This window comes from Acartia tonsa, chromosome 13, assembly GCF_053477335.1.
Source record: "Acartia tonsa isolate MP-2025a chromosome 13, ASM5347733v1, whole genome shotgun sequence".
In the NCBI taxonomy this organism is placed as follows: Eukaryota; Metazoa; Arthropoda; class Copepoda; order Calanoida; family Acartiidae; genus Acartia; species Acartia tonsa.
Window position 1 is genome coordinate 16,538,914 of NC_137272.1, and position 110,593 is coordinate 16,649,506.

At 33.9% G+C, this 110,593-nt stretch overlaps 3 protein-coding genes and 1 long non-coding RNA gene across 6 annotated transcripts; 2 read left to right on the plus strand and 2 right to left on the minus strand.

Moving 5' to 3' along the window:
* Positions 1-34,715: 34,715 nt before the first annotated feature.
* LOC145334942 (uncharacterized) lies at positions 34,716-56,452 on the minus strand. 3 transcript variants are annotated; one of them, XM_080180580.1, is made up of 23 exons: positions 56,322-56,452; positions 55,421-55,461; positions 53,670-53,719; positions 52,179-52,275; positions 51,880-51,931; positions 51,258-51,347; positions 50,550-50,653; positions 49,908-50,049; positions 48,640-48,759; positions 47,724-47,774; positions 47,442-47,555; positions 47,030-47,097; positions 46,306-46,381; positions 45,346-45,463; positions 44,750-44,787; positions 44,223-44,300; positions 43,809-43,918; positions 38,944-38,991; positions 37,064-37,214; positions 36,278-36,338; positions 35,632-35,694; positions 35,205-35,357; positions 34,716-34,912 (listed from the first exon to the last, which is right to left on the minus strand). In XM_080180580.1, exons 1-23 carry the CDS (start codon positions 56,392-56,394, stop codon positions 34,903-34,905), a joined length of 1,908 nt encoding a protein of 635 aa, XP_080036706.1. In that variant the 5' UTR covers positions 56,395-56,452; the 3' UTR covers positions 34,716-34,902. The 3 variants fall into 3 exon arrangements, with proteins under 3 accessions (XP_080036706.1, XP_080036707.1, XP_080036708.1); XM_080180581.1 differs by lacking the exon at positions 48,640-48,759; XM_080180582.1 differs by lacking the exons at positions 47,724-47,774; positions 48,640-48,759.
* Positions 56,453-62,815: 6,363 nt separating this feature from the next.
* LOC145303681 (uncharacterized) lies at positions 62,816-65,004 on the minus strand. The gene is made up of 3 exons (XR_013873782.1): positions 64,869-65,004; positions 63,900-64,023; positions 62,816-63,240 (listed from the first exon to the last, which is right to left on the minus strand). It is a non-coding gene; the product is annotated as an uncharacterized LOC145303681 (long non-coding RNA).
* Positions 65,005-73,412: 8,408 nt separating this feature from the next.
* LOC145335179 (crustapain-like) lies at positions 73,413-80,141 on the plus strand. The gene is made up of 13 exons (XM_080180909.1): positions 73,413-73,440; positions 74,088-74,222; positions 74,856-74,903; positions 75,307-75,392; positions 75,788-75,887; positions 76,464-76,629; positions 77,183-77,262; positions 77,794-77,857; positions 78,113-78,183; positions 78,573-78,693; positions 79,030-79,112; positions 79,489-79,578; positions 79,989-80,141. Exons 1-13 carry the CDS (start codon positions 73,436-73,438, stop codon positions 80,089-80,091), a joined length of 1,152 nt encoding a protein of 383 aa, XP_080037035.1. The 5' UTR covers positions 73,413-73,435; the 3' UTR covers positions 80,092-80,141.
* A 5,225-nt stretch (positions 80,142-85,366) lies between these two features.
* LOC145335180 (uncharacterized) lies at positions 85,367-94,594 on the plus strand. The gene is made up of 6 exons (XM_080180910.1): positions 85,367-85,449; positions 85,743-85,808; positions 85,946-86,022; positions 93,420-93,557; positions 93,989-94,109; positions 94,556-94,594. Exons 2-6 carry the CDS (start codon positions 85,800-85,802, stop codon positions 94,592-94,594), a joined length of 384 nt encoding a protein of 127 aa, XP_080037036.1. The 5' UTR covers positions 85,367-85,449; positions 85,743-85,799.
* Positions 94,595-110,593: the final 15,999 nt, after the last annotated feature.

Here is a 110,593-nt window from a genome sequence, read left to right on the forward strand (position 1 = left end):
TAAACTAATCATTTTTTCTTTTATTATCCGCGAAAAATTGTTATTATATTACCGTACAAAATCCATTTTAAAAACCTTTTAAAAAAATATAGCATATAAAAACAGAAACAATTTTGAAAATAGGTCTAAAATGGGTATTATTCAAGATGCAGTATCAACAGATACAATTCCCTATTTGCTAGTTGGATATCCGTATTCACCCCCCCCCCTCCCCCTACCCATTCCTTCCCCCTTTAATTGCAAAATCAAATAAAATTGTTACAGGGAGGGAGGAACCACATTGTACACCAAATTACAATTGTACCCAATGTTTTATAACCATGCTATCTTGTTCGTGCTCAAAAACTTTGGGTACTTTTGTTGAATTTCGATTGGTTGGTTCCAACCTAGCATTGTCTAAACTTTGAAACGAATCATTTAAATCTACAGGTGGGATGCTTTTGTATTTCATCATTGTAAATAAATTTATTGTTCATTGTTAAGATACTTAAGATGATATTTTGTACGTTTTGGTAAGTGTTTTGCTTAAAATATTTTACCTTGTTACCACAGGAATCAATGCTCAAAAACTGAAAATAGCAAGTTTTAAATGGACACGGACTATTTAATAACGATTATAGAGTTAGTACGCTCACTAAATATTAACTTAGTCTTAATTTTACATTAATCATCATCTAAAGTTTGAAATCTGTAGGACAATTCTAACATGTTTAAATTAAGGAAAAGAGCTAACCGTTACACACGTACGTAACTACGTTCAGAACCTAATTTTAGAAAAGCTTCGTTTAAAAAAAAAGCAGGATGGGGGAATACATTGACTTGAAAGCCACACTTGAAAAAAAAGAGATTTGACCCCATCGTATTGTTTGTTTAAGAAACCTAAATTCTTATTTGTAGAAAGTTTAAAATAAAGAAAACAAAATGGGACATTTTTTTGGCTTTCTCCAGGGATCTTAGGGGATAAGACAATGAACGATTAATTGATTTATATGTCCAATGATGATCAGTAAAATAACTCGTTCTAATGATGATGATAAACTAATTGTTGAAACGATAGGACACTAACTTTATTTCTCGTATTCATTTGAATCCGGTGGATAGGAACCGGTTCTCACCCATACGAAAAAACAATGTCTAGCATCGTATTATATCCAGCTTTCTACGAATATAAAAATGTACAGTCAAAAGATTAAAACCAGTTTTTTGTAGCCGGTGCATTCAGCACCTCGGGGCTAAAAAACTAGTTTTAATCTTAATAATTGTACATTCTATATCCGCGGAAAGCCGTTTATAATACGATGCGAGAAATAACTAGAACAGACCAATCTATAGTAAAAGTTTTAAAGCCAACAAAAAAGAAAACGTGGGTACCATTGTAATTAACAGTCGTGTGTGGAAAATATGTTGAAAATAAATAGTCCAATGTCCCCTCCCTCCCAGGCTATACAGAGAAGGAGGGGACAATATATTGGTTGGGAATATTTCTTCAGTTTATCGGCCATTGTCTTATCCCTTGAGATCCCTGAGTTTAATTCTCGTTATTATGAGGGAAGATTTAATGCAAATAATATTATGCTCTGATTGTTTTGCAAACTATGGTGCCATGTCATAATATCATAATTTATGTTTACGCCCCTAGGGACCTCTGGCTCTAGATATTATGCTTTAGACAGATACACAGATGCACCTCCTGTTACTTTTTAAAAAGAATAACATGATCTAACACTAATCCAAAGAGGAGATACGGAAAGTGCCAAGAGTGACGTCATAAAAATAAGTCGAAATTCATCTGTTTTTTAGGGGTTTCATTCCCACCTCTCATCTCATCCTTCCTTTTCAAACATATTTGTATGACGTCACCTATGACACTTTTCATACTTCCATCCAAGGATGACAAATCAAGTTAAACTGATATTATATTAGGGCTCCTAATTGCCCCTCTTTATTAATCTTCTTTTATGACTTTTTCAATGTTTTCCACTTCGTCGCACTATGTATGTCTTGTTAATAGCGAAGCTTTTATATAATCCGGGTCTGTACGTTCATACGTACGTACATACGTAACGTATAGTTCTTTACGTTAATTTAGAAAATAAAGAATTGGCATATCGATTTCAAACTTTACATGTAACAGTTTGTAACAATTTAGAAAGCATAGCAACTCAATAATCTTAATCAGAAAGTCCGGATGTCCATTTAAAACATAATGAAATTTAACTTTATTAACAACAACTTTAATACCCAAGGATATTTGGTTAATTAACATACAACAGACGACCAACTCTTTGATTGGACGAACTTTGTCTGATAAGTTTTTGTATCATGATTGAGGATGTACATCAATTATCTTGCCATTGTCTTATCTCTAGAGATCCCAGGGATTTTAATTATTGATGACAACCAGAAGTAAGCAATTCAAGCCAGGGATCTAAAGGGATAAGACAATGACCAAATAATTGATGTACATCTCCAATAATAACAAACAAAATTACCCCTTCTGTAGATTACAAATAGTGGTTGGAACGTTTGGACACTCAACTTTTGAACCAACCAATCAAAATTCAATAAAAGAGTCCCTAAAGTTGTTAAGCCGAAGAATAAGAAGAAAACTTTATTATAAGACTTTAGGGACTAGTGTAATATACAGTTTATTAACCTCTCCCTCCCTGAATTCAAGTCCACATTCCACGTACTCGGGAAAGCAGAATATTTGCCCATTAATTCCAAACACATGGATGGAAGGGATCATTTCAAGAGATGATAAGACAATGAATGATAAATTGATATGAATGCCCAATTATAATATACAATATTACCTCTTCTTTAATTTATTGGTTGAAAAGTTCGAAATTTGCTTGATTGTAACAAACCCATCAAAATTCATTTATATCATATAGTTTTGAGCCAAAAAAAATATAATAATTTGACACTTTGGGTCATGCATGAAAGCTGTCATTACCCTATTAAAAAATTCTGGGCTTGCCATTTTGAACATAATTATGAAACTAACTTGATTAAATTGAATGGATATAATAAGAGTGGATATATTGACATGGGAAATTTTTTCATTAATTTATCTTGCTAATATGGACCTTATTTATTGATCAGTTCATTCATCCAGTTGGAAAGGAGGGGAAGGGCAAAAGATTGTGGATGGTTTTAGCCAGCTGGGAGCATCACTTTTCCAGAGTACATAAATATCGGGTGCAACATCCAAGTAATAATATTTCTATTCTAAGTTGATAAGATTTTTTTTCAATATAATTGGGTAATTGTTCATTGGAAAGGTTGACAACCTTTTTTTAATTTTAGGTAGCGTAGCTACTTTATAACTCTGGCATATGGACATCCAAGGGGGATTGGGTGTAGGATGGTTCCCCCCCCTCACCACAGAAATTAGCAATTTATCCAAAATTAAATTAAATTAAAAGCATGCCTTTTATGTTTTTATTTGACTCTTATTTATGAAATTTCCCCTATTTATCCTATTGAATAAAGTAGTAAGTTATTTTTGTCAGAAGCTTAGGATTTCAATAAATACTGAACTGATTGAGTTTCAAATTGGTTCGATGATTGTTTTAGGCAAGTTTAATTTTGATTTAAGCTACGGAATTGTTTCAATTGGTTCCTTTTCCCTTATTACTTACCTAGTTTATCACTGAATCTTTAGATGCATAGGGGCGCAGCCGCTAGTGCAAATAATAAACACAAGTCAGATATAATAATATGCGGAAGAGAATGCGCATCAATGCCAACATTATGTCTAACTAACAGTGATCTTAAGGGATAAGAAAATGGACGATAAATTGATTTACGTCCCCCTATACAATGATAAACAAAATTTTTAGATTGAAATGTTGTAAACTACTAGTTTGAAGCCAACCAATCAAAATTCAAGTATACAAAGTAAAAGTGGTTACAAAATAAATTGAGTACAAGTATAATTTACAGTCTAATGTCCCCTCCCTCCCTGCTAACTAAGCAATGAAATAATATTATAAGCACTACTATATTAGAAACAAGATCCAAAGAGAAAGTTGTTTTGAAAATGTATAAAAAAAGGATCATTTACAAAACCCTAATTGATTAGCCAGTCTGACAGAAGGCAGACCTCTGGAAATTTAATATTTATTGTATTAAAGTCTGCGCCCTTAGTTTCTAGTGATGAAAGCACAAAAGCCATGAAAAAATAAATAAGGGAATGGGACGAATATAATATAGGCCTCTTAAAAGCGAGGCTTTTCTGAATACATGTTTTTTTGGGGTTTCCTCTTTGATTGTAAATTTAAGCCTGTTAGAATTGTCCTATCCATTTCAAACATTGCACGCCATTTCTGTTATTATTAGGTGTATAGGAATTCCTAGGACGACTAGGAAGACTAGTCACTGACGACAAACACGTAACAGCTCTCTAACTATCTGCCATACTTTTGCTTAGAAATACGATTTCTAGGACAAAAAGGTTGTGAGCGAAGCTTCTCATTAGTCAAGTAATTTAAAGACAGATTTGCATTATTTATTTCTTTATATTTATCTGTTATGGATGTTTTCATCCTTGTTTCTTGTATTGTAGATTTAATCCAAAATTCGAGTTGCATACATTTTTATTATGTTATCAAAAAGAAAAAAATACTACTAGACAACAATACTCAATGTTGTTTAATACAATGCATTGTCAAATCTTCATGCGTGTGAAACATTTTATTTTCATAATAAAGTGCAGACAATTCATGAATATGGCCCAAGGCTCCGATCTGGTCACCCTCAGGGATCCACAATGATAAGACAATAGCCGACTAATTGATGCACATCCCCAATGTCAATACACAAAATTACCCCTTCTGTAGATTACAATTAGTGGTTGAAAAATATTGACACTAAATTCAATAAACTAACCAATAAAAATTCATTAAAGTCCCCAAAGTTGTTAAGCCAACGAAAATGAACATTATTATAAAACTTTGGGGATTTGTGAAATTAACAGCCCATTGTCCCCTCTCTCTCTTTAAAACAAGAATGACAACATCCATAAATTCGAAATCAAACAGTAGAAAAAACGAACATGTACAATGTACATTGACCACTGAAATCAGGCCTGAATGATCATAATGCAACTTAAAATTGCATTGGATTTCATATTTTAAAATAGATTTTTATTCTAATGGAATATTGAAAAACTAGCGGCTATACCCCTAGGGGCCTTTAAGGTTCAGCGGTCTGCGATGTCCTTCGGTACAAACAAGCAAAAAAACAAACAGACTGACATCATTTTACCTTATTATAAGGATAATATCAATTTCAACGCTTTGTTAAAGTCCTTAAAAAATCTTTATAGTTTTTTTTGCTCTGTACCTGGATGACCCATTAATGTTTGGTGGTATCTTGTTGCCGTTAGAATGTTGTGTTAAAAAAATATTGTGTTTTTGCCTTAAGGCCAACCCCCCCTCCCCATCTTTTTCGGCTAATAAGTCGATAAGCCCTGCAATATCTTTTTACACAGAAACTTTTTAACTTGCCCTAGACTTTTTCCCTGATTTTTAGTAAAAATGAGAGCATAAAAAATAAATTAATCAGTGTCATGGTTCTTACACATACATAAGTACAGTCGCTTATATGAATTTTTACAGAAAAAAATGACAGTTTAAGGAACATTCAATCAAGAAAAGAAAATATTTTTTTGATGCTGTGAGTATTGGTTTAAAAAATATGACGTAACAAAAAAAATTAGCCAATGAGAGTCCACTACGCATGCCGCCATTGGTCAATAACGGCCTCTCATTGGCTAATTTTTTTTGTTACGTCATATTTTTTAAACCAATACTCACAGCATCATTTTTTTTCAGGGGACAATTTCTCTTAAGATTTTACCCTTCCCAAAATAGTTTTAAACCTTCCCAGGTCCTATGAGAAGATGCAATATAAAGAAGAACCATATAATTTCAGCGGTTGGTGAGATCTTAAGCTATAGACAGACATTATGTTACATTTTAAGAAAGAATTTTAAGAGATTTAACAAAAAATTCAAATATTATTTTTTTAAATAGAAAAGCAGACATTCCCTTTAAATTGCATAACAAAATTGTAGCATGTTCTTAATTAATTTTTTCATTATCATGCGCCACATACAGATATCATTTTAATCCACTTTTTAATCAATGTAAGCGGTTTCCCTCAAAGTTCCTTGTTGATCATAGAAACCCCTCCCACCTATTCTTTTGAAAAAATGTTAGATTAAGGGAGGAGTTAATTTTCTATATTTCTTTAGGTCAGGTCATGATAATGGGTACTTGGTAGCCGTACAGGGTTAGGGCATAGAAACAAAACTACCCTACCATTTTAATTGTCAATAATAATGAAGCAGCTTATAGACGATGTCATACAATACAAATGTCAAATGATAGGCCAGAATACATTGTAAATGACCAATGGTAAAATGTATACTATCATTGTACATAATGTCAATTTGTCTATGGTTTGTATTATATGATGATTTCAAGGTATTTAAAATTGTCCTATAGATTTGAAACTATCAGCAACAACTTGCATTACTAATTAAAATTGCAATAAATACACAAATTGTATTTTTTATGGTTGAATATTATGCTGCTTATTAGTGAAACTACTTTATCCTATTATAAAAAGTAATAAGGTTTTTGTCTGTAGCTTAAAATTTCAATAACCTCTGGTGCGATTAAGTTCTTTATTTTAGAGAAGCTTTACTTAAGGAGTGGGTTTAGGCTATTTTATTTATATATGTATGTTTTTAAATGGATTAAAGTTATTTTTCTGCTCTTCCCTAACTTTCAAATACAGAGTTACAATATACTATGGCTATTAGTAGTTATTAATGTTCGTCTGTCCCTCATCTATTTGCAAGCTTTGCTGTTATCGAAATTGTCATCCTTGCTTATGTCATAAAGTCCTTCTTCACTTCCGGTTCACTTTCTTTCATTTAATTCAAAAGAAGGTGTATCAACTTTTTTTTTTATAGCTAGCCGGTTCTTTTAGTAAGTAGTAGATGTAAAATTTTTCATAGAATTCAGATATGCAATCGGCTTTTTTGTAGACCTCTTATTTTTTAAGTAATTTAAGTTTTTAAAAAAAATAATTAAGTCGGTTTTAAGGTACTAAAACGCAACAAAATAAAAGAAGAAAATGGCCAGTAAGAACAAAAATAGTAAGATCTTTAATTTGACACCTTACTTTTAAAATTCTGTTGAGTAATTATTGAAAAAATCTATCTTTTTAACCTCGGTTTAATAAAAACTTTAGACCTAAATATTTTCTCAAACAGACATAAAAAACATGGGTTCATATATACCTTTAGAATCAGAAAAATATTACGAATCCATTGTAAGCAAAATTGAAAAAAAGTAAAAAAATTAAAAAATTAAAAAATGGCCAATTGTATTTTTTGTTCTGGCAACACTATCGTCTTCCCTTTTTTACCCCCTCTTTACCCCCTCTATACCCCCTTCCCATTTTTATACTCAATTAAAGAGTTAAGACGTTGCCTGTACAATATAATATGATATTTTCATATAATTCCTTTTATTGTAGTTTATATACTATATTGTAAACTTTTTTTTTCAATTTTGCTTACAATGGATTCGTAATATTTTTCTGATTCTAAAGGTATATATGAACCCATATTTTTTTACTTGTGAAATGATAAAATTGAGTTCAAAGTTTTTATTCTCGTGGGTTTAAAAAAATCGATTTTTTCAATAATTACCTGACAGAATTGAAAAAGTAAGGTGTCAAATTAAAGATCTTACTATTTTTGTTCATAATGGCCATTTTCTTTCTTTTTTTGTTGCATTTTAGTACCTTAAAATCGACTTAATTTTTTTTTTTTTTAAACTTAAATTACTTAAAAAATAAGAGGTCTACAAAAAAAACCGATTGCATATCTGAATTCTATGAAAAATTTTACATCTACTACTTACTAAAAGGACCGGCTAGCTATAAAAAAAAAGTTGATACAACTTCTTTAATAAAAAAGTACTGTCAAAATAAGTGAAAACAAGGATGACAACATCCATAAGTAGCGAAGCACAACAAAAAAATAAGAAAAGGTTTATGTCTTTTAGAGCATGACTAACAGATCAAAAGACAAATGTATATAGTAGATTAGCATAATAACATTTCAACTATCTATATTCAATAACAGCCAAAAAAAATACATTTCCCCCACAGCAATCCGAACTGACAGACTGACGGACTTACAAAATGAATTATAGGTTAGCTTCGTATCTAAAAGAATTTGCAAGGATATTCCAATGGACGATTAACTGATGTACATTGAACACCACCAATTATTGCAGATGTTGAAATCTATTGCAAGTATGGAAACTGCTAATTTGTATTACCCATTTTTAAAAAGTTTTATGCCATAAATGAGACTGGGCTGTTAACTTTGGAGAATATTATGATTTACAGGCCTACCTATTAGAAGATACAAATACCTATAATTGGAATTAAGCACACTTAAATATTTTGTGATCTTTGTTTTATCTATTTTTGTAAATTTAGGCGAAAAAATAAAAGCAATGCGACTTAGGAAGTTCTACCTACGTAAAAATTAAATGGACTTAGTAAGTTTTTAGGTGCAAATCAACCCACATTATCATAGAAAAGTATTCAAAGATATGAGTCATTATCAAAACTTGGTTTCATAATTTAATTTTAATTTCTCATTTAAAATATTTTAATTTAACACAAAGTACAAATGATAATATATAAATTAATTGTAAGGTTATAAAAATAATTGTAAAAAATATCAAGAATTTAAAAACAAAATTAAATAGAAGTAGTAAAAAAAATATATGTGCCGAAAGAAAAATAGTCCAAAAGATAGGGAAAGTTGTTATGTACCAACTTTCACCCCCCATAAAACATAATTTTACAAATGTTCCTAAAATGTACATTAGTTTTTAAATATCAAATAAAACTATTAATATGAATTTATGCTTAAAAGAAATACATTCTAAGTAAATTATAATGTTAAATAATTAATTCATATGAAATCACTAAATTCAATTTAACTAGAAATTCACATACGTACAGGTTTGAATCGACTATATGACTTGACTGCGTGCTTATATGTATATGTGTGTGTGTGTTTATGTGCGCGTATGGGTGTGTGTGTATGTGTATGTGTAAGTGTGCTTGCGTGCGCACGGACTAAACCGTGGAGAAAATCTTTTCTTCAGCAGAAAATCAAGACATATATTAATTAGGGGTGCCGTATCATAAATATTTTTGATGCTTCTTTGAGATTCTTAACAATGTGATTTAATTCTTAATCATTAGTATGTCTAGGAACACCTAAAGTTTAATTTTATCTTTGAATAGAAAAAGTAAAAAAAATATTTTTTTCTTTTTTTTGGGGGGGGAGGGGAATTCGTTTTTCTTATATCTTATGGGAGGTTTGTGGTAACCTCCTTCAAAATAGTTAAAAACCTCACTAAACCTAATAGAAGCTAGAATGTAAAGGAGAACCATAACGGTTCAGTGGTTAGCGAGATCCATCGTAAGAGAATACAGATTAATAGCCAAAAGTTGAATTTTTTTGATTTTAAAAAAATGATTCGTTATTGAAGAATTATAAATATGTAAACTTTACTCGTTTAAAATTCTTAGCCTCAATTAATAATTTTTACTTGATAACCCTTTCATTTTTTTCTAAGGAACACATATTTTGGTTTTATGTTGTGGTTTTTTCATCATTTTTATGTTAAAAAATATGCTTATTTAATTAATATTTTTACTTGATTTACTTTAAATATTAATTTTAGTTCTAAAAACTTAATATGGTGACTTTTTTTTATAATTTTTTTCTTATTTTTATGTTTTGAGCTGTAAGAAAGGTAATTTGTAACGGTATAGCCCTCCCCAATTTTTACATCCCCCCCCCTCCCCCAATTGTAGGCGACACATAGGCGACCCACTCCCCATAATACTTTAATTTTCCTTGTCCACCCCCCTTCCAACCATGCAACCATCACTCCCCCCCCCCCCCATCTCAAAATTTCTCCTGGTTTTGTCCTAATAGATATAATCTAGATACATACTCTCTAAATTAGCTAATTGGAAAACAGTGGAAGAACAATCCGGCCATATAATTGGTTAAAAAGATTACAGAAAGGGGAGTATTTATTCATTTCATTCGCAAAATGAGTCAGCTATAATAGTCGCATTTCTAATAATAAAGATAGCTTTCAGAAAATTATATCTTCATTGCAAAGCAGCTCATAGTGCCTAATAAAAAGAAATCATAAAAGTCACCAATAATAGGCCATTATACATTTTGCCACTGATAAATTACAATGTATACAGGCCTTTCATTGGTCATTTGTATTGAATGACGTCATTTTTAATAGGCACTATAAGCTGCTTCTTTCATTGCTCAATTTTGTGAATTGTACATAAATTCAGTAAACAAAAGACTTCGTATGCTTGGATATTAGAGTAAAATAATAGAGAGAGAAGGGGTTAAATAACTCTATATCCCCTTCTAGGAAAATGTGCCGACTTTCAATCGTGTCTTTGAAAATCAACCAATTGTGTCGGGAATATTAACACAGCCAAGTCGTTACAAAAGAGCAAAAAGCAATTTGCTAGCAGACGAAAAAGGTCCTTAACAGGATGATCCAGGTAGTTTTCTAGTTATAAATCTATATGTACTATATGTAGATATATTGCTTGGAATTCCTTTTAAAGTTTAACGGATTATGGGGCCAAATTGACCATCTAGATCAACTAAATCTATTATTGTCCTTTGTGACATAGAATTGGGAAAACCATTGTTTTTTTTATTAAGTTACTAGCGGCTTCGCCCCTAGCCTCTAGGCGATCAAAAAAAGTTAAGGTGAAATTCGTAAAAAAAATTAAATAAAAAGGACCAAGGAAATCTTCTACAAAAAAAATGGGGGGGGGTTGTTTTTGGGGGTGTTTGGAGTGTCCCATCCCCCAATAAAATAGCCTAAAACCACCACAGAACCAGTAGGTATATTCCCTGAAGAGTAGAATCCGATCGTTTCAGTGGTTACCGAGATCTTAAGCTTCAGACGGACGGACGGACGGACAGACGGACAAACATCAAGCTACTTTGTATTATAGATATACAGGACGTCAGTGATTGGAAAATTGGGAATAAATTTAATTAAATCCCCAATTTTGGTAAACAAAATTACTCCTTCTTTAGATTAATATTATTGGTTAAAAGATTTAACACTACAAGTTTGAAAACAACCAATAATTTTAATTTCCGAAAGAGTTTACAACAGAGTTATAAAACTTTGGGTACCCGCGTTATTAATAGTCCAAGGTTCCATTCCTTTCTGAGTTATACATTACACAGTTTGTCAGGGATTGGACAATGGTCGGTAATTTAATCATTTCCAAACCATTGCTATGTGAAATCAAGGCTTTGGTTGGGGGGTGGAGTCGACACTTTCTAAATTGTAGTTTAAAAAAACTCTTACAATTTTTTTGGGGGGAATATTTTTTTTCTAGGGGCGATTTATCTTGGAGATTGATGGTACCCTACCTCAAAATAATTTAAACCTTTCCTAGGGCTATAAGTAGCTTCAGTGTAAAGAAGAACCATATCGGTTCAGCGGCTAGCGAGATCCTTCAATACAGACAAAAAAGCTTACTACTTTATATAATAAGATTTTGAAAGAATGAAGGGTTGTAGATTTATCAATACCCGCATAATTCCCTTTCCACCTAGTTAAATCTCAGGGAGGAAGAGGACAATGGGCTGTTTATTACACTAGTCCCCAAACTTTTATGATAACGTTTTCTTACACGTTGGCTTGAGTGTTCAAACGTTTAAATCACTAATTTTCATCCACTGAAGGGGTAATTTTGTTTATCATCATTGAAGATGTACATCAATTTATCGGCCATTGTCTATCCCTTAGATCCCTGGTTATATCCTCACATGATATAGTAGCGCGGCAACACTTTAATTGAACTCACTTCTGACTGTGGCTTAACACGTAGCGCATCCGCTTGTTGTTGGGAACGTGAAAGATTAGAATCTCGGCCTAACACGACGTCATAACGAAAGACGTTAACAATAGTTCCTACTGCTTTTGATGAGTGACATAAATGCTTTGGCCCAAAACTGACACAACTCTTACCATGCACAGTTAGTACTATCAGACAAAAGTCATGCAATCAAAGGATTGGTTTTCTGAAGGGCGTTTGACCATATAAGCATACACATCAAGATCTCGGGGGGCATCCCGACTCCTATTGGCTATTGGTTTACCTCTAACATTTTATTTCAATCAATTATAAATCACTAAACTTCTCTTTAAATAGGTTGGGTGATTTTTTTTATAACTTTCATGTTTAAATTATTACTTGGATACAACACCAGATTTTCATGTTCTCTAATAGAGTGAAACTTTAGCAAGCTAAAATAAAAAAAAACATTCCAGAGACTATTTAAAGCTTCCTTAAACTGGAGAACTAAATCAGTTCAGTAGTTGTTATTCAGTATTGATACAGACAAAAAATTCCCTATGAATGGGATTTCTCTACGATTTATAAAGCGTAGCAACTCTATAATCGTTATCATAATGTCCGTACGTCCATTTTAAATATGTTGATTTTAAATTTTATCAACAAATTTTTATGTGATCTAATTATCCATTTTATCTGATTTTTGGAATCCTAAAAATGTAAGTATGTCTTTAAAAACTATCCTGTATTCAAGCAGTTTTTCTACAAATTTACTTAACATTTTTTTCTACTTTTATACATTTATAGTCTGATTATTCAGTTCTTACACTATACAAGTACGTGTTAATGTTCGTTTGTCCTACAGTTTCAGAGCTTCGCTTTTATAGATATTGTCATCCTTATTTTATACAATTAAAAAAAGAACATATAAATACAATCAGTTTAGTTAATTTATATATTTCAGTAAATAAAAGACAAATACAATAAAAACAGATAGATAGATTAAAAGATAAAAATTGGTTAAAGAATTCAGACAATACTAGCCAATCAAAATTCAACAAAAAGTACCCAATGTTTTTGAGCCAACACATAGGATAACTTGGTTATAAAACTTTGGGTACACGTGTAATTTAAAGTCCAATGTCTCCTCCCTAACTATCTATCATAACACTTGTTAGTAGCGTAGCCACTCTAAATACGCAGAAAATGTCCGTACGTCAATCCGACCATGAATCTGTCAACTACATATACATGTCATTTAAAACCCGTTTTCTATATGTTTTGTTATGTCCATTTTAATTTTCTGTTGATTATGTGCCGTCCATGACTACTCTAACACATACATACAATATAAGATTACTAGCGGCTGCGCCCCTAGCATATTGGATCTCTATATTAGAAGGGGTATTGAGGGGCAGAAAATTAGCCTACAACCATACCTACCAATACTAAAATAGCCTAAAACCTATGAGTAGCTTCACTGTAAAGGAGGACTATATCGGTTCAGCGGTAAGCGTGATCCTTTGCTACAGACCAAAAAAACTTACTATTTTATATATTTGGATGTCAACAAAATATACGAGAAACAACCCAATCTGTCCCGATTTTGTATCACTTTTGAAAAGTGTGATTCCTGTGACGTCATATAAAAAGGGAAGGGGTTAAAATCTCTTCCCTTTTCTCCCATCTCTTTTGAAGAGATTTTCTTCCCCCCTTCCCTTTTTCTTTCCCGAAACGTATATAACGTAACTGGAATCGCACTTTTCAAAGATTTACAAAATCGGGACAGATTGGGTTGTGTCAATACACGAAATTTTGACAAAAGTGGTAGATGCACCTGGCAGAATAACTATGACCTGATAAAATGGCAACTATATCTACATGCGTGCCTGTTTTATCCGGTCACAAACATCCTGGCAGGCAGGTATAAACAGGCAGCAGGTACAGGTCTCCAGAACTGCAGGCGGTACAGGTCTTTAGAACTGGCAGGTAGATACAGACAGCAGGTACAGGTATCCATAACTGCAAGCTTCCAGAAATTATCTTCAGTTTCGGTAGAAAAACATGGATCATGGAAAGAAAACGAAGTAGCGTGTTTGAATCTTCAGAGAAGCTTTTCCTGCAGGGGGCTCTAACCCTGAAGGGACAATTTCCTAACCTTTTAAGGCAAACATTAACATTTACCTAACCTAAAATAACCTATCAAAAGCTGCTGTGAAAATACAACAAAACCCGCTACTTCGTTTTCTTTCCATGATCCGAAAACATTTGACAATAAAATTTACTGTAAGAATAAAATTAGACTTACAAAAAAAAATAATCAATAATTGAATTCTTTTAGCGACTGTCAGTCAGAATGAATCATACAAAAATAGTATTGAAATAAATACATTTAAAAAAAAAACATTGCATAATATTAAAATATGTTTATAGAATAAATTAACTTTTTTATTAATGATTTTAATATGAAATACAATTAATCATAAATATCCTATACAAAAGTTGGTTTGATACTAACTAAACAGCTGGAATTATTAAAAAATACTTATTTTACTATTTAGACTTGCCTAATCATAGGTAATTAGTTAGTTTTAAAACACTTGAAGTTTCAAGAAATTTAACGTTTGATGGAGTTATATTTATAAATTCTTTTACGAGGTAATTATAAATTGAATTAAATGAAAATTAGTAGCAAAATATTTGGATCATAGAAAGAAAACGAAGTACCAGGTTTGTTGTATTTTCACAATAGTTTTGATAGGTTAATTTAGGTTGGGTAAATGTTAATGATTGCCCAAAAGGGTTACAGGGCTAGAAATAGGAGAAAAGCTACTTTGAAGATACGACGAAACCCGTTACTTCGTTTTATTTCCATGATCCAAATATTTTTCAAATACATTTTGAAATAGCATTGGGGGTTTTAATGATTTTTAGGGGGATGGGTTTAGAACAAAATGAGGCTTTCCTTAAAACTTAAAATGTACTCCTAATCTAGTAATCATAGAAGCGACTGCACCGTTTATAATATCATACTTTGTTGTCCTGGGAATCATTATTTCAAAAATCAGTTGCGCAGGATATGTATATCATATAAAAATAATTATTAAAAGGTAAAAATCTTGTTTTAAATGAAATTACCGACTGATAACTACTAAAATATGTCCAAATTAACTATAAGAGCTATCCATTATGGACGGACGTACCAAATAAAACCTTATTAAAGAAAAGCTTCGTTAAAAAATTATGAAACAAACAGCTTCCACACGTTTGAGAGATATTTATGGACTATGAAAACATAGATTGTTTCTCATCAAAAAGAATAACAATATTTTAAGTTTTAACATAAGCTAAAGATTTTATTTCATTAAAGAAATAAAATAAATAATAATAAAACCAAGATCTTTGAAACATTGAAAAAAAAATTAAAACCATATAAAGCAAATACAAAACTATAGTGTCTTTAGTGGTTAAATGATTTTAGAAAACTGAAAATTTGAAAACTTTAAATTTGAAAAATCAAGTATAGATTTTAAAGTAATTATGTAATATGTTTGAGATTGTATGTTTAAAATATTAGTATGCCTACAAATTAGTCATTTAGCTGAAATAGCGAAATTCCTAAAGTAAAAAAAAATATATAAATTGAAAATAGCTGTGAATAAGATAAATGCAGTAATTTACGCATTTTTTAGCTTAAAAATATAAAAAAAATACATAAAAAGGTCCAAATAATTTGAAACATTAGAACAAAGAAAGGGGCAGGTTTATTAAGTACCGCATATAACCTAACCTTAATAAACTAAAGTAATAAACAAACGAACGAAAAACTTACCCGAATCCCTTATTTTGAAAATATTTTTTAAAAATAGAGAGGAGGGGGAGTTTATGAATTCTACAATGCCAAATTGTTTTAAACGCACAAGGGTTTAACTTTTTTAAAATTTGCTAAAACATAATATTTGCATGAATTTATGCACTCTGCCAACATGAGCAGATGCATATGAATAAAGTCTGTAATAATTATTTGATTACTTTAAAACAGATACAACTAATATACCCCCTAATTATCACATATCAATATGATAAGTCAGCATGTTAGGAATATGCAGGGATAAGACAATGGGCGATAACAATATGCACATTCATAAAAACTCCGGGTATAGTCCCTTTCGTGACAACTCCTCCTTAGGGGCGTTTAGTCGTATTATTACATTAGCTCTTGATATGTTATTTTAGGTTAGGCGTTAAGTTGGGTTAGAAATAGGGGAAAAGCTACTGTAAATATACGACGAAATGCCCCTTAAGAGGCGTTGCCACGATAGGGACTATACAAAAAACTCCTTCTGTAGATTAAATCTATTTGTTGAAAAGTTTGGACACTGGAGGAATGTCCAGGCCAATTAAAATTTAATAAAAAGTCCCCTAAGTTTACAGGCCAGCGAATATGAGGACAATTTTCCCGTGTGGCTTCGAAGCCGATTAATATCCGATGAATAAGAGCCAGTTTTAGCCATACTGAAATATCATGTATAGCATCGTATCATAGACAATTTTCCACGAATATATAAAATAAAAATCATAAAATTAATACTAGTTCGGCCCCTCGAGGCTAACTGGTTTTAATCTTTCAATTTTTCATTTCAATATAAGAGGAAAGCTGTCAAAAATAGGATGGTAAAAATAACTATCAATCTTTTGTAGATACATTTGCAAAAGGACAAAATTTTAACAGACCCAAAAAACGATATAATAAAATAGATTATTTTGCGAATGGAAAAAAATCATTTAAAGAATAGCTTTACTAATTTAAATGTGCAGATGCCTTAATTCAATAATTAAAAAATCCATAATCTCTATAAGTAATTAGATTCAAGTGGTTAAAATTTAAATGTTCTTTCGGAAGCGCAGCTTTTTTCTTTTTATAATTGTCCGCATGTTTATTAGACGTTACAATATAAAGTAAAGCTTGTTACATATATTATACTAGCGGCTAAGCCCCCCCCCCCTCCCTAGAAGCCTCTAGGTGGGAGGGGGAAAAGTCGATCATCCAAATTTTAATTTTAAAAAGAAACAGTAAAAATATATTTTTTTTTTTGGGGGGGGGGGGGATAAGGGGGGGTAGGCCCGGGGGGGGGGGGGGCTTACCTTCACCTCTTGAATATGTCTATTGTATAGATCATTTTCTTACCAAAAATTTGTTCTAAAAGATGATAAAAATAGCACGGTTTTGTCTTTTTGATATCAAAGCTACTCTAAATTGATAGTCCGTTATTTCATAGTCAAGTGTGATTTATTAGGCTCTTATTTAAGATAGACTGTTAATTTTTGTGTTTGAATTATCACTAACAAATGATCATCCAGCATATAATCTAATGTGTCCGTCCGTTTGTTTGACAGTTTATCTTTTATTTTAGCAAATTGTTTCAGATGGTTGTACTACTTATGGATGTTGTTACACTTGTTTAGATTTTACACATTTTGGTCAATATTAGTTTAGGGTCAAAAATTAAAAAGATTATACAGTTAGGGAGTTGAATCCATTTTTATAGAAGCAGAAATATAATCTATGATTATGGTTTGGACCCTCTAAAACTGTAATCTACCCTTCCACTTTCCCCTCTCTTGGTGAAGATATCTTCAACGCCGATACGATTTTTGAAATATAAGATTCCACTTTTGTCCCCTTGTTGAAGATATCTTCACCAAGAGAGGCAAAAGTGGAATCTTAAATTTCAAAAATCGTATCGGCGTTGAAGATATCTTCACCAAGAGAGGGGAAAGTGGAATCTTACATTTCAAAAATCGTATCGGCGTTGAAGATATCTTCACCAAGAGAAGGGGAAATAGAATCTTACATTTCAAAAATCGTATCGGCGTTGAAGATATCTTCACCAAGAGAGGGGAAAGTGGAAAGGTAGATTACAGTTTTAGAGGGTCCAAACCATAATCATAGATTATATTTCTGCTTCTATAAAAATGGATTCAACTCCCTAACTGTTATATTTATGATAATATTCACGAAACCTGTATAGTATTTAATGATCCCTTAAATATACTAAGTTGTCTAGCAGAGGGGAGGTTGAAGGCGAAAGGTGTTCACCCGCATGGCAAAATTGATTAAGGTGGCGTCCCACCCTTCTAACCCCTCTCAAAACAGCAATGGGGGTTGTCAAAGTGGATTGAAGGATATCCTAAGCCCTACTAACCCTCTCATAACTTTTTATTTTTATTTAAAAAAATATCAATATGAACAGAATAATTTTCTTCGTCCTAAGATGGTGGAGGAGGTTTAATTTATCCCCCCGCCCCCTAAAAAAGGAAAAATCTTTCTACTTTATATATGATTGATGTCTTATTTTTTTTTTTTTTGACAGAGACACATAAATTATATTATTTTTTTCTCTAATAAAAGAGCTGTCTGTCTAAAGTTAATGTAAAATTATCAAAATTATATACAGCTTCTATTTTTATTGATTTTTCATCCTTTCTTATGTTTATATTATTAGGAGCAATTTCTTCTAACAAGTGTTTTTTCCTTCCTTTTTCTTTTCTATGAAGCATGTGGAAACCTTTTTTAACATGTTTTTTTATTATTAATATTTGATAGGGTAAATAATTTCTATAAAGAATTTCTTTGGACTGTTGTGCCTTTTGAGAAGAACGGACAGGCATTGGACATCCAGCTGTATTTTTGCTGGTTCTAAAACTGGCAGCTTACCTAAGACATTAAGACATATCATAGTTATAAAGCATATCTATAATACAAAGTAGAACGATGTCTGTCTGCTTTTTTACTTTTCTCTTTTAATCTAAAATACAAAAAGTTGGGTAGTCAAAGTCAACCCCCCTCCCCTCAAGTACCCCAAGAGGCCTCTAGGGGTGTAGCCGCTAGTATGTAGAGAAACAGTAAATAAGAAGGCATTAGTTTGTTTGTTTAATTTTATTTAATACATAAGGATAAGTTAGGATATATTGGATACTAGGTAGCCCAGCAGGATAAGGGCACCGCAGGTATAGGCCCCGCAGGGTTAGGTCCCCTTTACAGTTTTTTTATTGATTTAAGTAGGGACGTTGTTGTTAGTGCTCGACAGGCACATTGCGTGAAAGCACAAACATTGGTCCGTATGTGGTTTTAGTCTATTTTCTATACAGCGCCTACAGAATCCAGGGACGCAGCCGCTAGTCCTTGATAAATTAGATATATAAATGTGGCAAAGTTTTTTCTATATATTTTGCAAACATCTGTGTAAATGTATTTATGATAATAACAAGGATGACAACATCCATAAGTAGCGAAGCACAAAAAAATCGTGGATAAGGATAGGGAAAAGAATTATTTGTTAAAATAAAAAATAGATTTATTGGGGGAAAATCACGAAACATTTCTCATGTATTTTCATATTTTTAGATATTTATATTTTGTATGATGACTTACATACTGACAATCAAAGTAAACTACATACTGGATGATCAGAACAATGGGGAATTTAATATCGATTCTTCGTATCTTATGGACGGACGGACATACTTAGTAAATTATAGAGTAGCTTCGCTACTAATATAAAAGGTAGCTTAGTACTTTTCTAGGGTGGTACATGATACCCACAGAAAGAGGTTGGCAAAATTGTGTTAGGGACCGTGATGTTAACCCCCCCCCCCTTCCCCATATATAATTCCCATTTTTCATTCCATCAAGGTTCTCCTCCCCCCCCTGTGGAAAAACTCTGTGCACACCACTGTTTATATATGCACTATCAGAGGTGGATTCTTAAAAAAAAATTGCGCCACTAATCGCTTAGTGGGGCAAAATTGTTTTCGTGAAATATCCACCATAAACACATTAAAAATCTACAAAAATTAAACAAAATAATAGAAGGGTTATTACATAAGATTTTATTTAATTTTTGTAGATTTTTTATGTGATTTTGGAGGATTTTTCACGAAAACAATTTTGCCCCACTTAGCGATTAGTGGGGCAATTTTTTTTAAGAATCCACCTCAGGTGTAGTTAAAGTAAGTAATATTTTTAGATTAAATAATCATGGATAAATTACAAATAATATCATAAATATGACATAAAAATTGTAAGATTCTATGTCATAAGTATATAGTCAATTAAAATGTTATAATTAAACTTTTGATATGTCGTTAGTATGTCAGCAATAATCACTTTTATTTAAGCCATATAGTCCAAAAAATAATTTTCAAAATACCATTCCTATATTATCCAATTTATATTAAATCCAATATGATTAAAGGTGTATATTATTAGATTTATTGATCTATATCAGACCCGCATTTTTATATTTTTAACAAACATTGCTAAAATATCAGAAATCTTAAGGGATAAGACAATGGACGATAAATTGATGTATATCCCCAATAATGATTAACAAAACTACCCCTTCTGTAGAATACAATTAGTGTTTGACGCGTTGTGACACTCAACTTAATGAGCCAACCAATTTAAATTTAATGAAAGTACCCAAATTTGTGAGCCAACGCAAACGTGTTTATAAAACTTTGGGTACTAGTGTTATTTACAGTCCAATGTCCCCTCCCTTCCCGTTAGATTTGGAAAGGCTTTGTGGCATTGCAAATACAGGAATAACAAGGACAATTGCGTCCATAAAAATTAAGCTTTTTTTAAATTTTAAAAGTGAAAAATCTATAGTTGCGCATTTTCAACATTAGTAGTGAGTGATAGTTATAAAAGTTAAAATTAACAAACACTAACATTAAAGAAAGATAGACAGATGAACAGACATAAAAGTCATGAAGGGAGGGGACATTGGGTTGTTTATTATTCTAGTCCCCAAATTTTTATAATAAAGTTTTATTATTTGTTGACTTAACAACTTTGGGGACAATTTTAATGTAATTAGATTGGTTAGTTCATTAAGTTGAGTGTTTCAGCCACTAATTTTTTAACTACAAGAGGGTCAATTTTGATATAAGAAATAAAATTTTGTGATGATTTTTAAAATTTGAGAAAACACAATGTATTGCACATAAATATTCAACTATGCCCAATAAAATGTGTAATAACAAATTATAAAAGAAAATAATTAAATAACTTTTAAATGCACATGTAGCTAAAAGCACTTTTTTCTTACTGAAATATTATAAATGTATTGTTCTACTCATCGATAATTATTGTTTCTTTAAGCAGGATATTAATAATTTTCTATAATTTGTAACATGCCTTATTTTTTTAACCCAAGGATGACAACATTCATAAAAGCGAATCTCTATAATATCAGACGATATGACAAACAAACAGTAAAATTGTAGAGTGTCACAACTTAATAAACAGAATATTGATTTATATGTTTAAACAAATTTGAATTGTTGCTTAAATGCTCAAATACAGGATTCTGGTTGAGGACATATTAACATTTTAAAGATCTTATTACAGAGAGGCTTCGCTTAAAAAATATACCTAGATTTCCTAAGAATCATTAAGATGAATTGGACAGCCAATCAAACAAAATTTGTTAATGATTATAGAGTTGCTACGCTTTTAAAATTGTACCTAGCTGTTTAAGGAACCACAATGCAAAATTTATAATTGATAGAGCAATTATAACTTGCCTAAATTAATGTTATTAGCAATACTTTACTGACGTACGGTCCTACCCTAATTAAATATAAGCTACGCTTTTAGAAATAAGATAAAATCAAATTCTTTTATAAATGAAAATCATTAAATTACAAGAACAAAAAAATATTATGCACCTAACGGACGGAAGGATAGAAAAACTTAAATTGTTATAGTGCAGATTTTCAGTGATCATAAGAAAACTTAACAGACATTTATGAAAATTATTATTATGGAAACCGAAAAAATCATGTTTTACCATTCTCATAGCTTACGGCTGGACAAATGAAACTGTAGGTCGAATAAAAAATGAAATTTAAATTTTCCAATTTAATTTTGCATAAAAATTGGGTACTTCTTAATTGTGTTAAAAACAAAACTATCTAACAAAAAATATATATTTAGTATTTATTTACAATATATGTCATAAAATATCTACCTAAAGAGTTATTTGCACCCTTATTGTATTATATTTAAACTAGCGGATGCGTCCCTATCATATAGTTTCATTAATCAAAGGGAAAAGGTCTAAGCATAGCATCAAGAGACTCAAATCTGAATCAGGTTGGTAGTTATCAAAATCTTAAGCTACAGACTAAAAATGCTTACTACGTTATGTAATAAGATATCTTTTTTGTAAAAATATTTTGCTATTGCAAAGGTGCTTGTGGACCAAGGAGGGAAGGTACAATGGAGCAAAGACGTACCCAAAGTTGTGTTAATACACTTTTTTATTGGTTGGCTTAAAAATCTTTAGCTAATTCTACTCAGGGAGAGAGGCGACATTGGGCTATTTATTACACTAGTCCCTAAAGTCTTATATTAACTTTTCTTATTTGTTGACTTATAAACCTCGGGGACTTGATTTAATTTTGATAAGTTAGTTCATTTAGTTAATTGTCCGAACGTTTCAACCACTAATTGTAATCTACAAAAGGGGTAATTTTGTGTATCAATATTAGGGATGTATATCAATTTATCGGTCATTGTCTTATCCCTTTTGATCCCTGACTACTACTCATACTAAATAATAGTGTCCAAGTTTTTCAACCAAAAAAAAATCTTTTACAGAAGGAGCAATTTTGTTGTGAATCAATAGGGATGAATATCAATTTATCGTCCATTGTCTTATCCCTGCTGTAATTATTATCATTACCACGTGCCTTATGATGCTTTATATTTTTCCGTTTCCTGATTAAAATCTTTTTCCTTTTAAATTTATATTTCATGTACATTAATTGATCTAAAAGATAAATTAATCATAGATTAATCAAAAAACAGATTTCTTTAAAAATTATTTAACGCATCATATAATAGTCAGCTTTCTGCAGATATTAAAATTAAAAATTATAAAATTAAAACTCGTATTCATTTTATGACTTTCCATTTAATATTCGTAAAAAATTGTCTTTAATACGATTCTATACATGATTTTTTAGTATTGCTAAGAACCGATTCTAACCGAGTTATAAATGTGCCTGTTTAAGGCCAAAACATTTAATGCCGTTTAATATCGCGCATCTTACAAAGCAGCAGTAGGGAATTTTTTTAACGTCTTTAGTTATGGGACAGTGTTGGGCCGATAATCGAACTCACCACCTCCCCGACGACGAGCAGAGGTGCTATTTTTGAGCCATAGTTGCGGGTAACTTAAGATTAGTTAGAAAAATGAGCCATCTAAAAAATTGTCTAAACCACCATTCTAGATAGATAAATAATATTACCAAAAGAGATTATTTGCTGACATGATGGTAGTATGGTATACAGAGGGACAGATGCTAGCTTTATACCAGGGAAAGAAGGGATAAGACAACGGCCGATAAATTGATGTACATTCCCAATAATGATGCATAATATTACCCCTTTTGTAGATTACAATTAGTGGTTGAAACGTTTGGACACCTAACTTATGAACCAACAAATCAGATTCAATAAAAGTTTTTGAGCCAAAGAATAGGATAAGGTGTATGAAACTTAGGATGCAATTATAATTTACAGTCCAATGTCCCCTCCCTCCCTGGCTATTTCTAGATATTTAAATAAATATGGGGAGGGACAGTTGACATTACTCAGAGTATCCACCCTTTTATCACCGGATTTTGAGAAAAACCGTCATAGTAGGCGGGAGTATGTTTTGGGGCGTTTTGAAGGAAAGTTCCCTACCCCATTTCCTATTTTTTTCGATCTCAATTTAGTTTGAAAAATAATTTTCTAATTTAAATAATTCTTCAAAATTTACAACTTCTTTTTTCTTATTTTGCCCCCCTAGCGGCACAAGGATGTCAGCAAACCTGGCATTGACATCCAGGTTAAGGGATTTTTATTAAAATTGCCAAAATCCTTAAAATAAAGTAATATGATGTTTTGTATGTTTGTTTGAAGCAAAGGATCTCGCCAACCGTTGACTGATGGGGTTCTTTTTTACATGGTAGCTTCTCATAGGTCCTAGAAAAGTTTATAATTATTTTGGGGTAGGGTACTACCAACATTCCAAGAGAAATCGCCCCTTGAAAAAAAAACCATTTTTTTACAATCTAAAATAAAAAATTGTGTTATCAAATTAAACGTCCCCCTCCTTAAAGTGCCCCTAGAGGCCTCTAGGGGGCTTAGCCGCTAGTATCTAAATAGTACCAGAATTTAAACAAGACATATAGACACACAAACTTGATTGTTACTAAAAAACTCTTATTCTAGATGGGTCTATACCCTGTTTGTCTCATGTAAAAGAAAAGAGGGGAAGGGATGAGTTAATAGGGGCATAATTATAGTGCTTGAAAATATATCAATACAAACCATGGATACAGGAATAGGACAGTGAAAGATTTATTTTCTTATGTCTTTCTGTGTGTACCAAAGGATCTTTGTAACTGCATAACTGATATGTTTCTCCTTTACAATATAACGTCTCTTAGGTCAAGGAAATATTTATAACTATATTGAGGGGAGGGTGCCACCACTCTTCCAAGGGAAATTGCCCCTAGAAAAAATCAACCCCTCAATATTTTTATATAAACTAAAATTGAAAATCGGCATTGGTCAACTTCCCGTTAACTACAAGTGCACTTAGAGGCGTCTAGGAGCGTAGCCGCTATTAAGCAAACAAGAAGTACCATAAAAAAAAATAATTTCAATATGTGCATGACTTTTTTATTTTATTGAGAAAGGGTGCATTTTTCCTATTTTTGTCCCTTCCTTAATCCCTTGATTAATATAAGCAGATTCATTTTAGAATATACTAGTAGATAATTGTTAAATTTAAGAGATAAAGTGAAATGTAATTGTAATACCCTTTAATATATTTAAAAAGTATGTATCAACCTGTCAGTAATTTTTTTTTCAACGTGGCTTCTAAAACAATTAATATTAGCTGAATTAGAAGGAGTTCTCAGTCACACTTAAAATCATGTTTAGGATCGTATTATCCAACATTAATTACTCGTGATGAAATTACCAGTTTTGTTAGCTGAGGCCTTTGGCCACCTCGAGCTAATGAAACTGGTTTTAATCTTATAATTTTTCATCATAATATACGCGAAAAGCTGTTAATAGTACGATGCGATGCCATTGTCGAATTTTTAGAGATAATATATCTTTTCCAGGACCTATAATAAGCGTGATTGTAAAAAAAACAATATCGGTGATGCGGTTGGTGAGATACTTCAGTACAGACACACACACACAGACAACCTGTTACTTTAATATAAGGATTATTGAAAATTCATAATTGAAACATATGAAAATATTTTATCCTTTTGTTTTGTTTATCTACCTATCCAATTTTCTCTGAAAAAAAATACAGCAGTAGATTAAATAAACCAACACCTGTAGCTTTAGGAAAGAAATGGGGGAAGGGGTGGGCAAAAATAGGGGATAGATAGATAAAGGTAAGGGGGGGAGGGGGTATAATAGACCAACAACAAAAGAAATACCACCTGTATTTTTGGGAAAAAGGGTGAAATTTAAATAGACTGAAGAATTTTTAGCAAAAAATATATATTAACATGTTTTATGATTTTTATTGAAAGATCTCTTTAACGGCAAAACTCTTTTGATTTAGATAAATTTAAAATTTATAAAGCTTAAATTAACAACCGCTTGTTTTCTTATTATATATCAATCTAGCGGATGCGCCACTAGCATCTTGCATCTAGAGAATAGCCTAAAACCATGCCCAGACTTCTATTTATAAAATTGAAATAACTAAAACCTTCTCAGAACTAAATCGGTTCAGTGGTTAGCGAGATGCTTTGCTACGGAATTCTAGGATTATATTAAAGTTTCAACCAATTTCAATTGATGCACCAGAAAGTTGTCGGCTATTAATCCCGTTTTCTTTTTTTCTGTTTTACATGAAGTTATACTAACAGTTACGAGTTTCAATCAGGCCAACAAAATTTATTTTTTTATTAAAAATTAATTGATTACCTACTTTTTGGATTTATTCCATTTAGTCATACATAAGCCGATAGATGTATGAATCTCAGATATCTATGACTTCTGAGCTTTCTCCATAAGAAAGGCTTCACATAGGTTCTGTAATGAATTGAGGCCATTATATTTTTAGATTAAGTCTTAGGATGATTTTAAGCTATTCTGTAGACCCTCTCTTCGAATACAGTACCCCGAGAGGTTAGTGTTAATTTGAAATATTTACAAAAAATTATTTGTTTCAAAAAAGAAAAAATATATTAATCATTGTCCTATTCCTTCCATCCTTGAAAAGCAGAGACGGAAAAGGGAGGGGATAATCGATTAAAGTGTGTGTGTGGGGGGGGGGGGGGAAGAGAGAAAATGACCTATGTAATAATTTACCACTTGAAGAGCCAGCGTGAGGGGAAGGCATATGACCTGATGCTTTGTAATAGGAAGAGGAAATAAACAGGGAGGGAGGGGACATTGGACTATAGATTACACTGGTACCCAACGTTTTATAAGAATTTTTTGTGGGTACTTTTATTTGATTTAAATGTTGGTTCCAATCTATCATTCTCAAAACCTATAACAGTTAGGGAGTTGAATCCATTTTTATAGAAGCAGAAACATAATCTATGATTATGGTTTGGACCCTCTAAAACTGTAATCTACCCTTCCACTTTCCCCTCTCTTGGTGAAGATATCTTCAACGCCGATACGATTTTTGAAATATAAGATTCCACTTTTGTCTCTCTTGTTGAAGATATCTTCACCAAGAGAGGGGAAAGTGGAATCTTACATTTCAAAAATCGTATCGGCGTTGAAGATATCTTCACCAAGAGAAGGGAAAGTAGAATCTTACATTTCAAAAAACGTATCGGCGTTGAAGATATCTTCACCGAGAGAGGGGAAAGTGGAAATGTAGATTACAGTTTTAGAGGGTCCAAACCATAATCATAGATTATGTTTCTGCTTCTATAAAAATGGATTCAACTCCCTAACTGTATAACCAATAATATACAGAATGGGTAGTTTTATTGATTGTCATTTAGAGATGTATATTATTTTATCGTTCATTGTCTTATTCCTTAAGATCCCTGGAAAATAAAGGAGGAGGGTGGTTGTAGGGGAGAGGGAGGTAAAGGACGGAAATAAAAAATATTTAAATTATGTTTATTGGGTGTAACTTTTAAAAAATTAATTAATTAGCAAATCCTTTTATGCTTATTTTTGAGGGAATTTCTTGTCAAAAAATAAACCCTAATTAGCAAATCATAGCTAATTTTACCCAAAATGCAGGAAAAAACAATTAATTCTGTTTGAATTATGATAATACAAATTGTTTTAGGCTATTTGCACTCTACCCTCTAATCCTTATAATTAAGTAACAGGGTGTCTCATGTCTGTTTGTAACCACTGAACCTATATGGTTTTACTTTACAGGGTAGCTTCTCATAAGTCCCTTGAATGTTATAACTATTTTGGGGGAGGGTAATAGCACCCTCCCAAAGAAATCACACATAGAAAAAAATGCCCCCCCCCAAAAAAAAAAAAAAAATAACAGATGATTAATTTTGCTATTCCAGAGAAACACCTATATAATATGAATGCAATAATATTAATAATATCAGCAGAAAATAAAATATTCTCACTTTGTACCTCTGAATCTAGGAAACAGACATTAATTCAAAGAAACAAATAGTATAGTTCAAAAATCCTTTTATAAAAGTAACAGGATGTATGTAAGTACTGAAGAATCTTGCTGATCGCTGGACCGATATGGTTCTCCTGTACAAGGTAGCTTATCATATGTCCAGGAAAGGTTTATAAGTATTTTTAGGGAGGTTACTACCACCCTTCCATGATAAATCGCTCTTTCTTTCTTATATGATGGCTTCAAAATTAAGGGTTACTGCTTTTATGGCTTTGGTTACTCATTAATTGCTTACACTAATCAAGATATGCATTGATTTTTTTGTGTAGATTCCACAATCCAATTGATGTCTATAGAATTAAATAAATTTACTTTATCTTTAATTAATTAATTTGCGCGTTTTCTCGCAGTTATTGCTGATAGAGATATTGGGGACAAAGGACTCTTTATTACACTAGTCCCCAAAATTTTATAATAACTTTTACTTGTTCGTTGGCCTAAAACCTTTTTGAGCATTCAAACGTTTCAACCACTAATTTTAGTCTACAGAAAGTTTAATTTAGTGTGTCATAATTGGGGTGGGGATGTACATCAATTTACCGGTCATTGTCTTATCCCTTTAGAAGGCTGAATTGCTTCCCTGTATTTTCCCAAAAAGTAACAAACAAAATTTTAGACAAAATTTCTAGAAAATTAGTTCAAATCCAAGTTCCTATAGAAGTAAGAGAAAAAGGAAGAGGGCTGGCAAAAACGAGAGTGGGCTGGGCGGGAGGGGGGGCGGAGCGAGAGGCGGGACGATTGCAGGAAGAATATATTTAGCGCAATAGCAAAGTGCCACCGTGTTTCTCTTCTCATGCTAAGTGTTTAGGAAAATTCAGGAATCTATACAAGACAAGACAATGGCCGGTAAATTGATGTACATCCCTAATGATGATACACAAAATTAACTTTTCTGTGGATGACAATAAGTGGTTGAAATATTTGGACACTCAACTTTTTAAATCAACTAATCAAAATTCATTAAAAATTGATAAGCCAACGAATAAGAAAATGACATTATTATGTAACTTTGGGGACTAATGTAATAAACAGCCGAATGTCCCCTTTCTTCCTTGGGAGAATTCCATTAAAATTTTCTGAAATTCTATTTCAATAGTATATGTTGATTAATAAATCTGTACACAGGGTTTTGCAAGGGGGGGGGGGTGAGCTTTTGATAGTGAAATAAAGACAGCAAGAGGGGCGTTATTAATTTTTTCATACCCCGCTTGAATATTAGGGGGTGTGATTTTACCTTGACACTCTCCTTGGCTGTTTTAGAGTTTTTATCATGGATGGGGGTTTAGACCCTAGTTAATGAAGATGTAGAAGGGTGTAAGGTTTTTTTCTCGTCAATTAATGTTGTAATTAAGGAACATTCACGTGTCAATATCCATAGGCACAATTTTAGATGCGCACTTTCCGAATTTACGAATATCAAAGGTATATATACCTAAAGTAAGGTATAGTAAACTCTGCAAAAAGGAAAAAAATGTTCTTAAGCTACGTGTACAATTGTACATAGCAAAGGATTGGAATACAACTCTAGTACCTATGTAAACACTCTAAAAAATATATATGTTAAAATCATGTTTAACCATGGATCTTAAGGGATAAGGCAATGGAGATAAATTGTTTAAAATCTCTAGTGATGAAACTGAATAAATCATTGGTTTAAACGTTGGGTTGCTACTAGTTAATGAACAAACTAATCAAAGTTTTGAGCCAACGAAGAGGATAAAATTGTTTTAAAACTTTGGGTACTAATGTAATTTATAGTATAAAGTCTCCTGCCTTCCTGACTTTTACATATTTAAGATAAAAAGACAAAGGACGATAAATTTATAAACATCCCCAATGAAGATAAAAACGAATTACCCCTCCTGTAGATAATAATTATAAGAAATCATTCTTGACATTTATTTAATTTGGTATCCTGTAGACTATGGGTTAAAATCTCAGCCCCAAACAGCTTCATAACCTAAGACATTAAGAATAGTATTGCTACCAATGTATAGTGCGCGACATTAATTAGATGGAAACGCCTTGGCCAAAAATAGAGCCTTTCCATGAACAAATAGTTAGGTCTTCTGACAATGATCTAGCAATCAAAGAGTTTGTTGTCTACACTTATCTAATTATTACTAATCTTACTAGAAATCAGCATTAAAAATACATTTGATATGACACGTATAACAACATCCATAAAATCAAAAGGAAGGACAAACGAACAATAACCCTTGTAGAGTGTCAGTGCAGACGGACCAACCCTAATTATAGAAAAGCTTGGCGTTTAAAAATGTAAATAAATTGATTATATAATTATTTATACCAGATATACAGAAATATGCATTTGTAAGAGTGAAATATTAAATTGGAATAAAAGATACATATATATACAGCATCATTATATTGAAAGAATAAATGTATTTGTGGCATACTTTACCAGTATTGATACCCCCCTCTCCCCCCATATAAAGGCATAGATGGAGGACAGGTGGTCGGTAGCGCTATCATCAGGTGACCCCCCCCCGGCACATGCGGAAAGGTGCCACAGAGGGGGGGGGGTGAGATGCGCGGGGAGGGCTTTAATTTTATTCCAACGTATTGAAGGAAGCTGCAGTGATAAAGTTTAAAGCAGCTACACAGTCAGTCCAGTGATATATTCCAAATTATCAACATCCAATCAAATTATTAAAAAAAAAGAATTTTTATGAAGTTTTTGATGTTTGCAGTTGCAGCGTAGCTACTCTGTATGTTTGTTTATTGTTGAGTATTGCATCAGGTACTGGACGTACAGTTTCCACACCAGTGTCGCTACAATACTTACCAATCAGCAGATCTTTGAACACGAGAGAGGTATGGGTTCGATCCCTGCATTGTTTAGTTTTCCCCCCTGCTTTTTGTTCACAAAAAACATTAATTTTTTTCTGTATAAAAATAATTTTTTTTTGTTTGAAAATATTTTTTCCTAACTGAAATTTTGCCAATATGCAAAAAAGCTTTTGTTTTTCAAAATTTGCATTAATTAAATAATCTTACAATGTTTGGTAAAAAAACCCCTAAAATATTAAATTCAATTTAATATTAAATTAGAAATATAAGGTTTTTAAAAGTATGTTTTATCAATTAAATTATCACTAAAGCAGTTTCAATTTGATTATGTATAGTAACCTATAATCAATTTGAAAGTGTTTTATATATCTTCATTTATCAAAAACAAAAGAAAAAATCTTCAAAAAATATGAGAATCAAATCCACCAAAAAATATGCAAAAAAGAAAATGAAACGTACCAATATAATTAGTGATCTAAGAAAATAAATATCAAAAATGAGTAGAAAAAAGAAATTTAACGAATTTCAACAACATATTTTATAACCTATGTATTCCTGTTCTAAAATGTAAATAAATCTGAAAAAAATTATATATTTTTTTCTATTTTTGCAACAGGTTAAAAACCCCATTAATTTAAGATATTAATTAAGTGCCTATTGTGTTAGAATTTGCATAAAAAATAATGCATTTTGCAAGATTTCTTGGCCAAAAAACGTTAAGAGAAATGTTTTGGGAGAAAAATCAAATCCTATTTTTACAAAAATTTAAGACTATAAGTGCATTTGAACAAAAATTAGAAGCTTCTGATTTTAATGAATTTTTGTATTTTTTTAAATATGAAGAACACATAGGCCAACTATCTGGGAGTGAGGGGAAATTGAGCTGATTAATACATTAGTCCCCAAAGTTTTATACTTACATTTTCGTATTATTTTACTTAAAAACTTGTGTGACTTTTATCAGTTGGTTCATTAAGTTGGGTTTCCAAACTTTTCAATCACTAATTGGAATCTACAGAAGGGGTAACTTTATTTATCCTCAATTTAACGGCCATTGTCTTATCCATCTAGATCCCTGTATAATCATTATTGTAAAATATTTTTTATTATCTTTCATTGGCCAATCCCCGTCGTCCTGCCAAGTATTGGAGTAATGGATGTAGAATATACGTGGATAATATAACAGGAGAAAAATTGTCGTTAATTTAGGTTGCAATTTCCCCCCGCATTTATTGGTCGGGCTGTTTATGCAGTAGGAGGAAAGAGAATGGGGTAACGGAGGGGGATGGGGGAGATTGTTATTTTAGCCTGCTACAGTGTTCAATTTCTTATAGAACAAGAAAATATGGTGTAAGATCCAAGTAATTATACATCCATTATGAGAGTAAGGTTCTGAATTGAAATGTAAAGTTTCAATATTTCTAATAGTATCAAATTTCACAATCTTACAGAATCAACTTTCAATATCATTGCAATTGTGTTATCAGCGAAGCTTTTCTACATTTAGGTCGTGTATGTACGTCCGCAATGGAAAAATTTATACTTTTTAAACTTGTATGATGATTCCTGTAACAACCAGGTAGAATAATTAATGTGAAGTAATTCTTTAAAAATTGTCTTAAATAATGAGGGAGGAAAGAAACATTAGACTGTTAATTACACTAGTACCCAAAGTTTTATGACTAATCAGTCTTATTTTTTGGTTTAGAAACTTTGGGTACTTTTATTATATCAATTAAAACTAAATTTTGATTGGTTAGTTCAAACTAGAAGTGTTCAAACCTTTTTTCTTTAATAATTTTAATTAACAAAAGAGACTTTTTTTATCATTTGGAATTTATCAATTTATCGTTCATTGTCTTAACCCTTAAAATCCCTGCAAATAAAATATTTTTAGTTCAGTTTAGTAGCGAAATTACTTAATAATCCTAAATTGTACGAATTTTGAGAATTACATGACATTTTCGGCTATTATTTTAGTAAAATACAATGATTTTTGTACTGATTTACTCTCATATTATTGAATACGTTAAGGTGTTTCAGTTTCCAAAAGCAAAGCTTTTCAATAATTAGGGTCTGATATTTGGAATACTGATTCCTATTACAACAAAGTACAAAGTTAAAAGTTAAGCATCTCTTTAATAAAGTCCTAAAAATGTCAGAATGTCTTTAAACAGTATTATGTATTTTTGCAACAAATTTACGTACAATTTTGTATAGACTTATGCATAAATGTTTTGCTCATTTAGTTCTGATACTCTACAAGTGTTAATGTTCGTTTGTCTTTTCTTTTCAGAGCTTTGCTTTTATGGAAGTTGTCATCCTTGTTTTTAATATTTTTTCCTCAATTTTCTTTACTACAAATATTAGCTTTTGGTATATTTATTTTTTGTTTAAGCTTCGTTTTTTAAAGAATAATATCAACCTTGGTTTCCTTTTTATCATTTATTCATAATATTATTTCTAAACAAGTGTTTATATATTTTTGTTCTTTTTTTAAAGAGTTTTTTTTACATGATTGCTTAGCCTCTCTATAACTATACATGTCAATTATTGTTAAACATAATACCTTTTTAGAATAAAAAAAACTCTTTTCACTTCGTTACTCTCTTTTCAATTTCTCTATATAAATGCTCTCTTTTTTCTTTCTTTCTATCTCTTTCTCTCTCTAAAAATCTATCTCTTTCTGATTCTCTTTCTCTCTCTGTCTCTATCTCTCTCTTTCTCGAAGCTACGAATTAGAGAACGTGTTAAAAACTCTTTATGTACCAGTTTAGGTTTAATTTACAGTCCAATGTCTCCTCCCTGCCTCACCACTGTACATTCTTAAAATAGGTGAAAGCTAAATCGATTTATTACTACTTGGATGTTGCACCACATTTTAGTGTACTCTAATAAAGTGACACTCGCAGCTGACTACAATATTGCTACCCCTATATATCCCCTTTACCCCATCACCTCCTTTCCTACTGGATGAACGAACTGATCAATAAATGGGTACCATTGTAGTGCCCAAATCAATTACAAATTTTACCCTTGTCAATATATCCACGTATAATATTCCATTGAAAGCTATTATATTAGATTGTTTATGATGAAATATTGTAATAAAAGATGAAACGAGTTGACACAATTATATATCAGGGATTTAAAGGGATAAGACAATGGTCGATAAATTTATGTACATAAAGTTACCCATTCTATAAATTTTAATAGTGGATAAAACGATGGACACTCAACATAATAAACCAACCAATCAAAATTTAATAAAATCCCCGAAGTTTAAAGCCAACAAATTAGAAACCGACATTAAAAAAGTTCTGGGGCTAGTAAAATAAACAATCCAATGTCCCCTCTCTCCCTGCAATTATTTATAAAAAATATATATTCAGAGATTTAAGAGATATTAAATGATAAAAATAGGACAATTTGCAATATCAGAAATCTATTAATTTTAGATGAAATACATTAAATTGTAATTTGAATAAATGAAAACATGAAATTTATCAGATGTGCAGTCAGAAGCGTAACAATAAATAGTTAATACAATTCATTTCGTTCAAATAATGATTACTAGCGGCTACGCCCCCTAGAGGCCTCTAGGGGCACTTGAAGAGGAGAGAGTCGAATAATTTAATAATTCAATTTCTTATTTTAGATTTTAAAAGAATAAGTTAAAAAATATTTTACGTTTGACGTTTATTTTTCGTTGAACTCTCTTTCTAAAATTGGGAAATTTTTAAAAAATTTAATTTCTCCATGGAGGGTGGTAGTACCCTCCCCCAAAATAGTTATAAACCTTCCTGGGACATATGAGAATCTACCCTGTTAAGGAGAACCCGATCGGTTCAGCGGTTAGCGAGATCCTTCGGTACAGACACACAGATACACACACAGACAAACATCCTGTTACTTTAGTATAAGGATTTTGGCATATCTTTAAATCTCTGAATCATATCGAAATAATGCAAAAAGTATTTAGGTTAAATGCAGGGAACTAAAGGGATAAGTCAATGGCCGATAAATTGATGTACATCACCAATGATAATACACAAAATTATACCTCCAGTAGATTAAAAATATTTTTTGGAAAATTCAGTTCTGACACTCTACTAGTTTTAATGTTCGTTTGTCCTTCTAATTCTAAGCTGCGCTTTTATGGATGTTGTCATCATTGTTTTTATTACAAGCTACTCTGAAAGTATTTATTTATTTAAAAGCTTAAATACATATTTATTTAATATAATTAACAAGTATTATAATATTAAATTAACTAAATAATATCAAACTTAACAAAAACAACAATTTTATAAAAATACATAAATGTTTTCATAGAAAACCCTAACCAGTAGGTGAAGAAAAGTATAATCTTGTCGCCTTAATACCATCTGAAAAATAATAATGAAACAAGACTGACAATATCCATAAGTAGCATATGATACTGATAAGGTGATTGTAAGAGTAGATGTATTAAACAATAATACAAATGCGAGGAAAATTACTAATCATTTCACAAATATTTTTCTTTTGTAGCATGACTGTCAGACCGACGGACCAAGTAATAACATAATTGGTGCCAGGAATTAGGTATAGTCAACATTCGAAATAATTTTAAAATAATCTGTTGAGACAGAGGGGAGTCCCCCCCCCCCCAAAAAAAAAAAAAATTTGCATAATTACCTTCTCCTCCGGGCACTCTCAGTTGTGGGGACAGATGGGAGTTCATACTTCCTTGTCATGGGCCTCACTTTCATTTCTGTGGACTTCAGGGAGTAGTGATACCCCTTCCAGTGGTTCCAATTTACTCCATTGCCAAATGTTTCATGCTCGCCCCTAGATAGATAGATATATAGCAAAAGTGTGAGAAAAAAATGCGATTCTTTTTAAATTAATATTAACACAAGCCGCGCAGATTTGATTTAAAAATGTACTCATTTATTTTTGCACATTCTATACTGCAATCTTTAATGATTTACTCGCAAGTCAAGTTTTTAGTCAGTTGGGACATTTTATCCCGTAGCTCACTAACTATACGTAGCCCAGCAATCGCATTTATATTTCTAAAAACTAGAGTAAATTGCGGTTCTAACGGTATGCATAACATTACCTTAGATAGAGACCATTAAGATTTGAATTATGACAAGCACTATACCACCAAGCTCCTTTGAATCTAAACATCATGATATTCATCAAATTAGCATAAAGTAAATTGTCATATTTTTTTTTCAATTAGTATTTAAGTTGCCATCCAACCCTATAAAAGGTTTCTAAAAAAGCAAAAGGTCCTTTAATTTCTAGTTTATAAGAATTTTTGCTGCATTGGATACCCCTCCCCACCCCACCCCAAAGACAATATAGGTTTCCTATTGGGTATTCTCCCCTATACCCCCCGCCCTTGGACATCCCTTTATTAAAAAGTAGTAAGAAAGTATGCTCAAATCAACCAATAGCATCGGGAATTTTAACACAGCCAAGTCACTAGAAAAGAGTAGAAAGCAATTTGGTAGCAGACGAAAAAGATCATTAACAGGGGGATCCAGATAGTTGTCTGGTTTTACATCTTTACTATAGATTTATTGTCGTATTAGTGACGGTCAGAATGACAAAAAAGTAGAACCGGATTCTGATTAGAAAGAGGTATCATAACAAAAAGATAACAGCAATCTATCTAAATTAGCTGCTGAGAAAATCACATTACTCCCATAGTGTTAGGTAATGATAATAAACGGACAGACAGACGGACAGTGAATTACCTGTTTGAACAATTATTTTTCCAGGCGTCGTTGTCATTGTCAAATGTACTAAACTTTGTTCCTGAAATAAATAAATATTCAGGGATCTTAATGGATAAGACAATGGATAAAAAAAATCTACGTACCCAATGATGATAAAAAAACCTTTTCTATAATCAAGATTTTAAATTCTTGCAAAATCTAAATTTTATAAAAGTGCCCAAAGTTTTTGAGTCAACGAAAAGGAAAACATTGTTTTTAAATTTACAGTCCAATGTCCCCCTTATCCTTAAAATTATGAAAATATTCTTAGGAAGTGATACAAGTGTAAAAAATGTATGATTATTCTTATTATTATTAGTATTACATAATATATAGCCAAGGTAAAAAAAAACAAAGATTAGTAGACAATAACGTAGATATTGTATTTTTATCAGTATTATCATTTTCTGCAGGGCTTTCAAAACTCTTACTTAACCTAACCCAACCTCTTACAAGGAATAAATAAGTTTGTCCACATTACGAAATACAAATACATATCCGATTATCCAAGAAAATGGCCGATAAATTGAAGTACATCCCAAATGATGATACACAAAATTAATCCTTTTGTAGATTAAAATTAGTTGTTGAAACGTTTGAAAACTTAACTTAATGAATCAAACATTGAAAATTCACTAAATTCCCCTCAGTTGTTGAGCCAACTGATTAGAAAACGGTATTATAAACCTTGGGGGACTAGTGCAGTGTAATAAACAGCCCATTGACCCCCCCCCCCTCTCTCTATCTGTGATTATCTTGGGTTACCTTTTTTAGGGAAGCTTTCAGCAAACTCTCCATCCACATTTGAATAGATGACTCTGTATTTGTAGATGGCGGTGCCAATGATAAAGTTGTTGACAACAACCTCCGTTGTGTTGTCGTCCCAGTCAGTCAGGGTTATCAACAGCTGTTGGGCCTGTAGCAACATAACAACATTTATTTATATTTTTTGTTTAACCCACTTATCATTGACAGAAATTAATCATTATGTTTTATTTTCCTAACTTGGGAAGTATTACATAAAAAAAATATTTCATGATTTTCGACATATTATGCCAAGGGTAAGTGGGTTGAATTAGGCAATAAAAAATAATCAAATGCTCTGTATAGAAGCAACAAAAAAACTACAAATTAATTGAAAAGGGACCATTAAAACATATGACATATTTGATTAACCCATTAGTGCCGAGCGCCACTTTTATGGGCCGATCGAGCTGAAAATCTCAGGGAAGCTTTATAATGGTAAAAACGGAATTCCAATTTTTTTGTTTTGCTCTAGTGGCGTGAACAGGAAAGTTGCAAAAAAACCGGTTCGGCCTGGCAATAAATACCAACCAGGCATTATGACCCGTTTTGGGCGGTTTCCCCGTGCATTAAAACCCGGTTTTGTAGTAAAAACCCGGTTTTTTCGACCAAAAATCGAAAAATGTAATTTTTGAACGCCCAAAGTGAGATGAACACTTTTTAGAACTTTGATACGATCCATAATTGAAAACTACACAACCTCATGTAATCTATAGAGCTACAAGTATAATACGAAGCGATTTATTTCAAATTTAGTGTTTCGGCTATAAGTGCCGCCGTTTTCGGGTAAAAAAACCCGTTGCTCGAAGTTTTAAAAGACACACACTACAAAAAAAGAACATATAAAATTTGGGTGTTACATATAAGAAAACGAGCATAAAACTATTGGGTAACACCTATAGAGATTACTAGGGTTATTAGGGTGGCTCAAACCCTTACTAATGACGTAAACTGTTATTTTTATTGGTTGAAAAGTTAAAACCGGGTAATAAAAACCGAAACGGAGCCGGGTTTTAAAACTGTCGGGTATTTATGGCCAAGCCGAACCGGGTCATAATAGGGCGTAAAAAAACGATAAAAAAAATAATGATTTAAATAAAACGAATTCACAAATAGATGTACTTGTCATTAAACATTAGATTTCACGAAAAAAATCAGCGACTTTACTATAAAAACAAAAAAGTTAGAAGGGGTATTTTGAATTTTCATGATTTTCAAATTTTGTTAAGCTATACCGGAAAACGAAAGTAAGCTAAACTGCCTGCTCCAGGGGGAAATGAAAGCCAGGGTAGTAGAGGGGGGATTCCTACTGAGAATGATGCAATTATGAAGCCGGAAACCGTTTTTTTTTCCATTTTTCGGAACCGGGTTTAAATGCCCGGTTCGGCACTAATGGGTTTGATGCACATTTAACCATCTTAAGCCTGTTGGGAGTTAAAAATGAATTTGAATCAGATTTTTTAGAGCTTTAAATAACTAATTTTTGATTGTAGTGAAACAATTAGTTATTCAATATTTACATTTTGACTGCCAAAAATGTGTCGTAAAATAGTTTTCTTCACATATAGTATCAAAACTTATATGAAATACTTTAGAAGCATATTTGACTCACACATATAGGGTAATGTGTCAGCCTGTATTTTGAAAATGTCTACGAACGGACACCCTACTAATATAGTAGCTGCGTTCATAAAAATTAGCCAAAGGCAAAAATAAGATAAACATCTAACCCAATCTTCCATAAATTCAATTTTTTAAAAAAATCAGGGTTTAATATTTTTCATGCATTTTGGCCTTTAATTTAACTAAGTCTACTATTAATATACAGAATACTACTTTACCTGTGTTAAAGTGATGTTATTCCAGTGCTTCAAGCCAACCCAGTGGTCCTAAAAATAAGAAAAATATCAGTAATGAGGTGCCCTACAGGGGCGTCCAAGCTTTTTTATTTGGGGGGGGGGGTAATCACCCCATTACCCCCCCCCTTGGACGTCTATGGTGCCCTAAGTTTTTATAATGATATTTTCTTTTAACTTCAAACTATAATGTTGTTCAAACGTGTCCAATAATTTTATTCCAAATAAGTGATAATCTTGTTTATTATCATTGAGAGTGTACATCAATTTATCGTCGCCTATCCCCAAGATCCTTGTCACATTTGCAAAGTCAGGGACCTCCAAGTGGGGAGGAGTGGTCAAAGTGTCTACCTCCAACATTTTTGAAAGTACATTAGATTATTCCCCTTTAAACCTTTCAAATTTCTTACTTTAATCTCCTACTAGCGGCTACACCCCTAAGGGCCTCTAGGGGCACTTGAGGAGGAGAGAGTCGAATTTAATAACCCAATTTCTTATTTTTTTTTGGGGGGGGGGGGGTGCCCGGTGCCCCCTCTCATTTTAAATTTTACTTTAAAAAATTAAAAATTTTTTTTTTTTTGGGGGGGGGAGATTGGGGGTGTCCCACCCCCTAAGAAAATAGTTATAAACCTTCCCGGGACCTATGAGAAGCTACCCTGTTAAGGAGAACCCGATCGGTTCAGCGGTTAGCGAGATCCTTCGGTACAGACAAACAAACACACAGACATCCTGTTACTTTACTATAAGGATAAATAAAAAGCTTGGACGTCCTTGTGCAAAGAGTATTCATATTCAAAAAAAACACATCAATATATAGATAAGCATGTTGTCCTGGGAATCATTATTACAGAAAGAAAAATTTTGTTGTGCATGTTTTAAATGAACACGCGGACTCTCTGACAACCACTATATAGTTGGTACGCTTCCCAAATCATACTTATTTTTTACAGTAATGACCATGCAAAGTTTGAAAACGATAGGATAATTCTAACATATAGCATATAGATGAAGAAGTAGAATCATTATACATAATTACTTATGCACTAATGTAGAAATATTAAAATTCTGAAGAAGTTCTATTATATGTAGTAACAAATTTTGCCGCTAGATGATGTTTTGTTATTTTAGTGTTATCAATAAATTAATCATGCAATACTTTTCTTTTAAATTTATTAATTTTCTCTCAAATTTTACACGTTTATTGTGATTAAAATTTTAAGATTAAACAAAAAAGAATATTTTTTGAACAGTTAGAGATTAATAAAATCAAAATTTTATAGATCACTCAAATAAACGATTTCATGGTACCGCTTTTATGGATGTTGTTAATCTTCTATTTAATTAAATAATTAAAAACGAAGCTTTTCAACATAATTGTTGATCTTTCTTGAGGGCTGTTAACAGCAGTCCCTATTAATTAAATAATGTCAGGTGAGGGTATCAGACAAGACATTTCAATGTTTTGTAACCACGTTATGACTTGGATCAAAATTCCTTTAATTTTATCGTTTCTTTCCGAACTTGTAGTGCCTACACTTTTCAACCAATAACTCAAACCGAGGGATTATGATCTTTGGGGATCTATATAAATTTATTGTCCTACACCTGAATTGTATACATAATATTAATTCATTTATTTTTTTAAATAATGATTCCTAGGACAATAAAGTTCTATATTATATTTAAGTAGAGAATCTCTATAATCCAATCCTAAAAAATCCTGTATTATTCAACAAATTTATGTAAAATTGTTTAGATTTAAAAATCAATGTTCTGCTTATTACGTTCTAACAAGAGTTACTGTTCGTTTGTCTTTTCTTCTGATTTTAGAACACATCTATTAGATAGGTTAAGTAATATTATGATTAATTCATAATAGATAATGTAAAGAAAATATTACTCATAATAAGAATTCTATGCTATAATTTGAAATACATATAAATATTGAAATATTTATTACACGTATTTCATAGATATGAATTAATCTTTTTTATTGAAACACTTGTGTTATTCGTCAGGGCTGGAGGGAACATTTAACTAAATTATTTACACTAGTTTTATAACTAGTTTATCTTTTTCTTAAAACTTTGAATTTTTAATGATTGGTTCAAATATTGTAGTGCAAAAATTTTCCACTAAAAATGTAATGTACAGTGGGTTAATTTTGCTATTTTATCAATAATGGGAAAGTATATAAGTTTTTCGCCCAGAGTGTATCAATTATAGTAAAAATTTTCAAATCATTTTACTCTAAGATACTAATATAATGTTATTACTAACTATTAAATCCTAAAATATTGTATGAGCAGTAGGCCTATTCCCTGAAAACATTATCTTTATAGTCAAACCGTTTGCTAGATCTTATGCCCCAAATGACTGCATATGCATTATATGTTATAAATTAGTATTATTTTTTTTGAATATTTTATTCCTATGAGTCAAATTTTTCGGTACTTGCTTACATGTGGTAGACTGGAGCACCGAAACCCCCCCCCCCCCGCTTAGTTTTGCCAAAAATTAAAAATAAGGGGGGGGGGTAGTTTTTTAATGTCTGGAAAACGGCAAGGAGGAAAAGTGCTCAGCAAGGCAAAGACTTAACCCCCCCCCCCTTAATTTTGAAGAAAATCAAAAATAAGGGGGGGGTAGTTTTTTCACTGTGCAACACGCCAGAAAGTTGAGTGAGGTAAATCAAGAAAATCCAGTATACCAGAGGGGGAACCTTATTACAGGGATATTCACACAGAAAATAAGGAGGAGGGGGGCCAGTAAAAGGTTTTAATTTTGCGCAAAATTAAAACCTTTTACTGGCCCCCCTCCTCCTTATTTTCTGTTCAGGGATACATCAATTACTAAAATCAGTCAATAAATAAGGAAATTATGCCCCAAAACATGAATATCCCTGTAATAAGGTTTCCCCTCTGGTATACTGGATTTACTTGATTTACCTCACTCAACTTTCTGGCGTGTTGTACAGTGAAAAAACTACCCCCCCCCCCCCCTTATTTTTGATTTTCTTCAAAATTAAGGGGGGGGGGTTAAAAACTACCCCCCCCTTATTTTTGATTTTTGTCAAAACTAAGCGGGGGGTTAAAAAACTACCCCCCCCCTTATTTTTGATTTTTGTCAAAACTAAGCGGGGGGGGGGGGGGGTTTCGGTGCTCCGGTCTTCACATGTAAGCAAGCACCAATTTTTCAAACACATACACACTTTTAAAACAAGTGTTTTTTATCATTTTTTAGAGCGTAGCTTTTTACAATTACAACGTATCCGCTAAGCTATATAAGTTGGAAAGAATTTTAATGTGTATAATACAAATACAATTTAAGTTAATTAATTTTGACATCTGTGATTAGTGGATTGAAAACAATATGCGCTCCGATTGGAGAAGCTTAAGTGTCATACATCATTCAACCAATTAGAGCTCAGGTAGTTTTCAATCCAACTATATCACGGATGTCAAAATTAATTAACTTAAATTGTATTTGCGCTTTTAAATAAAGAATTATATAAAAAACGAAATTTATAAAAAATCCTTAAAATTTTATGCACATTTCAAATCTATTATACACATTAAAATTCTTTCCAACTTATATAGCTAAGTATCCGCCTCTCCATTTGTCATGTTGTAAGGTATTATTCCTTTAACGATAAGGTATACATGAAAGATAATTTGCATCAATATATGTTGACAGTTCATGGACATAGAATCCGTGGATATTGTGACAGGGACATTTTGTGTTGTCAATTTAGGTTGCTAATATTGTCCACAGATGTTGGTCAATACGTACCTACATGGTCAGAGGAGGGGATAAAGTAATAAATCTTTAGAAAAACGCATGACGTTTTAACATAATTAGCTCTACTATTTACAAAATAGATAACTTTGATTTTGATAACAAGTTGCGCGATTGTTTGAGCTTTGCTTTTATGGATGTTGTCATCCTTGTATTTTTCATGATTTTTTTTCTATGACATCATTCGAAAATATATTTGATACATTTTACTAATACTAATATAAGATTTTATCAGTATTTCATATTAAACTAGCGGCTTCGCCCCTAGCCTCTAGGGGCTTTGCCCCAAGAGGTAATTAAGTTCCCCCTACTTTCTGTGAAAAATAAAAAAATTAAGTACCCCCACTAAGGTGCCCTACTACTTTCTATTTAAAAAAAAATAAAAAATGGGGGGAATTTTTTTGTTTTTTTGGGGGGGTTGGGGGTGTCCCACCCCCCCCCCAAGAAAATAGCCTAAAACCACCACAGGACCAGTAGGTATATACCCTGAAGAGTAGAATCCGATCGGTTCAGTGGTTACCGAGATCTTAAGGGACAGACAGACAGACAGACAGACGGACAGACGGACAGACATCAAGCTACTTTGTATTATAGATTAATCATTTTCGGTTTGAGATTTCCGGTTTAAAGGAAATCTTGCATGTTGTATGTCGAAAATAATCATTGTTTAAACAAAATGTTCTTTTAATATTATATTAATTATTGTTAATTTATTATTTATGAACCAAAAACTATTTAATGTCATTAAAGAAAAAAAAATAGTTTGAGCCAAAACTTAAAGCTGTCCGACAACTAATGAAGAAATGATTTTCCTCAAAGTACCTTGTCGAGCATATAATCCCCCTCTTCCTTCAACTTATTTTGAAATAAATAGAAAATAAAAGGGGAGGGGGCGGGGGAGGTAGTTTTTCGTACGTAGATAATACTTTAGGTTAAATTATATAGGATAGCCTTGCATAATGCATGGTTAAGAAAAAAAACTCTTTTCCTGGGAAGGGATTTGAATGGACGATAGGCACTCTGAGGGAAAGCACCAACACGCGGAAAAGGTTTACCTTTGTTGGTTCTCCGAATCCATTCTCATATTCGTCCCACCCCTTGTAGAAATAATCCTCGGGGTTGCCGAAATCTCCGCGGTTCTGCAGCACCGTCCAGCCTCCCTCATCTGAATAGAATGTTTTATAGGAATCTTCACAAAAAAAAATATCGAGCACTAAAAACTTTTCCCTCTTATTTTTTAAATTTAAGCTTTTTTAGTAGTGAAGCTACTCTAAGATTCATTACTTTGTCTCTCAGTCACTCCGTTCGTTTTAAAATTTTCCAAATAGATAATTCAGAGGGGTTTCGTGATTTTATAAATTAAAAAGCAAGGAGAGAGGTGACATTGTAAAAAAATCGCACGGGTAACCAAAAACGCCCAACTTATCGTCCATTGCCTAATCCCTAAAGATCCCTGTTTAAAGATATACCTTTCTCCATATCACAGTAGACATCAACAAATTCTTCGTTCACCCAAATTTTGTAGATACCACTTTTAGCTGGGGCACCTAGTACAATATATATCCTAATAATAAAATAACAGGATCTTTGTGCCTGTGTTTGTGTACCGAAGGATCTCGCCTACCGCTTAACCGATAAGGTTTTCCTTTACAAGGTAGCTTCTCATAATTCCTGAAAAGGTTTATAACTATTTTGGAAGAGGGTACCACCAACCTCCCAAGAGAAATCCCCCCCTCCTTGGCCTCGAAGGCCCCTAGAGGCTTCTAGGGGCGTCGAATCTAATATAATATTAGCTAGATGTAAACCAGTTCAAAGCCATATTGAAAAAATATGTAAAGTATCGCATAAGATAATAAAAAAAATAAGTAAAACATTATAGAATTGATCCGTGTTTAGTTGGCACCAGAGGTAAAAAAAACCCTAGAATTTTGATTTTATTATTCGCAGAAAACTGTCTATAATACTAAATAAATAACTATTAAAATAGAATACTCACCATCTTGATTTTGAACATCATGGCATGAAGCTATTTCCCTAAAAAAATAATTTAGAAAAAGAAATACGGGAAAGTCCGTAAAGCATATTACGAAATGTATTTGAAAAATCACGAAACCTATCTCTTGTAAATTGATATTTTACAATTTTTGTACTTTGTACTGTATTATGACTGACAGACCTACAGGCCAAATTCACTTCATACTGGTTGCTCATTGGTATAGAGAATCTTAAACAATCAACCGTCTATATTTATTAGCAGTCAAAAGGAAATTATTGAGTAGCTTCGCTTCTAGAAACAAATAATTTTAATATAAAAGTAACTGGATCTGTGTCTATCTGTCTGATTGACTGATGAAGTGTTGTCAAGTAAAGATAAAAGGAAGGGTTATGAATATTTTTAGTGGAGGGTAACACCACCCTCCCAAGTGTAAACACCAAACAAAATGAACCCCAAAATAAATTTTTTTTTTAAATTAAAATTATAATCAAAAGTTAAGGATCACCCCTTCCCCCCCCTCCCCCTTCCATTAATTGCACCTAGAGGCCTCTAAGCTGCGTAGCCGCTATTTAATTATGAATAACTGAATAACTTACTCGTTGAGTAAGGTAGGACCAGGTGGGAGGGGAAGTCCACCAATATCCCCACTCTCAATAACAGCTGATACTGGGGGTGATATTGTTGTTGTTGTAGTTGTCGTAATAGGCGCCACTTCTAAATATATGATTATAATAGATTTATTATTACTTGGATCTTGCACCAGATTTTCATGTTCTATTCTACGTTAACTCTCTAGTGGGCTCCTTTACCCCATCCCCTTCCCCCTCCTAATGAATAAACGGCCCAACCAATAAAAACGAAGGGATATTGCGACCTAAATTGAGGACAAATTTTCTCCTGTCATAATATTCATGTATATTCTACATCCATTGTAATTATAAACTTTTAAGCACTTGAAGGAAATGGAAAACTAGGTTTATCAAAAGAAATAAGTCTTCAAAATGCACTGCTAAAAAAGAGTAATGACTATATAAAACTGAGGTGAATTCTAAAAAAAACTTTTGCCTCACAAAAATTATTTTTCTCCACTAAAATTTTAGTGAGGCAAAATTATCCCCTCTAATTTCTAGCGAGCCTTACTGATTTTATTGGGGCAAACTGATTTTAGTGAGGCAAATTTTTTTAAGAATTTACCTCTGGTCTCAGACTAATCAAAAAAAATTGGCTGTGCATTTTGAAGTAAAGACATTAAAAATGTGTCCAACGGCTGATATGTCAGGTGTGAGTAAAATAGTTAGAGTGGGGTAAATGCCTTGGCCCTTGAGTGCCTTGAGTGCAACTCATTACAATCCATCGTAAGGACTTTCAAACCAAAATCATACAATCAAAGAATTGGTTGTGAACTGGATGTTACTTAACCAAAAACATCATATGTTTGGACAGAAAAGGAGACATCTGCACTACTTAATTATCCTTGGATGTTGGACCTGATGTTAAAAGTGTCGCTTACAACAGCCTCGCCAATACAAGGGATTATGTAAAGAAGTTTGGTTTACCTTCAGTAGTAGCTGGTGGTTCAGTAAGGAACTCTCCTTCTGCAGTAGTTTCAACTGGGGCCTCTGTTGTAGCTACCTATTTATTAAAGATAATAAAGTAAAGAGTATTCTATATGGATAAATTAAAAAAATGAAAACCATAATGTTCTTTTGGCTTCGCCCTCATGAGAGAAAACAATCCAAGAAATAAAAAATTAGGTTATAGGATGAAACCGGCCTCCATTTAAGGTGCGCCCCAAGATCTTAAGGGGTGCAGACGCTAGTATGAAATGAACAAAATGGCTTTTTAAGCTGTGAGCTCCCACTCCTTATTTTTGAAATCACATGAAAATAAGGGGGGTTGGTTTTAGTTTGTTTGATAATACATTAGGTAAGGTTAGGTTAGGTTATATTGGGTATTGTGATGCTTTGTAGTCGGTGGCGTGCTAAACAAAGGGAACATTTGGGGCAATTACCCCCTCCCCTGCTCGGCAGTTGTAGTTTGTACAGGGACTGTTATTCAAGATCTTTACCTCAGGCTCAGCAGTTGTAGTTTGTACAGGGACTGTTATTTCAAGATATTTACCTCAGGCTTGGCAGTTGTTGTTTGTACAGGAACAGTTATAACAAGATCATTACCTCAGGCTTGTCAGTTGATGTTTGTATAGGAACAGATATATCAAGATCCTTACCTCAGGCTCGGCAGTTGTAGGTTGTACAGGAACAGTTGTAACAAGATCCTTACCTCAGGCTCGGCAGTTGTTGTTTGTACAGGAACAGTTATAACAAGATCTGGGACATCAGTCTCAGCTTCTATACAAATAATTCTTAAATTAGTATTTTTGTTCAGTTTTTGGAGGAGTTTTGAAGTTTAAAAAAATACCCAGTTAGGCTAAATAATAGGATACCACCAAAAAAAAACCAATTAAAAAAAAACAATTTTAAGTCAGTTCTTAATAGATATAGAATATATGGATAAAATGTTTCTCCCAGCTGCCTATTATAACTATACTCCCCTTCACCTCCCTTATGTTGGAACGTATTGATCAAAATCTAAGATCTAAATTAGCAACCTAAATTGAGGACAAAAATTACACAGTCACAACAATATCCAAGTTTTCTATATTAAGATAGGGACTTTTATTAAGAATTGGCCCCTGTAGTTGTAGCAACTGTTGTTGGGGGCAAAGTTGTAGTTGTGGCACTTGTTGTGGCAGTTGTAACAGTAGTAGTAGTGGTAGTAGTTGTTGTTGTAGAAGTAGTGGATGCTTCTAAATATAATTATTAGGTAAATTCACTCTCATTTGTGACATATAGTACCCAGAAATATTGCAATACTTTGTAATAATTAGATATAGGCTTTTTTTCTTAATTTCTTGTAAAAAATGAAGTTAGAAAGCAGACAAGGTTTTATTGTCAATTAATTGATATGTACTAACGTGTGGTAGTAGTGGTTGTAGTAGTTGAAGTTGTAGTTGTAGTAGAAGGTTCTAAACATATAATAATATACAAATCTATTCATCAATACAAAGTTTAAATTCTGTCTGATAAATAACTAATGATAATTTTTTGACTATATGATTATGAATAAAATGATAAATTTAAGCACAAAGGAAGTGGAGACTGGGCTAGAAAAAGCAATTTAAATCCTCAAAATGCACTGCTAATTTTTTAAAATTTTGAATTTGATTAAACTGAGGTAGTCTCTCTTTCTTAAGGATGTTAGTTGCATAATAAACCTGTTTTCAAGTTTTTGTTTTGTATAATTTAGGTTATGAAGAATTGTATTGTTCTTTGTTTAAGAATCTTTATCTCCAATGTTTATTATATTTTTTATAAAAACTTGAGGACAAGACAAAATAATGTTTTTAATAAAAAGATAATTATGAAGTACAAATTTAAAACAAAAATTTTTAAAAAATGCAAATATCATTAAAAGTTTATTCAAATAAGAAAGAAGTAAATCAGGTATAAAAAGTTTTCAGCACTTTTTTAACAATGAGTAATAGAATAATTAAAGTAAATAGAAAAAATGTTTTGAAAATTTTAACTACAACTTTTATTTTTGAAGGATACAACAACTTATCAACTAAAGATATTCTTAATTGAAAAGAGACAAAGTGACAATTTCCCTCATAGTGCCTAGTCAAGCATAAAAACAAAAAAAAATGAAAATGGTGGTTGGGGGGGATTCTCTTGTTTGTTTATTATTTATGTTCATGTTAAATTATGTTATAGCCTGAAATGGGGCAGCAGTATATTCAATTTATTTTAAAAATATTAAAGGAAGGGTTCCAGTGATTGATAGGTACTTTGAGGGAAGCACAGTCAAAACATTTTTCACTACATACTCACCACTTGAAGTGGTGATAGTAGTAGTGGTTGTAGTTGATATTGTAATTGTTGTGGTTGTAGTGGTAGTAGTTGTAGTACTAGTTGTGGTTGTGCCAGTTGTAGAAGGTTCAGTTACTTTTTCTAATAAGTACATTTGGGATTACGATTATGTGTGGGAATAGGGAAGAATGCCTAAGAATTAGAAAGAATTTGTTAGGATCATCAAGCTTTTGTGAGAATAAGGAAGATTTTGTGAGAATAGTAAGATTTTGTGAAAATAAGGAAGATTATGTGAGAATAAGGAAGATTTTGTGAAAATAGTAAGATTTTGTGAGAATTAGAAAGATTTTGTGAGAATAAGGAAGATTTTGTGAGAATGAGGAAGATTTTGTGAGAATAAGGAAGATTTTGTGAGAATAAGGAAGATTTTGTGAGAATAAGGAAGATTTTGTGAGAATAAAGAAGGTTTTGTGAAAATAAGGAAGAATTTGTGAGAATTAGAAAGAATTTGATAGGATAAGAAATCTTTTGAGAGAATAAAAACGAACTTGTGAGACTAAGCAATATTTTTTTGAGAATAAGGAAGAAAGTCTAATAAAGATATGACTTTCAAACATTTTTCCTCTCATTATTAAAGCTAAATTCTGACCATATTCGATTGATGGGAGGGAGGAGACGTTAGAAAGAAAATTTTGCAGTTACCCAAAGTTATGAAAAGCTCTCTCATTTAATGTCTTAAATTTTAGGTAATCAAATTTTGATTGGTTGGCTCCAAACTAAAAGAGCCCAAACTTTTTAACCCATTAAAAAAATTAAGATTACAGGTAAAAATAGATTTTGACTTCTTATATTGTATCTGCCATTAAAAATTGGGATTTTTTATTCATTTATGTTCATTTATAATTAATAAAATAATAAAAGTAATTTGCTACTAAAAAAATATAAATAAAATTTAATCGTTGATAATATTAGCTTCCAATTATCTGCGAGTGCTCAAAAGTTTTGGTCATAGGTATTTTAGGTTTATATATTCATTTTGTGTTTATTTATAACTAGTAGATTTTTAAAATGGTGTCAATATTACTATTATAAATAAAGCTGGTAAAAGTAATTCCTAAAAAAGGGGACAACGTTTGATCATTCCGATTGAATATGAATGAAATATGACTTTAATGGTTTTGTTATTTTTCCCTTTTTTTAGGAGACACTTTTAACAGCTTTATTTTTTATATATCATAATTGCTCTCACCATTTTTTCCAGTTTTTTTAAAAAGAAAAGCAAACTATACCTGTTGTGGCTACTGAAGGTGGGCTGGTTGTGGATGAAGGAGCAGGTGCTGGGGAAGTTGAAGGAACAGGTGCTCCTGTTGTTGATGTTGTTGATACTGGGTCCTTCTTTATCTCTGTTATAATCTCCTCTGATAGGGGCACCTTAAATAAATCTTTTAAGTCAAATGTAAAGTTTTTTTTGGAACCGGGACTCAAATACTTTGGGTACTTTTATGGGATTTTAATTGGTCAATTGTAAAGGTACATTGGATTGGTACCCAAAGTTTTAAAACCCCCACATCATCTTATTCGTTGACTCTAATAATTTCAGTACCGTTATTGGATTTGTATTGGTTAACTCAAAACTAATAGCGTTCAAACATTACAACCAATATTGTTTTCTTTTGCAGATTGGTTGGTTTTGTTCATTATCATTAAGGTTGTATATGAATTTATTCTCGATTGTCTTATCCCTTCCTAAGATTCCTAAGTTTTCTTCATAATTAGTAAAATATACTAACCATTAGTATGAGATATCTCCACCATAAAAACCATAAACAGCAGGCGAGAAATTCATGTTTCCCTTATAGATTGATAGACAGACGGATGTACACACATTTTGATTTACAGGGAAGCGTCACTTCTTATTATTAAAAACCTACCTTAACCACAAAATCTTCAGTGACAGCATTGGAGCCATTGGTTTGGATATAAGTGTGACAATAGTTGAACAGATTCAAACATCCAGCTTTGTTCTCAGGCCAACCTACACAGAACATAGTTTAGTACATTCCTTTAAAAGTACAGAGCGAGTTCAGAACCTCCGCCCCCCCCCCCCCCGAAAAAAAAGAAGACTCAACATAAGGTGGTGGCGGTTTTGTAATCCTAACAATCTGCTAGTGGGGGGGGGGGTGATCTTACATTGCGAGGTCTTTTGCGGCTACCATTTACACATTATAACCTAGCTTCACCTGACTAATCAGCCTAAATTTAAATTTTTTTTTTCAAATAAATGTGAGAGAGGATTGAACATTTTGATGAAAACCGCCAATTTTTTAGTTGACCCTTTAAAAACCCAAGGTCCTGCACCATTACTTTAAATAGGTGTAAAAATAGTTATTTTGTATGGAGTTAAAGACAACGTTCCGCGGATAGTAAAATTTAAAATTTTAGGATTAATTTTTGTTTTCATTGCCACTAAAGGCCAAAAAAGCTAGTATTAATTTAATGCTTTAAATATTTAAATATTTTATTATTCGTGGAAAATTGACCGTAATACGAAACGATCCAATGTTTTTCAGTATGGCTGAGAACCGGTTCTAATCCAGTGGATATTTATCAATTTTAAAGTCATACTTTAATACTGTTACCTTTTCCTTCATAATCTGAGCAAGCAAAGAATAGAAAGATACAATCATACACATTATTGGGTGGAATATCTGCCATATACCACGGCCATCCTACAATAAAAACTAGTAAGGTTTTAGGCTATTTTTCTGAAATAAACTTATCTCCCCTATATAGAAACTAAGGGCAAAGCAACTAGTCTTAAATAAAGCAATTTTGAATAGCCAACAATAACCAGGTGAACTAATTATTCAATTCCATAATTTTCAAGGAAGCTTAGTATCAATCCAGTATACTAAAAGTATTTTAATACTATCACTAAATATTTAATGCTCGATACCATGACATTATATGGCTTATAGAAATAGCATGTGAAATCAAAGCATACTGAAGTAAAAATTAAGTTAAAATTCTTTAATAATTTTGCTAAGGTTAAAAAATAAATAATGTCAAATTCTTCACATTAAAGATATAAAGAATAAGTAATGTCTTGGCCCATAAACAGGCACATCAAATTGTAAAAATTAAACAAGACTTCTAGACATCGTTCTACAATTACAAGGCTCTTTGTCCAAAGAATATTGGATATTTTAATAAATGTTTTATCAATATAGAACAAACAGCTGTTTGCAGATTTAAAGTTACCTGTGGCAGGGTCTACTTCAATGCCAGGATTTGTCACATTTATCCTGTCAGCCTAAAGAGGATTTTTTTTCTGAATTGGAAGATTTTTCAAATTTTTTTTTCAAGGATTTTTAAAATTTAAATTCAGAGAGAAATGGTCACTATAAGAAATGAAAGAAAAACTTAAAACCAATTTTTAACATAAAAAAGTAATTTTTGTTTTTGTAGAAATGCTTTATATATATTTTTCCCATTCCAATACAGACTGACGGACAGACAAAATGAATTATATTGCTGCTTCACTACAAGATAAATATGACCTCTAAAATTTGTTGTTGAAGCTCTTTAAGATTATCAGGCAGATCTGTTAGGAAAGGTTCTCCACCATTATCAGAGCTAGGCTGATCACCTCCAGCTCTAGAAATAAACATGTGTATAGGCAGGTTCTTAGCTATTCTAAGATCTGTTAGGGAAGGTTCTCCACCAGCATTAGAGCTAGGTTGATCACCTCCAGCTCTAGAAATAAACATGTGTATAGGCAGGTTCTTAGCTATTCTAAGATCTGTTAGGAAAGGTTCTCCACCAGCATCAGAGCTAGGTTGATCACCTCTAAAAATAAACATGTATATAGGCAGGTTCTTAGCTATTCTAAGATCTGTTAGGAATGGTTCTCCACCAGCATCATCAAAGCTAGGTTGGTCACGTATAGATCTAGAAATAAACATGTGTATAGGCAGGTTCTTAGCTAATTTAAGATTTGTTAGGAAAGGTACTCCACCATTATCAGTGCAAGGCTGATCCCCATTCCCCTCCAGCTCTACAAATAAACATGTATATAGGCAGGTTCTTAGCTATTTTAAGATCTATTAGGAAAGGTTCTCCACCAGCATCATCAGAGCTAGGCTGATCACCTCCAGCTCTAGAAATAAACATGTGTAAAGGCCGGTTCTTAACTATTTTTAGATCTGTTAGGAAAGGTTCTCCACCAGCATCATCAGAGCTAGGTTGGTCACCTCGAGCTCTAGAAATAAACATGTGTGTAGGCAGGTTCTTAGCTATTTTAAGATCTGTTAAGAAAGGTTTCTCAGGCTCCTGATCAATCCAGCTCTAGAAATAGGGTATCCTTTGGTACAAATACACCTCCTGTTAATCTTACAAGGATAAAAAAGTAAAAAATGTCTTTCTGTCTATCCCCGTGTCTTACTTGACAGGACTTAATAACTGAAAACTTATTTTCTTAATCGACTCCTCAAAGTGCCATAGGCAAGCACATAATTTCCTTATAAAGTCAAGTAATGAATTTGTAACATTAATGCACAGCAAACAATAATGCGCGAAAAATCAAACTTCGTGCATTTTCTAGAATTGCACGATTAATCTACTTATCTATGTTTATATTAAACTGTCATAACTGCTTACAAAGTTATCCAAATACTGGATATCTACCTATCTATCTACTTATCTATCTATCTACCTTAATATTAACCTGACATACCTGGCTAGAAAGTTATCCAAAAACTGGATATCTACCTACTTATCTATATTTTTATCTATCTTTCTACCTATCTATCTTGATATTAACCTGATATATCTGGTTAGAAAGTTATCCAAATACTGGATATCTACCTATCTATATCTCATTTTATCTACATATCTATCTATCTTTCTACCCATCTATCTTAATATTAACCTGTTATACCTGGTAAGAAAATTATCCAAATACTGGATATTTACTTACTTATCTATATTTCTATCTATCTATCTACATATCTATCTATCTACTTCTCTATCATGATATTAACCTGTTATACCTGGTAAGAAAATTATCCAAATACTGAGAGTAGTCACTCAAATCAACAAGCTGAAAAAAAGGACATTGTCTTCAATTGATGCTTCTAACACGGATATCATTTATTGGTCAGTTTGTTCTTCCAGTAGGAAGGGAATGATGGGGTAAAGGGGGTTGATGGTAGGGATCTTTATTCTAACCCGCTCCAAGTTCCACTTTATGAAAGTACATGAAAATCAGGTGTAAGATCCAAGTAACAATAAATTCATGGCTGGAAAATACGTATATTGGTGCCTTCCCTCAAATTGCATGGCGTGCAAAGAAAACCACTATCGTTAGTTTAGAGATAGATTTAAATTAAGGGGTAAATATTTTTTTTCTTTATGCCTAAACCCTGTACCCAATATAACCTGATCTAACCTGACCTAAACCCTGTACCCAATATAACCTGATCTATCCTGACCTAAACCCTGTACCCAATATAGCCTGATTTATCCTGACCTAAACCCTCTACCCTATATAACCTAATCTATCCTGACCTAAACTGTGTACCCAATATAACCTGATCTATCCTGACCTAAACCCTGTACCCTAAATAACCTGATCTATCCTGACCTAAACCCTGTACCCTATATAACCTGATCTATCCTAACCTAAACCCTGTACCCAATATAACCTGATCTATCCTGACCTAAACTCTGTACTCAATATAACCTGATCTATCCTGACCTAAACCCTGTACCCAATATAACCTGATCTATCCTGACCTTCGGCACCATGGGGCTAAAAAAACTAGTTTTAATCTTATAATTGTACATTCTATATCTGCGGAAAGCCGTTTATAATACGATACGAGAAATAACTATTCCTATTTCTCTATCCCTGTTATGAATGGTAATGATTTATGTACCAGTTTTAGATTTGCAGTATAGTAACTAAATAACCTTGAAAAGGGGCTCATACATTCCAACAAATAAACACAAAGCTTATTATGCTCGCAGGCAGGTTTCATGCTATTTTATTTGTTGTGATGGTAAAAGATTATGTTATTCATTACAAGTGGCTACTATATGCCAAAGAAAAAATATAAATTTTGAGGAGGGTGTCATTTTTTTAGGTATCGTATAGGTTTAGTTATAAACCTTACCTGGACCTATTAGAGCTACACGGTATACGAGGATCATATGGGTTCGGCAGTTTACAAGATCCTTTTCTACACTTTTATATAAGATTCGGATTGTGTTCACAACAGTTTTGCGTAAACACCAAAAAATGAAAGCATAAAAACTTGAAATTTTACCGGAAAGAAATGACATTATTTATATAAACGTCGCAGAAACGTCGTTTTCATCTTGATTAATACTAGACTTTTGATAAAATAACAATGGCATAAATGATTAGCCATTGCCTTACCTAACATACCCTTAAAATCGTTTTTTTTTATATTTTCATTTGCTAGACCAACTGTTGTTTCAAATACAAAACACGGACTGACAATCAACAACTATAGAAAAACCATTGCTGTATGGTTTCGAAACCGATGATATTCGCAAAAATAGAACTATTTCTAAGCCATGCTGAAAAATCAAGTATCTCATCATATTATAGACAATATCTGCACGAATAATGAAACAATAATCATTAAATTAATATAGATTTTGTTCTTTAGCCTTTCAGACTCGAAGCCATCAAATATTTAATTTTACTATTCGCAGATATCTGTCTATACTAAAATGAAATAAATAACTATTACTGATAAAATATTAAACATACCCCTTGTTTTCTATTCTCCCAATATTCATCAAGCGAATCTTCTAAAAAAAAAGAAGGATGAATTAAGAGGAAGAGGGAGAGAGAGAGAGAGAGAGAAAGAGAGAGAGAGAGAGAGTGAGAGAGAGAGAGAGAGAGAGAGAGAGAGAGAGAGAAAGATAGAGAGAGAGAGAGAGAGAGAGAGAGAAAGAGAGAGAGAGAAAGAGAGAGAGAGAGAGAGAGAGAGAGAGAGAGAGAGAGAGAGAGAGAGAGAGAAAGAGAGAGAGAGAGAGAGAGAGAGAGAGAGAGAGAGAGAGAGAGAGAGAAAGAGAGAGAGAGAGAGAGAGAGAGATAGAGAGAGAAAGAGAGAGAGAGAGAGAGAGAGAGAGAGAGAGAGAGGGAGAGAAAGAGAGAGAGAGAGAGAGAGAGCGAGAGAGAGAGAGAGAAAGAGAGAGAGAGAGAAAGAGAGAGAGAAAGAGAGAGAGAGAGAGAGAGAGAGAGAGAAAGAGAGAGAGAACCAATTAGAGAGCAGCGTTACCAAAAGACAGAAATTGAACTATAGTGTAGCTTTGCTGTGAAAAAGTTTAGAAATATGATATTCTATAATATATGTTGTAACTTTTAACAACTATTTTATAGGGAGAAAAAAGGTATATTTCACAAAATTGAAAAAAAAAATTTAAAAAGGTTTATATTTTAGGTTAGGATCGGTTAGGTAAGGGCATTAAGAGCTCTCAACATGTATGTAATGTAAGAATAGAGTATATCTTAGCTTTCTTTCTTTTGAAAAATTAAAGTTGGAGTACCAAAAAAAACTAGATACTTCTTCTCTCATCTCCCTCATTTTTATGACGTCACATGGGTGATTTTTTAACACACTTTGGTCTTTGTCAAAAGACTAAAGTTAAATTAAAAAAAAACTTACCTAAATCACTAATTTCAATAGATTGTACAACAGATAAGCATACAGATACAAATATAAACCAATAAGCTCGCATTGTTGTCTAATACTAATTTTAATTCATTATTTGACTGTAGTAGAAGCGTAGCTACTCCATATTCAGTATTACTATTGTCCGTATGTTCTTACTATACGTCATTTTTTATTGTAGCTTCGCACAGGTCTTTGGAAGGTTTATTGGGGGAGGGTACTCCCTAAGAGAAATCGCCCCTAGAAAAGGAATACCAGATATCCTTAAAATAAAGTAACAGGATGTTTGTGTGTTTGTATGTTTGTACCAAAGGATCTCGCTAACCGCTGAACCGATCGGGTTCTCCTTAACAGGGTAGATTTTCATATGTCCCGGGAAGGTTTATAACTATTGTGGAGGAGGGTACCATCACCCTCCCTAGAGAAATTTAGTTTTTTTTTAATTTCTCGATTTTAGAAAGAGAGTTCAACGAAAAATAAACGCAAAATAGCCATATTTTAAATATATAAAAAAAAATATTTAAAGTGCCACTAGAGGCCTCTATGGGCGAAGCCGCTAGTACTTTAGATATTCTAAGAACATATACTCTATAGAGATTACTTATAGAGATCCTGCGCATCTTAGAACTATTATTGTGTAGAATTATAACTAAGAGGCGTATTTCTAAAATTATTCATTCATTTTTTAGAAAATAAGAAATTGTTGATTCGAATTAGTAGTACTTTTCAAGGAAGTTTATAAACGTTTTAGGTTATTTTCCTTGCCTAACCCCCCTTTACTTAGAGCTAGGGGCGAAATAACTATTCCTCCTTAAAAAGCAGTATTTTGTTGTATTTATGGGTATTCCATATTTATGTAAAAAAAGACCTCTTAAACGGCTAAACCTAAGATATGCGGGTTATAGAATTTTTGTTAAACACCCCTAGAAAGACGGTTCATTTACCCCCTTCCTAAATAAAATTTTTGCCAACCAGAAATATTTCTTAGATAAATATAAGGCGCTCAAATCCCCTAGAGGTTATGGGCGAAGTCTACAGTTTTAAGATTGTTCACAATTTGTTGAATTTTTGGCTACTTTACTAGGCACTGGTTTATGTATATACTGTTCTGTAAGGAATAGATCTCTCAAATTGATAAGTAACTATTTTAAATCCTGAAATAGGCTGTGTTGATTTTGTTACAATATTGAACAATATAAAATTCAGGATTTTTAGGGATAAGACAATAAAAAATACATTGATTTACGTACCAAATGATGACAAACAAAATTATCCCTCGTGTAGATTAGATCATTGGTTGAAAAGTATAGACACTTTTAGTTTGGAACAACCAATAAAAATTCAATCATTGTACCTAAATTTTTTGAGCCAACAAATAAGAAACATTCGTCATAAAACTTTTTGTACAAGTGTGAAACACATTCCAATGTTTCCTACTTTCCTGATTTGGACATGCAAAATAAATTTGAATTAAATGGAAGGGGAATATGTTTTCCGTTTTTTACTACTGTATATAAAGTTAAAACTTTGGGTACTGGGTAGCTCTACGTGGTTAGAGTCTCCCCATGGGTTTTGCCTCGCTTAAATTTATTCTAAAATAAGAGATTGGGTGATCGTTATTAATGTTTAACAGGCACTTTATGTGAAAGAGCTATTAAAAATCTGTCCAAAATATCTTAAATCCCAAGAACTCTAATATCGACTCCCTCTACTAACTAAAGAAATGGTCAACCAGAGAAAACCGCCACTGCACTCAATACAACCCTCTTACACAGGGTCGTCACACAAGTTTTTTTGGAAAAAGTTCTTTTTGAGGTCGTCATTAATTTTGTCGGTTCTAAACCCCAGAGAGAGAGGAGACAATGGGCTTTTTATTATACTGGTCCCCAAAGTTATGTAATAATATTTTCTTATTCGTTGGCTTCACAACTTTGTGAATTTTAGTAAATCCTTTTTGGCTGATTCATTAAATTGAGTGTTAAAATGTTTCAACCACTAATTTTAATCTGCAAAGGGTTAATGTTATGTATCATCTTTAGGGATGTACATCAATTTATCGTCATTGTCTTATCCCTTTAGATAAAAACCAGTCCAGGACTTATATTAGGCATCAATGACATTCTGCCATTTCGGAGTTATTTTGCTTCATATACTTTGCACACTGTAAAATGTATTATGTATTATTTTTGTGTTATATATATTTATCCCTGTAAATCGGGGTGCTGCCACTTTTACCACTAGCATAAGTACAGCCACTGTGTTTTTGACAAATATTGGGTGTGTTTTTGTCAATTTCGTTTTTAGCTGTATTTTTGGCAATATTTTTTTATCCACTGTCAAAATTACACCTTTCCGCTGTCATAAACACAGTTTTACTGTCAAGTTCACACCCATGAAATTAAAGTATGCTGTCAAATTCACAGTTTTGATGACAAAAATACACCTACTTTTAAATTAATATTAATTATAAATAAACTTAGTTAAGGTTTTAGTTTATTGAGAGTAGAAAAAAATATTTGAGGGGTGATTCTTTTAAAGACAAAACTTTCATTGACTGGAACTCCAAGGTAGTCATTAAAATAATTTTTGCAAAATGGAATTTCATCTGCTAGACTGTTAAAACCTTCACAAATATCTTGAGAGTTTTCATAAGATCTGTTATCATCAGTAAAAAGATTTGGGATAGAATATATTTTTTTATTCTTGATTAATTGTAGACCAAATTTTTTTCATGTTAGACAAAAATTCATTGAATTTAGAAAAATATTACTCTTTTTTGGCTTTCCTAACTGCAGATTTATAAATATTAATTGCAATGACAAATTTTCTATTGCTATCAACGGTTTTATCCTTAAATTTTTGTCTTAATAACATTTCTTTTTTCTTTCTTAGGTTTAGTAAAGCTGGTGACATCCAGGGATTTTGTTAATTTTTGTAATTTGATAATTCTTTTGTTGGGTTTTAAAGTTTTAAAAGGGAAAATTTTTCAAAGTTTTCATTGATAACATTAGAAAAGTTTTCAAATGCACTCTCTGGATTACTTGAAATTAATTCTATATCATCATCAAAGCCCTATAATAACAGATAAGTTAAAAAGTACCAATTTGGAAAATAAATTTTATAAGTTATACTATTTAACCCCAATTAGTAAACTTGTTTAGCATATAGTAAAAGATTATTGACATACAATAGAGATAAAGTGTAGAGTATTATTATACATATATTAGATTTGATATCAGAGAATGATCTTTAAATTTATATTCTATTTAATTCTTTTTAACATATTTTGGCTTTGTATCAGATTAAACACCAACATGTTAAGGCAGTTAGCTGTCGATATCACTTATGGTGTAAGTAAACAATTTTTTTTACTTTTCGTATAATAAGTTAACCACACAGGTTTTTTACCTTCCTTGACGGTCATGTTAATGTCACCATTTTTCTATATGTAATAGATGTATTAAATATTATGGATAAATAAGTAGGTATGAATTTAATAGATGTATATTTGTCAATATGTAGGTGTATAATTGACAAATAATAAATTTAATAGATGTATTTTTGTCAATATGTAGGTGTATAATTGACAGCAAAACTGTGAATATGCCAGTGCAATAACTGTATTTTTGTCATACCCCCTAAAAACGAAGGTGTGAATTTGACAGTAAAACTGTGTTTATGACAGCAAATCACTGTGTTTATGACAGTAATATCACTGTATTTTTGCTAGTGGTAAATCTGCCATGTACCCGTAAATCAGGTTCTGGGGGTTTTGTAGTTTTGGTGGGATTAAGTTTGTATACTGATCAGGGGCAGCCAGTCTAACCAACAATTCTACAAAAAATCACAAAACCTTATGGGGAATCTGGTGATATAGTTTGTTTTTGTCAAGTAAGTTAAGGGGGGTGGGAAAGAAGGGGAGGAAAAGGAGAGGGGGTTGTGGGGGAAATTTTCCTTTAGAGTTGTTTGTCAGAATATCATTCCCTTGCCCCTGATGCTGATAGTCAGTTTGGATTTATTTTAGCTAGGATTATCTATCTAATTTTGTGTTTGTTTTGAAAGCGCAGCTTCTCTATAATTGGTTTGTCATGGAATAATAGAAATATCATTGGTTATTTATTCTTCTTAGGATAAATAATTTATTGATATTGTTGTTGGGGAGGGGGTTGATTTCTAATGATATTCTAAATTCTAATTGGATTGTTGCTTCGCTCAGGGCTACAAAGGGATAAAACAATGTACGATAAATTGATAGATTTAAAGATTATCTCCTTTGTTAATTATAGGTTAAAACGTTAGGACAAACCTTAATTTGAACTAATGAATTAAAATTATGATAAAGTACACAAAGTTTACTTTATGTACTTCTAAACATTCTTTGGGTACTAATGTAATTAACAACCCAATTTCCCCTCCCTTCTTGTCTTCGCTACTTATAATATAACTTTTTTTATTTATGCCACAGTGTAATTATGAAGTTGATAACCCTGTTGATTCTAAATGTAAGTATATATATTTGTATAATATATATATGTGCTAAAAACAACATCTGGTTGGGGTACAAAATACCATATCAATGACAGAATTTTTTTAAAGCGATTTCTTATTTCTGTGTTTGTCTGCGTGTCTCATAATATCTCTTTAACGGCTAGACTGATTTATATACAAGATAGTGATATGATTCACCTATCCTCTTTTAATATTATTTTTAGCCTTCAAATAACATAATGGTTTTAATTACGTAAAATTGCATAACTTGCTAGCTTTGGCTTGTTGTTTAATTAAATTGTATAAATCTCCAGTGTCCAAATTTTCCACTAATAAATTTAATGCAGATCAAGGTAAATTAATTTTGTTTCTTGTAATTGGGGATGTACATTAATGTATCATCCATTGTTTTATCCCTTCCTAATCCCACAAGTTTAAGCAAGATGGCTGACATTAATAGTTAGAGATGGCCGGAAGGAATGCCTTGGCCCCAAAAACAGGCGCAACAAATTACCAGTTAGGACAAAGGTCGTGCAATCATAGAGTTGCTTGTTTGTTAGGTATTACCTTACTTAATACCCTGGGCGATTGTATGTCCAAGGATGCCTGGAGAGGACCTAAACCTTGGGCGTCACCGATGTCTTCATGAACCCCCAGATTGTAGCCCCACTTGTTAAACCCCTGCTGTATCCTTGAGATTGAGCTTATGAAAAAAAAAGTGTGTGTGTGTATGTATGTGAGTAGAAATTTAAGGTCGACGTGTGGCCCACATAAGGTCTCAATGATACAGGAGCCTGTAATTCTTATATAGAAGTAACAGGATGTCTATGAGTAAGTCTGTCTGTACTAACCCACATAGTGATTCATTAATACAAGAGCATGCAGTGATGGAGAAGTTATATTGTCCTTAGGTCCTTGGAACCTGAAATTACTTATATCTAAAAGATAGAATGTCTGTTTGTTTTTAAAGATTTTCAAAGCGGGCTTAATATTGGAGATCTTCTAATACAGTTAGGGAGTTGAATCCATTTTTATAGAAGCAGAAATATAATCTATGATTATGGTTTGGACCCTCTAAAACTGTAATCTACCCTTCCACTTTCCCCTCTCTTGGTGAAGATATCTTCAACGCCGATACGATTTTTGAAATATAAGATTCCACTTTTGTCTCTCTTGTTGAAGATATCTTTACCAAGAGAGGGGAAAGTGGAATCTTACATTTTAAAAATCGTATCCGCGTTGAAGATATCTTCACCAAGAGAAGGTAAAGTAGAATCTTACATTTCAAAAATCGTATCGGCGTTGAAGATATCTTCACCAAGAGAGGAGAAAGTGGAAAGGTAGATTACAGTTTTAGAAGGTCCAAACCATAATCATAGATTATATTTCTGCTTCTATAAAAATGGATTCAACTCCCTAACTGTAATAGGTACACATAGTGGCGCGCACAGGGTTTTGCTAGGTGTTTTCACTCCACTTGATTTTGTAGGGGGTTAACGCCCACTACTTGGGCCTCATTCTAATTGACATAACCTAACATAAAAAAGGCAATCAAAGTTTGTTTGTGCTCCAATAATAGTATGAGGTGAGGGACGTTGGCTAAAATTGTAGAAACAGGATCGACATAACAGGGAAAGATTTTGTATCTAAGTTAAGTTTAAATACAAAAATGTAAAACAATTATTAGAATATGCTGTATATGATAATAAGTTGTAATAATCATAACATATTTTGAATTTAAAATTGCTCCTATATTTTTAGTAAAACTAGCGCCGTTGTGATTTATATAAAATCCAGATTGTTAGTGCGGTTATGCATAGCAAAGCTACATTTTTTTGTCCTTTAATTGGGTAGGAGGTATACACTTTTTATACAAATAGTGACTGCGCCCCTAGTATCTAGAAGCTCTGAATTTGATGAAGGGGGAGACAAAAAAAACAGACAGACGAACGGACAGTCGTTCAACGCATACTCAACACTCAATAAAATAAAACTAAATTTAATGAACAAAATTTTATTAGAAAATTAAAAATTTGTATAATTCTATAACTGTCATGGAATATCAAAGTGCTGTAACTCTTTTTTATTTGAGTTTTATGTTGGTTACAAAAATGGAAATAGAATATATGGATATTGTGTCAGGGAAAATTTTGTCGTCAATTTAGGTTGCTTATAGGGTCTTTTTATAATGGTTAGGGGAGGGGATGGGGTAAAGTCATATGGGGGGATAGAGGATATTGCAATATTTGCAAACTTGTAGAAATATTTTATCAGGGTATGCGAGAATCTTTCACAATATCCACATATTATATATCCATTGTCGTTAATCCATTTAGCAGATACCCACAACTTCACAGACACAAGTAAGACAGTCAGAACCAGCTCCAATGATCTCCTCTATGCAAGTCAGAATATCATCAAATGATCCTATCCATGACCATATTTATTTATACATGATAAACTTTTAATCATTTAAATAAGTCATGCATGTATAAGTGTCTGTTTCAGTTAAACATTGTTTTATCTTTTCATTAAATATGTATTCCCCCCCCTCCCCTTTTCAATTTTAGTTTTACAAAAGATAAATTTTAAAAAGGGTTGTGGTACCCTTCCCCAAAAATAGCAATAAGCTTTCTTAATATTTATGAGTAGCCACATTGCATTGTAAAGTAGAACCATGTAGGTCCATCAATATTTAAACACATGTACACTCGCATTATAGATGCCAGGAAGGGGATCAATTACCTCCCCCCCCCCCCCCCAATAAAAAAAGAATAAATTTTACTTTAGTAACAAAAAAAATTTATAATAGTCGAATAATTGGTGTAAATCCCCAACTTTAATGCATAAAATTACCCCTTATGTAGATTACAATCAGTAGTTGAAACGTATGGACACTCAATTTCATAAACCAACCAATCGAAATGCATTAAAAGTCCATAAAGCTGTTAAGCCAACAAATAAGAAAATATTTTCATACAACTTTGGGTACTTGTGTAAAAAACAGCCCTTTGTCTTCTCTCTCTCCTGCCCTCTAAAGTTTTCCCGCGAGCCCTCTAAGGCTCTAGTGTGGTATAAATAAATTCCTGAAGAAGTGCAATCATTCCATGCAGCCTCTATCTCCCCGGCACAAGTGATAAGGTCCAGAGGGCTACAGTACACCGCAGGTTCGTGCCTGCTACTGGCCAGCGGCTCCAGCCGAGCATACCTGGAGTATTAATCATTATTATATGTGTTGCTACACTATAGTGGGACTATTAACAATGATATTGTGAATAATATAAAAGTTTCTTGAAAGCTCACTACATTTTTAGCAACTAAGTTTTCCTAAATCAGTATAGAAACAATAATAGTAGAGAAAAACAGGAAGCAAAGTTAATAGATAGGAAAAAAAGAGAAGGAGGATGTACATGTCTATCTATAATACAAAGTAGAACGATGTCTGTCTGTCTGTTTGTTTGTCTGTCTGTTTGTAGCAAAGGATCTCGCTAACCGCTGAACCGATCGGGTTCTCCTTTACAGTCTAGCTTCTCATAGGTCCCGGGAAGGTTTATAACTATTTTCTTGGGGGGTTGGACACCCCAAACCCCCCCAAAAAATGAAAAATAACCTCCACCCCCAAAAAAATACATTTATTATTAAAACTAAAATTAAAATAGTGGGGTCGACTACCCCTCCCAAAAAAAAAATTTCTCCCCCCCAAGTTTTTTATTTATTTTTCTTTTAAATCTAAAATACGAAAAATTGGTTTGATCAAACCTCTTAGGGCAAAGCCCCTAGAGGCTAGGGGCGAAGCCGCTAGTAAAATATATATTTATAGATGAGTTGGCATCTAAAGCTGATTTATTCTAAAGAGAGAACCTAATAAAGAACATATTGTCATCTGTAATATGAGAAAGCAAATACAGATGGGAAGAAGAAAAGAAAGACATGACCACTTAATAGAGTACCTTAAAGTACCCAGAATAGAAAACGTTATTATACAACTTTGGGGACTAGTACCGAATGTCCCCTCCCTCTCTGCACTGGTTGTTTGTTATAACTATGTTATACCTGGTAGCTTTAGAAACTGAAAACAAAGCCACAATTGCCAAAACAACAAATAACTTGTTCATCTTATATATGATAAGTTGAAACAACTGATAATAACAAAGATATAAGTTTTTTTTATATTAATTCTTTATCTTATAGTGAAAAAGAGATAAATTATGCTAATGGAGTGTTATAAATAGATTAATCCTATTTTATAAAGTAGTAAGCGTTTTTTGTCTGTCCCGAAGGATCTCGGTAACCGCTGAACCGATATTGTTCTCCTTTACAGTGAAGTTTTTTTATAGGTCCTGGGAAGGTTTTAAACTATATTTGGGGAGGGTGTCTTCACCTCCCTCCACGCCCCCAAAAATATTTTTTTTTACTCTTTTAAAACTCAAATTTGAAATTGGATGAGGTCGACTTTTCCCCTTCCTACCTTAAGTGGCCCTAGAGGCTTCTAGGGGGCGTAGCCGCTAGTATAGTGAAAAAGAGATAAATTATGCTAATGGAGTGTTATAAATAGATTAATAGTTTATCTACAAATGTATGTTGACCCATTTCATAAAAAATTCAAGGATATAAACTTAAAGAAGTTGCAAAGCTTTTTAAATCCAATATAAAGACGTACTTGAGAGTTGGAGTAAGAGAGAAATTGACTTAATGGTGTTTTCCCTCAAATTGCCTAGTCTAACATAAGCAACGCAGAAGGGGGATTCATTGCCCTCTAGGAATGGGTTGTTGCTGTAAAAGATTTCAAGGCAATGTTAACATACGACGACATTTTACAAACAAATTTTGATAGAAGCCTCTTAGCTATATAAATATTATTTGAGTAAAACACTAAAGAGGGAGAAGAGGTTAAATAACTGTATCTCCCCATAACAATGTCCTGTTGTTGTTGTTAGCCATCAGGAGCTAGATTCTTCATACAATATATCAAGAAATTCCGCACATTTTTTGGGCTTCGTCCATAGATTGATGGGGGTTAACCTAGTAGGTTTCGTCGGGCAGTTAAAAAAAACATGTACAGTGGTGTGGTCCTCGAGGTTACAATCTGTACATTTGGGGTCAATTCTCTGGTCAATTCTGGCTAAATATGATTGTAGGAATGGGCTGTACCCTGACCTTAGCTGAGCTAATTTGCTTCTTGTCATTCTTGGCAGTCCTTTTTCTTCCTTTACATTAATTGCAGGGGGTCGAGTGTTTAAAACTTTATTTACAGGGTATTTATTCCTACAGTCAGCGTGAGCATCATCATGTATCTTCTTCAGTCTCTTCTTGTAGTTCTGTTCAACCTGCTCGCCGTCTCTAAGATACCTATGCACATTTGGTTGTTTGTCTATGATGGATGATTTAATTTTCCTGGGCTGAATAGATTCAGTCAGGAGATGATGGTTGGGATGATCTTGTTTGTGCATGGAGAGTAGAAACTGGTTGGTGAGCATCTCATTGTGCTCTTTCACAGGTAGGATGTTGGTTTCCTGGTTAAGATGTGTCGTTGCCGACATTAATACACAACCAGTGGCTACTCTCAGAAAGGCATTTTGTGCAACATTGAGCTCTTTCCAATTAGTATCGCTAAGAGACGGCGTCCATGCCGGTGCAGCATAGTTGACAACTGATCTACCTATGGCCTTGTAAGTATTTACAATGATCTCTTTAGATTTACCCCATGTAGTGCCTGCCAAGCATTTTAGAACATTTGTTCTTTGTGACATCATTTGCTTGGTGTTGGCAGCATGTTTCCCAAAGTTGTTCATGTTGTCAAAAGTGACACCAAGAATCTTTGGATGCTTGACAGTGGGAACAGTCTTGCCCTTGATGGTGATAGGGAGAATTTCAGCACATTCATTGCTGAAATTTACAAAAACTGTGGCAGTGGATTTCTCAGCTGAGATTTCCAGACTACGTTCCTTAAACCAGTCAGCTAGTTGGTTAAGGTAGGGGTTTATCTCGTGGCAAATATCTTCTATTATGGGTCCCGAGTCGAGTACCTGGCAGTCATCAGCATAGGAGACTAGCTTGATGTTCCCGGGTGGTGTTGGGAGGCTGCTCATGTAGAGGTTGAAGAGGAGGTGTGACAATACTCCTCCTTGTGGTACTCCTTGTCTGACAGTAATGTATTTGCTTCTACAGTTGCGGAAAACAGTATATTGCTGTCGGCCGTGTAGGTAGCTGCAAAGAAATTTAATCAGGGTGTCAGACAGCTCGAGATGCAGGATATCTTTCAGAAGAAGCTCATGGTCAACAGTGTCAAAGGCACGTGACAGGTCCAGAGCCACCAGGACAGTATGGTGGGAGGGCTTCTTCCTGTTCAGGTTGGAGGCGATGTGATGTTGTACCTCTTGAAGTGCCGTGGCGGTGGAGTGGTGTTTCCTGAATCCGTGTTGATGATCCTGCAGGTCAACAGCTGCAGAGACCTCTGGGAGAATGAGTTTTTCCAGGATCTTAGCAGCTGGACATAGAAGTGAGATCGGCCCATAGGATTTACCTTCGTCAATCAGCTTACCAGGTTTAAGAAGTGGTATGATTTTCCCGGTTTTCCAGATGGATGGAATGATGGCTGTGTTGATGGTGGTGTTGAAAAGCTTGGCGAGAAAATCCATACCATTGCTTCCATGGTGCTTGAGCATGATGGGGGAGATCCCATCTGGACCTACGGCCTTGGAGCTCTTGGAGACTTTGATGGCCTCCTTAACCTGGGCAGCTGTGAAGCTGTACACTTTATCAGCTCTCTTTTGTTTGATTTTTCTGATGGTACGTCTGAAGGGCTTGGTTGGTGTTTTTGAGGCTGGTGGAGTGTATTGCCGATTGAGAAGGTTGACAATCTTCCCATTCTCTGAGACTATTTTGCCATCAAACTTAAGGGCAGTGTTTGTGGCAGTTTTGGAAGGCTGGCATATACCTTTTATTGTTTTCCAGAGTTTTTGAGATCCTTGTTCGCATTTATCAAGATGTTCATGCCATTGTTGTTTGCGATGTTTGTTGATCTCCTTGTTGATCTCTTTGTTGAGGTCATTCAGGCGTGCATCACCAGGTTGTCGGGCACGGAGTTCGTCCCGTTCTTTGATTTTGTTGGCTGCACTGGTGGGGATGTTATGGAGCATGTCTTTAATTCGGCCCTTGGGAATGAACTTTTTGGCAGCTTGGTTCATAATTTTCCTGAATGCCTTCTCCCCTTTGATGGAATTTGTGGGGTGGGGGAGTTTGGAAAACTTAGTCTCAGTGTATTCTTTGAATCCAGACCAGTTAGCTTTTGCAAAGTTAATGTAAACTTTGTCTGCCGATTTTTCAGAGATGGTGATGTTGGCTTTAATTTTGATGATGATTGGCAGGTGGTCTGAGCTGAGTCTGGGGCTGGCCAGGGTGATGTCAGGTGAGCTGCAGCTCTGGCTGGTGACCCTGGTGTCTTGTTCCTCGTTGAGGATACCGAGGTCAGAGTTGTTGATGGCAGTGGCTATCTCACGTTCTCTAGCATCCTCTGTACCATTGGAGTGCCAGTCAGCATGGTGGCAGTTGAAGTCGCCACCGGTGATGATGTTGTCATTTCCGTTGGTGGAGAGGATGTCCTGGAGTGGAAGATTGTGACCAGCCTGACAGCTAGAGATTGGTGGAATGTAGATGTTTCTGAGGGTTAGGTTGTCCTTACCATGCATGGTTATGCTCTGGTATTCCACATTAGGATTTCTCTTGATGGGATCAGGGATCGGGTTAGTGTGGAAGGTTATGTTGTCCTTGACCAGGAAGGCAAGGCCGCCCCCCTTGTCCTTAACACGATCCTTTCTTACCAGAGTGTAGCCAGGTGTTGTGAGGTCTCTAGATTTATCTGTCAGTTTGGTCTCTTGCACCATAGCAACATGGATGTCTTCTGTTGTTAAGAGGTGCATTAGATCAGTTGCTTTGCTTTTTTACCATTGATGTTGATTTGGCATAAGTTGAAGTCTTGTTCTCCGCTGGTGGGTTGTTGTTGAGGGGGTGGTTGTTGATGAGGAGGGGAAGGGGGGGCAGGACGGGGGGGTGAAGAAGTTTGGATAGGGGGGCAACAGGAGCCAATCCAATTTTTGTTGCCAAGTCTTTCTTTGAGGGTTTTGAAGGGAGAACATTTTAGGTGAAACCAGGATGAACAGCGGGAACATTGGACTGCTGGATGTCTACGAGTGCAGGGACTTGAACAAGATGGACAGATGTAAGGTCCGGGGTTTTGCTCAGTACCGGCAATAAACAGCAATAGCAGAAGCAGCTTCCGGCTAGCATACTTCGTTGTCGAACAAATTAAAAAGGTGATGGAATCCTGAGTATAGTGATGATTCATCTGCTCCTTCTGGAGCTTGGTGTAGCAGATGTTGCCCGCGGTGATGGTCTCCTCGGATGGTTGTGGTGGCGTAAAACCCTCTGCAGTAACAACCATAACAATGTCCTTGTGCCGACTCTCAATTGGGCCAAGGAAAATCAACCAATGGTGCTGGGAAAATTAACACAGCCAAGTAGCAGAAAACAATTTGGTATCAGACGAAAAGGGTCATTGAAAAAGGGAGGGAGGTAGTTATCTATACATCTATACTATAGATCTGTATAATAACACCAAAACCAGGGAGGGAGATGACATTGGACCAAAAATACACTGGTATCCAAAGTTTATTAACAAAGAAATCATATTCGTTGGCTCAAAAACCATGGGTAAAAAAAATTGTCGTCAATTTATGTTGCTAATTTTTACCTCATTTTTTGGTAAGTTCGTTCATCCAGTAGGATGGGAGGGGATGAAAATTGTTATTTTAGCCAGCTGAGAGTATATCACTTCATAGAATACAAGGACATCCGGTGCAAAATCCAAGTGATTACATATCAATTTATCTTAAAAATCCATTCAGGTTACAAGGTTTCGTGAATTTTTAATAAAATTGCACAGTCAAACAGGATTTGATATTTTATCAATTTCAGTTTATTGTTCTTTTTAAAAATCTATAAATCTTTTTACTTGTTTAATTTATTTTCGTTTTTAATAGTTCTGCTTATCAATATAAAAGAAAATGAAGAAATACAAATTTAAATAATATTTTTTATTTATAATAAGAATAAAACTTATTTCAAATTTTATTTGTTTATACTTTTTTAACTTTTAAGATTTTTACTTTTGGAAATTAAGATGCTCTATGATTTTAACTGGTCGCCAGTCCATCAATCTAGCTATGCTATCTAGAGAGAGAGGGAGGGACTAGTTTTCTCGGCTTCATAGTTTGTTTTAAACAACTATAATGTAATTTACTTTGTTTTTCTACCTGTTTGTTTTTGAACGCAGTAGGGTAGATTATGATTCATCATGGGTAATACGTTTTTTTTTCGGTTACTGAATGAGATTGATTTCTGAAAATGCTGCTATGAGTTTTTCATCTGTATAATTTACCTAAAATATAGAATTAATAGGCTTTTTATACTATTGCATTTTAATGTTTTTTAGTAGCGAAGCTACTCTATAATTTATAATGTCCGTCTGTCCGTCCATCCGTCTTTGTTTGGGGAAACGTGATTTTCTCGGCTCCTATAAAAGATAAAAGGCTGAAATTCTGTTAAGGAGCACAATTAATTACAAAACATCAAAGAAACTTTAATCAGATAGACCACATCTGTATATCTAGACGTTCTAAGGGGTCTCTCCTTGATGTCAGGGTTGAAAGAGGACCTGATGTTAATTCAGACCATTATCTTCTATCTTCTAAAGTTCGGCTTAGATTTAAAAAGCTGGACACAAAGCCTAACCCCAGGAAAAAATATAATTTAACAACCCTTCAAAACTCTGAAAACCTACAAGAGTTTAAGCTCACTCTAAAGAACAGATTTGAGTTGTTGACTCTTCAAGAGGATGATGGAGTTGAAGATATTTGGCAAGGTATCAAAAAAGTTTATAATGATACTAGCCAAGAAAAATTAGGTTTCAAAAAGGCTAACCAAAAGCCGTGGATCACTCAAAGATCCATTGATCTCATGGATCAAAGAAGAGAGGTAAGACAAAAGACACTCTCTAGAAACTATCCAGAAGATAAAGACCTGTATAAGATTGTGTCAGAATTGACAAAAAAGAACACTTAGAAAACCTTGCTATGCAAGCAGAAAGTGCTGCTAATCAAAATAGAATGAAAGATGTCTATGAGATTACTAAGAGCATTGCAGGTAAAGTACACAAATCAGGATCACACATCAGGGACAAGGATGGTTCACTCCTTAAAACTGATGAGGATATTCTAAATAGATGGGCAGAGCACTTCACTGAACTGCTGAATCTTCCAGTTCCAGAGGAAGAAACTGAGATTCCACCCTCAGATGCACTTGACATTGACTGTCGAGCGCCAAATCTATTGGAAATCAAGGAGGCCATTAAAAGTTTGAAAAATAACAAGGCCGCTGGACCTGATAACATCCCAGCTGAGGTCATAAAAGCAGACCTAGATACGTCTGCTGAGGCATTCCTACCTTTGATCACAAAGATATGGAATGATGAGTTATGCCCAGAGGACTGGAAGAATGGACATATCTCAATACTGGCCAAAAAAGGAGACTTGACCCAATGTGGAAACTACAGAGGGATAATGCTCCTTTCAGTACCTGGACGTATCCTTAGTAAGATTCTTCTTAATAGAATAAAGAAGAAGGTTAATGAAAAGCTAAGACCTAATCAGGCTGGATTTAGACCAAACCGTTCCACTATTGATCAGATAACCTCTCTAAGAATCATCATAGAGCAATCCAAGGAATGGAACTCTGAGCTTTTTGTAAACTTCATTGACTACAAAAAAGCATTTGATTCTTTAGACAGAAGATCTCTCTGGAAAATCTGCCGACACTATGGCATTCCAGAAAAGATAATCAATATCATTAAAGCTATCTATCATAAAGGAGGTGGAAATGTAATGTATAAAGGTAAACTATCAACCTTTTTTGAGATTGTAACAGGCGTCAGACAAGGATGCCTTCTTTCTCCCTTCCTTTTCCTCCTTGCCATTGACTGGATCATGAAGAACTGTGAAAGTAATGATGGCATTCGCTGGGAGCTATTTGGCAATCCCAAATATTTAGGAGATCTGGACTTTGCTGATGATATTGCTTTGTTAACAAGCAATAGAAGTCAAATGCAAAGAAGGACTAACAGGATAGCTGAAACCTCCAAGAAAATTGGACTAGAAATAAATGTTCCTAAAACCAAAATACTCAGATTAAATGCAAACTCCCAAGAACCAATTACTATTGGAGACCAAATTCTTGAGGATGTAGATTGTTTTGAGTACCTTGGAAGTAAAATTGATGAAGCTGGAGGCACTTTAACAGATGTTAAAGCTAGAATTAACAAATCTAGGACAGCCTTTGCCAGCATGAACAAAATTTGGAATTCCAACAATATCTCCATAAAGACTAAGTTAAGACTGTTCAAGTCAAATGTTCTCTCTGTTTTGCTGTATGGGGCTGAAACTTGGTTCCTAAACACAGCAGTGGTCTCCAAGCTACAGACATATGTCAATAAATGTCTCAGGAGAATCCACAAGATCTTTTGGCCAAATAAGATCACAAATGCTGAGCTTCTAGAGCGCCGTGATATGTCAGACATTAAACTGACAATAAAACAGAGAAAATGGAGATGGTTGGGGCACACTCTAAGGAAAGGGCATGATGATATAACCAATCAAGCCTTGACTTGGAACCCCCACATAGGAAAGAGGAAACCAGGTAGACCAAAAACAACCTGGAGGAGGGAACTCTTAAGTGAACTGAAAGCTAAGGAAATTCCATCTTTCAGCAATGCCTCAAAACGTGCCGAAACAAAGGAAGATTGGAGAACCATTGTGCATGGCCTACGTTCTGCCGGGAACTAAAAGGCAATGATGAATGGCGGTAGGACCGTTTTTTAGCAGGTTTTAGGCTATTTTTGTATTTTCACATTTTTCTCCATATCTTTGGTGTTTATGGTCCGATTTCCAAAATTTTTTCAGGTATAGTATCAAAATTAAATTTCCTGTAGTTTCAAAAAAACAACTATGACGATCAGACTGCCTTTAAGCAGGTTTTAGGCTATTTTTATATTTTTCACATTTTTCCTTATATCTTTGTTGTTTATGGTCCAATATTAAAATTCTTGTAGTTAAAAATATAAAAATTAAATTTCCTGTTGTTTGGAGCATCCAGTATGTAATTTACTTTGACTGTCAGTCATAGTACTGAAATATAAATATTAAGAAATTAAAAACAAATGCTGAAAAGGTTTCGTGATTTTTTTCCCAATATACATACTTTTGACAACTAATATCTAAATTCTTATACATATTTTTTGTGCTTCGCTACTTATGGATGTTGTCATCCTTGTTTAACCAATTTTTACAAAAAAAATGCACTATTCTAAGACATGAAGATATAGATATTTTTTAGCAATCATTTTCCATTCATTTTGTCTAACAATTATTGGTAAAAACAACAATGATCATTATACATGTTCCAAAGATCAGCAATTTAAGAATATTATACCTAATCCTTGTTAAGAGATAAAGAATTAATTTTTTTTCTAATGCGAAGATTTCTGTTTAGTATAATTTGTCAAGGGCAAAATGAGGTTTGACTTTAAATTTTTTTTACAAAATTTTCAAATATAGTATTGATTAACTAATTATATATTTACTATCGGTTACGCCCCGAAGAGGCCTCTGGGGGGAACTAAAGATGAAGTTATTCCCCACTTTCAATTTTAGTTTTATAGTCCTTTTTATGGGCGATTTATTTGGAAAGGTGGTGGACTGTGGTACCATCCCCTATGTGGACCTATGAGAAGCTATATTGTAAAGTATAACCATATATGTACAGTTTAAGTTGTGGTATGAAAAAAGTAAGGAAAAATGTTTTAATTAAAGTAAAGCAATATTTCCGAGATCTTCAACAAATATGAAAAAGAAATCCAGCGTTATCCTCTCATAAAAGTTGTCTATCTGTCTGTTTGACTGAAGAATCTCTCTAAACGCTGAACCAATATGGTTCTCCTTTACAATATAGCTTCTCATAGGTACTTTATAGTTTAAAACCATTATGGTAGAGGGTACCTTACCCTTCCAGGAGAAATTGTTCCTAGAAAAACATACAATACCCCCCTTTTAAGTGCTCATAGAGGCATCTTTTATAGTTAATATATATATATAGACCTCAAAGACAGGGGCGGAGAAATCAAACAATTATGATAAACAAAAAAATTAGAAATCAACAATTTAGGCTCCTGGCATTAACTGTATGCCTTCTGGTTGTAAGTGCTCTCAGCACTGAACTAAACAAGGAACAAGAATTCCAAAGCTTTATCAAAACTCATGGCAAAGTTTATGCTTCTGAGGATGAACTTCAATATAGAAGGTAATTCAAATTTTCTAATTTAAATAAATAAAGTAAAACTCCTAAATTAAGTCATGAAAGAATTAAAAATTTAGCGCTGAATTTTGAGGATTTTAGTAGCTCGATAATCCTAATTTACCATTTCCTTCAATTGCTTTAAACTTTCCTTTTATTATAAACTTTTTAATTAATTGTCTTTATCTTTAGAAGCGCAGCTATTCTAAAACAAGCTGTCAACAATTCTCTACGCAGTCTCATATTTCTGCACTCATTCATATTTCAAATACACCTCATGCATGATTTTCTTTTTCGTCGCTTTCCCATAAAGTACCTGTTGATCACTGAAAGCCACTCCCCGTATTTTTAAAGTAAATTTGAAATAAGGAATGGGTAGTTTTATTCCCTATGCCTATCTACTGCGGGACTACCCAATATATTCAAACCTAACCTACACAAAAGCTATAAATAAATTAAAAACTATGCACTCCTTAGTTTTAATTCATTTAAAAATAAGGGGGAGGGGAATAACCCATATTTTTGTTGTTGAATTACAAAACTTATAAAAATAAGGTCTTTCAACACATCTCCTCAGTTGTGACTGCTATACAAGTACAATTTTTAATGATTCTTATCCTATATTCAATAATATTTTAGATCCGTTTTCCTGATTAACTTTGCTAAAATGGAGGAACATAACAAAAAGTAAGTAAATTCTTCTTGTCTATGCAAAACCTGATAACATAAATTTAATAGGGGTATATAACTTTTCTGTTGGAATAGCGAGTCAGTAAGGAAAGAGGATACTTAAAGAGAATTATACCAAGGAGCCGAAGTCCCGTACTATCAAAACTGGTTTAAATATTATGAGTTTTATTTTATCATGGGTAGAAAATTAAATTGTCTCTGCAATACGAGATTTTTCATTATGGTTCATAACCGGTTTTAATTCAAGGATAATTGATCAATTTCGAAGCCAACCTGTAAATGATATTACGTTAATATTCTACTACAACTATAAATAAATCAAAACCTTTTTATCTAATGTTCTGTAATTGTTGAACACCAACACAATTTTTGCAGGTTCTTCATTACTTTTATATTCCAGGTACGCTGCTGGCGAAGTAACCTGGTGGATGAAGGTGACCCCAGACATGGACCTTACTGTACAAGAGTGGACTGAGAAGCGTCTAGGTAGGTACAAAGTCCCCAGCCCCCCCCCCCCCCCCCCAGGTATCTAAAGGTATAAGACAATGGCCGTTAAATTTAGGTAGATGGGTCCAGGGTTAGACTCTAAACTATAGTCTTAACTAGTAGGAGTCTGACCATTAAAGCTTGTCAGCATAAACATTGATGGCATTATACATATTCTTTAATAGATTGATTGGTAAAAAGAATTGTTTAATAATGATGTTATTTTTAGTAGCAAAGGTACTCTTTAATGATCTTTGTCTTTTTGTCTGCCAATATGGGGAAATGTTATTTTCTTGGCTGTTATTGCCTATGCTTTGAATGTTTCTTCTATAATGATTGTTAGTGTTAGTAAATACTTCTGTTGTATTATGGCAGGTGTTACACTTTTTATTTAGGTGGTGTTCCCTCAATTGACCCAAATACTGAGCTGACGGACACTATTTCTCCCGAAGTCACGGAATTTTTGGCCAAACAGGAAAAAAGCTTTAAAAAAAAGCTTTGACAGAAAATTGTTGAAATTTTAATTATATCATAATCAAATATACAAAATCATATTTAATTTAATTATTTATTAGATTTTTAAATTCAGGACTTTAACCTTTGTGTCAATTGTAAATGTCATTTTTATTTGTTTTTAAGGATAAATTTACAAGAGGGATTGAGTTAGAAATCCTTAAAAGATAAGAATAAATTATCATATCACTGTACAAAAAAAATAATTTATCTATGTGTATTATAATTTACAAATGAAATAATCCTATTATATAAAAAAGTAAGCTTATTTTTACTGTAGTGAAGAATCCTTCTAATTGCTGAACCGATAAGGTTCTTCTTTACAATGAAGCTTCTTATAGGTCCAGGGAAGGTGTTTAACTTTTCTGGGGGAAGGTATCTCAACCTTTCCAATACAAAATGACCCAAGAATTTTTTTTTTAACTTTTTCTTTTTTAAACTCAAATTGAAAATGAGATGGGGAGGGGGATCGTTTTTTCTCTCTCCCATTTGAAATAGCCCTAGAAGCTTCTAGGGCTGTAGCCGCTAGTAATTTAAAACATTATACATATAGTCCAGACTTGCAAACACTAATAATCAAAGCTTTCCACATCAGGGACCTCCCTCAAAAGAATGGAACTGGGTTTCTGCAGGGAAAGTGAGCCCAGTGAAGAACCAGGCCCAATGTGGCAGCTGTGCCTGTTTTGCTGCCACTGCTGCAATTGAATCCTGCTTCATGATCTCTGTAAGTTTTAATTTGCTTGTATTTTAGGTTTGACATTATTAGTTAAAGTGTAAAGTAGTTCTTATAAGAGTGTGTTGCAAAATTTCCAAAAAATATTAAGCTTTAGTCCCTTCTTATACTGTTAAGTCTATCATTTTAGGTCATAAATTTATGTACTTTTTAAACAAAAACTGTAATATTTTTTGTTGTTTTATTAATTGCGAAAATAAGCTATTAATCATTAAATTCTAAATACTATAAGTGGGGTAAAATTGCTTTCAAAAAAGTTCTCATAAAAAAAAACTATATTACCTTTTTTTGTTGCTAAATTTAATTTCAGTCTTTACTCTTTATTGATCAGATGCATGATTATGTACTACTCATTAAGTCCTAGAAAACTTAAAGTCATGATATGACCGGCTTTAAGTCAGTTCTATTACACTAGACTACAGTTCTACAATGAAATGAGCATCTGGTCACTTGTTTGAACAGATTATTATAATGGCATTGAATAACCATAATCAATCAATTATATTCTTAACTTGACAAAAACAAAATATATCTATCTGTTTAGGCTAATGATATGGCAGCTGGAGATTTGTCTGAACAACATTTGCTTGACTGTGCCTATGGTTATCAAGTTGTTGATGATGTGTAAGTTATTTCAAACTACGTGAGTGCACTATCTAGTGTTATTTAGTGGATTTGTAAATTTTCCAGTAAATTTCAGTTATGCCTATTCAATATCAGCTGATAAATATGATCTGAAAAACAAATTTTCTCAAATTTGGTTACAACTAGCTATACAGGCAAACTGATGAACCATCATGATCATGACAGACAGACCAAACAAGCAAGTTAGTCATAACGAATTTACGAAAATGCCTATTGTATTGTCAGAAGAATCATCAACAATAATATGACAGTCTAATAGCTGAGTAAAACAAACTTCCTTATTTAAATCTTATCTAGTTTATTGCATTACCAACAGACAAATAGATTAAACAAGTTTTGAATAAATACTTTTTGTCAGAGGAATCTTCCTAAAATTACAGACCTCAATATTAAATAGAGACAAGAGACAGACACAAACAGATTGGCAGACAGACAATTGGAATTATATACTAGGCTAAATGAGTAATCACCCAGTTCTATTGACCAAAATGATGAATTTTCCTAATTTAGTGGAACATGGGGTGCATCTGGGTGTGATGGTGCTTGGCCAAATGTCTACATGGATTACATTAAGGTTAGTTAACATATTAAAGGTTCACATACAGAAAAATTATAAAAAGGAGTTTTTTGTTATCAGAAACAATTTAGAATGATTATAGATAACATTGTTTGGTTCTGAAAATAATGTAGAATATAAGTGGATATTTTGACAAGAACAAAATTGTCTTCAGTATAGGTTGTAATTACTCCTGTCATTTATCTGGTTTCGCTTTATTAGAGTATATGATAATCTGTTGTAAGTTTCAAATAATAATAAATCTATTTGCAGGGAGCCTGGAACCATGAGGAATCTTCATATCCTTACACTTCTGGAGATTCTGGAGTTCATGGAGCTTGCAAGTAAGACACAATTTTTCATATCACCTAGATTGTTAAATTTACCTAATGTCATGTAAAGAAATTCTATGTGTCTTACAATATCATAATAATCATTTCTCACGTCGTATTATAAACAGCTATCTGCGGATATAAAAATGTGCAATTATAAGAAGAAAAAAAGTTTTTTAGCCCTGAGATGCTAAAGGCATGGGCTAAAAAAACTGATTTTAATCTTATGATTGTACATTTTATATTCATAGAAAACTTGATATAATATGATGCTAGACAAAAAATTTAATATGAATGAGAACTGGTTTTAATCCACTGCACTGGATAGTATTCTATAATCTTTGCATGTAAAAATTAGTGAATCTAAAAGATAATTATACATTGATAATAAATTTATCTAGATCTGATGACTATGGTATGCACACCAAGGCCTATGTGACAGGTTTACAGAATCAATGGGGTGCAAATGAGGCCAACCTGGAAAGACTTCTGCAGATGGGTCCTGTTGCTACTGATATCAAGGTTTGTTGGCTTGGACTAGTGTAACTACTAATCTAATCTATCCTTGGTAGTGATAACAGGATAGGATATAAGTTATCTAAAATGTAAATAGTCATTTTACTAGTTTCACAATCAGAATTGCAAGATAAAATATAGGTAATAAGCAGTTAAACAACTTAATAATTTGACTGTTTGACTTTAATTATACAAATAGGAATACCATAGGGGGGGGGGGGGCAGGTGGGGGGGTGGTAATACATTCAATCTCTCAAATAAAGAATAAAATCTTGCTCCATCCAATAAATATTTTACACATATGAAAAATGTTTGGAGAAATTTCTTGCTTTTTATGTTTAGGCTACTGATGGTTGGCAAATGTATGGTGGTGGTGTTCTGTATGACCAGCAATGTTGTGATGCTGTCAATGATCCTGCATGTAGGTAAGGTTCAACCAGAGGCGAATTCTTTTTTAAAAACTCTGGCCTCACTAAAATTTTAGTGAGGCAAATTTTTGCATTATGAATTGATTTTTTTTCATGCAATATAAAGCCTCATTTAATGTCACATATTCCTCTTTCATTATGATACTGGAGGTTGTGTAGTTCTTATCAAATCTGTTTATATGATCAATGTCAATTAATCCTATGATTTTTGAGTTTTTTTTTGAATGATCAATTTCTTTCAATGTAATCATACAATATATATGATTACAACAGGATTAATTAACAGTTTTTGTTTACAGTTGAAACAAATCAGATTTAGTTTCTTGTTTGTAATTTTAATTATTCTAATAACTTATTATTCAATATTATTCAGATGGCAGATCAACCATGCTGTAACTGTTGTTGGTTATGGAAACGAAGGTGGTTGGGATTACTGGCTCATCAAGAACTCCTGGGGAACATGGTAATATAAATTTGTTTAATCCTCTATAGTTATACATGAAAAAAATCAATTTCAAAATCAAAATCTATCATAAAATGTAGACTTGTTCTAATGAGTTTTTAAAAATTGGTTAAATTAAAAATTTATTAAACAGTATGACACTAAAGACATTGAAATAGTATATATAATTTAAAAAGCTATTAATCCATCTCAACCCAAAGCTACTTTATCAAACTAACAATGTACTGGCTAAATATACATTTCAATAACTAATGTTTTCATTCTCATCGTCCTCTAAATTAAGGAGAAAATACAAATCAGTAAATAATACAGACAAAAGTCTATTTTTAAGAATATTTAAACATCAAGCATAATACAATTTGGGTTGAAGAATATTATTTTAAAAGATAAATGAAAACTTTACTATTTAGGTGGGGAGAGAGTGGTTATATCAAACTGTACAAGGGAACTGGACACTGTGGTGTTGCCTACTCCCAGCAAGCTCTTCCAACTTGTGCTGTTGGATATCCTTGAATGTTGTAATATAGTCTTGGAAGAATTTGAATAAATTGATTGCAATCTTATATATTGTGTTTTGTTATTGATATCCTAATATATAAAGTATTAGCTTTTTTGTCTGTTAAAGTATTTTGCTCACTGCTAATCCGATTTGGCTTTCCTTTACAGTGAAGCTTCTTATTACGGAAAAATTTTTACCATTTTGGTGGAGGGTTTCTCCACTCTCAGAATAAAGATCTCTCCATAAAAAATGAAATTAAAATAAAAGGTTGGTCGATTTCCCCTCTCCCTTATTGCCCAAAGACATTTCTAGGGATAAAGTCCCACTAGTGAATCCATAGTTTTATATTATCATCTGTGGAAAAAAGTAAATCTGTAGTTTTTTAGTAGTAAAGCAGCTAAATGATCTTTTAGATCCATATATATGTGGTACTACGTCAAACACTAGATACGTCAAACAGTAGATGCAACAAATGGTAGACAGACAAACAATAGATGCGTCAAACACTAGACTACGACAAACAGTAGAATTTTCAATTTCGCGACAAACAGTAGAATTTTTAAAGTGCGACAAACACTAGAAGCGACATATGCTAGAATTTAAACTTTATTTAAACTATAAAAATATTCATAGATTTTTTTGTTCATAAATACTAAATTTATATTACTATCAATGCAGGGATCTAAAGGGATAAGATAGTGGCCGAAAATCTATGAACATCCAATATAGCGTAAAATTAGTGGTTGAAACGTTTGAACACTCAACTTATTAAACCAACCAATCAAAATTCATTAAAGTACCAAAAGTTGCTTAGCTAACGAATAAGAAACTTTTTTATTAAACTGTTTACCCCATTTTTTATCTTAGTATTTAAAAAAAAATTTGGGCGGGGGATTTTTTTCTAGGGGCGAAATATCTTGGTAGGGCGGTGGTAGTCTCCCCAAAAATAATTATAAACCTTTTCAGGACGTATGAGAAGCTACCCTGTTAAGGAGAACTCAGTCGGTTCAGCGGTTAACGAGATCTTTTGGTACAGACAAACACACATCATTTTACTTTATTATAAGGATCAATTCTAGCGTTTGTCGTATCTATTGTTTGTCGCCTTTAGAAAAAATCTAGTGTTTGTCATATTCTAGCGTTTGTCGTATTCTAGCGTTTGTCGTATCTAGCGTATGTCGTGTCTAGTGTTTGTCTGTCTAGCTTTTGTCGCATCTACTGTTTGATGTATCTAGGGTTTGACGTAGTACCATATATGTTTATGTCCATCTGAAATGTTTAGAGGAAAATGTGACTTCTAATCCCTGTTTAAGTCTGATTTTTAAGGAAATACCTTGGCCAATAAGAATTCTGGATCTTTTGTCCATCATGCAACCTCCTAGTAAAGCTCTGAAGGCCATCAGATTTTTTAGTAGCGAAGCTACTCTATAATTCACTTTGTCCGTCCGTCAGTCCGTCAGTCAGTCAGTCCGTCAGTCCGTCAGTCCGTAACGCTATGGGGGAAATGGGATTTACTCAGCTCCTATAAAAGATAGAATGCTGAAATTTTTTGACAACATTCCCATCATTAAGGAGCACAATTGACTATAAAACATCATTGGCGTTCGGACCGATTTTTAGCAGGTTTTAGGCTATTTTTATATTTTTCACATTTTTCTCCATATCTTCAGTGTTTATGGTCCGATTTTCAAAATTTTTTCAGTTACAGATATCAAAAATAAATTTCCCGTCGTTTAAAGGAACAACCATGAAGGCCAGACTGCCTTTTTAGCAGGTTTTAGGCTATTTTTATATTTTTCACATTTTTCTCCATATCTTCAGTGTTTATGGTCCGATTTTCAAAATTTTTTCAGTTATAGATATCAAAATTAAATATCCGTCTTTTAAAGAAAACAACCATGACGGCCAGACTGCCTTTTTAGCAGGTTTTAGGCTGTTTTTTATATATTTAACATTTTTCTCCATATCTTCAGTGTTTATAGTCCGATTTTCAAAATTTTTCAGTTTTATATATCAAAATTAAATTTCCCGTCTTTTAAACAAAATAACCATGACGGCCAGACTGCCTTTTTAGCAGGTTTTAGGCTATTTTTATATATTTAACACTTTTTTCCATATCTTCAGTGTAAATGGTCCAATTTTCCAAATTTTTTAAGTTAAGGATTTAAAAATTTAATTTTTTGTCGTTTTAATAAAACAACTATGACGGCCAGACTGCCTTTTATCAGGTTTTTGGCTAATTTTATATGTTTTACATATTTCCCCATATCTTTGTATATTTTGATGCAATTTTCAAACTTTTATGGGATATCTGTATCAAAATAATTTTACCCATTATAATTTTCTTTGACCATCGTCATCATGCAAAATAAAACAAGGTTTCATGTTTATTTTATCCAATAAATCTATTCTTGATTTTAGTAAAAACCTTTTAAATCTACGTATTCCAATCGACGATTTTTTGTGCTTCGCTACTTATGGATGTTGTCATCCTTGTTAAAGGAATTATTTGATAAAATTAGACAGTAGAATTGTACACTACTATTTTTAAAAGCGAAGCTTTTCTATTATTAGGGTCGGTCCGTCCGTCCGTCCGTACGTCCGTCCGAGATAGATAGCTTTTATTCGTTAATTTAGGCATGTTAGAATTGTCCTATCGATTTCAAACTTTGCATGATGATTTCTGTAGCAGTTGGGTACGATTTAGAAAGCGTAGCAACTCTATAATCATTACCAGAATGTCCGTACGTCCATTTTAAACATGTTGATTTTTCTACTTTTTTAACAACAAATTTTCAAGTGTTTTAATTATCCGTTTGATCTGATTTTTGGTATATTGATTCCTGGGACAACAAAGAAGAATATTATAAGCGAAGCAACTCTATAATCAAGTCCAAAAATGTAAGTATGTCCATGAACATTATCCTGTTTTTAAGCAGTTTTTCAACAAATTTACCTACAATTTTGATTCGACATTTATACATTTATGTTCCGATTTTTCAGTTCAGATACTATACAAGTGTTAATGTCCGTTTGTCCTACCGTTTCAGTGCTTCGCTTTTATGGATGTTGTCATCCTTGTTTTTATATAATTTGTATATTTAATCACCTTGTATATAATATTATCTTTAGTGAAAATATGATTGAGCACAACAAAAGGTAAACTTTTTCAGAAATAACAGTTATAAAATATCATTATAATAACAGAGTGTTTGTCTGTCTTTTTGTCTCTTTTTACTAAAAGATCTAGCCAACCACTGAACCGATACGGCTTTCCTTTACATTGTAGCATTTCGTAGGTCCAGGAAAGTTTTAGAATTATTTTTGAGGAGGGTTCCACCACTCACCCATGAGAAATCACTCCTAGAAAAAAACCTTGCCCCCCCCCCCAAAAAAAAAATCTACCATGATTTTTTAGTAGCGAAGCTACTCTATAATTCACTTTGTCCGTCCGTCAGTCAGTCAGTCAGTCCGTCAGTCCGTAACGCTATGGGGGAAATGGGATTTACTCAGCTCCTATAAAAGATAGAATGCTGAAATTTTTTGCCAACATTCCCATTATTAAGGAGCACAATTAACTATAAAACATCATTTGCGGTCGGACCGACTTTTAGCAGGGTTTAGGCTATTTTTATATTTTTCACATTTTTCTCCATATCTTCAGTGTTAATGGTCCGATTTTCAAAATTTTTTCAGTTACAGATATCAAAATTAAATTTCCTGTCATTTAAAGAAACAATCATGAAGGCCAGACTGCCTTTTTAGAAGGTTTTAGGCTATTTTTATATTTTTCACATTTTTCTCCATATCTTCAGTGTATGGTCCGATTTTCAAAGTTTTTTCAGTTATAGATATCAAAATTAAATTTCCCGTCTTTTAAAGAAGACAACCATGACGGCCAGACTGCCTTTTCAGCAGGTTTTAGGCTGTTTTTTATATTTTTAACATTTTTCTCCATATCTTCAGTGTTTATAGTCCGATTTTCAAATTTTTTTTCAGTTGTAGATATCAAAATTAAATTTCCCGTCTTTAAAGGAAATAACCATGACGGGCAGACTGCCTTTTTAACAGGTTTTAGGCTATTTATACATATATATAACACTTTTTTCCATATCTTCAGTGTATATGGTCCGATTTTCCAAATTTTTAAAGATTTTAAGGATTTAAAAATAAATTTTTTTGTCGTTTTAAGAAAACAACCATGGCGGCCAGACTGCCTTTTATCAGGTTTTTGGCTATTTTTATATGTTTTACATATTTCCCAAGATCTCTGTTTATTTTGATCCAATTTTCAAACTTTTATGGGATATCAGTATCAAAATAATTTTTCCCATTGTTATGAGCATCTTTAATATAATTTACTTTGACCATCGTCATCATACAAAATAAAACAAGGTTTCATATTTATTTTATCCAATAAATCTATTCTTGGTTTTAGTAAAAACCTTTTAAATCTACCTGTACGTATTCCCATCTACGATTTTTTGTGCTTCGCTACTTATGGATGTTGTCATCCTTGTTTTCTTTCTAATTAAATCTAATTTTAAAAAAATCATATTATCAAATTCAACTTCCCCCTCCTGAAGTGCCCCTAGAAGCCTCTAGAGACATAGCTACTAGTATATAACAATAATATCATTAAAATAAATTTTCAACAACAAATATCTAAGAATTTCAGGTATAATACTGGTGAGGTATCCTGGTGGATGAAGGTGACTGAAGACATGGATCTTACTTTGCAGGAAATGAATGAAAAATTTGGTGGTAATGAATTTGTTTGTACTTATTAGTTATTTCTATAAGTTATAAAAATGAGTTATTATTTGCAGGATAGTTTTACAATCTTTTATTATACAAAGAAATTTTATTTTATAAACAGCATTTTATTTTAGTGGGTATACCCCCCATGGATCAAAACAAAAGGGATACCCTGTTACCTGAGATTAATGAGAAGATTACAAAACAGGGATTTATCATATTTCATTATAGACAGTCTTCCATGGATAGTAAAATATAAAAGATTAGGAATAATCCCAGTTTTAATACCTCTTAGTAGACCAAGGCTCCGGTCGCTATGTACCTATGTAATGATTTAAAAAAAAAATTGTTAAAAGTTCTTTATAAATAGTTAAGAAATTAGATTTTTTTGCTGTAGCAGAAGTCGATCAGATTCTGAGACATTATGGAAATAATATTATTGGTTCATTATTATAAAACATTCATCTAAAATTTTTGATTTGATAATAAAATTGGAAATCTTCAATTATATTATATATCTAAAAGAAATATTAAACTTTACTAATTTTTAGGGAGAATTACCTCAGGAGTTAAATTGGGTCACTGCTGGCAAGGTTAGCCCAATCAAAAACCAGGTAAAGTAATTGACAATATATCCTTTATGTCTAATTATAACATTATCTGTTATAAGAAACCTCTTCTGAACTGTCAAAAAATTTACTGATTATTAATTTAATTAATTGTCAATCAAGAATTGCTATACTTAGATTCATTTCTATTGGATTAAAAGATGTATCTTTTTATAAAATTGACCATTGTTCACAAAAAAAAGACATAGAATTTATCCTAATTTTGTCAGCTTGGTCCAGGAATATAATCTTAAATAGAATTTTTTATTTTCTAATGCAATACATATTCAAATTGTCAGGGTTACTGTGGTAGCTCCCCCTGTTTAGCTGCTTCTGGCACTATTGAATCTTGCTTCATGATACTGGTAAGTGATACAATACTATTTTTTCTTGAACCTTGTTTAAAAAATTGGACCACATAAGTAAGTGATCAAATGATTATTATTTTTAATAAAACTAGCTTGAGGAGTATCATATTATAATTCTCAATCTTATTTTTTAGAACAATGATACTGACGCTGTTTTATCTGACCAACATTTGCTTGACTGTGCTTATGGCTATGAATATGTAGATCCTGAGTAAGTCTTTTAATCAATACATTTTTTAGTCAAATATCTTGTGATTTAAAAAAAGAAACCACTGTGATGTGCTATCTAAATATAACACAAAGTAGCTTGATGTCTGTTCGTCCGTCCGTCCCTTAAAATCTCGGTAAGCATTGAACCAATTGGATTCTACTCTTCAGGGAATTTACCTACTGGTCCTGTGGTGGTTTTAGGCTATTTTCTTGGGGGGTGGGACACCCCCAACCTCCAAAAATCAAACAAAAATCCCAAACTCCTTTTTTTTAGGAGCAGTTGGCTTTAGCAGTAGTTAGTATGTAGCAGTGCCTATTTTTTTTTAACAAATTCTATATAGGAGGGTTGACTTCCCCTTACCTAGAGACTAGGGGCAAAGCAACATAAAACAACAACCTATTAATTGCCTAATCTTTTAAATCTTATGTGGTATTCGGCAACCGTGAGCCATGTCTATGGCACCCCTGATCTGGGGTTCGGTGGAGGGTCAATGGCCCTCCCCCGAGTCCTGGGGAAGGGGTCTAGTGACCCCCTCCCTACGCTTAGAATTAATGATTTGAATCTGTCATGTTTATTATGGTTAACTGTATTCTTAATTCTCCCCCACCCTTTCCAGGGATGGGGGAATCATTATTGCCCAAACTGACCATTGTATATGTATTATTTATGCTTTTATGTTATGATTATTTATTCCTATCCATGTAATTATTGTTTGTTGTATATATCTGCAGTATCTCTTAACCCTTCAATAAAGTGACAACTGAAAGTAGATGTTGATCATTATCTAGTGAAAGCTAGAGAAGCGTAGCTTCTCTATAGTAAGGTGTCCACGTCTGTCACACTGCCGTAATCTAATTGAACTCCGGTGTCTGCCATTGATCCTCGGCGGATACCACAACTTTGGTGACAGCTGTGTGAGATTACGGCGAACCACAAGTGTAGAGCAGACGCGCATCTGAGGCTAAGGTACTCCCAGCAGTGAATCTGGCAAAACTGACGCAAGCAACCTGAATTACCCACCCTGGACAGCAAAGTTTAACTCTGCATCCGGCAGTTGTGGAAGCAAAACAGCGAAATCTGACGAATAACCGCGAGCAGCGCTGATATCTAACGGAGAATTGAGCGCCAAAAGGGCTGAAACAGGCCTGCGGACCGGCTGAAACAAGCCAAATACGTGTAGACGGCTGAAAATAGGCCAACTTTACTGCAAGAAATAGCAGGATCCGAACCAGTGGCGCTAGCAGGACGGGACATTCCCTGCCGCCGATAGGCTGAAACATGCCACATAGCTGCAAGCTGCGAGCTAACATACGGGTGTAGTGCACCAGAACAGAGAAAAACTACGTCAACCCCGAGTATCCTGAGAAGCTACAACGCAGCCACCCATCTAGAAGACAGATATTATATCACATTTGCAGGGATTACCACCCTAATGTGATGACCAAACAATAGATTTATGAGCAAAGCTTGGCAAACAAATTGTTGTGTTGTGATAAATCTAAGAATAGAACAGGCTTGGATTACTGTTTATTGTGATAACAGCTAAAAATAGAACAGAGTTGGTCAACAAATCTGTTATGCAATTGTGATAAGGACAGCAATAAAAGTTAGATGTAATATAATCAAAACAATCTCAAGCCCACAGCACAATAACAAATACACCCCTTATTCCAAGGGAAGGGGAGGGGGCCCCTCTCCATTTGAAGACAAATACAATCAGGGTTATATAACAGATAAGCCTAAGATTAAGAAGCAGAGGCCCCATTACACCAGCACACAGTTACCCCCTCCCTCACAGTGGGAACGGACGGAGTTACCCCCGTCCCCTCACGCGCTTCCCCCTTCCTACCCACACTAGGCTAAGTCCGTCTGTAGTGTGGAGCTAGCGATCGGATATACAGAGCGCCATTCACGGGTAGCGCAACAAAGTGCGGAAAACATCATAAATCCAACGGACGAAGCGGACCAATGAGGGAGCGAGCTGAGGGGTGAGAGCGCGTTTTCCCCGTGTGCGCGGATTTGACGGCGCGAACGCGCGTTACAAGGACAGAAGATTCCACGCACACACACACACACACACACACACACACACTTTCACACCAGAGCAGAGCTACTCCATAGCATCTAACAGGGGTATTTTTAGCAAATAAAGAATTGCAAGTTTCTTCCTCCTAGCTCTAGTGTGATAAGGGAAAACCCAATCAGTTCCTGACAGCAGTTCAGACCCTCAACATCTATCTACCTCAACACCTAACTATTGATAAGTACAGCTAAGTTATACCTTTGCAACTAAAACTCCCAACCTAGTGATACAAACAGTGTTGGCTGTTAGGCTAGGAAGCCTCAAGTGACAACCCATTCATTGTAGTCCTGTATAGCTTTGTGCCCGCCGTTTCACCGTTGACCTAATGGACCAGCATCAAGTCCCAGGAGGTGACCAAGCCCCAGGATGGCTCCAGGATGACCCTCAGCCGGCCCCAGCCGAGTACCGCAAGCTGATGCTGAGCAATCTGCCGGAGTATAGAGGGCCGCCCAAGCAGTCCTGGTCGGCACATATCCGCCGACTGGAGATGTCATGGGCGGCTTACCGCGTGCCACCTCATGATTCCCTCAACCGCCGCAACGCCCTACTACTGTCATTGGTAGGGCAAGCGGCGGAAATGGCGTCCCATCTGTTTGGCGAGGCAGGCCAAGCCTTGACCTACGAGCAGGTCAAGACCGAGTGTGAATTGTTATTTCGCCCTGCTTTTGAGTCCCAAACGCTTAAACAAGCGTTTAGGGACTACAAGCAACACTCGACAGAACCTATACAGGCGTACATATCAACAAAGTGCGCCTTGTATAGGGACGCCTACAATCATGAGGATCTTGAATTGTTGGTGGACGAATTAAACCGTGGAATTCGTAACGCCAATGTAAAACGCCTCATGATGAACCATGAAATTGCGAGTGTACCTGAGTACACTCGCAAGGCCATGTTCACCGTGACCATGGTTACTAAGCAGCTGAAGGAAGGTGTGTGCTTAGTGGACTCGACCGACGGGCTGACTGGATCTGCCTGCATCCAGTTGCCCCAATATGACGAGTCGGAGCCAATGGAGATTGGCTCCTTGGCTCCGGGTCTCCACCAGATGGGGAAGGTCGCTCCAGATGACAAGGTTCCAGGCCGCTGCTACCGCTGCCAGGGGAGAGGCCACCGAGCTCGAGACTGTCCAACGCCTGTGGAAGTTAGCCTAGAGGAGAGGCGCACCCAGCCACGCCGTGACCATTCTGCCAAGTGTGAGCGTTGCCACTATGACGGCCACACGGCGGCCGAGTGTAGAGCTGACTGGGCCCAGGTAGCCAGCCGCAGGCGCACCGCCGACAAAGGTGCCCCTCCAGGGAAGCCCAGCAGAGTGGCCCATATGGAAGGGAGCGCGCCCCCAGCACCACCACCGCAAGCAGCCGCCTCCAGAGCTGCGGACCGAGCCGATGGGATGCCGCAGTTCGGGACTGTCCCAGCTAGGATCAACGTACTGGGCGGCGCGGCTGAACCCAACCGGGTTGGCCTAGGCTTCAGTCTTAACCATCTGGGGCCAGAGCTGATACAGCCCAACAACATAGCCGAGCCAGAGGTGCTGAGGCCCCAGCCTTTCAGCCTCAACATGATGGAACCTGCCCGACTGAGCCTACCCAGCAAGAGTGGAGGGGCGCTGCCCAGCGTCCCTGAGACGGTGTATGGGGAGGCCCTGGCAGCCGCTGAACGAGAGAGGCAGGAGGTGCTAGCCAGCACCTCTGCATCGATGTATGGGACGCCACCCGGCGTCGCCACCTGGGATGAGGGGGGGGTGCTATCCAGCGCCTCCCACCGTGTGCCTGGGGCGACAACCGTCGCCGCCACCGAGATACCTGGATCCTGGAACGAGCCAGCCTCCAACCTGATGTCTGGGGCGACAACCGTCGCCGCCACCGAGAGACCTGAGTCCTGGAACGAGCCAGCGGTCCCAGAGGAAGGGGTGACACCCGTCACCCCCAGCCAGCCAGCGCCACCAGCCTGCAGGGAGAGCCCAGCTACAATCCAGCCAGCGCCACCAGCCTGCAGGGAGAGTCCAGCTACATGCCATCCAGAGCTCTCTACCAGCCAAGGGAACCCAGCGGCTCACCATCAGGATAAGTTGAATTTGTTAAATGTATTGAATCCAAAACCTTGTAAACACCCAGCCTTGCCTGTGCCCCCTGCACTTGAGGCTGGGGAGATTGAAAATTGGGAAAATAAGGGCTTGCCTGTGCCACATGCACCTGAGTTCCTAGGGCAGGGGAGGGCATTGAGTAAGGGCGAGCCTGTGCCACATGCACTTCAGCCCCATGCCACTGGGCATGCCTTGGACCAGGGAAGGGAGCATTTAGGGCTAGGGGAGCCGACACCCAGGCAAGTGCCAGTCGCTTGCCAGTCTGTCATTGGGGAGGGTATCGGGGTGCCTCGGCCGCATACAGATAACGCTCAATGGAAATTTGTGTCTAGCCAGGAGCAGCCCAGCCGTGTCCAGCCCCAAGAAGCAGCCGTGACCAGAGCCGGAGATCCCCAGCCGCGTGCACGAGGAAGATGGTTACCTGGAAGCCTCTCCCATTGGTGGATGGTCCTGTGGGGCCTCCTGCTGGCAGCCGTGTGGCCTACAACCAGCTACGTCCTGGTGGGGTGGGACTGTGCCAACCCCACCCATGTCACGTCTTACAACAAAGAAAAGATGTGTGACACGGAGCCCCTACACCAGGAGGTGCCCCTGGGCCACGACATCCACGTCCTGCAGCAAGTCAAGGTGAGGGAAACCACTGGGTTCAGCTGTCAGCTCACCGTGTCCCAGTGGACATTCAGGTGTGGGGTATGGGGTCACCTCAAGGTGACCTCGGTCCCCACCCTCATGAGGCCAACCAAGATAGACCCAGAAGCGTGCCGAGACCTGGCCAGGAACCGAGTATACACGTTGCCAGGCAAGACCCAGCCACTGACGTTCCAGCTGAACCACCCCCTGTTCTTCACCGTTGATGTAGTGGGCGCCCTCGTCAACAGCCCCGAGGGGGTGGGTTGCGAGGGGGAGGACGTCCACTTTGAGGGCCAGCTCTACCGCAATGAATTAGTGCTCCAGGAGCGGCGGCTGCTGGTCAAGGAGGAGACCTATGTGGTGGAGGATGGACGGGTGGAGTCCCAGTCTGACCACCTGACCCTCGATTGTCCCCATTCAGAGCTGTCCTGTATCACTGGGGAAGCAACCTACGTGTGGGACCACCTGGGAAGAGATTGCCCCTTGAGGCTGATCCGCAGCCTCCAGCCCAGCCTGGTGAGGGATGCATATCTGGTTGACCATCAGGCCCAGTTTTTCATCAACATGACCAGCCCCACCTCAATTGTGAACTGCGACTTCGAGGCCCATGCCACCAACCATCCAGCGCTGTTTGTGGCAGCTGACCCAGCCGCGGCTGCGCTGCCCCGAGTGTCGGCCAGGGATGTTGACGTTCCCCTCCAAGCACAGATCCATGCAGGTTATATTGGATTCACCCTGGAAACCCGCATGAGGAGCACTGCAGCAGAAGAAGTAGCGGCCAACTGCTGGAAGCTCCAGCAACTAGATCCGGCCCACCCGGTGCGTGTCCAGGGGAGCACGTTCTCGGTACTGAGGGGAGACATCCTGCTGCAGCTGACCTGCCAAAGGCACAAGTATGTTGTCCGCGAACACAAGGAGTGTTGGGACAAAGTGCCAGTGGAGCCCACAGGTTTTGTAGACGCCGTGACGCGGGTATACAGTGAGCACGCCACCAAGATTCCCTGTTCCTCCACCTACCCCCTGACTGTGCACGCAGAGGAAGGCTGGATAGAGTTAACCCCTGCTCCCAAGAAAAGGCCACCCCCGCTGGATACGCCTAAGCAGTTGTTGACAGACCCCTTAGATGACTTCAGTTCAGGTGGTTTGTATTCGCAGGCTGAGTTGAACGACTGGCAACAACTGCTGGCGTTCCCAGCATACAAGAGTGCCATGCTGACCGGCCTATCCTATGGCTCCTGCGTTCAGCAAGGCAGCTGTTCGGCCACAGGAGACCATGGGATAGTGTCCTACAACATTGACCGACTGGCGGAGGAAGGAGAGGCAGCCCTGGATGTCTGGGCAGGATTTAGACAAGCCATCCACGAGTGGGGAGATGGCGCCGCCATCTTGTGCTTGCTGCTGCTGATCCTCAAACTGCTGGGGGACCTCACCATCATTTCTCTGGCAGCAGCACAAGGAGGAGTCCGGGCAGCCCTGAATGCGATATCACAAGTGTTCCTGTACCACCCAGCCTTGTATAAGAAGGCGATGGCTAGAGCCAGGCTCAACCATGCCAAGTCCCGGGACTTTTCAGTGGACTGGGATGCCATTCCCATCGGCAGGGAAGCCGCCGAGGAAATGGTGTCTATGAAATCAACGGACAGCGGGCATGACCGCCCAGGTAGACCAGGACCGCCTTCTGGCAGGCCCCGCGGCCCCTCAGGAGGACAGGCCGCTGCTCAGACACTCAACCTGGCAGCCAGTGCCCCAGCCGCTGCCAACAACAACCCGCAGGTCCCACTGCTGACCGTCCCAGCAACAAATGTGCCACCACCAAACCTGATACCTGCCGGCGCTGACCAACGTATCCAACCCAAGGCAGCCTCTGCCTTCTATCCCACATTGGGGGCCCATCAACCCTAAGAAGATACTCACCACTAGGATTCCATTGAATCATTATCGTTTGTATATATTTTTAGCCCTAAGGAGCGATCCGAAGGCCTCAACCACTGTCGGAAGTCTGGTAGGGAAACCATCTCCCAGCCTTCCGAGGGGAGAGTTGTGGTATTCGGCAACCGTGAGCCATGTCTATGGCACCCCTGATCTGGGGTTCGGTGGAGGGTCAATGGCCCTCCCCCGAGTCCTGGGGAAGGGGTCTAGTGACCCCCTCCCTACGCTTAGAATTAATGATTTGAATCTGTCATGTTTATTATGGTTAACTGTATTCTTAATTCTCCCCCACCCTTTCCAGGGATGGGGGAATCATTATTGCCCAAACTGACCATTGTATATGTATTATTTATGCTTTTATGTTATGATTATTTATTCCTATCCATGTAATTATTGTTTGTTGTATATATCTGCAGTATCTCTTAACCCTTCAATAAAGTGACAACTGAAAGTAGATGTTGATCATTATCTAGTGAAAGCTAGAGAAGCGTAGCTTCTCTATAGTAAGGTGTCCACGTCTGTCACACTGCCGTAATCTAATTGAACTCCGGTGTCTGCCATTGATCCTCGGCGGATACCACACTTAAACTACATGGCAAGCGCTGTGATTATGATGTATGCTAATTTTTAAAGTAAGAAAACTTATCAATAACAGAATTTTTGTTACAGTGGGGCATCCTGGAGTACCTATGGATGTCAGGGTGCCTTTCCCCAAGCATTTCTGGATTTCAGTATTCACTATCTCAACCATTATGACTTCTCTTATCCTTACACCTCTGGTAAAGATGGTATTATTGGAGAATGTAGGTGAGTTTAATCTATGCTAAGCTACTGGAGAATAGCTAATCATTCACTTTTGATATCTAGAGAATAGGCCACTTATAATGGGATTCAATACTCTAAAGCTTAACATAGGATCTTCAGTTAACTAAGATTTAACAGAAAACCAACCCTATTATACTTTGATTGCACAACCTTTGTCTAGATGTTTTATTAGTATATATAAAGAGTTAAGTCTGGACCTATGCATTTCCCCAATTCTCACTATAAGGGTCATGTGCCAGACATAGCTGCAGTAGGTACAATTTATAGTCTCTAGTATGTTTAGATGTGGTCCAGACTCAAACTCAACAGAAAGCAGACATTCTGTCATTAAAACCTATATGCTGAGATTCCTATACTTAAGATAACTTTTCAAACAACATAACCATTGATTATTTAACTTTTATTCTCACCAGACCTGATAATGATGGAAAGTACACAAAAGCCAAGGTGACAGGTTTACAAAACCAATATAATGCTGATGAGAAGAATATGATGGCCTTACTTCAACATGGACCTGTTCTAACAAATGTCTATGTAAGTTTTTATTTGCTATTCCATGTAATTTTTTTAGATAAGTAGCAGGATAACTATCTGTACTGAAAAAATCTCACTGTAAACTGGTCTGCTATTGCTCTACTTTAAAGTAAAGCTCATTTTATGTACTTTTATAGCTAGCTGTTGGTATCTCCATCCTACACAGAAAAAGTATCCTTAAATAAATGACTATTCCGGTAATTATTAAAGCAATTTTTAGTATATATAGATCCTGCTAATGGCTAAACCAAACAATTTTCTAGAAGTAAATTTTCTTACAGGTCTAGAGAAGGTTTTATTTCTTTTGCAACCTCCAAAGAGAAATAGCCAATACAATAATTATCCCAACCCTCCAACAAATATATTAAAATATGTATTCTTCAGTGGGTCAACCTCTATTACACCCTTCAGTAAAGTGGTTGGAGTCCTTTATGAGAATTATTTAGACCTCAAATGGAATGTACACTTATGGAGGTGGATTGTAGGTAAGTCATCAATATAAACAAGGATGACAGAATCAATGAGCAGAATAGCAAAAAATATTTTCAAAATATCAAGAAAACTTGCTTTGACTTTAAAAAATAATACGATGCTTTGCTTACACATGATAAGAATGGAATTTCATTATTGGAATCTCTAAAATAAACCAAGAAAATTATGTTTCCACCAAGGACGTCCAAGGGGGAGGGGGGTAATTATCCCCCAAAAAATATTTTTAATTTCCCTCCCCCCCCCCTAACAATATAACAAATAAAAATTTGGCGCATTTTTACTACTAAATATTTTATAGTATTTCCTTATTAGGTAGGTACCTTTTTACATTATTTATCCCTGCCAACAGATTTCAGGGGGGGGGTAATACCCCCCCCCCCCCCAATAAAAAAGCTTGGACGCCCCTGGTTTCCACTGTAAAGATATAAAAAACTCTCATAGCATTACCAACAGACCGATTGGCGGAGTTTTTAGTGAATATTTTACATGCAAAAATTATCATTTTGCAGCTAATTCTAAATAGAAAGCTATATTATTTGTAAAAATCTTTTCTTAAAACAACAAACCTTTTGTATAAAAAAAGTAACCTTGGCTTCTGAAGTTAACCAAAGGACCAAATAAATTTTATTTTAGCTTCCTATTTTAAAATCTACATTCCCCCCCAAATCATTATGGACGGACTGGCTAACAGACAAATGATTTATAGAGCTGAAATGCTACTAACAATGAATGTTTTAGTAACAGAGCCAACCACTCTGTACTAGTAGTTGGATATGGTACAGAGGGTGGAGAAGATTATTGACTCATCAAACAATCATGGGGAACAACGTAGGTATTTTATAGGTTAAAAATCTTTAAAAGAGAGTCCCATCAAATTTTAGCAATTATTATAATTATTATAAAAATAATTAGCTATCTCTTAAATTTATTTCCTTATAATAAAGTAACAGGTGTTTGTTTGTTTGCTTGTACCAAAGAATCTTGCTAACTGCTGAACAAATATGGTTTTTCCTTTTCAATGAAGCTTCTCATGGGTACTGGGAAGGTTACTAACTATTTTAGAGTAGGGTATCCCCACCCTCTCGAGATGAATTACCCCTAGAGGCCTCTAGAGTCGCTCGTTTATTATCATAGTTGCAGTTTATATTACCTTCAAATAAGTGCTAAAAGTGTTATAAAATTTTCTGTCAATTTTATAATATATACATTTAACAGCAAAAATACTTAAAAACTTACTTTATCAGTCTATAAGTCCATCCATACTATTATGGTGGCAATATGATTTCTCAACTGCTATTTAAGATAAACAGCTAATTTCCTCAGTGAAGATACCTATTGCCATAGAGCATCTAGTATACATATACTTTGTCTGGTAGTGTGTCAGTCATGCTAATCTAAATATTTTAATTTATAAATGAAAGGTTTCGTGATTATTAATTATTCTTTTTACTTTTCCTTCCCTTTTCGACCCACTTATCTGTTTGTCCATTCAAGATATTTTTGTGCTTTGCTACTTATTGATGTTGTCATCCTTGTTTATTAGATGGGGTGATGGAGGCTACATGAAGTTGTCTAGAGGTAGTGGACATTGTGGTGTGGCTTATTCACAACAACTTATTCCCACATGTACAATCATCTAAAAATTTGGGAAATGCGCAGCGTCTAGTGTGACGTCATAAAAATACGATATATTGGAAGTGGGAAAGAAAAACCACAAAAAAAGTGACTACTTTAAAATTACATTTGGATGTCTGTCCGTCAGTCCTTCAGTCTAACAGTTTGAAATGCTATGGAAGAAATGTGATTTTCTCGTTTGCCATTCTAGATAGACATCTGTAATTTTTTTTTGAAGATTTCCTATACCAATGAGAATTCAGTTTATAATTTACTTGGTCAAACATTTTACAATAAATCAAAAAATGTATGCCAACTTTGGTTATTTCTATCACTTTAAATTTTTAGTAGCGGCTTCGCCACTAGCCTCTAGGTGCTTTGCCCCTAGAGGTTTGATCAATCTATTTTTACGTTATTTAAATCTATACAGAAAATCAAATTTTTTTTTTTTTGGGGGGGGGGTTAGTCGACCCCCCTTTTTTAATTTTAGTTTTAAAAAGAATTTTTTTTTTTTTGGGGGGGGGTTGGAGGTGTCCCCCCCCCCCCAAGAAAATAGCTTAAAATCATCACAGGACAAGTAGGTATATTCCCTGAAGAGTAGAATCCAATCGGTTCAGTGGTTACTGAGATCTTAAGCTTCAGACAGACAGACAGACAGACGGACAGACAGACAGACAGACATTGTACTACTTTGTATAATAGATAAAGGTTTTTTTGATGCTTCGCTAACTATGGAATTTACAATGTTTTTTCATAATTTTCTAATGTGGTTAAAAAAATTGTAGGTTTCTTATGGTTATACATTATTAATTTAGATGATTATTAATTCTTTTTAAAGTGATTAAAATTATAGAATTTAGATATCTGATGTGTTTCTTTATTAGTTGGTAGTGAATCTAATCTGTTATTAGATTTCTATGTAAATAACGCTTTGGAGGAAATGTGAATTCTTTGGATAAATTTTTTTGTGTTTAATTTATTAAACTTTGATTTAAAAATTAAACAATAATTCTAATACAAATATTACATATTCTTACATTTTTCTTCATTTTCTAAGCTGTTTCATCTATAGAGATGGGAAGTTTTTATATTTGGAAATAGTTTGCAGAATGAGAGCAACACATTTAGAATACTTTTTCCAGGAGTTACATTTCTCTAAAATAGGATATATTAGTTATTTTTAGTATAATAGCTACTTTATAATTTACTTTGTCTGTATGGCCGTCATACAGTAAATCAGTCTGTAATGCTATGGGAGAAATTTTTTTGGCTGATTTTTAAAAAAGACTGTTTTTTACTCAATAGTACAAAATTATCTGAAAGCGCCAATAAATGCGCGAAGGAAAATCTTTCCCAATAGATAATTGAATCTTGGCTATATTAGACTATTTATAGGCCTATTAATACCACTTTTTAAGCTGTGTGGGCAAAACATTTACGTTCAGCCGTTTGGCAGCTAGCAGCCTTTAAAGTTTATAATAGTTATTTCTCGCATCGTATTATAAACGGCTTTCCGCGGATATAGAATGTACAATTATGATTGTACATTTTATATTCGTAAAAAGCTGGTTATTATACAATGCTAAACATAGTTTTTTCGTATGGATGAGAACCGGTTCCTATCCACCGGATTCGAATGAATACGAGAAATTAAAGGAGATAATCGATCCCAGGAACATTATATTGTGTACTACACCAGATCCAATAGTTACCTGGGAAAAAAGTTGAGGATAATTATACCAACAGTCTAGCAACATGTACAACAAGCGACAGCTGTACCATAATTCCTGCAAAAAATGCTGCTTTTAAATGCTCTTTAAACTTTTTATAAAATTACATAAAAGTTCAATTGTCATTTTTTCAGGAGTTTTGTCATCATAATTATAAAGCAACGGTTGTCTATCTGTCTGTCTGTTTGTACAAAACCGAATTATCTCGCTAACTGCTGAACTTATATGGTTCCTCTTTACAGTCAAGCTTCTTATATGTTCTGGGAAGGTTTATAGCTATTTGCAGGGATGGTACCACCATCCTCCCAGGTGACATCTCCCCTAGAAAATTAACCAACCACTCCCCCTCAAACTTTTCTTTTTAAAACTTAAATTAAAAGTCGTGGGGGTGACCCCTCCCTCCTCCCCATCCTAGGTGCCCATAGATGCCTCTAGGGGCGTAGCCACTAGTAAGTATTATAGTAAAACAATATAGGGGGAAGGGGTTAAATAAATGTATGTCCTAACCCAGTGTACCCAGTGCCGTCTTTTAATTGGGTCTTTGACTTTCTGCCAATAGCGTCGTTAATATTATTACAGTTAAGTCGCTACAACAAAGAAGAAAGCAGCTTGCTAGCAGATAAAAAGGTCTTCAAGACTGGATCCAGATAGTTGTTTGGGTTATACATTTATTTTATAAGTATTCCACTATGACCATTTCAAACTAATATTTATGAGATTGTTTTTTTACCCTTTAAAACTTTTCCCCCAGACAATCTTTTTGGAAATGTTTTACCTTAGTTAAGAAGTATCCCACACAAACAATTGGACCATACTTTATTGCAGATTCTTTATCATAGTAAAGTTTCACTATCAAAGCCTCCTGTATATATCTAAACAATAAGTTTATAGGGAATAGAATATTTAATTAACTAAGACAAAACAATATCACAAAATTTTATTGTTATGGCATCTTAGTTTGTTATCCTTTTAGAGAAGTAACAGGATGTCCATGAGTCTGTTTGTTTGTACCGAAGGTTCTCGCTGAACAGCTGTACTGATATGTTTCTCCTTAAAATATAGCTTCTCATATGTCCTGGGAACTATTTTAAAAATCCCAAGAGAAATCTCCCTTACAAAATTGACCCCCTTATTTGTAACTTATAAAAAGTAATATTAAATATGGGAGAAGTGGTTTGCTCCTAGAGGGTTTGAGGGACGTAACTTATATCTATAATACAAAGTAGAATGATGTCTGTCCGTCCGTCCGTCTGAAGCTTTAGATCTCAGTAACCACTGAACCAATTGGATTCTACTCTTCAGGGTATATACCTACTGGTCCTGTGGTGGTTTTAGGCTATTTTCTTGGGGGGTGAACACCCCCCACCCCCCGAGAAATAAAAAAATCCCCCTCCCATTTTTTTTCTGAAGATTTCCTTGGTCCTTTTTTTTGCTGAAGATTTCCCTGGTCCTTTCACGAATTTCACCTTAATTTTTTTTATCACCTAGAGGCTAGGGGCGAAGCTGCTAGTAGTAAATAAACCAGCGAATTCGCCTAGAGCAGCTTCAGATAACGAGAGTAATATACATTGGGTAGATTGGTAAATGTTACTCTAATATAATGTACTCTTTTATAGTACACTTGTTCAATAAACACTGTAATAAATTAAACTAATTCATCCTAACAATCCATATTAGGTCATCATGTTTGAAAAAAAGTCTTTTTTGAAAGGGGATATTTCAACTGCAAAGAAAATAAAGATCCCAATCAATTAAGATTCAAATGTATATACATAACTCTACATTTAAATGTTGAATTTAATTTACCTCCAGAGTATGATTTCAAACACATAAACAGTTAGTTGCCTAAGAATTAGAAAATTAAATAATTCTAAGACATTTTTTTTCATAATATATAATATTATGCTTAAATAAATATTTAAATATTCTGGCGATTTGTGATCACGTGGCAAAACTTGAAATTTATCTCTCCCCTTCATGGATGAAGAAGGTAGAAATTACAAATCACTATATTAACAGAATAATTTGGAAACATATTCCATTATGTACAATACTACAAAACTGTGATAAACCTATTATAAATTATAATTATATCATAATATGAATATATTATTTTAGATACAGCAAAATAAACATTATTTTTTATATACAATTATATTTTTATCGTACCTTAAAGTAAGAATATTCATCCGCTGTTTAACAGTATATTTCCCCAAACTACTTAATTTCAATTTCCTAAATTAGATTATTATAAATTAAATATTTTCTATTTTGTAAAAAATAAACTTCAAAATATATTCTAATTGATTGTATTTGAGAATAAAAATTTGATAGTATTTGAAACTAATAATATGATAAAAAAATTAAAAAATATAAATATTGAATTACCTTTCACGCTTGATCATATTTCTAAGATGAATCATTGCAATAGTTAAGATAAAGGTGATAATTGCAAAATTTATTAATCTAAACTAAAATACAAACGAATAAATTTATTTTAAGGAAAATTAAGATATTTAGAAATAGGTATTGTAAAAAGTAAAAAAAATCAATATGCTTTAAATACCATGATTAGATGTGGAATATATTTTCTAATTCTTATCTCCTAATTTTACCTTTCGAAAAAGAGGAGTTGTATATTCCATAACAATTGTGGTATTACTAGAACAATTAAATATGTAAATGTATGAATTAATAAAGTTATTTTCAATTATCCAGTCTTAGGAATTTTAAAATTCACAATCTTCATTTTTTCAGACTTGCTATTGGTCTTTTAAAGGGATTGTGAATGTAAAAATTTCTCATCTGAATCTGATTATCAAATCTTAACATTTTCTAAGCACCTTTTACTATACTGACCAACCAAAAACATCCTATTAACAAAAATATTGAGGATTTATTCCTTGATTTTGCGGCAATTTGGGAGGTAAAAATGAAAAAACAAGGAAAATCTTAACGTTTTTGTTTATTATAGTGTTTCTAGGGATATTTAACTTGTCACATAGAGTCAAAACAAATAATGTTAATGATTGATTTTATGACATAAAATTGCTAATTCATGTTTTAGTATAATAGTAATTAGGAAATAAAGATATATTCTAATTTTAAGATATTGACAAAAAAGTACATAACTGTCTACAAAGGGTTGAATCTCAGAGGTTATTTAAAATAATGATATCCCTTTTTATTGTGTTGTACAATAAATAACTCATTTAGGATATTTAGATTACACTTTTATCAGACTGTTTATAAAGAAATATTGCACCTTTATTATTTAAAATTTGTATTATAAAGTAGGCGAGTTTTTAAAGTAAACAAGAGCCTGTTTTGCCCTATCTTTTAGATTATATAAATGAGATGATGTTAAGATTTGATAATCTGATGAGAATATTTTTTATTAAAAAGTCTCTTTAATGACGAAAAAAATCTTATTTGTAAACATAATATCCCATGAAGCTATAATAATTCCAAATACATCTTGTACAGGGATAGACTATAATATAATTTTCAGTGTGGATTTGAAATTCATCCATTTCAGGTAAAAAAAAGTGATTTTGAGCCATAATAAAAATTTATGTATCTATTGTAGATAAACTATTCACAATTTTTTTGCAAATCTTAAAATTAATCCTTTTTTGCTTGCCAGTGCCTTAGGCCATTAGGGGCCTACAAATCTGGAATTAATCAAGCATAGATTTTATTTATAAATATCCAAAACTGAAAATAATTGTTGACACAATGTGGAAAATAACTATTCACACATCTATCAATATCTTATTACTCTAAACTTACCCTTCCATAATCACTGGCACAATGTGTTTCCTTGGAAAGTTAAATGCATAATTTCCATTTGCAAAGAACCAATTGACATAAGAATTACTTATCATCAGACAACAAAATATCATGTACACATTGCAAAGGGTTTTTTCACCTGAAATTTATTTAAATTTAGATATTTGAAAAATTAGTTTAACAGTGATTTTTAGTCACAAAGATACTCTACAACTCATGTTTCTGTCTCTTTATCTGCATGGCTGAATTTTTTCATGTAAATTCCTATGGCCTATGTACATCAACTCTATAGACTTTTTGCCTGTGGTCTGTAGTAGCACTTTAAGAGTCATTTAGTGTTTACATGGGAAACTTAATATTCACTTACTTACTTCTATTTAAGCTATAAACCTAAATCTTTTAGTAAATATTTATATTTTGTGTGCATATTCAATATGTACTGTTTTTCCATCTGTCTGTCAATAATACTATCTACAGTGAAAGTAATCGAAATAAATACTTTTAACCCTTAATGGTCCGGTTTTTTCTATCTCATTTTCTGTGTGTGAAAGATAAAGAGCCCAAACTGCTTGACTTTTTAAGTATGGGTATGACACATAACTGAGAGTTAGAATTTTTTGAATATCTCTATCCTGGCGGGCACAGGATGCGAGCAAACCTGGCAGGGTCATCCAGGTAAAGAGCAAAAATATTTTTTTGACTAAAACAAAGCATTTTATCATACCAAAATACTAAAAAATCCTCTAGTAGTACATCCTTATATGAAATACAGGTGTTCAAGTCACTTTCAGGTTCCAGGTATGATCCTGCAGGTCCTAATCCTCCAGGTCTCCAGAAATCTTTAAAAGGCTCCTGTGGCCGCAATTTTTGACTTAGAGACTTCAAATTTTAAACTTAAGCTTTTCTTACATGTCTACATAATGTATTAAAATTTCATGAAGATCCACTGCTGTTTTCCAGCCAACTGCCGACTGCGGCGGCTGGCAGCTGCCAAGTACAGCTGCGGCCGCTGAAATTTATATTTTGATATTTCTAATGTAAAATTTACATAAAGATAAACATTTCCTGGGAAAAAATTTTCTTCTAGCTTCAAAAATAAGAAAATTACAGCCGTTTGAAATTTTTAAATAAAAAAAGACCTAAAAACAAAGGTTGTTAAATAAAAGGGTGAAGGAAGCGAAAATTGACTTAGACTTATAAAAGGTCGGAAATTCATTATCAAACAGGGGACTTGCACAAAAAAATTTAGCCCTCTAGCTCTAATAGGAACTGAGATAACCCCCCCCCCCCCCCCCCGACCGATTAAGGTGTGGCAAGGGGCCCGACTGTAAAGGGTTAATGATTAATGGCTGAATTTTTGTTTAAAGATTCTTATTTTCATTGTTAAACATCTCCTTACAGTAATTTTATTGAATTATAAGTTTATACCTAGATAATTATATGAAAATCATTTACCTTCTTGGATCAAATGTTTAGGATAAAGAACAAGAAAAAGCCTCAGAGATATTTGGATATTTAAAATCCAAAACATATTGTTCATAAACATAAAGTCTACACTAAATAAAAATTACCATAAATTAATCTTTTTCTGTGTTATATTCATTGTGTTTGTTTATAATTTATATTTTTATTGATAAACTTACGTAAAATATTTTAAGCTGATAAAATAACCTTGTTTTTGTAACATTATTCCAAAAGCATTTAGACTCAGTGGCTACATAAAAAAAATAAAATTGTAGATTTGCAAAATAAGATTGAAAATAAAGATTTAAAAATGAAAACAGAAAAATTTATATTTTGTAATGCATCTGGAAGGGTTCTGAAGATTGCCTTCCTTTTAGAACACAATTCTTTGAATAATCTCTAAGTTTATGCACAAGTGTTTTTGTTAGTTTGTCCTACTGATGTAACTTTGGAGCTTCACTTTTATGAATGTTGTCATCCTTGTTTATTTAATCTTAATTTCTACTTACATTAAATATAAAATTGATTGAAAGACATGTTACTATTCCTTTATTTGGTAACGTCCACAAACTAAAGCAAAAGTATTCTAGTTAGGCTAAATAAATTACCACATCATATTCTAATTTCTAAACAGCTTTCCGTGGATATAAAAATGTACAATTCTAAGATAAACCAGTTTTTTAGCCCAAGATGCCAAAGGCACAAGCTAATAAAATATGTTTTAATCCTAAAATTGTACATTTTTATATATTTGTAGAAAAGTGGATATAATAAGATGCTATACATAATTTTTCAGTATTACTGAAAACTGACCAATGGTTTCAAAGAGATATGGGAAAGGAATTTATAACTCTATAAAATGTCTATGCAGTAAATACTCCACAATGAACTCAAATGAAATTTGTTTATCTGAATTAAGAGCAAAACATAATAAAAGTTGCTTGCATTTTATTCAATTGTTTACAGTGTGTATAATGATTCACCTGTCTCTGATATAGAAGTTGTAGATTAGAGTTGCAGTTACTGTTGTATTAAACAATATCAGCAAAGGAACTAAAACAATTATATAATCCTTATAATAATGTAACATGATGTTTGTCTGTCTGTATGTACCAAAGGATCTTGCTAACTGCTAAACAAATATAGTTTTCCTTTACACTGTAGCTTCTCATAGGTCCTGGGAAGGTTTAGAGCTATTTTGGGGGTGGATGTCATCACCCTACCAAGAGAAATCGCCCCTAAAAAAAAAAATTTAAAAACATAACTAAGCCCAGCTAGCGGATTTTAACATAGATTTAAAAAAAAACATTTATGTTCCCGCAGACGCCTCTTGGGGGGTAGCCACTGATATTAAATGACTGACTTTCCTTTACAGTCATTCTATGCTTATCCTTCAAAAAATAAATTCAACCCTAAAACCCCTCTAAGGCCCTTTGTAGGACAAAGGAGGGGAGGAGGACGTGGACCGACTTCCCCTCTGTAATCTCAGCTCCTATTAGAGCTAGAAGGTTTTAAAAAATGCATAGCTCTGTCTACAATACATTACCAATTATGTATTGTATCATTTGCTGCAGGCATTGATAGTAAAATTGCAGTTCACCGTCCATCGTTTTTTTCTAAAATAATAAAGCAGGCTGTTTTGAAAATGTTTAATATTGGGAAGCTTTACAAAATGTCTCAAAAAAATCAGCCATGTGACGTCATAAAAATGAGGGATGAGAGAAAAAGTGGGAAAGAAAACCCCTAAAAAGATATGGATAATCCCTCATTTTTATGACGTCACATGGCTGATTTTTGAGACACTTTGTAAAGCTTCAAAATTGGCAGTTTATGTGTGAAAAAAGTTGCCGCAAATATAGGTATTAAATAATGAAATCTACTTAAAGTTTATCTTTATTTTCTCTGCTTATATGTTTTAAATATCTTAAAATTAACACCACACGGTTTAGATATTAAGAATCATACCTGTTTATTGTTTAACAGTTCTTTGACGATTGAGTCATAAAAAGATATGACATTAACTTTTATATAGAACTATTTAATTTTAATTAATTATTTTGATAATCATATTTAATCTTTAAATCAGCTTTTGAAATTTAGTTATTACTTTCAAAAGGACTGTCGTTTTAAAATCGATCTCTTGACTATTATCTGTAAGTTTTTATGTGTGTGTGATAATATATATCTCTATAATCATACTACACTTTTCACGTGTTTGACTAAGCATTATAAAAACTATGTATATAATGTATATATTAAGAGATATAAGTTTTCCGGAATTGTAATGTAGGGAGTAGATTTGAAATCTGCATCAAATTTTAAGGATTTTTTATAAAATTCGTTTTTTGTATAATTCTTTATCTAAAAGCGGAAATACAAATTAAGTTAATTATTTTGGCATCTGTGATTGGTGGATTTAAAAAATCTGCGCTCTGATTGGATGTCGTACATCATTCAACCAATTAGAGCGCAGGTAGTTTAAAATCCACCTATCCTATTGGTCAAAATTAATTAACTTAAAATGTATTTTCGCTTTTAGATAAAGAATTTTACAAAAAACGAATTTTTTAAAAAATCCTTAAAATTTGATGCAGATTTCAAATCTACTCCCTACATTAAAATTCCGGAAAACTTATATCTCTTAGTATATATTCTAGCAACTGCGCCCCTAGAGGCGGCCTCTAGGGGCACTTGAGGAGGGGGATTAGATAACCCAATTATTTCATTTTAGATTTATAGGCATATGTACAAAGGCAACAAATTCTCAACGTTATCAAAAAGTAGCAAAGAAAATCTTTAAGTGATTCCATCTGTTTGACTCCTTCATGAAGTTTGTGATAATTTGACCCAACATTCTATTACATTACTATTGACATTGCCCCTAGCACCTAGGAACTTTGTATTCGAAAGAGAAAGACAGAAGAAAATAGCCTAAAATAAATTTTTTTTAAATCTCCCCTAAACCAGTAAGGGAAAAGCATCCAGACTCTACGGAAAGGCTATGGAGGTAACAAAGAATAACGTAAAACAGACACATGAATTATAAAGCTTATCTGAAAAGCACAACCTTCGCAAGTTAGCAGTTGTGAGATCTTTAGCTTCAGACAAATAAAACCTCAAAAGCATTATTATACACTTAAACAATTTTTAAAAATTACATAAAAAAATTTAAATTCTGTCCTTTTAACATGTAATCTTTAAATGTACCCCGAAGATTTTTTTCAGTTTTGCTTTGAAACCGATTAATATTCGGTGGATTATAGAACCGTTTCTAAGCTATTCTGAATATCCATGTATAACAGACAATTTTCCATGAATATTAAAATACAAATCATGAGATTAATACAAATTCTAGAGCCGGGACATTCCACACCTTAGGGCAAACAAAACTGGTTTTAAATTTTATATTTTTCATTTTATTAACCGCGGAAAGCTGTCTATAATACGATATCATATTATTATCCTTATCATCTATACGATAATCTTAAATCTTGGATCAAACAATTATCAAAATTAAAAGTTATAACTTATTTAAAAAATTATAAAGTTGTGTGTATTCTGTTTATGCATGTGTGTCTTGTAAAATCTCGAAAACGGCTGAATCAATCGATGTAAACTTAGAAAAGACTAAATTTGGTCTTGAGATATTTTTAGGTATTTTTATTTTTTTAGTAGCGAAGCTACTCTATATCTTATTTTCTCTGTCCGTCCATCCATATCACTATTTTATTTTCTTGAATAAAATTCAAGATTCCCTGTAACAAAAAGTAAATACTTAAAAACTTAGTTGGTCCGTCTGTCTGTCAGTCTTACAAAAGACAATTATAGAAAGCTTTAAGACCTAGGTATATTTATTTATCCCTTTTTTTGTTTTCATGATCACTGAGAATCTGCTTTATATCTAACTTTGTTTGTCAATACGTGATTTTAGTCGCACTTTGCTACCTGTTGATGTTGTTATTCTTGTTTTCATATTAGTAAAAGAAATGTTCTTCTAAAAAACTTTTTATTACATATTTAAAAGAATCTGTCATCAATTGTTATAAACAAACAAGGATGACAATTCATTCATAAAAGTAAAAGTTAATGATCAACATTAACTTCTTTTTTTTCTTGCTACGCCCTATATCGTACCTAATTGTTATAGGAATCATAATGCAAAATTTGACATTGATAGGACAAAGTTTACCTGTATAAATTAACCTACATTGACGTATATGACATATTAAACTTATTATTTTAAACATTTAATAGATTGTACACTAAAATCTTTTTTTTGACCCATTTTCGGATATTCAAACGTCGCATATTCAACTTATTTTTATTACCACAAGGTACAATGTTATATAATCTCTATAATCAAGTCTTAAAAATATAAGTATGTACTTAAACATTATCCTGTATTTAAGATTTTTGCAACAAATTTACTTACAATTTTGTTTACAGTCATGCCTTAATATTCTGCTTATTCAGTTCTGACATTCTACAAGAGTTAGTGTTCGTTTGTGGATGTTGTCATCCTTGTTATTATATATGTTGAGATTTTAGGTTTCATATATTTGGCTTTATATGCTTAAGTTAAAATATGAAGATGAGTGAAACACTTTGATACTTTGTAGTCTGCCACATATTTGATAAAATTGTATTGTAATGTTGAATCAATTAAGACACGTTGCATGCTTTAACAAAATTAATGCAAATTTATAGATAGCTGTCTTAGACTAAGAATTTAACTCATATTGGAAGTTTAGTTTTCTTTAACAAAATCTTTTCTGTCCTAACTTCCTACGAGGAAATAAATAATCCTATTATGAAAAGTAGTAAGCTTTGTTTGTCTGTAGCGAAGGATCTTGATAACGGCAAGATCGATATGGATCTCCTTTACAGTGAAGCTTCTTCTAGGTCCGGGAAATGTTTTAACTATTTTAAGGGAGGGTATCTACACCCTCCAAAAAAATATCACCTTCCACCCAAAAAAAATATTTATTTTTTCTTCTTGAAACTCAAATTGAAAATGAGGGATAATACTACCACCTTAAATTCACCTAGAGGCATCTAAGAGCGTAGCCGCTAGTGTTATATAAAGCTTCCGTAAGTATAATAACATCCTTAAGATCTTAATGAACAAACAGAAATATGAACATTTAACCCTCAGCCTGTTAGTTGCACATCATTAATAGTTTAAGTAGGGAGAATGCCTCATCGCAAAACAGGTGCAAATTATTACTATTACCATAAAAAGGTCTAGCAATCAAAGAGTTGGTTTTATGTTAGGTGTTACTTAAACTAATACCCCGATGTTTTGACAGAAATGGATTGATTGGCTTCCTCTAGCTATCATTAATTGTTGAAACTCACTTTACAGTGTTATGAACAACTGCCTCGCCCGTATGAGATAACAAGTCAAACTAGCGGCTGCAACCCTAGAATCTAGGGGAAGTGTATTCAAATAGGTAAGGAGGTATTTAATCTGTTAATAGAATAGCCTAAAACTTTCTCAGGATTTATGTAAAGCTTCTCTGGCAGATAATTTGATGTAGATCCCCAAAGATACAAAAATTTATCCCTTCTGTAGATTACAATTAGTGGTGTTCACGTTTTTCTACAGTCATCTTAATGAACCAACCAATCAAAAAAAGTTCCCAAAGTTGTTGAGCAAACGAAAAAAGAAAACGTTATTACAAAACTTTGGGGACCAGTGTAATAAACAGCCCAATGTCCCCTCCCTCCGTTTCTTAATATATACTTAAATTTGGTTCATAATTCAAGCTTGTGCCAATCTAAGCTTCATACTTAATCTGTGCTAAGCTTAATTCTTATGGGATGATTACTGAGTTATGAGTTAAATAGTGAGGCATTTGAATTGACTGGTGTCTTATATATCACATAATGATTATTTCTACTTTTGCAATAGTCATTGATCGCATCGTATTATAGACAGCTTTCCATGGATATTAAAATGATAAATTAAAAATTTAAAATTATAAGGTGTTGGTTTTATGATTTTTATATTGATATTTGTAGAAAATTGTCTGTAATAAATTTTTAGACAAAAGGTATTTTTTAATCAACTGGTGTAGAATGGAAGTACGGAATTTCCGATCGAGAAATGTATTTTTTATTGTCTTATCCATTAAAATCCCTAGATATTGATCATCTGCTATAAGACACCAGAGTCAATTTAAACACCTAACTGTTAAACTGTAACAGACCATTAAAGGTCTGATGGTCTTAATATTCAATTGTTTTAGATTAATAGATAATCTAGATATATGTATACTCTCTAGAGCAGCCAATTGGAAAACAGGGGAGCAACAATATGGCCATATCATTGGTTACAAAGTGTACAGGTTTCGGTTCTATTTTATTTCATTCGCATAATAAGTCAGCTTTGAAAAGTTGAATTTTATTAGGATAAAGCTTTGCTTGGGTAAATTATATCGTTTAAAATATTTTCCCTCGTATAATGTGAAATATATGACAAAACACAGATTTAAGTCTGCTTCAAAAAGTGGAATATTTTAGAATAAAGTTAGCTTTTTTCGCTAGTATCGTTGGAATGAATCGTATAAATAAATATATAAACACATATATCTATAAATATAAATAAACAAAGGAGTTCGTCTACTAGATATGTTTGTCTGATTATGGGGCCAGATTGACCATCTAGATCCATATTATCTATTTTTAAATTCCATCCACATATGAACAACTAAATTTTATTCATAGATGTATGTTAACATTTATTATCATACTTATTTTGAATCTTCAAATTTAAAATTATTTAGAATAGATTTTAAAAACATAGATTCTAAATGTACGTTCGTAACACACAGCTCTCATAGTTGATTTAGACATTTTAGAATTGTCTTATCAATTTAAAACTTGGCATAATGACTCCCGTAAGGTAACAGTTAGGTGCAATTTAATAAGAATGGCGACATCCATAAAAGCTCTGAAATCAATACTTATCAAAACTTAATAGACAGATATTAATTCAAAAGTATAAACATATAATTAAAAAAAAACTTGTTACATAAATCTTGCTTACTACAGAAAAGGTTTAAAACTCAAATAAAAAGAGTCCCAATTTTTTTTTTTGAATTTCTTTTGAAACTTAAGAAAATGTTCGACTTAAGAGTTTTTATCCGAAGAAAAAAAGACTTTTAAATAAATTAAAAGAAAGACAAAAAAATATATTTTAACATTTATTTAATCATATCTTATACAAAATTACAATAACAGCAAATAAATTTTACATAACAATTTTATAATTTTCATCAAAATAATTATTTTAGACAATCAAAATTAATAATATAAGGCAAATTCAATTAATATTCATTTTTCTCAATAAACTTATAAAATCTGACAAGTTATAGATTCTTTTATAAA

What these genes read in the sequence shown, in the direction of transcription:
- LOC145334942 (XM_080180580.1), bottom strand. Translation starts at nt 56,394, where the DNA reads ATGCGAGCTTATTGGTTTATATTTGTATCTGTATGCTTATCTGTTGTA. An exon ending in CTCAGATTATGAAGGAAAAG is followed by an intron (nt 50,654 to 51,257) that starts GTAACAGTATTA and finishes TGTTCTGTGTAG; the next exon opens with GTTGGCCTGAGAACAAAGCT. An exon ending in CTACTGTGATATGGAGAAAG is followed by an intron (nt 43,919 to 44,222) that starts GTATATCTTTAA and finishes CATTCTATTCAG; the next exon opens with ATGAGGGAGGCTGGACGGTG.
- LOC145335179 (XM_080180909.1), top strand. An exon ending in CTGTTGCTACTGATATCAAG is followed by an intron (nt 78,694 to 79,029) that starts GTTTGTTGGCTT and finishes TTTTATGTTTAG; the next exon opens with GCTACTGATGGTTGGCAAAT. An exon ending in AAGAACTCCTGGGGAACATG is followed by an intron (nt 79,579 to 79,988) that starts GTAATATAAATT and finishes TTTACTATTTAG; the next exon opens with GTGGGGAGAGAGTGGTTATA.
- LOC145335180 (XM_080180910.1), top strand. An exon ending in GGTATTATTGGAGAATGTAG is followed by an intron (nt 93,558 to 93,988) that starts GTGAGTTTAATC and finishes TATTCTCACCAG; the next exon opens with ACCTGATAATGATGGAAAGT. An exon ending in CTGTTCTAACAAATGTCTAT is followed by an intron (nt 94,110 to 94,555) that starts GTAAGTTTTTAT and finishes AGAATTATTTAG; the next exon opens with ACCTCAAATGGAATGTACAC.